The following is a 144,179-nucleotide window of genomic DNA, read 5'->3' on the forward strand; positions in this document are numbered from 1 at the left end:
CACAGTATGCTTAATGTGCCTCACTGGGTCAGGACACTATGCAGGCTGGGGCTATAAACTGGAAATTTGAAAGGAAAAAGCTGGTAAAGGTACATGGACACGAAATACTACAGAACAATATGGATTTTTTTTGAGATTATTTGCATATATTTCTTCATTGTTCACTCTTACCATTGCGAGAAGGATATGATAGCTATAAGGATGTTGCTTTTCAGCTTTTTAATAAGAAGAGGAATTTTTATGGGTAGTTTTTCGATTATTATTGCTGTACACAAATGATGATGCTTTTTTTTCTGTGGACAGTAGGAGTCCTGTTACGAAAAATATAGCTAGGAGGACTTTCTACCATTCGTAGGAGTGCTTGAGGAGCACTGCTTTGCTGATTGGTGAGTAGAACACTGAAAGTTAACTCAGTTGCAGAGATGTGGTGGGATATTAGGAGGCAGAAAATGGTAGCTGAAATAATAGATTCATACAGTTCAATGCTGCTATAAGAGAATTTATTCTGAACCTCTGCATGTCATAAATAATTTGTTTTCATCAATTTACCCTTCAGTAGCTCAGTTACTGGTATTTGATGCAGAATTGGTTGCCTTTGACTGAACCATAGTTTCTGATATACACTGAGTTTTGAATTGGAGAATGAGAAATGAGACTATGATGTTCCTTGATTTTTTTTTCCCCTCTGCTTTTCCCATTGATGCAGTTCTTCTAGCTGTTAAAAATGGGTTTTCCCCTTTTAATTTTGTCTGGCTCCACTTTCTAGACGTTGTTTCTATTCTTCTCTCCCCTAGATTAAAGAACCTTCTCCTGATGAGAAAATGGCTAGAAAGAACAACCTAGCTCAGCTAGACACTAAAAAGCACTTTCTCTACTATATTCATAGCGCAGAAAGAACACATTTTGGAGAGGTGATCGTGTGAGCTGGCACAGGCAGGATGCATGAACAATCACAAAACCATGAATGAAATGCAAACAGTAAATTTATTTTCATTAGCTCACCAACCAGGGGATCCCCAAAACAGCACCTGGGCAGAGACACATGAGCAGGGACGTAGGCACCGCGGTGCCCTGTTCACACTAGAAGATCACCAAACTGGCTGGTTTTGCCTGTATGTCAGGGGGGATTGGTGCAGACACAGTTACCATGGTGCTTTGACCTTTCTCACAGCAGGGCAGGAATCTCAAACATGTTCAACAGGGCACCTTTAAGTCTATCACAGGCCTATGTTATCTAAACACAGATGCTTTACTTGTCCAACACACAAGGCTAAACAACAGTTAGTATGATATATGTGTTTTTCTACAACCCAGCTGCAAGTCACTTCAGCATGTTTACAATCCTCCTCGCCAATCTTCCATTATTTTCCCACACTGATAAATTTTTTCACATCAACTGGGCAATTCCTTGGTGGAGACACTGCTTACAGACAACACCTTTTATAGTATTTGCCTTTGTCTTCACCTTGGTACTTAACAACTGTAATCAAGTGACAAAGGGCTTTAAGTATCTGACAGAAGTATTCTCCAATTCTTAATAAATTCCATAATCTCACTGTTGTTTTTACTTCGCCATTAAAAACTCTGGACCTCCACATTTTATAAAATAATTTACTAATAACTTCACAATGGCTCATACTGAATGAAATAACCTTGTACTCCCACCTCCATTTTTATATAATAATTTATATCTTCCATTTCTCCAGTATAACATTCAGGGTTAATGCTTTTATTTTACCTGTTATTAAGCTCTTCTTCTTTTCAGAGACATTGATACTGAGACAAACTCCCAGTTTCTTAAGGTGTGGACTGAACATCTTATTTCTGGGTACATATATTTAATTGAAACTGTAGCAAGAATTCTAATGTTTGAAAAGACCTAGACTAGCAAGTGATCAGGAGGACTATATGACCCATCCTCACCGTTCATTTGCCACTGTAATAATCTGTGTCATTTTGAACATTAGTTCTGGTTTCATATTTCTTCTAGACCATTGATGAAAATACTGAGTGACATCAGACCTGACACGACATATAGTGTATACAGAAACCAAACAGCTCCATTGCATGATAATGCTGTGTTAGCTTTTGTAGTTTAGCAACCTACTCTGGTTAAATTAACTCCTAGGTAATACTCCGTGTGGTTCTGAATGATAGTGCTAATTTCACACACCTAATGTTGTGTAGAACTTTGTCAGGTAATTAACAAATAATGTCTACAAATTACATGTACATAGGTTGGGGGTTTTTGCCCCCAAATGATAATTGACATGAGGCTTGTCATGACAAAAACTCCCTGTTGATTCATTTTTAATTTGGCACCCATTGCCTATCCAGGTCCTTTGCACAAAACATGCTTTTCAGTTGGTTCCCAGGCAGCACTGGTGAATGGCAATGTTCCTCTCACTTCACACTTCTCCTTGCTGAATTTCATGACATTTCACTTGGCCCAATCTTCTCCCTGGATGAATTCTCTACCAATTAGCATGCCAAGTGCTCCCCCTAAGCTAGTCTAAATCTGTCAGAGTCCAACTCCTCCTCTGCAGCTGAAATTATTTACTAGTCTTTTATCTTTTTAAAATTTACAATAAATGCATTGTCAGAAAAACAAGGTTTGGAAATTATTTTTGATTATCCTATTTACTAAGCTTAAGTGGAATCCTAAGATGAAACCTTAAAGAAGAACAAGAAACTCTAGGATGACCACACAGAGCCTTTGAAAGGAGAGAAAAAAGAAAAAAAAAAAAAGCATTTAAAAAGTAACTATTTAGGTAACCATGCTTGAATAAAGTTCTATAACTTATTATCGGAGGATCCATTGTCATTGACGTTTTCTTGTAAGCATATTTTTCTACACAACTGAAAGAGTAAACAGGGTGTGTTACGGAAACATATGTGAAAATGAGTAACTCAGGTATTTAACTTTTCCAATCAAAACAGGATTTAAATGTCTTTGTTTCGTACTATCTTGAAGAAAGCTGTAATCTCCATTTACTGCTGAAGATACAAGTGAATTTCCTGATTAATGTTTTCTATGTTATTTTTCAGACTTTGCTGTCTATTCAAAAGAAAATCATCTTCAAAATCATACTGTTTTGAAATTGTTTTTTTCTAATCTTTCAGCTATACTGACTGTGGTTTACTGCATCCTCCAGAACTCACCACAGCAATGGAATTTCCTTCCTTTAAATGTTTATGGACTTGAAAAAGTCAATATATGAGAGCAATCCTACTGAACTCAGTCTGAACTAACCTCATCCCATTCTAACAGCCATTAGCATATCTGCAGGAATAAGCACTGGTACAATGAAGAAAAATAGCTTTAATCCCTTTCCATTTTCAAAGTTCCCACCCAGCGAAATGTACCAGTATGCATTGAACATTAAGCCCGTTTCAATCCCTTCACAGTTACATGAGCATTTAAGAATGTGCTTTGCTGAAGTGTTGCTTAAATCATACTGACAGCAATTTGACTTAAGCATACGCTTAACTGCTTTGCTGGATTAGAATGGGATGGGATAACTGATGTGTTTAAGACTGGAAATGGGCTGCATATGGAGTGAAGGCAACATGGTACTATCACAGAGAGTTTTGGATCTGCTCAGACTCCATCATGTTCTTCCATTTGTTCACTGCCATTGTCAGGAAGGTTCCAGTTCACCACAGCATCTAGGTAAATGTCTTGCCATAAAGCAGAACACATGGGAGAGGCACAGGCTACCTCCTCTTCTGCATTACTTCAGAAGAGTAATGGTGAACCCAGGTCTTAACTGGGTACCAAAATCTGGGTCCTGAAAGAAAGACTGCATAGAGATGTATTCTTTGGTAAAGTATAGAAAACAGCTCCCTTGTACAACTGGTCAAAACTTCGCGTGGTCATCCCATACAGACTTCTTTTTTGGCTTTTAAATCTAACTTTTTGGTCCAAATGAGGACTCCTGCAGAAATATAACTAAGAATCTTAATTATTATTTTGAAGAATTAGGACTTCTTTTATTTTTAATGATAATTAATTGGCTAGCCCTTCTTTTGAAGATCTAAAAGCCTTTCATGGCAAAGCAGAGGGTTGAAGAGGGCTTTTAGGACTTCGAAATTCTATGCCATGTAAATAGAAAATGGCTTCAAGAACAGCTCTTCCCGTGTTTTCTTAGATCAACAGAGAACCCAGAAGTGCTGGAATTCCCAGTTGCAGCAATTTGCTAATGGGGTCCCTCTGAAACAAAGAGCTCACAAGCACGTACAATGCCTGATGCAGGCATCGTGTACATAATATGAGAGGTACCCAGAGAACCACATCATCAATGCTTTTGTGATCCGGCAGCTTGGCAGACTCAGTTGGTAGGTTTCATTAGATCCCTTCTCATGCTTTGGAGGAAACTCACAGGTACAAAAAAAGAACATTTCTACAGAACATGTTGCTTTCTGACAAACCAACATATTTCATAGAAAAAGAATTAGTTGTAAGGCTTCCAGCAAGCTCTAATCCTCAGGAGAAAACCTTTGCTACTCAGCTTAACAGTGGCAGGCGTCCAAGAGAAGAATAAGATATACATGTTTGCAATGGGTTGAGATACTGTCACTTAAGTATAGCAGTAATTCAGGGAGTGAAACACTGACAATAGGCAGCTCTAAATTACACCATCTTTAACCTACAACAAAAGTGATTGCAGTGAGTAAAGGAGAAACTGATGCTACTCTTCATTCCTGCATAAAAAGTTACCATGGCCCTATCTGTCACCCCAAACACTTGAACTCCTTTGCCTTCTCTGGAGAGAATTACGGCACAGCCCAGCTGCCTGTACCAGCACTGTAAATTCTGACAAGGTCATGCACATCAGTAAATACCAATTCTCACATGGCAGGTGGACAGAGAGTACCCCTACTAACTTACTCCAAAAGGCACTCTGCACAATAAAAAAATTAAGACAAAGAACTCCCATGAAATACAACTAAGTAGTAGAAACTTCTCTAACAAGATAATTGTAATGGTAATGTGCATTTGATAATTTAATTTTAGCCTCCTGATTTTTGCTACCCTGTACAGAAGGTATTCTGATGTGTACATCCCACCATATGCTCAGCAGCATCAGCACTACTTCTGACTATGAAATATACTTTGAATGATATTGTTGTTTTAAATCTAACCTTCAATGTGTCTCCTGCAGGGATTAATATGAAAATACAACAGAAAGGCCATCAACAGCCTTTGCTCTCATGCTGGAAGCAGACACCTATATCAACTGCTGTTAACAGGTGGACAAATACATTGCAAGGTCTACATGGTTTCAGGGTTGATAAAAGTTTATAGAGCCAGAGGTTGCTAGCAAGTGTTTTACTACCATTGGATGGTAGTGAATCAGATGGAAACATTTGCTTTTTGTTACTCCTGTAAAACTAGCCAAGAGTCTCAACTACAGTGATAGCAAAGCCATCTCCTGCTCCTACTCTGGATACTCCATTGTCCCTTTCAGCAATGAATCGAGACAGGTACCTGCCCACCACTGAGGTGGCCCTGCCAGAGGACACAGCCACAGCTGGGCCGCGAGGTTGGAGAGCCGGCAGTGTGCCATAGTCACTGCAGAAGTGCACACGTGAAGGCTGACACACGGAGATCAGCCAGCTGTGCAGGCAGGGCAGTGTAGCACAGGGCTCTGATGGGGGGGGGGGGGGGGGGGGGGGGGGGGAGACCAACAGCACATTCAGCCAACTGAACAGGGTGAAATAAACCCCCCTGAGGCCAGTGTGGTTCCAAAGCCTGAGTCTCATTTGTAATCAATGACCTAATTTCAAATCAAGTCAGGTAGAATCCATCTTTGTGTCACTGTTGCAGCTGTCTCTGCCTTCCCTGTGCTGCCAGCTGCCCCCCCGCCCCCAGCCCCTGGCAGGTACGCAGCTGCCTGGTGCCGAACAACGCATCTCCTGCTTTGGGGTCCTCAGCGGTGCCGCCACCAGTCACAGGGAGCAGCACTTCAAAACGGCTGCACTCTTCAGCAGCTCACGGTTTAATATCACTCCAAGTGGAGTGCCTTTTTCCTCTGCTTACCATCCATTACTCAGGACTGAAAAGTGCACACAGTTCCCTATTCAGCTTACAAATGGTGCATCACCTTTCAACAATTTTTCTGTTGATTGCGACTGACAGCAGTGTGAAGATTAGCCTTTTAATCTTTTACTAGCCATGATTATCATCAGTAGAGTAAAAGAGCAATTGCCTGGCAGAGAAAGTGGCAGACCAATAACAGGTTCTCAGAGTAGAAAGCAGTCACACACCAAGTTAAGCTTCCAGCCTATTCAAGTCCATGATGCCTCCCTTTGAAAACTGCATAACTTAATTATAGCTTTCTGGAAGATTTTTCATGAGCCTTTATGACAAAGACCCATATTTCTCCATATTTCTCATTAATAACATTCCTCTAAAAAAAAAAGAAAAAAAGAAAAAGAAAGAGAGAAAAATTCAGCTATTTCCTTTTAAATTACAAAGCTGAACATAATTCTTTTTACCTAAACCATTTTAATATCTTTTATTATCTGGAAGACGTTAATTTGTATTTAAACAGATTATGAGACAATCTGAATGAAGAACAAATAATTTCCAGAAAACTGGAACATCTCACTAGTATTCAGCCGCTACCTGAAACACTTTAAGCATTACGAATGACAGTATATGAACAGAGATTATTTTGATTTAAGAATAAAAAAAGAAATCATTTCCCCGTTACATAGGCATGGGGAATACTAATAGCACTGATGTTACAGCTCTGTTCAGACTGAAATTAGGCACATAATTTCAGGTCATGGAATTTTGGTTAGTACCAACCCCTAGACCAGGTGCAATGACACAGATTTCTGTGTAGTTAAGGTCCTTGCAAGTGTACCCCACAGCTCTGTATGGTCTTCATCACAAAAGTATTTGTCACCTGTGTCTTCAGTGCTCTTGATATGTCCTGCTACTAAACTAAAACATTTTGAGGGTGTTTTTAAATGTTCATTCCAACCTCTCTCACACAGCATGAACATCACTGAAGGCTGAAGAGGAAGAGTATTTTGAACAGATTTGTATAGATACCAAAATCTGATTTACAAAGCTAACCTAACCTGTTAGCAAAAGGTAACTACCGAGTAGTAGTGACATAGACAAAGAATATTGATTAAAGTAGGTGAAGTATAGATTAAAGTTTCAGAGATCTCATTGACATGCTTTGAGTCACCCACATCTTTCTCAGCCTATGGGAGATCTTGTGTCAGTTAAACTCAGAATGCCTGTTGAAGCGAACAGAGCTGATGTGAAGTGGCCTTGCAGCTTCTTTTTTTACATATTGATTTTGTTTAAGTATTCATTAGAAGCACCTCACCCATTTAGATGGGCATTTGTCATACTATAAATCTAAGCGAACACAACAAAGCTGGTTTTCAAAAATCTCTAGTATAAAAAAAAAAAATGGAGCTAGTAATCTCAAAAGTGAATGTGACTGACAATAGTATTTTCACTCTAGCAGTCAAGAAACATGGGTAGTAAAGAATAAATATTTGAGGCATAGACATTATCAGAGGTGAATGTACAAGCTGACCTTATATGTGGAAGTGTCACAGATCATAGTAGTTAGAAAAGTCTTACAATTAAATGTACTTATACATTCTCTCCTATTAAATCTGAATGATTGAATGATTCTTGTCCACACAGATTTAAGTGGGAAGATCATCACATCATGCCACTGGTGACTTTATTTCTGTGGTATCTGAGATCTGAAATAAAGGAACCTGAAAGGAAAAAGAAAATATAAAAATAGCTAAATCATAGACAATATAATTTATGGGCTCTACAGTGGCTCTCATCTGCTTTTTCAGACATTGCTGACAAATTATACCATTCTCATCAAATAAAAGCACAATAAGAAGTGGAAGATATTTGTTTCTTCTTGAAATCTGGTCTTGAAATTGAATTGTTTAACCTCATGCCTTTCTAAAGTTGTCCAAAGAGTCTAAGAGACATAAATGCATAAGCAAATGAACAGTGCACTTTTCAGCATGCAGATATTACAAACTGATTTGATACTTCTTCCAGCTCCTACAAACAGCTACATAGCTGAACCATCACTAACAGTGACAGTCTTCTCATCTTTCGCAACTAAAAGGAAAAAACCTCTTGTGCTGTTCCTGAATAAGTGAGCACCAGCTTCTTTCTTTTCCACCTATGAATTACTTTTGAAGAGCATCTGACAGTGTTCCTCAGAGAATAAGATTAGTTAACTTTTTTTTTTACACTGAGCACATCTGGATAAACTCAGTGATTAGTGTATTTGAAAACTATAACTTCATTTGCATAATATAAGCTCCATGCACCATACAAATAGAACTTGCGGTACTTTGCAAATTCTCCAGTGTTTTGAATGATTTAGCATAGTGACATTGTGACAGCACACCCTCTGTAAAACCACCAGGCTGATTTTCTTCTGCACAGGGATAAAGGACAACAGCAATGACATCTGTTAAAGAAGCATTAACTAAAAAAAAAAATAATAATATATCTTTGACTTTTAGGATGTATAATAATGTCTATACACACCCAAAAGCAGTGTAACCATATACAAGCACTCTTGGTATGTTGAAAATACATGGACATACTGTCATATGATCTCAGCACCTTGGAGCTGGGAAAAGCACAGAATTTTTTCTGTAGCCAGTGTTTTGTTCTTCTGTGATACTTCCCATCTCCAAAATTTTGATAATATTGCACATTCATGAGGGATATCCATGCCATCTTATGGCATTGTCAGTCAAACTGGATGAATTAGGCAACTGAGGACAAAATGCCAAATGCCATCCCAGCTAATTTTACAGTCCAACAGGCAAGTTAAATCTGAAGAGTTTTCCCACAGTGTGACTTTCAGTGTATCCCTCTTGCTTCTAATTTCCATCTGCTCAGATCAGCTGCTACTATAAACACAGGTACACAGAGGAAGTATCATAAAAACTCTATCTATCTGACAAATCCTGAACCGTGAATATCACAGTCAAAAGAAAGGAAAAATTCATCCAATTAAAAAAAAAAAAATCAAAAGGTAACAAAAAAATTATTACCAAACTCATAGTATGTTCTGTTTTATTAATTTCTATTTTTTATGACATGCCTAGCATGAAACTCACTTAGCAGGGCCACGATGTCTATTTTTAGAGGGTGAACCTTTACAGATCTAGACTTCCAGTTTAGACAAATACTTAAAAAACTGAGATAAAACTTCTTCTCTCTCCAGCAATGGTGGTATGAGAAAGCAGTCTGTCGATAAGCTCAAGCTGAAATGATGGTGAATTGACCAACAACGAAACAACATTGCAAGTAACCTTTTCCCTATGTCCAGTTATCAGTGTAGAACATATTGTACCAAAATTACAGAATCATAGAATGGTTTGGGTTGGAAGGAACCTTAAAGATCATCTAGGTCCAACCTCCCTGCCATGGGCAGCAACACCATCCATTAAACCAGGTTGCTCAAAGCCCCATCCAACCTGGCCTGGAACACTTCCAGGGATGGGGCATCCACAGCTTCTCTGGACAACCTGTGCCAGTGTCTCACCACCCTCACAGGAAGTAAGTTTTTCCTTATATCTAACTTAAACTTGCCTCCTTTCAGCTTAAAGCCATTCCCCCTTGTCCTATCACTGCATGCCTTTTTACAAAGTCCCTCTCCAGCTTTCTTATAGGCCCCCTTCAGGTACTGGCAGGTTGCTATAAGGTCTTCCCAGAGCCTTCTCTTCTCCAGGTTGAATAATCCCAACTCTGTCAGCCTGTCTTCACAGGTGAGATTCTCCAGGCCTTTGATCGTCTTTGTGGTCCTCCTCTGGACTCTATCCACCAGGTCCATGTCCTTCTTCTGTTAGGCGTGCCAGAGTTGGATGCAGTATTGTAGGTGAGGTTGCATGACAGTGGAGCAGAGGGGAGAATCAGGCCCCTCAACCTGCTGGTCATCATTTTTTTGATGCAACCTAGGATACAGTTGGCTTTCTGGGTGCAAGTGTACATCGCTGGGCCATGATGAGCTTCTCACCTACCAACACCCCCAAGTCTTTCTCCTCAGGGCTGCTCTCAATCCATTCTCTGCCCAGCCTGTGCTTCTGCTTAGGTTTGCTCTGACCCATGTGCAGTTCCTGGCACTTGGCCTTGTTGAACTCCGTGAGGCTTGCATGGGCCCACCTCTCAAGCCTGTCAAGGTCCCTCTGGAAGGCTTCCCTTCCCTCCAGTGTGTCGACTGCACTACACAGCTTGGTGTCATCAGCAACGTTGCTGAGAGTGAGCTCAATCACAGTGTCTGTGATGCTGACAAAGGTGTTAAAGAGCACCTGTCCTGATACCAGAGAAGACTGAGGCTAAATAGTTGTTGAGTACTTCAGTCTTCTCCATGTCTCAGGTACATTTCCTTCCAGAGACAGCCCACATTTTCCTTAGTCTTCCTTTTATCACTGATGTACCTACAGAAGCTTTTCTTGTTGCCTTTGATGTCCCTGTGTAGATTCAATTCTATCAGAGCTTTAGCTTCCTGAAACTGATCCCTGGCTGCTTGGGCAATTTCTCTGTATTCCTTCCATGCTACCTGTCCTTGCTTCCACCCTCTGAAGGCTTCCTTTCTGTGTTTGAGTTTGCCTCCTGGAATTTTTACCTGACTTCCTTTTGTTGGGACGCACTACTCCTGAGATTGGAAAAGGTGATCCTTGAATATTAACCAACTTTCTTGGGCCCCTCTTCCATCCAGGGCTTTGTCCCATGGTACTCTACCAAGCAGATCCCCGAAGAGGTCAAAGTCTGCTCTCCTGAAGTTCAGGGACTTCAATGATGCCAATAAGATCATAGCCCTGCAGTTGTGGATGTCTCTAACTCCTCTTGTTCATTCCTCATGCTATGTGCATTTGCATAGAGTCATTTAAGTTGGGCCCCCGGTGAAGCTGATGTACTGGCTGGAGTGTGTGGAATTCCTTTTTGCTGCTCTTTAGGTGCTCCCCTGCTGATCTGTGATCTTTCTGCAGGCTCTGAGCATCTGTTGCTGGCACTGGCAACAAACTGGTAGGAGTGGAATTGATTCAGGTTCCCCTTCACCGGCAATTTTAGTTTAAAGCCCTCTTCTAATTTCCGGGAAGTCTAACTAGAGGCAAATATTTATACTATACATCTGAATATTTTTCCTATACCACTAAATTATTGGTGCAGACATATATTAACATAAACATGAGGTACTGCAAATGTGAAACAAAATCTGCAAAACATAGCACTGAACAAGCATTTGCAACCAGGAAATGAGAGGCAAGACCACTAAAACCAGCAACAAGACATTCTGGAGATTTCCCTAAAACTCATATTCAGGTCAAACACTTTCAATCATGTGCTCATTTGTGTATCCAGATTGCTGGACTTTCAGCATTCAAATCAAGCTGACTGCACAGGCTTTGTAGACACTGAACAACTGTAGGTAAAACAACAAAGGCATATCCTTGGGACCTCTGGACAATAGTCATAAAAGCTCCTTTGCCCAGGAATTTTATTCACGCTTATCCAGAGGCTGCCAACCTGATCCCTAGCTGAAAGGGTGAATTCAATGTAGTTCGCTATCAAACCGTTATCTGAAGGCTCTGTGGATTTGCTGGTATGGGTGGGTATTTCAGGAAAAGTACTGAGTGTGTTCTGCCTCTGATGGCAGTGTGTATATATTTAATTCTGTTTTCCAGCACTTGCTGGCAGATACACCAGTTATAGAGTGGCCCTACACTTCTCAGTAAGGCTGCTCTCCCAGGACTACTACATGCAATGAATATAAAAATGAAGGCAAAGTAATTTTAATGAAAGCCTCTGTACTTATTACGTAGAAAAATTACTCCAGGAATACTTGAATTCCACTGATCTCTATGTTGCTCTTCTTGCCAACAGACATATTGCACATTGCAAGCAACATGTACATTTAGTAGCGAGTTTAATTAATGACAGGTGCAGATTCCCTTTGAGAGTAGTGTCTTCCCTTTCTCTGGAAGTCCTGAAAATAAAAGAAAATTTGTAGCATGAACAGTAGTTAATGGGATCCATGCAAGAATCCCTCTGTGAAATCTGTGGCCCGTGTTACAGAGGATGTAAAACTGGCTCCTTCTGGCCTGAAAATGTACAAGCCTCCAGGAAGTCACACTGGAGATTCTCCTTACAGGCACTGATTTTTAACCTAGGTGGTAGTTCTCCAGGAAACAAGTTTCGTGACTTTATGTTGAAAAGCTCTTCTTTGGTATAAGACTGACATTTAAATGTTCCCCAAAGGAAAAGAGCAAGACCTTTATTTTCTGACTGACAGTGTCAGTTGTGAGGGCAGATTTTCTAGTATGCTTGCACTGCAAAGGAAAGATAAGTTCAGAAGAAGCTTTTCCTGTAGCGAGACCATAGTCCATGTACTTTATATTTCTATTTGGTGCAAGTAGATTAGCAGTTTATTTTGAACCAGAAGTGTGCTTTTGAAATGACGCTCCCAGCCACCCCCACTTTGCACGCTGGCTCACATCACGGAGCAGTCTTGGACTGCATGAACTAGAAAACCTTTGGACAAAATCAAACTGAAATATGTGTTTCAGGAGTGCACATGCTAAATAAGGACCAGACTAGAGTTAATATAAAACCTGATGAAATATCGGGCACAGTGGATGTTTATTGGTTTCCACAGATCTACCCCTGATGAACTGGACTTTTTATTGCACAGAGTAATTTGTGGTAACAAATCAGTGACAGCCAGTCTGTAGGGGAGTAAAGCATTCATCTAACTCTTAGGAAGGCTGCCTCTTGGATGCAAGATGCAACCCCTTCTCCCTTGAAGAACTCCATTGCTGCTGATATATAGGACCAAATTTCTAGGACCTATCCTATGCACCACTTGCTAGACTGCATTAGGAGTTCTTGAACGAAATATGCTCCTGCTTATCATCTCCATTTACTTTCAAAGCTCAGATCATGGCCTACTCTGGTGTCTCTTAAGCAGACTGTGTAGATAGTATGTGTAGCTGATTTAGAGCATACTGCACAGTGCTACTTCAACAACTTTTGCTACAACCCTCAGAGCATACAGGAAATGACAGCTTTCTAGAGTCTGATCATCTTTTTGGTTATACTCCTGTCAAAAAAGAGTAACCTCACAAAGTTTAATAACTCTGTTACAAATGGAAAGGTAACTCATTCTTCATACATTAAATGGGAAAGTTAGAGATTACTGCAGGCACCAAGAGCAAATTTCCTGTTAAGAAGGTTGTACCTTCAAAAGTTTAGGAGTAATAGAGAAGAAGCAGATGTGCACACTATTCAGCCAGTAAACAGCAAAGCAAAGACTGGCTGAGGTGGACTGTGATTTTTTTTTTTTTTTTTTTAAAGGGGTGGGTTTTTTCCAACTGCAATTAAGCATTTATTGTAAGTTTACTTATTTATCTGGGCTGGACTCACACATATTTTGATATCCCTAAAGTGGACAGTAGCAGCCAGGCAGTATCATTCAGAACTTTAGTTCTGTAATAGCAGGACTTCTTGCAAGTTCACTTGTAATTATACAGTGATATTGTAAAACCTTACAAATTTTTAGGCTAGTACAGTACAGAAGAGAAGCAAACATTTTTTTTTCTTTTCTTTTTGTCCTTCATAGTAGGGCAGAGATAAACATAAGTCTTATAATATATTAAACACATGTATGCCCTTACTCCATGTGCTTGGTCATGTGAAATAGCTACTGGTCTTCTAACTCTAATCACTTCCTAAGATATTTAATCACAAAACTACACATCCCTTCCAGTACCTCTCTGGAAGATGAAGCTGTTCTTTGCTTCACACATGATTGCACCTCCTTTTATACATACAGTTCAGCCATCAGAAAATATCAATTTTCTTCATGAATGTCTGAAAGTGCACCCAGCTTATCAGATAAATAACTCCTTTTCCTTTTTACCATTAACCTTCCAAACTACTGTCCATATGTACATCTCCACAATTACAGAGTGTACATCTTAACATCACAGAACTATTAAAAGTATGTCTGCAATGTTCAAAGTACTATGATTCTTCTCTAAAGATAAGAAACTGAGGCCAGCTCCCAAGGTTTTCTGCAACTGCTTCACCTTTGTTGTAAACAGTTTCAAGCCAGAGATAATCTACTAATTTGCCCTCCTGCACTGACTAGGAAATGGTAAGCCTGGATCTACCAATACTTCATAGTGAGAGGAAGTAGGATAGGAGAATGAACCTAACAGAAAATACTGTGGTCTGATGAAAGTCTGAGGTCTTCTAATTCTCAACACAGAAACTCCAGTCCCAGGGCTCCAAAGGTAATGCATTTTTTGTAGCTTTAGTTAGCTGTTATTTTGCATATGACCTGCTGATCTCCTTTTTCCCTGGTGACACCAGACAAACATTTCAAGTCCTACTCTGTAATCAGTTTGCCAGTAGCAAGTTGACCTACTGGCTCTGACCTTCCCCCTTCCCTCTCTTCCCAGACACACATTTTCAAACATCTTCTCTACCACTGAGGTATTTTTAATTTTATTTTTTAATATTTTCATTTGTTTGTTTTTTATCAAGACAAATTTTTGTGGAAGGTCATTCCTTCCCTTACAAGCAAACATCTTCTTAGATGTGTCTTTATACCCTTCAAAGGGACACAACATTTTTTTTTTTAATTTTCACATTAGTTTTCTGTAGAGAAGTCTCTGCACTTGTCCTTCTTTGAAAATAAAATAGGTGAAAAATGTCCCTAGGTCTCTGAAGGTGGGGTGAAAAAATTAATTCCTGCTCAGTCTCACTAACTTGTTTTGCAAAGCAGTTTTAGCAGTTATCCCCTCTGGAAAAATTTCTTAATTGCTTCCTGAAGGCAGAATGCCCATGATTAGTTCTTGACATTATCAGGGAAATATTTTACTGTGATTTTTGGTGTTGTGCACATACTGTATTACTTAGAGAGAAACAAATCTCAATGGTCTTATTCGTAATTTCCTGAAGTTTAATAATTAAGACAGAAAGAAGCAGCCAACTGTCAATATTAGCTGCATTTCTATCAGGTTCTAAGTAATAAAAGCTTTCATTCTGGCACGTGTCAAAAAATCCCCCTACTGTGCAGGCCTTTTATCCCCAGAAGATGGGAGATGTTATACTCCAGCAAATTCAGTTTTCATACAAGCATGAGATATACATGTATGTGTAAATATAAACACATATTTTCATGTATCTTTATATATATATATATATATATATATATATGTAAAGGAGGTGGTTGGAAGACAATTTAAAAACTCCTAGGTGGAAGATATAAAAATATTACCCAGAATGTCACATACTGTGTAATGCATACTTAGGAAAAAAAAGCCCGACCAACTGATAGCAACTGTATACTGTCAAGAGATTTCTAAGTACAGACAACAAAGAGGAAAACATCAATAAGCTTTGTCTTTTGTAAGCCTCTACCACCTGGCCCACTTACAGTTCCTAACAAATGGCAAAGTCAACTCAAGAAAACAGAATTATCAGGTTACTGTGACCTACTGAGCATATTACTTCTGCGGGTAGGAGCTAAATGGAAAAACTCCACACATCACTGATCAGCTTTGTAAGTAAGAATGAACTTCACTGGACTTTGCTGTAATTTTTTTTCTCTTCTGCTTTAGAAACAATTTATACATTTTTTCCATCCATACCAATAAAATAATAATAAAAAAAATAAAGAAAAGGGAAAAGAGAAAGAAAGTCCTACGAAAGAATGTAAAGTGCAACAAAAAAAAGATTTTGGAACTTTTAATGTCAGCAGCAGCTCCAGTTACGAAACATTATCTTTTTAGACTGTGTCTAGATAGAAAGACATGCTATGGTCTAGTGGTTCATTAAACCGTGATGAACCAAATCCACTGGGTATAACCACTGGGATGTAGTCTGCATGTATGTGTCATGTGCAGTAAAAGAATGCACTAATGATGTATTACCTTGTATTGCACCTATATGGTTTAAAACAAGCATTTAAAGCAAAGAAAATAAGTATTCTGCCCTGTCACACTCATAATGACAGACTACCTATGCAAATTACAAGATGCTGTCACACTTAAGGAAGAAACACAGATCGGCATCTTTGGAGGTACATCATTCCAAGTGGTCTAAAGAGGTAACTGGAATGTTAGGGGAAGATGGCTCATAATTTATGATTTGTCAAAATAGACAGCATACATGTACTCACTACCCCTCTTCTGCTCTGGTCCTTTCCACTTGATAAAACATTTTTATGTTCACCTTGACTACTTTCATGTTTTGCCTTCTGATGTCAGATGAAAATCACAGAAGACAAGAAGTGGATGGACTGTGTTAGACACAAGGCAGAAAGAGTCACCAAAGAGGAAAAATCATGTCTTTATGAGAACTGGTGATAATGACAAAGATAGATTGGGCAGAAAGCTGATTCAGTTGAGCTGAAGTGCCTTGTTCACTGAAAGAAGAGGCTTTCAGCTCCCAGGATTTAGATTTCTGCAGAACTTTTGTAGAATGATCTTACAGAAAGGTTGTATTTTTGGTTGGTCAGCTACACTGTACCCAGCAGCTTCATAGTCACATATGCTGACCTCCAGCCAAGGTATAGCGTAAGCATCCCACCCTTGCGCTATTTCAGCCTGTTAGTGGCTGGGCAGAAAGAGCCAGTTATAAAGCAGTTGAATGCTGGATTATATCCCAGAGTGGTTCTCCTTAAAAAAAAATAAAAATAAAAAACCAATTGAAAAAAAAGCTGGATAATCCATGTTGCAGAAAGTTGCTAGCAATTTAACGTTTTCTATTGGGTATATGTATCAACGTGTTGTCGGGGGGGGCGGGCCCTGCAGGAGTGGTCTCTGTGAGAAGACATCAGGAGCTGCCCCCACTATGGACAGAACCAGTTCCAGCCACCTCCAAAAAGGAACCACTACTGGCCAAAGATGAGCCCATTAGGGATGTTGGTGGCACCTCTGTAATAACATATTTAAGAAAGGGTAAAAACCCACTGCACAACAGCTGAGAGAAAGGAGTGAGAATACATGAGAGCAAAAATTCTGCAGACACCAAGCTCAGTGAAAAACAAGGGGGAGAAGGTGCTCCAGGTGCCAGAGTAGAGATGCCCCTACAGCCCTTGGAGAAGACCATGATGATGTGGGTTGTCCCTCCACAGCCCGTGAAGAACAATGCCAGAGCAGATATCCGCCTGCAGCCTGTCAAGGACCACAGGCAGGAGCAGGTGGAAGTGCCCTGAAAGAAGCTGCAGCCCACGGAGAGCCCACACAGGACAGGAGCCTATGCAAGAGCAGGTGTTCTGGCAGGACCTGTGGCCCTTGGGGCACTCACGCTACACCAGTTAATTCCTGAAGGTTTCTAACCCATGGAAAGGACCCACACTGGGGCAGTGTATGAAGCACTGTACCCCGTGGCAGGGTGTTGTGGTTTAACCCCGGCTGGCAACTAAGCCCCACACAGACAGTTGCTCACTCCCTCCCAGTGGGATGGGGAAGAGGATCAGAAGAGTAAAAGTGAGAAAAATTGTGGTTTGAGATAGACAGTTTAACAGGTAAAGCAAAAGCCACGCACACAAGCAAAGCAAAACAAGGAATTCATTCACCACTTCCCATGGGCAGGCAGGTGTTCAGCCATCTCCAGGAAGGCAGAGCTCCACCATGCGTAACAGTTACTTGGGAAAACAAAAGCCATCACTTGAATGTCCCCCCCTCCCTTCTTCCCCCAGCTTTATATGCTGAGCACAATGTCATACAGTATGGAATATCCCTTTGGCAGTTGGGATCAGCTGTCCCACTTGTGTCTCCTCACAACCTCTTGTGCACCCCCAGCCTCCTCACTGGTGGGGTGGGGTGAGGATCACGAAAGGCCTTGGCTCAGTGCAAGCACCGCTCAGCAATAGCTAAAACATCCCTGTGTTACCAGCACTGTTTCTAGCACTAATCCAAAACACAGCCCCATATCAGCTACTGTGAAGAAAATTAACTTTATCCCAGCCAAAACCAACACAGAGGAACCTCTGTACCCTGGAGTAGCAGAATAGTGTGATAAGGAGCAGCAGCAAAGTGTTATGGACTGACCACATCCCTCACTCCCCATCCACCTGTGCTGCTTGGGTGGGAGGAGGAAGACTCAGGGATGAAGTTGAACTTGGGAAGAAGTGGTGACAGAGAGAAAGTGCTTTTAGTTTTGTTTTTGTTTCTTACTATACTACCCTATTTTTAATTAGCAAGAAATTAAACTAGTCTTCCTGAAGTCAAGTCTCTTTTGCTTGTGATAGTAATTGGTGAGTAATCTCACTCTTTTTGTTTCTACCCATGACATTTTCATCTTGTTTTCTACTGCTTTCCTGCTGGGGAGGGGGAGAGGAGAGTGGCTGGGTGGGCATCTGGCAGCCAGCCAAGGTTAAAGCACCACATATTGTTCTGTGGCTTCTGAGGAACCACAGCTGCAACATCCATACTGAGAGTGGCTGCACTGTGTTATGTATGTTGCAGATAGAGCTCCATCCAATAATAATCCTTCTTGCATTAGCCAAGCTAATATGACTAATGGACCATAACTGCCAAGTAGCAATTGTGTATGTATTTTTTTTCCAGGGGGCAAATTAAGAGAGATCTCTTTTCAACCATATTTCTAATAAATAAAACAGGGAGGTGGTATCAATTACCACAGATCAAGGATACTTAATATTCTTAGTTCTGTAAATTAACACTCATCAGTGTTCTCTCCCCTTCCTTTTAATTTTATTCCGGAAAGGTTTCCGTAGCAACTAAGTCACATATCCCGTTTAATCTTCAAATCTGTAACATTACAGTGGATTCTTGTTGAAAGTGAAACAATCAAAAAAGGGTACTTTTTACTTGTAGTCTTTCAGATACAATGATAATGGGGCTCTATGAAAAGGGGCTCTGGCAGCAAGACATGTGAAAGTTCATCATTGTTCTCAGATGGTGAACAACTGGATATGAACACCAACATGAAAGCCTGGAAGCAACTCTTTTCTAGAATTTGTCCTACATAAAAAGCAGGACCATCGCAGGCACCAGCAACATTTCTGGAGGTGAGCAAGTGACCCGCCACTAGTCTTCCATAATCCCTTTCAGCTGGGCAGTGCAACCTTGCCACTGCTGCTTGTTCTTTTGAAAACTTGGCTGATATGGTTGGAGATAGAACCTCAACAACTTGAGCAAAGCAAGTATTATTAGTATTTCAGCAGTGTGTTCCCGTCCAAAACATTTACAGATGTAGAGGATAAACAAGGTAAAGGAGCCAAGCATTTTTCACTTTTAAGTGCAAGTTTAGACTACAAGAGACAGCTGGTTTTATGGGATTTCTGGTCATAAAAATTAACATCTGAATACAAAACAAATAGTTTTATGTGACAATGGAAACAATGAGTGACTTGGTTCAAATGAGCATACTCCCTCCTATGTTATCCCTGTGCAAAGTAATATTAACCTGCCAAAATTCAGAAAATTGCCATCTTATTCTCTTAAGCAGTTGAGCCTACACCATATGAGTGCCCTGACATCCCAGAGCACTGTGTTCCAGCACTAGCTAGGCAAGAAACAAGGCAAGGACTCTGTTTTTGTGCAGAATTCCCTATCATATTCCTCATCCTATGAAGAACCCCATGTTCCAATTGCCTGCTTTTCCACCAGTTACCACCCACCAAATAACAATATTTTATATTCTTTAGGTAAAGAATGTAAAAATCTTAACAATAGGGAGCAGATCTTCAGCTTGATTCCAAGGAATGGGTGTCATGGAAATAACAAAACAGCCCAAAATATTCAGAGGTAAATGCATGATTGGACTGGATGGAGTTTTTGACAAGTTTTACAGAGAACTTCTGTGCTTCCTGGTGGGACAGAGTGCAGTAACCAAAGCCCCTGATTAAATCTCCCATTTCCAAAAATATTGAAATCAAATATGAGTTCTTGTACCAGGACTGCCACAAAAAAATATGCGGGACTAAATGCATTATAGAATATTAGTAACAGTTTAAAACACTGTGTGTGCAATCATGACTCTGTGGGAGGCTGAACTAATTAAACATGACATCATTCCGGTGCCTAATTAAAGTGAAATATTAAACTCATCTTTCATGTAAGAGAATGAGAAAGTGAATTTGTTTAATGAAGAGGAAAAATTCTAAGAAATTAAAACATCTACAGAATTGGTATATCCTTTGTTAAGAACATTTAGTGAAACAGCCTACTTCTAGTACATGGTCTCATTTTAATGTTTGTTACCTCATAATACACTGCTGGCCTTTGGGAAATCCAGGTTTCAATTTTCAGTACATCAATTTCAGCATCACATAGGAAAATCTTACAAAAGCAAAAAATATTATTTAACCCCATAAACACTAACCATGAGTCCTACATAATATCTTTTAGCCATCCAAATCAAACTGTGGCCCAGATCATGGGCTTCATTGGTTTTAAGAAATACATTTTATCCATTCAGTTTGAAATTAATTCCTACATGACTGGAAAACTAAATGCCAGCTTTGAGATGCTTCTCAAGATTTCCTTACCTTTTCACTATTATCACAGGATTTCACTGTCTTTTTAATGAAGGGTAACAAAAAACCTAACAAAACTAAAACACCTATATAAACTCACTCCACTCCTTTCTTCTTTCCTTTGCCTTCCTTCTCCCTCCTTTTTGTTCCTTACCCTTTGCCACCCATGTAGACCTGAACATCTCTTGTCTTTCAGCTCTTCTCACCTGGTTGTATTTTGCCTTCATATTGTACCACTCTCACCCCTTTTCTTTTCCATTTCCCCTTACCCTGTCTTTTACAGCATAGACATAAGCATACTTCATCCATCAATAAAAAATTGATTCCTGGTAGTACTTACTAGATTCAGTTGCCATTGTGATGAACGTGCCACCATCAGTTGGCATCTTAAGTTCCTCCACACTGTTTCACTCCCACATCAAAATTAATCTGAATGTGCACTGGCTAATTGGAGGATAAATATGAGGATAAATACCAGTAAAACTATAAGACACTTTTGATAAGATAATATTTTTCACAGAACAGATTTTCTGTTTTCTGAAAACTCTAGTAGTTTCTAGTGTGAAATTTACCTGAGAACTCATGACTTTGGATGAAATACCATGCTCTCAAGAGATAGGCTATGTAGTGTCTGAGAAATACTATTTTGATGTATCACATTATGGCAAGGTTCCAGTGTGATCCTTGATAGGATTTGGATTTTTTTTGCTTTTGCTTTTTTTTGCCTTCTTGCTTCCACCCCCCCCACCCCCCCCCCCCCCACCCCCTTTTGCAAGGCTTCTTGACTTGCAATTTCACAGTCAGGCAATCATTTCAGCAGAAGAAACCACGAGGTACAAGACCATTCTAAAAATCATCTCTAGGGCTAGATGCAAAGTCCTCTGAAGTAAATGGAAAGATTCACATTAACTTCAGCATGCTTTAGTTACAAAATGCAAAGGTCATTTTAATACATATTTTCTGCCTATAATTAGATGGTTTTGATGGAAATTTTAGAGAGAAAAAGCAGGGAGGGATAAAGATAGTATTTAGGTAGCTGTAATGTAGGCATCCTAATAATCTAACTGTGCAGCAAGTTACTGAGCCAGATACACCAGTCAGTGCTAGTCCAACAGATTACCCAGTTTCTGGGTAAAATTCATTAACCTTTAAGTACCACTTAACTAAATCCTTCTTTACAAGTGTCTGCTTCACTATGACAGCTTTAAGCTGTTTACAGTCCTAAGAGGGGGAGAGAGAGAGCTGAAAGCCCAGTATGCCTCTCTCCACTGATAAAATGTATGCTGTATATTTATTGACTTGAAAATTTTGAAAAAAAAAAACAAAACCAAAAAAAACACCCCAAACAAACAACAAAAAAACCAACCATGGAAGTGGAGGTCATTACAAAGTTTTGTACTTTTTGTTACAATGTACTACTCTGCTACAGTGTCTTTGCAAAGAAAACACTGGTTGCCATAGCTATCAATTAATATTCCTCTGTTTTACAGAAAAAATGCTCTTTTAATTTATCACAGTTGATTTTTTTATAAGAATATGGCTAATCCAAGAAACCTAGTTTGGAAAAATTATATCTGAGAATTCTGAAAATCCTTCTTAGATAGAAAAGTTTATGATTCCAATTTCAAAGAGGAGAACCTGGCTTAAAGCAAATGCTCCTTTGACTCTGATTGGAAGAAATAATGAAGATGCAGAAAGAAAAGTGGCTGAGGCCGAGAAGCTGAAGACAAAAGAAGCCCGGTCAAAACCTGCAAAACAGAGCAGACATTCAGGTTAAGCCAATGTCCACCATATCACTAAGATCTCATACTGGAGAGGACTGTAGTAGTCCCAGCCTAGAATGCCAAAATATACTGAAGAATTGGAGTCCTAAACAATGTCCAGATTTCTCAGGAAACAAGACATTTTTCCTTGTTCCTGAAAGTCATGTTTTTCTATATTTTGATAAAGAATGGCTACAGTATTGGAATATTGCACTAAAAGGACACTTCTGTGTCATTGAGACAAGCTGAGAAAACTATGGTACTATTTTAGGAAGGAGATACAAGCAACATGCAAACTGTTTGTAGGAGATTACCAGTACCTTTGTAATTTGCCAAGTAATTCTCAAATAGATTAAAATAAACAAGGATTTTATTAAAAAGATGATCAAATACACAAATTAGTATAAGACAAGCTGTTACCTAAGTTCTGGAAGATAATTAAAGAAAGGATTTTTTTTTTTTTTTTCATAGCAGAAAGCAAGGCCATAAGTAGAGACAAGATGAGTATGTTCAAATCATCAAAGCACTGGACAGTCAAAGCAAGTGATCAAACTAATCAAACTGAACTATGGAAGAGAAAATTACTTTTTCAACTTAAATAATGAAAACTTACAGGGGAGTCAGATTCTTCCTGTTTGAGATATTTAGCTAATTTTTTAAAAAATATAGGGTTTTTTCTTTCTACTGAATGTAGGACAGGAGTGTCTGTGGAGCAGAATCTACTTTGATTTGAGATTCTTGCAAGAATAACCTGTCCAAATATAGTCATTGTGTCTTGGCTTTCCTTCAGAAAGTGTAGTAATACTTACAAGAAATATATGATGCTCTCCTCCAGTTTCTTATTACTGCAATTTATATTTTTTAATCCCTTCTGATAATAATAGCACATGATCTTTCAAAAGATTTTGTGCAAAGGTGGGACAAATAAAACTTACAGTACCGCAGCTTCTGAACAACTCATTTTTTAACTCCAAAGAATCTAAAGAGGGTAAGTGGGATTTACTTCCCAGAAACTAATAAATTACCAGTTCCACACTGACAGCCACAGCTTATGCACATAAGCAAAATCAGAATTGAAGGAATCCTTCATTAAAACAAATATTGCTTCACCTTTGTGGGAAAGGCTGACAGTTCAGACATTTTTAGAACAAGTAGTGTGGAAAAAACATCATCTATCAAAGAACTTCCTGGTCTGGGGTAAGACCAAATTCTTGATTATTTGTTGCATATCTTTGGCAACTGACATAGTAAACCCAAAACATTTTATATGGCTACTTGTTTTCCAGGCCATTACTGACTCCTCCAGGGTAAACACACTGCAGGTGGAAAACATGACAGAAGAACTTGGTAACATAGCGATAGAGAAAATAAGGGGGGTGGGAATCATGTGTGAGTTCCACAGTTTGTGCTGATCTCCTCCATGTACTATGACAATTTGAAGAACAGCAGTAAACAGACCTGTCTCAGAGATTTTCCTAATAGCTATGAGGAATTGGTCTTGTCTCACAGGGATACAAGGCTGTTTGGGAACAGCAGACCGACTGAGCAAATGTCTTTATGCTTTACCATTGGGAGAAGGAACAGTATGCAACAGTCATGTCAGGGAAGCAGAATTAACTGTTTATCCAGTTCTTGGACATTGCTCCTCATTCTGGTAGGAAAATTTTTCAAAGGCCATTCGTTAATGGCACAGTTTTTTGTGTGGATCACGGACTTGAACACTTGAAGGATTTTTACACGTTATTTTAAATAGATTATACCTTGGATGTTGTGGGCAACTTCCATCTGATTTGCCATGCTGGTTATTAAACTGTATTTTGGCAGGATGTTGCAAGACAAAATCTCTGACAATTTAATGAGATGGCTTTTGGCTTCTGCACAAAGGCAGAAAAGAAGCTAAAGGCACACCTGTTCCAAGTTGTGAGCTCTTGTCTAAGCTAGTGTCTCAAGGATATTAAGTATACAAAGTAGGCCTATGGTATCAGGGTGTCCAATTATGAAGAAACCCTTCCTCACAAAATGAGACTTCCAGCCCCTATCTGTGTCCTCCATCCCACTGTCATTGGGCATCCAAGAAAACCCGCAAGGCTGTATAACACGGGGTTCCCAGCTTTGTGGGAAAGACACAGCCTTGCATTGGAGACCACTTACTGGCATCTATCTGCCTAGATTTTCCACAGACCCTAAACGCCCTGCGATTTCAGAAACATATCAGCTCTTCAACAAACTACCTTGCATACACAATTTGCTATGGTTCGCTCATGCACATGCAGAGCACACATCTACCCTATGTCCCTCTCCAGGGGTAAATCTCCCATGCACAAATGCCCCCTGAGCTGCATCACAGCAAGTGTGCCAGATTGCCTCAGGTCATCACTAGCAGCAGTTCTGCTCAGAAAAGGAGAAAAATTAACAAATATTTGGGGACATTTCCCTGTGCAAGCAGCTCCTGAAGGCAGGTGGGACAAAACCCAAGTTTGGCGTTAAAAGGAAGAAAGGAATAAAAAAGGAGTAAGTTAGCCTAATTACAGAAACTCTGTGATGACCTTATCTATAGAGGAGGTGGAAATCAACTGGTAAAGCTGGAAAGAAAAGATGCTAGGAAAACACTGTCAGAGAGGGTAAAATCATCCACAAAGTAGATTTCTCATTATAGCTCAGCAGTAGAGTGCAAAATGTTGACAGTTAGTTTGCAGATAGGTGTGCTTGACCCACGAAAAAAAACCAATTTTTTTTTTTTTTTTTAAAAAGAGTGGGTTTTCATGAAACCACTTTACAGTACAAAGGTGCTGTAGATGTAGGTCTGAGTCCTGATTTTCAGTGACCAGGGAAAGCATGTCACCTAGGACCATGATCCACAGCAGGAAGTACACTGTAAAGTAGTACTCCCTTTTCGTATGAGTCAGAATTTGCTTTACCTGAATTACCATGGCTCTTAGGGAGTCAAAGCTCAACCAGGTGAAAGGTAGTGGTAGATGCATGTGCTTTATCTAAATGACCATAGCTCTTAGCAAGCAAAGACCCTGCCAGGTGAAAGGAACAGACAGAGTCAATACCAATAAAACTTTCCTAAAAGTCTTTTATTTTTACTCTATAAAATAACTTTTCTAAAATGTGAAAGATAAAGAAGAATCCTGGGTTGTTTGCTGTAGTAGATGGATTTATTTTATATGTTTAGGACAAGCAGAATAATTCATTCATGGCTTTGCTTTTTGTGAATCAGCCAGCTGTTCTGTACTTGAGCCAATAAAACCATTGCTCCCATGTCCAAGTAAAACAGCAACTGCAATATGAAGAACCATGCAAAAGAAATACTGACTAAAAATAGGTTGCTTAGTCTCTTGGAAATTGAATTAAACAGTGATTTGAGTGTCAAGTTAATAAAGATGTACACATTCATATATGCTTTTTAACTGACAACCTCATCACTTTTCCACATTTAAACCACAATGCATTATGTTTGTGCTTGTACTTTTTCTAGTAGATGTAGACGTAGCCATGAAGAAAATTTCTGGGACAGAGATTACAGAAAAGCCCTTACTGACTAGTTTATGAATGAAATACACATATTTCACATTTTATAATCTCTAAGTCTACCACAGCATTTAGAAATCATCTGTCAACATAAAACTTAATGACAAAATAAATTGAACTCCTTTCACTGTTAATTTTTCTTCCAGCTGCACTGACTCCAAACAGCCATCAAGCAAACATCCCCTTTAGCTGCTAAGTCAATGTGGCTTTAGAAAACAATTCTGTAAACCTTCTGTTGCTTTCCAGACACCTCATTTTACAACAGCTTGGTGAAAGATGTATTAAACTAGCTCATCACTGGTCCTGGTTCCAACTCTTACAGTTACAGAATTAGCACCTTGAAAAGCCTCTAGAGGGGAGTTCAGCACCCTGAAAAGACATAGAACAATTACCTGTTAAAGGAACAGGCACATTAAGGGTACATTCAAGATTTCCCCTCATTTTTACCAACATTAACAGCAATCTAGGTTTTCCAGCAGACACCTCCAATTGTTACTTTCAGGTATTGCACATAACTGCTTCAGCTACCATGCTGAAGGCCACCTCTATCCCCTCTGCCACATGTTTACTTTGTACATGGCTATCTGCATTTCTAGTCTTAGGGGACCTCAGTGATCTCCTTAAATGTCCTGTCTGTATATTTTTTGTTGCTTTTTTATCCCCTTACTCTCCTTCATCAAAGACAATTATGGATAGTAAAATGCCAGACTGCTGGGACCCAACCTTGGATATTGCTTCTTCTTATAGGATCTCTCACTGAAAAGCATCTTCTCTCTCTTTCCTTCACATGTACACCATTAACTGTGTGGGCATGCATCACTTCTTACAGTCCCTTCAGAGGTTCACCTACATCTCCAAGTCCCCTCTGCAATTCGCCAGACCATGAGACATGTAGTTGCTACCTCCATTTCTTACAGCGATAGGGACTGGACTAATTTCAGAATTAACCTGGAGATTTTCATGGGTAGAAATCATGAGCTATGCACCTCTACAAAATATTAATGAACAAATCCACTCTCAAATGAACAGTTTAACACTTGTACATTGTATCAGTGGAGTGAAATGTATCAGCAACCCCAAAGATGATCCAAAGTATACCCCAAAGCAGTTAGAAACAGATACAATTAGATCCAAATATCAAAAAATTCCACTTGGGATCTTCAAAAACCCCTTAAAATATGAAATACCCTTTCATCCTCTTTTAAAATGCTATATTTTTGCAACTAATGTTTTCAGGAATTTTGAAATATGGCTTCAGCTGTTGGGTAGAGCATCATCTTACTCCCTGTTTCTTGGATTGAAATATCTGAAATATATGAACAGTGTTACAGGAACACTGAGCATCTTAGCTCTCTGCTGTGAGAAACTGCACTCTTCTGCTGAGTAAGCATGCACGTAAGATTATATGTCTACTGTACAACTGTTTGAAAAATTGGGCTTTTCTCTTGTGGATTTGAAATGTGTTTTGGTCCATCAGAATGGAGAGTCAAGTTATTTCCTTCTGTTTTCAAAATCTAATATAATATAACAAATCTGAAATGAAATATTTCAATGGGATAAAAATAAAATGTCTCAGTGATAACTTGTAGAAAATGTTGACAAAATTGGCATTTTCCTGAGAAATGGTTTTATGTTATCACATCAGTATTTTGAATGGAAAAACTGTTCATTTGGCCCATGACAGTCTGTTTATCAAAATTATTTTGATAGCTATTTTAGTTTATCAAAACATCCCATTAAAAATGTCTGTGCTACAGAGTGTATTATATTATGGTTCAGTGCACCTGATTTTATCTCCTGTCAGCAGAGTAGGTCACTGAAGTTTCTACATGGGTGTGCACTTTATCTGCCCATCTTTCATCTCTTCCTTTGTATCTGTAAGTACAAAATGAGTAAAGAGATACTATGAATATTGTCCTACTTGTAATCATCCACATCTAATTAGTGAAAAGCCTTTCCAGAAAAACAACATGGATAAAATTTTCATGGTTATGAATCCTACAAGAAAATGTAGTTTTCTGTCACGTCTATATTATGCTTATCCTGAATTTTCAGAGTGAACTCCCCCTGTTTGAAGTAGTTACAAGGAGTAAAGGAATTTGTTGTGCTTTTTACTGGCTCTTTACTAGCTGTAACTTCACATCAGGGTAACTCAGTGTTACTTAGAGTAACTTAGAGTTACCCCTAACACACACGACTGCAAGCAAGAAAAAAAAAAAATAAAGTTGGGTGTGGAATGACTGCACCAGTGGACAAGGGAAGAGCTACAGATGTTATCTACCTGGACTTTTGGTAAGGCCTTTGACACAGTCCCCCACTGCATTCTTAACACCAAATTGGAGAGATATGTATTTGTCAGATAGACAGTAGATAGATAAAGAATGAGATGGATAACCACATCTAAAGGGTCATAGTTAATGGTTCAATGTCCAAGTGAAAACCAGTAATGAATGGTGTCCCTCAAGGGTCCCTTCTGGGACCAGTACTACTTAATATCTTCATTAATTACATAGACAGTAGGATTGAGTGCACCCTCAGCAAGTTTGCAGACAATACCAACCTGACTGATGTAATCGATTTGTTTGAGAGAAGGGATGCATGCCATCCTGAGGGACCTTAACAGGCTTGAGAGTGGGCCCATGTGAACCTCATAAAGTCCAACAAATCCAAGTATATTTATATAAAATAAAAATAATTATATGCAAAAGTCTAAATAAAGACCGTAATAAAGAGTGGTAGAGGTGAAAATCTGGGTGTAGTTGGAAGTACTTATCCCAAACTAACAAAATTTTAATGCAGCTAGGTGTACATGGCACGAAAGAGAAAGATATTAAGGGTCACAAGTATATATGCTTTGGTAGCACCGTGAAAAAAGGGTTGTTTATACTGTTTACAATAAACATGGGTATAGCATACAGATGCTTTAACCACAGATAGAGAAGACCTGAAAAGAAGTAATTCATCTGAAGTAAAAGAAGCAATAAATACAAATGGATGTTATAGATACAAAGATCCTTCAATACCTTTAGCAAAAATCCCCAATTTTAGTGACTTTCCTTGACCATTCTTGTAATTGTTTCATTTATGCTTACACAAGAACACAACATATAGCTCATATTCAGTTTTGGCTAACCAGACTACTTCTGAAAGTCACTGGACTCTTCTAAGATATTTCAACGGTGTTAATTTTCCCCACTCTTTATTTCCATTTCTAACTCTAATTTTTGTATTTTATTTCAGTCTGCTGGAAAAAAAAAAAAAAAAAGATGCAATGCTGACTTGGCTTCTGAAAAAGAAGATCCCATACATTTTGTGTCTAAATGACTCTTACAGGAGAATATCAGGCAAAAAAGCTATTGAAGAAAATGAAATAGTGGCTACTGATTATGACATTCATGCAAAATGTTGATATATCATATGCAAAAGAGGAGTATAAATTAACATTTGCCTGTCAAAAGAATGACAGATATCTGTTATAAAATACCTGCATGGTCTTTTCTTTCTGGCTCAGCAACCTGCTCAAATGTCATTCAATTAAGAAGAAAAAAAAGTTAACAGATAAATGACAGGCTTTGTCATATATCCAATCATATGCTATAAAATTTGTCAGCAAGGAGCATTCAACCACAAAGACAAGGGGGAACAGATGATTAAAGAAGTCATTTGGCTTGCTTGCTTGAAGTTTTACACTACGTACCAGATTTGGGGTCAGGAAGAGATTTTCTCCCAAAGACTGGTGGAGACAGTGAAAGTCTTTGCTTTCCTATGGAGATAAGAATTGAGCATGGCCAATCTGAAGACCTCAGCCCAGCCTCAACACCATGGACTTCCAGGAGGCAGAATGACCATGGGTGGTGGATACTGTGACAACTGTTGGCTAAGTGCTATTGCTGTGACTGTTTACTAAGTCATGACCACTAAGCTATGTATAATTCCTCAATTTAGGTAAAGTAGGTACACACAAAGAAAAGCAGAGGGGCATAAGAGAGGGGCATTTGGTCAAACTTAGGAAAAACAAATCAGCTCTTTCTGCTGTTCCTAAGGAAGGGAGGTAGAAAAAGTATCATTAATCCCATTTCCTAGCAGTGCCTGATGGAACAAGCTCATCTCCGTTCCAGCTCTCAACCATTAGACAAATGTAATGGTGCAGGCTGTGGAGAAGCCAACAGGGTCTTCAAATTGCATCTCCAGCAATCACAGTGAACAGAAAGGCCCATAGAACACTTCCATCTCACAGTCCAAGTTCACTGAGGGCCACAAATGCTTACCACCAGCACAGGAGAAATTCACAAGCAGAATCCTCAGTTCTAATGTGCAGCAAGAGGTGAGCAGCAGATATTAAGACCAGTGCCACTGGGTGCCAGCAGTAGGGATTTGCTGAGCGAAACTTCCAGACAGTTGTAGGAAGAGGTTCACACCCTGTGTGCCAGACAAAAGCACCCCCAATGCTTTTGAGTTAAAATTGAGGGCTTAATAACATTCTTGCTGTTTCTTGATGGAAGTATACTCACAGGTTCCTAAATTAGGAACACGTGGATTATTTTCTTTAATGAATATTGCATAGATAATACCTAGCATAGTTTTCCTTTTTAATTCTTGTCAGATGTCTAAAGAAATGCTCAGATTCCCAGGCTGCATGGGCTCATGAGAATCCACTAAAAGCTAGATTCAGTACTTTGAGCACCTCTAGGCTTCATTCTCTGACACTGCTATTCACAAAGTTCCCTCTAGAACGCATCTAAGGAAAAGAAAACCTGTACAAAGCTCACACTTACAGACACAGAGGGGCTAGTTGGTGTTTCTGGATATATGCTTGATTATTGCTTTGTCCATTAAACTTACAAACCTCAATTACCACTCAAGAAGGATGTCTCTTCTAATAACATCATCTTATAAACAACCTGGGCCCTCTTCAGTCACACCCGCTTTTTTTTTCTTTTGAAGGATGACTAAGCTGTCCTTCCAAGTTTTCCAGCTTACCGTTAAATTGAAAACAAATACTTACACTACACAAGCAGATCTAGCCAAAATAAAGCTTTCAAACTTCAAAAAGTCCTAAAATATATTCTCAGAGTTAGTCAGAATACAGATGCTAAACAAGAAGGATTTGGGGACAACTTTGAATTCTGAATGAATCACTCTGTTTAAACGCTCACTTACTGGAAAAAAAAAAAAAGAAAAAAAAAAGAGCATGAGAGTGCCCACTTTAGGGCTTTTCTTGAAAAAGCTTCTCCATTTATATAGACAACATCCTTTAGGCTGCAAGTAAGTGTATAAAGATACCTCAAGAAGCTTACTTTCCATCTCAAAAACCTTTACTTCTTTTAAAACAAAATAGTTTGTTAAATTAGATGGACACCATGGCCACAAAATATTTTAACCAGTTTTCTTTGTAGAAAAGGACCTTAGGGAGCTTTATTAGGACACTGCAGAGTGGGATGCATGCATAGAATATGAAACTATATTTGAGTTAGTCACCCTGGACTTCCTTTGAGAAAAATAGGTACTTCGGGGCTCTAATTCATCTGTCACTGAAGTTGGTGGCTAAAACAGACTTCATGAATGATGCCCTAAAAGTGCCTATAGGTCTTCACTGACTCTAAAAGGGAGCCTGAGGTGGTTAACTCAGAGGTAGATTTCTACACTGTAGATAACAAGTCAGATGGGCTGGAGTGCAGCCGACATGCAGAAGGGAATTTCAACTGAAAACTAAATATTCGGTTCCTTTCTTTTCAAAGCCAACCTCTGCTGCCAGACATATTTTTTGCAATTAAATAAAGATTAAATAAAGATGTCATAGCTGTGTTGTTTTGACCACGTGCCATGCCTCCTGTTGCTCCATCCAGCTGCTGTGGCACTCATGGCTCAGGTGCCCAGGTACCAGCCAGCACAGCCGTGCCCCTGTGCTGTGCACATCTCGCCCATGGGTGCTCTCCTGCTCTGTTGGTACTGGTTGCAAATTATGTTTGTCCACTTGGGACACTATTGCCCTTTTTTTTTGAGCACAGTATCTGGCATCAGATGTTTAGGATCAAATGTTTGCTAAGAATCTCTGGGCGTTTTTCATCTAAGGCTGGTAATTTCAGCAGGCTGCAAAAAGGTTTGAAGTTTAACCCTCACTTACTGTCATGCTTGTAAAGGAAAGATGTGCACATAGCCTGGTTTCCTTTCAAAATCTGACTCAGCAGAAGAATGAAGAAAGGTAGACAGTGTATAGTAAGAATCATGAAATTATTAAGGTTCCCTGTACATTTGCTTTTCTTTCCCTTTAATTAACACTCCCTTGCAGAGGAAACGAAGGGATTAAAATACTACTTAAAAAACATATTTACAGATCTAATACGTCCTGTTAGTTTTTTATTCTAAAGCAATTAGTAAGAGGAAGTAGTAGTTTTCAGTACTGGTCTTAAAAAGTCTTTCTTTCAAATATTATTACACTCGGTGTGATGTTTTTCTGCTGTTGACTCAACAGTTTAATTTCGAAGTTTAGCGAGATGTCATGAAACACCTTGACTACATTTTAAATAAGACCTTCAGTATAAAATATGGCAACAATAATTAAAGCTGATGCATAACAACATAGTAGGCTACTATTTTCATCATACTCAAGAAAATCTCTCCAGCTTTATATGGGAAGGAGATTTTCTTTGAAGCAGCTGAAGTGTTCCAAAGGTATTTCTGATTACATTTTTCATATATTTCAAAGCAGAGGAGACATTCCATCCTTTAAACTACCCTGTTTACAAATAGGCTGATTTTGCTTTCTGCTAAAGCCATGTTACATTTGTAGGATCCTCTTTTCAGGCCCATTTACACTATGAGGAAAGTAAGTCCCTAGAGTAAACAATTAGGGACAGCTTTTATGAACATGTTGATCCACAGATTTTTTGAATATCAATGCTCTATAGTTTGTCAGCAAATTCTTTTGTCAGCAATTGATACATATTTGCAGTTCCATGTCGTGTTAGTGAAATGCAGCTGTTCACCAGCTTTGTGTCTCCCTCCTGTTAAACACAAAGATGTGAGGAAAAGGGTAGGAGGAAGCATTTGAACTTTGAGCTTCTGGGGTTAAGGTAAAGGAGTAAAAATATATCATATAAGAAAATGACAGTTTTTTCCTCATCTGAACTCTGTAGAGTAAACTTGCTTTAGTTATTTATTAAAATGTCTTGACTTGGTGTGGTACCTAAATTTGGTTTTCTCTTGTCTTGGGTAGATTGTATACATACTGTAATACCCCCTTCTAAGGAACACAGGCAGTTATATTGGGCTTTCTGTTTGAATATGTTCAGAACTGCAAGGAGCATTAACTTCCAATGGTGTGATTTATTCCCACTCATTGAAAGTGCAGACTGGACAAAGCAATCTTCCTTCATTCATATGAAGGTTCCTTCTAACCTCAATTATTCTGTGACTGAATCGGAATTACACAAATGTTCTAAAATAAATAAACAAAAGGGAAAGCCAAATCAATTTCTTTGTTTGTTTTCTTTAAAGTAAATATTTCTAGTATTTGGTTTTGAATGTGGCATGTGTCTAGTTTGAAAGTTTAACAAAAAAAATAATAAAAGAACAGCTGAACTCAAAAATAGGGCTAAATCAATGATTGTGTCCAGCAGGAAAACCAAAACTGGCTGTTGTGAGAGCACACGTAGCTCACCAGCCACATAAACCTTTTTCCACTGCCACTTCCAACATTAAGAATAAATTCATCAGTTTGGCTGACAGGAACAAATAAACACTGTGGTGCCTAGGAAAACCCCAGCACCAGCCAGTAGTATAGTACCTTCCTGGAGTTTTAAGGAACCTGAGCTGAAGCCATGGAAGAAGAGGGCAGCATGGCCAGCAGGGAGGGAATGGGGGGATCAGCCAATTGCCCTCTCCTTGCTGTGTGTGTCCCCTCTGCAGGAGCTGGGGGGCCATGAGGCTGAGCTCACACCAGTTTCAGAGTTGGTGCCAGCACAGAAAAATGTAATGGGGGGGAATCTATCATCTACCACTTACTCCTGTTATCAGTAAATTTAGCAATTCTTTTAAAAAGTCCTTGCTTCCTTATAATGTTTTCCCAGGCCACTCCATAACGACTGCATAACACAATTACAAGACCACTGAAGTGTCCTGCCACTTGTATAAAGTCCTTCTCCAACTCTCTTGTGGGCCCCCTTTAGGTGCTGGGAGGCTGCTATAAGGCCTCCATGTAGCCTTCTCTTCTTCAGGCTGACAACCCCCACTCTCTCAGCCTGTCTACATAGTAGAGGTGCTCCAGCTTCCTTCTACACCTAAAGACTTTGGCTTGATTTCACACTGTCCCCTATCATTGTGGTTTGTGCGTCTGAGTTTCTGGAAAAGAAAAAAAACCCTAAAACAGACAAGAAAAACAACAACAGCAAAATGCAACCAACAAAACCCCAACAACAATAAAAAGAAACAAAACAATAAAAAGATGCTCTTAAAATGAAAAGTGGGATTATATATAGCCGATATTTCTCTTTCTAAAGGGAGAACTTCAGCACACTCACAAATGGTGAAGCCACACAAACTGGCTTATTAGAGGTAAAACAAGCTGACCAAAATGTGCAGAGAAAAGGGCAGTTGCATAGAAAATTTACATTAGACATTCAAGAACCATTTATGGCCAGAAGAACTGTTCAGGCAAAACTGTGTACGCTCCTGATAAGACCCAAGTCCTCGGGTTTCAGGACAGAACTTTGCTGGATGCCCAAGGCTGTGCCATTAGACACATACCATTTGTTAAACAGCACCAGTTTCCTTCCCACTGATATCCAGAATGAAGAGAACAGCATCACAATTTATCTAGTAGCACACTTGCTCCTTATATGTACTCAGAAAAATCCTATTTTTTTAAAAAGAAATAATTTGAAAAGAATGGGTTTGAAAGAATGGTGGCATTCTGCCTGCTTTTGAGTATCAACTCACTGTTTACAAACCCAGTTTCTGACCAGCCCTCAGTTACCTCTTATAAGTTAAAAACTTAATAAAAGGCAAGTAAGCTCTACAAACATGTGGAGTCTGGGACGTTCAGTGAGCTAGAAAAGATATGGATATAATTCAAGGGGGTAAAGCAGACACTTACTGAGAAGGCAGATTTCAGAGGATCTCATGGTATTAAGCAACACTGATGAAATTCCATTCAGATCAGTATAGATAAATTACATTCACTGTTGATAAGCGCTAACAAATCCAAATGAGGAATAAACAGACCTAACTATCTGAATACAATGGGAGGCTTGATATTACCTGTTATTACTAAAGAAGAGATTTTGGAGCCACTGAAGACAGTTCTCTGAAAATACTATTTTCATATCCGTGGTGTCAAAGAATAAATGGAACTATAGAAATTACTAGGACAGAAAGAGAGTACAAAGAAAATATTAAATGCCACTGTATATATTCATGACATATCTGTGTCTTGATTCCTATACGGAGTCTCCTCTTTCCCAAGGAATGTGATACAATTATGAATGGTACAGAAAAAAGTTAAAAAGGTATGGTGTGATTTTTGCATGATAAGAAATTAACTATAATTGTTAAGGTGATAAAAGAAAGGGCCATGGGGTGGGAATATTGTAGAGATATATAAAATAATGATTGGATGAAGAAATATTTTTCAGATCATCATAATGTCGGAACAAAGGGGCATGAAATTAAATTATCAAACAGCAGGTGTAAAGCCGAGTGTATTTAAACTACAGAACCATCTGCTGCAGGAGGCTGTGGAGGCCAAAAGTCTAAATGGGATCTAAATGTAATTAAATCTAGGGAAGAAAAGTTAAGGGTTATTAGATGAAAAATACAACCCTCAGTTTGGGAAGTCCCTACACCAGGAGCTGCAGCATGCAAGCGGGCAGAATCAGGGAACCCTTTCTCTGTGCCTGCCAGTCTGGCCTCTGCACCTGCTGCTATTCATGCTTACAAACCCCCCTGAAGCTAGGTGAGTCCACTGCAGCTGGTTTGCAATCAAGATTAGCTGTGGAGACTTTCTCCTCATAGATTTTCCATGGAAAGCCTAGAAAACCCAGTTTTCTACTGTTTCCGTGAGTCCATTAAATCCTGGGTTATGAGGAAAAATCTAAGGGCAGGTAGTTAACTCACGTGTTCTTCCAATTTTTTAAGGCTACATAGGAGGCAAAAGTTGCAGACACACTCCTCCCTTTAGCATTTCAGTGCAGGTGTGACTGCCCTCAGCATGTCCTTGTGATGCCTCATGTTGGTGGTTTTTTTTCTTCCTGTAATAGTGTAGTGCCATCTTTTTGTTCCTAGGTCAACCTCATGATGAGTTCTGCCCCCAGAACAGGCACCTACTTTTTAGCACTGCTGGACCTTACAACACCCAGAAGTGCTTGGCAAAGCTGGAACAGAACTTCTGCGTTGTGACTCCAAACATTCAATTTCACTGGGCTATGAACAGCAGGCAGGGTGAGAGGACCTGTGGCAAGGCAGAGGGCACAGGATGAAACACCAGGCTGAGAAGCACCTCCTTTTCCAGTAAGTGTTCCATGATCCACCTGAACAGCTTTGGTGAGTTGATCCTGGCTGGGTGGCAGGTGCCCACCAAAGCTACTCTATCACTTCTATCCTCATCTGGACAAGAGAGAGGAAATATTACAAAAGGCTTGTGGGTCAAGATAAGGACAGGGAGAGATGACTCAGCAATTACCATCAAGGGTAAAACAAACTCAACTTGGGGAAATTAGTTTAATTTATTACCAAACAAATCAGAGTCAGGTAATGAGAAAATAAAACCTAATCTTAAAACACCTTTCCCCCAACCCTCGCTTCTTCTTCCTGGGTTTAACTTCAATCCCAACTTCTCTACCTTCTCCCCACCAGCAGCACAGCAGGATGGGCAGTGGAGGCTGCAGTCAGTTCATCAAACCTTGTCTCTGCTGCTCCTTCCGCCTCAGGGGAGGGCTCCTCACACTCTTCCTTTGCTCCAGTGTGGGGTCCCTCCCACGGGAGACAGTTCTCCATGAACTTCTCCAACATTAGTCCTTACCACGGGCTACAGTTCTTAATACACTGCTCCAGTGTGGGTCCCTTCCATGGGGCACAGTCCTTCAGGCACAGGCTGCTCCAGTGTGGGTCCCCTCTGGGGTCACAAGTCCTGCCAGCAAACCTGCTCCAGCCTGGGCTCCTCTCTCCAGGGGGCCACAGGTCCTGCCAGGAGCCTGCTCCAGTGTGGGCTTCCCACGGGGTCACAGCCTCCTTGGGGCATCCACCTGCTCTGGCGTGGGGTCCCCAGGGGCTGCAGGTGGGTACCTGCTCCAGCGTTACCCCCCGTGGGCTGAGGGGCACAGCCTGCCTCACCATGGGCTTCACCAGGGGCTGCAGGGGCATCTCTGCTCCAGCGCCTGGGGCACCTCCTGCCTCCTTCTGCACTGACCTGGGTGTCTGCAGAGTGGTTGCTCTCACATATTCTTACTCCTCTCTCCAGCTGCAGTTGTCATTGTACAGTTTTTACCCCCTCTTCTAAAATACACTATCCCAGAGGTGCTGCCACCATCACTGATGGGCTCAGCCTTCACCAGCGGTGGGTCTGTCTTGGAGCCAGCTGGCATTGGCTCCATCAGACATAAGGGAAGCTTCTAGCAGCTTCTCACAGAAGCCACCCATATACAATACCAACCCGATACGCAGCCCAATACAGCAGGTCTGATTCTATCTTGTCAAAACATCTGGGACTAGGAAGGGGGAAAAAAAGATCTCCTGAGAGCAAAACAGTGGAAGCAGGATGGCACAAAAGAGTCTGAAGAAACATGAAAACAAGTGCAGCCATCAGTGAACAAAAAAAGAAGGCCTCTGATTTCAGTGCAGGTTTGCTGTGAAAGGAGGCCTGAAATAGGATGTATTTAGATAAACAAGAACTGGATTAAGATGTCTGTTCCAAGTCTGAAAGTTCACCTGCTGTGAGTAGGAGCTGGCTGTCTCTGCCGCTTCTGCAAGTGCTTGAAAAAGGGAAGACCGTAGAAAAAGAAGTCAAAAGCTGGGGCCAACGGTGGTGCCTGCTGCTTCTGCTGTTTTTGCCTAATTCAAAGCATGTACCTGAGTACATGAATGCTCTTGCAAAAGCTGAAAAAGCTGAGCTGTGTGGAAGTTCATGGGTCAGAATATTATCAAGAGCATGTTACAGGGCGATAAATGCAGAGAAACAAATCCTGCATGTGGCTGCACTGAGAAACAGTTACCTTATTACCTCTGCAGAGCAGAAATAGCAATTATCCCACATCCTTTCCTGTTTCAGACTCCTGGAGTCCAGAAGTCTGGCTTTTCTAAACTGGTGCGCTCTCTAGGTGCCTGTGTGACCTGAACACCCAATGCCAACATTCAGGGAATGATTAAGCAGATGGAGAGGGCTGCCAAAGTAAGCACTGGGACACATATTCACCACTTGGCATATTAATACCTTTATAAAATAATACTGTCCTTATACAACCTTGGGGACAGGAACAAAGCAAGGATATTTGGAAACAAGACAAAATTATATCAGTTCATTCCTCACTCCCCTTGCACTGTGCTCTTAGCAGTAGCAATGGAAGCAGACAGTCCTAACCCTCTGTTTCACAGCCATTGGTAACATTAGAGGAAATGTTAGTCAGATCGCCTTTCCAGGAGCCCCAGAGCAACCACCTTATCTGTATGCTCAGTATATTAACCCCAATTTTTGTGAATCCTGCCCATGTACTAGGAAATATTACTGGTTTGTTGTTACGAGCACAGTTCTGGACCTCTCAAACTGATGCTTGCTAACAGAAAAGGAAGAGGAGAATGGAAACTCTGCTTGGATTTGTAAGAAGGATGTCAGTGCAATAAACTTGGCTGAAAGAAATCAGCGAGTGCCAGAGCTGTATGCAAACTTTTGCTGCTTCAGATCACTCAGTTTCTAATTGTGCTACTCAAAAGGCAGAGCTACATGTTTGCCTGCAGAGAAGGGCACAGAGGCTGTGCTGGGAGAGCATGACTATGGGCAGCAATGCAGGTAGCATACATGCAGGTAGCGTACATGAAGTAAAAAGGCAGTGGTGTAGGTATAAGTCACCTGGTCTGGGAGCCAGACTCCACCAAGTGTCACTGGCCTGAAACAGGACCCACACAGCCAGAAAACAGCACTGCTGAAGGAGTTTTAGCCAACTGATGGATGTCTCAGGCTTGTGTGGGAAGAGAGGCAAGAGAAAAAGAAAGAATGAAAAAGAAAACAACCACCAAACACAAACCAGACTGGTACAGAAACAAAGCAGAAGACTTTGGCCTCAGCTGGGCTGCATTGTTGGATCCAGCTTGTATGTTCCCTCTAGCCAGGAAGCAGAGGAAAGATGGAGAGATAACTGCCAGTTCCCTCCAAATTTAAGTCCAAAACAAAAACATACAGCACTAAAGGCACCTAGGAAAAGGAAATAGAAGGAAACCTTAGTTTTAGTCCCCCTTCAACAGGTCTGTCTAGCAAACAGTTACATAGCATGATTTTAAAAAAGAGATGTCAAAATAGCCCTGATGTCTTCATGTGAAAAGTATAGAAAATTCAAAAACCACATAATAAAACTCTTGGCGATAAGAGTTGAGCTCAAGCTTTGCTCCCTCACAATCAAAAGCAAAGGCTTAAGCCTTGCTTCCCCACAGCCCAGGTGGATCCTGTCTTTGGGGCCATTCTCTAAACTACATGCAGAAAAGACACCACCCTTCTGGCTGTGGATGCCTTTATACAACCATTCCCACTTACACAAGCCATTCTGTTCATGATGGGTAGGCACACAGTGGTACACCAGGCATATAGGACATTTGATCCTGTTGCCAAGAAAGTCAGTCCTACAGAATGGTTTGATTTTCCTGACTGGAGTATGCAAATCTCTTGTACACATGGTAAATGCCACCTTGTTAAAAAGGAGAGCTAATAGTGTTTTTCAAAAGCATGCACGCACCTGCCTTGCAAAAGTGGCCTCTAATTTTCTGTATAGTTGAGGAGGTTTCATTTGCTGAAATGCTGAAAACAGGCACCTCTTGCTGTAAACACACCATTAGTATAGCAATTATTAAAAACTTTTATAATCATACTCTGGATTTCTAGTTGTGTATCCACACAGAGATTAGGCTAAGTCAAAAGAAACAAAGAAGAATTAAAGTTGCCCAGGCATCAAACAGAACCTGAAACAGACACAACAGAAAGTTAAACAATATACATACATGTTACTCAACCAACAGAAAACAATTCCAGCTAGAGTAAACATAACCTCTTTGTTTCCTTTTGTAAATTATTTCACCTGGAGTATCTCAGCTGAGGGAAATGGTAGCTGAAGCACGTATGACAAAGCAAAATCTACTACACTAGCAGTAGAAGCAATATTAATGAAAGAAAAAAAAATTCTCTGGCATTCACTATGGGTCTTGCTGAAGCATTGCTCAGCTCATGTAAAGGCTTTGCTGAAGTGCTGAGCAATGTGGGCCTGAAAGAAGCTGTTTACCATGTAAAATCCATCCACTTCAATGAGTTTAAACTTAAAAGGAGAAAACTAAAACATGTAGAACCCAGTCCAAGAGCGAGTAAAGGAGATAAGGCTATGAAAAAGGGGATGGTCAGATGCTGTATGGATACAACCTGAACATACAAACAGGATGGATCCTGATTACAACTATCAGTGTGAGGGTAGAAGGCATTATCTAATCTATTTTGATCTTTGTAGCTCATTTGGATCAATGTAGGGAACAGAAGTTAGAAACTTCACAGCTGTTTACTGAATCATGGGGTGTAGCTTGATGTTTAATACCTAGTCACGGCAATGTTAGCTAATGCCTTGTCAAAGTAAGCTCCTTGCTGACAATAAACATATCTCAGTCTTTACTTCCTAACTGATCTTGTGGGTTTTATCTGTTGAGCTAAGTCCACCCTGGAGTCTCAACAGAGCTGACTTATCTGCTCAAGGAGCACTGAGACCACAGGAATGCTTGTGACATTTTTCGTCACTGAATATTTGAAATGTTGCTGTGCTTCCCACCACACTGTGCACTCCTGCAGTTGCCCCGTATTTCAGCAGTCACCCCTATGCCTTCCTTCAGGAGGAAAGAGATGGAAAGGCGGCCTTTGGCGATTGCCTTTCCCAAGGTCAAAGGGTTGTGTCCTAACTCTGAAGAGGGCACAGCGTCTGTAGTGAACAGAAAGGCAGGAAGGGGAGCAATGAAAAGGTTTTTTTCAGCTTCATTTCCGATCTCCCCAGTTGTTAACCCAAATCTGTGTTCTTCACCCAGAGTGCAAAAGCCGATCCACGCACAGAGTCCAGAGTCAAGATATTTGTTTATTGCACGTCTGAGCAGAGATGGGTGCTAGGTGGTAATCCACAATGCTAGCCCATCTTAACATATAGCAAAATTATTTATACACTTTGAACAATTGTTTACAATTGCAATTAGTCACACTTCATTCTCATGGGTTCTTACAAGTCTCATCTCGATTTAAAGGTAGAGTGCTGGGTTTTTTTCACCTCCATTGTTCTATGGAGAGGGGGCTTTGTTATTAGCGGCCTTCCTTTGCATGAGGGTGGATGATTTAGTACAATAATTAGGGTAGTTCACCCATAGTTCCAGTAATTTTCTGTTTAGCCTCATTAACGATTTTGTTCTCTTTGAGCTTATCTTCTTGTGTCCCTGATTGACATATTTATGGTGTCTGTTCCTTTTCCAAAGGCCATATTTTGTTAACATGGAGAATTTAACTAACATCCTCTGTTTTTCACTATATTTAATTTTTCCCCCCTCTTTTTCTTTTTTTAAAGTAAATAATTCTCATATCATGGTGAGCTACGGGAGGACAGAATTTACTCATAAACCATGCCTTCAAGCAGATGACTTACCTGGAAAACAGGAGTCTGCATCTTATTCACAAGATATGAATGAACAGATCCTGTCACCACTAGACCTACCAACTTGTCTTGGTCTAACCTCGCATGAACATTGGTGGTCACTACTACCATGATACTGTTGCTGTCTTGCAGGATGAAGAGCTGTAGGTCCACTGAGGCTGGAAGGTGAAAGAAGAGACAAAGCACTGTGGGAAGAGGGGATGCTGGAGAAGTGACTCTTGAATACTAGTACCTCTCAGCACAGATTTGCCCATCAGCTATGCAAAGAAGCACAGTATGGCAAGTATTGTTAACTTGAAAGCTGAATGGCATTTAGGGAGAAAGTTATCTCCTCATGTTAGGAGAGTCTGAGCTGCTGGAGGAACAGCAAAATTAACATGCAATAGCACGCAGTGTGGTGAAACACACATTAAGAAAGGATATTGTACAAGGCAGGCCTAGAATGCTATGTTCCTCCACAGGTGCACAAATGTGCATGCAACATCCTGGACACCAACTCTTCTACCTGAGGATGTAGTTCCTACCTTAAGGAACTTGACTTCCTTAAAAACTCACATCAAGCTGCATTGGCCAGCACAACAACTTGGACAGTAGAGATGTCAGATGAACCAATACACTCCAGCAGCACTGAGGACTAAAGGAACATATGGTTCATGTCTCCTTTATTCTGAATTTGCTTACCCGACTTCTTCCTTTATCCTTGGTTGTCTTTGCCGTTTGCAGTTCTGTGACTATCCCAAGAGTTTCCTTTGTTCTGCTGTAGATTGCTTCCAAACCTAAGTAAATTTTTTTACAGTCCTTGATCTATTGTTCCAAAGTATCTTTTCACTGTATTGTGACATCTTTTGGATCCATTAAGAATTTGATAAAATGTCTTTTTTATTTGCATATCATTTTAGTGCTTCTGAACACTAGTAGAATATTAAAGAAGAAAATACATAACTTTTGATGCCAAGAAAGAGGTTTGGAAGTGGAATTTGTGTGTACCAGCTGCTGCAGGTACTAGTGAAGAGTTTCTTGAGCAAAGACTGTTTTACAGTTCTAGGCACAGAATATTCCGTATGTCTATGTTAAAACAAGTGTTGCAATTAAGAACGAGTACTTGCTTTAGCATCACACTAACATTTTAAGTAATGTACTTTTAACAGAAAGGAGGCAATCACCACTACCAAAAAAGGAGAGTCATTAAATGATTAAAATTCATGCCCTAATCCCCGTTAGCTTCAGAGATCCTTTCAACACTATGCATAAATTCATTTCCCATTCATTGTAAACACGGCTGTGGATTACATGAAATACTTTTATTCCATACAGGGAAAGGAGCGTTTGTGATTTAATGTATTTGCTTTTTACATGAACCATTCTACAGCTCTGGCAGCACTGACAGATGCCCTAAGCGAAGGTATGGAACACCTTGACATCCATTTTATGCTTCTAGATTATTAGGAGCCAGAACACTGCCATTTCTACATATACATGTACGCCTCAGCTTGGTGAAAGAAAATAATTTACAGGCTCTTGAATGTTGTATTAGCCACAGTCATTACAAAAGGCTTTTCTTTGTAATAGCAAGTAAAATGCATACGATATGGGTTGGTTAGTTTCTCTTAAAAATTACTTCTGTAATGGTTATTTACAATTTACTTGCTGCGTGAAGATAAGCATGGTAGAAACACACACGATGTGGTATCAGGTACCAGGTTGAGGGTATTCTATTTGCTTTCTCATTTCTGTAAGTGTCTCCATTATGTGAATCTCAGTTCAGTTACAGAGCTTCAAATGGGGAAAAATGTGATGTATTACTGAGCCAGGGCAGTTTTCTTACCTTTAGTAACTGAAACAAGCAATCCTGAACTTGAATTGTCCTGGTTTCAGTACCCATCACTGGTCTGAGAATGTGACACAATGAACAACACAGAAAAGCTCTTTGAATTATCACTTTAACCTTGTTCATATCTGTACAACTGCAGAGTTAAAAACATTTAACTAAACCAGGTTTTGTCCCATTTCCCTCACTCCCTTATCACAACTAAAGGTACTGTTCCTCCTCACTAACTGAGTGACTTGCAAGCTGCCTCATTAGGCAATGTTCATTAACAGCAGTTTAAAATCCACCAAAGTCTCTGTATCTAACATTTCCAACTAGCTAGCTCTATATGGTTTTCTGCTATAAGCAACAACTTACCCCGGGTGTCTAAGTCACAGTTTGGAGGCTGTCAGATGCTCCTAGCACTCTTCCTTAGCTAGGAAAGCAGAAAGGAGGATTTTCTGCTTTTCCAGCCTTGCTTCTTACAACTTGTCTCTGTAGTAGATTTCCCTGAGCTGCAGGTCCTCTGTTGAGCCATCAGTTGCACACAGCCCCAGCCAGCCTCAGGGACTTAGCACCACCAGCCCAGGTGCAGCCTTTCCAGAGGGTGAGTATAAGATTTTCTTGATTTGTCTTAAACATAACACATATTTTTCATTTAGAATTTAAATTTAGAAAGTGCTAAATTTCTTAGATTAACAAATCACAGTGCCTGCGTCCATGCATAGAGGCCAGACTGCACTAACTTTCAGCCAGCGAGGATCATTGCCAGCAGGCACTATATACCAAGTATCTCTACGTTCAGAATAATAAAGTTTAATCTGATGCATTTTTCATTGGGCAGAATTCCCACCCTTGCCTGATTTCTGCACCTTTCCTTTGGTGACAACTTTTCTGACATTCTTACAAAAATATGGCACAAATTAATCTCCCTTTCATTAACACAGGATTGCAACAGAAAATCTTAAGTGAACTGAAGCTGAATTACAGCTTCCCAGTCACTGGCTCGTACACAAGAGGTATATATCAAAATCCATCATCCTGTTAAACAGTGATACTGTAATTACAAAAATAGGCAGAGTGGCCTCACTACAGTATGCTCTTGAACACCACGCTGTCAACAGCATTCTGTTGCTGAAACCGCTCTCAAGCAAGAATTGAGCTGCAACACATAAATCCCTGGTTAAGCAGGTTTTTGTTTTATTCCTCAGCTGCATGAATAATTGCACCTGTCAATTTCATCATTGCCTCCACCTGGATCTAAACATACCCTCTATTATACTCTGAACTAGCCTTTCTGTAACACACAAACCAGCTTTTTAAGCTGAGATGTCTGAAGTTTGTCCCAGATCTTTATTTAGGGTCTCATAAAGCTCCTACTAGCTTCAGATGAAATAGGTTCACTCCCAAACAACAAACTTACTGAGGTCACCTTTGAGTTCCTATTTTGTTCTTGAATCAAACATGTGAAACCTGTCTTCATTGAACCTACCAAAGCTAACTCACAGTAAAAGTAAAAAGGTAATTTACAGTGCTTGATTTAATCTCCCTCCTGATTCAGCTGGCTTGGTCCGCACGCTGTGAGCCTTGGACCCTAGCTACTTGCTCCTTGCTTACCTGTATTTGTTACTACAGCTGCAGTCCCTTTCACAGCATAGGCAAGCAGTGCAAGAGTGCCTTACTCTGCTACAGATCTTCACTAAATCCTGTGAAGAACTTCTTACAAATTGCTTCTTAAGAGCATTTTGTAACAAAGCCCTCACAGGATGTAGCGTTTGCTGCAGCTCAGAAATTGAAAATCATACAGAATAGTATGCCTGCTTTTTAAATGTCAGCATATTGAAAGGAATTTGTCATCTCTAACAGTACTCTCTGACTTTATGCATAGTTTCAATGCTAAAAGTAGTTTTCTTAGAAAAGACTCTACCATTATGTATTTAGTCAAGCTTGCATCAAACCATACTCCCTATACATGAACAAAACTTTGAAGACAACCAAGTAACCTCAAATATTTGCCAAGAGCAGTCAAATCTCTGATAATTCAGTAAGGCATGGTAGAAAAAAAAATAATCCTATCTTTCTGGGGGAAAGTACTGTGGCTACCTAAGCCACCATTTTTTTATTCTTTGGCTTAAAGGTCTTGGTACTTTTCCCTTTTAAAAAACCCAAAGAGTTTAGTTCAGAGGAAGAACATACCAGGGACTACCCCCAAAAAGATTGTCTTCCACTCTGCACAAAAATGTTCTCTCCCCAGCAGAGATAGGCCAATTTTTCCACTCACAAAAATGTCATCTACTTGTTATTTCTCCCTAAAATTATTTTTCAACTTCAGCTCCAAAATAAAAGGATTTGCAACTACCATTTATAAGTCAAAACCAATGAAGCATCAAATCATATCAGACTCATAAAAGTAGAAGACACTTGTAAGATCAAAAGCTATGCAAATGCTGCTTTGCAGCTCAGGTATATCACATCAGGAGGACCACAAGAGTACAGTCTTCAAATTATAATAAAAAAAGGTTAAGTGTATGTACCATTTTCTGTTCTTTTTCCAATCATGCATATTCACTAAAAGATTCTTCTTTTTTTCAGCTGTCTACAGCAGCAGTACAGGAAATCAGAACTATTTTGCGTAACAACATTTGTTAAGGATAGTTATGAAGACGCTGGACTGATTTAACCTTTTCAATATCCTATAATTTTGACTAGCTGGCATCCTGCCTCTACCTTCCATCCCAGAAGCTGAAGCCACAACTGTTAAGAAATCAATTGAGCTGTGGAAGAGCTTTGAAAAGGTCACCGCATTCAGCTCCTGCCTTTCACAGCTTGCATGGGGGCTTGAAACCACCTTTCTGTGCCAAAGACAGCAAGTGCAAATCCAGAAGAATGGGTATGCCTGCACTGTGGTTTGGAGGCAGGCAAAAACTTACTCTGCCCACACTCCAAGGTGGTTGTATAGGAGCCAGCTACGATCTGGAAGTTGTATAGATATATTTGCATAGTGGTATGGTTCTATGTTTGAACTAACATGTTCCTCTGAGGCACATATGCAACACACAGAAGGGAAAGGTTTCACTGCATTCTCCATCTAGCTGAAATGTAAGTCTAAGGCAGTGCAACCTTAGGAAATTTCATCTCCACAAAACGCCTGGAGAAAGAGAGTGGATGTATAATCAGAGTCTTTTCTGTCACCCTCCTTTCCTTCACAGAAAAGTTTCCAGATACTTCATTAATAATATAGACTCTTCAGCAAGGCACCAGATAACCTTAGTCACCACTGGACCAGTTCATAGAATATAAAAACTTTTCTTCTGTTTGATTTTTCATCTTTGCACAGGAGAGTATTTCAAAGCAGGGAATACACATTTGAACTCTGACTTCACGTAATAGGCAACCACGGGGAACAGAGAGAAAAAGAGTCTGGGAGGACAAGCTTTGCAACATTTCCAGAAAAAGACCATTCCAGTCAGGATATTTGCAAAGATAATGTTGCCATTTTCCAAACGTTAATATCAGAAAGGACATTCAAGTGCTCTCTGTTTACAGTATTCCAGATTTCAGTGCTTTTTCACAAGTTTAATCAAAGTAAAGAATGTTCTCTTACTTCCAAGCTTTATATTTACATCAGAGCAGAGATGAACTCTCTAGTCTTGTACACAGGCTGGTTAGAAGACAGGACACATGGGACAGAGAATCACAAACCTATAGATGGAATTTTAAACAGAAGATTGCATCTTATTATCTTTTAACTTTAATATCAGGCCTTCTCCATCTCAAAGAATTTGGCATTCCTTGAGCCACCTGCAGCATGAAAGAAACCTCACACCAAGCAGCAACTTTTGAGATTGGCCTTTTCATCCTCTTCTGTCAGATTCTGTTTGCCTGACTTTTCTCATCTTCTTCCTGCAGGGAGGAATGCAGGGCACATGAAGGCAGCTGGAGCACAACTGTAAGATCTCTTCTCTACCCAAGCTAACAGAATCAGCAGTTATTTCAAAGGTTTAATTTTCACCTGTGGGAGCTGTTTCCTTTGAACTTCTCACTTGCTCTGGACAAATTTTAACAGAAAAGCAAACCCCACTTCAAGTGTGAAGTTTTTAGATTTTTATTTTGTTTTTTATTAACTAACATTGACATTCAGGCAGAGCAAGTAGAACAAGCCACTAAATATTTATCCTGAAATAAAAGAAGAAATTCTCTGAATTCTAAATTCTAGTGGTAACATGATTGGATAGTGTCATCAGAAATTCTTGGAAATGCAGTTCAAACAGTTTGGCGGCAAGAATTGTAAAATGCATGCGGAGAATGTTTCTTACTGCACAGACTGATTCTGTTCACATATAATCAATTCTCCCTCTTTCCTGCCTTATACCTCAGCCAAAGGCAGTGGTCAGAGTCGGTGAAATCTTTTTTTATCACCATCACCAGAAGCAGGATCAATACTGGTTGTTATCAGATACTCTGAGTAATCAGGGAAAGGAGGAAATATCCCAGACAGCACAGCCTGCTTCTTCACTTAGGATCCTGTGGATCCACCGACTTCAAATAATCTCAGTAAATTTACCCCATTTATTGAGACAATGGCTACATTTTCCTGCAGTTCGTACGGCGGTGATAGCTTGTGGAGGCAAAAGAGTGCTAGCAAATCCCAAACAAGTGCATTTGGCAGCGTTACAAAATCCTGACTAAACCCCTCCAATTTGCAATGAATTACAAAGCTTCCTAAAAACTTAGGAGAGGAATTATATTGTATGGCACATCACTCTGGTGATGTTGATCAACTGAAATCAGTTCTGTAACACATTTAAGCCAAATTAATGAAGAGACAGAAGTGGACTGGACTCAGATACACTACTATCCTCAGGTCTAAGACACAGCTAGGTTTTCATATTCCATTGACCAAACCATGAGTGTAGAAGAAGACATACTTTTAACTCTTTGGCAAAGATAGCAATATAACATAATAGAAAAAAAATGAAACAAGACAGGCAGGAAACTTCTGCTAAGTCAATATGATTTCTGGTTTGAAATCTGGGGTAAGTTCATGCCTGGTACCCCTGACTAAAACTTTCTCTAATGCTGATAGTGGTCTAGGGTATCTTGACATAAACTCAATACTGGTTTGCCTTATAGCAAAAATTTAAATAACATTATAAAGCAAACAGGTGTGGACTACTGGTGTACTCACCACAAGACCAGAGGTAAGTTGTTGATTTATTTTCTATTTTTAAGTTGCTCGAGTACATCATTAAATTTACTGCAAAGATCCTGTTTGCCCTATTTGCTTTTCTGTTTCTGGAGCCCTCCTTCTTAATGGCAAGAGGTACTTTGACCTTCCAGATTCTGTGCACCCTAAGATATAAGTTAATGGCAAAGTACCAGGCATCTCTTTTACTGCTCTGCCATTTTCTTTGCTTTTCATCCTCTGTAGTTTCCAACAATGTGACGCTACTTAAGGTACTGAAGAATGCAGTGCTCCCTATGGCATAAGAAATTTTGCAAAATATGAGTATGACATGGAACTTCTCCCAGGTGCTGTACTGCACATTAGCTGCTCACTTGAGCAAGGAAGTCCATCAAGATGCTTATTAGGATAGGAAAAGTTCTGTATTAAAAAAGACCCCTTTCATTTCCATCCTGCTCTCTTCTTTCACTATTTAACTTCATGTAACTTATCTAATCGTTACTACTTGGAATGTGAAACGAAACAACCTCTTTTTATATAGGGGATAGGTATTTTTTTTCCTTTTCATAAGACTTTCCACTGGGCCAAGAACTCTGAGCATTCATAATTAAACTTTATTTTACTTTTAAATCAGATATTAATGATATGTATGATTCATGCTCTGAACATTGCATATTCCAGGGGGAGGAACTTCTGTTAAAAGGCACAATAAAGTGAATATCTGGATAGAAGAAGATCTGTCTAATAGATGGAACAAGAAACAGATAGACAGCCTGAGGAGCTTTTCAGATAGAGATAAAAGTCACAAGTGTGTGTGTGAATTAAAGAGAACGGATCCATTTATCTCTGTCTCTTTACACCTGTGTTGAATGCTAAGAACCATCTGTCAAAACTGCATGTGAGGCCATAAAGAGTGTTTTGTTTATCTGTGAATAAATTAGGAGCCTCAGACAGGATTTCAGCAGAAGCACGGTAAGTTAAGTTGATTCTCTCACAATCTGCTCTGGCAGCTGTCCTTCCTGATGAACCCCAAGAGGGCTTTTGATGGATTTGCTCAGAGGTGGATAGGGAAAATGTCCAAGAGATTTCACAATCAGCTTTTCCCTTTCAGTGTTGCCTTTCTGATTGTCACTGTTCTTCCAGAGCAGACATATGTTATGCTTCTTAAGTGAGAACAGGCTAACTGGAGCTACTAGAAACTTCTCAGGACTATCCCACTAAGAGGTGAGTGATTCTGCAAAGCAAAGAAGCTGCCATGTTTGAAGCATCTGAATGTTACAGTAGCCATCATCACTGATGCAAAGTGTTTCTATATATAAAACCAAGGGATCAATTAATGGAAAGATCCAAACACGCTCACATGTGTGGGAACCCTTCAGCAGACCAGTCAGGCCTCCAGAAAGGATAAATTAAATACCATTACTGATGGTTAGAAACACAGGAACTGTAAATTAGTTGTTACCTGTGCTGTAAATGATGTATGAATTTGGGCAAGTTATTTAACTTCTATGCTGCTGAAGCAAGTAGGAAAAATACTTTCTGTATTGTCTAGAATGTATTCTACTAGTCCACTATATTTATCTGATCTATTCCCTAGTCTACGTGCTAGGGATTTCTTCAACTAGAGTGACCAGAATAACAATGAAATTTAAAATAGTCCTGAAATCTATCAATAAGCAATTCCTGCGTATCAAAATAAAAGTTTCCAAACCTGCAGAATGTACCCAGGATCAATAAAAGACCAATAAACTTTGTAATAAGAGAGACTTGGGCGGAAGAGAGGGGGAAATTGCCCAGAGACAGAACTGGAGAGGAAGAAATGCCTAATAAAATGTTTGGTGTTCACCCCTATGGAAGCATGACCTTATAATTACAGCACTAAGAATGTCTCAGATGAGCCAAGTTCAGTTCCCACATCTTCCACAGACTTCTGGCACAGTCTTGGCTAATTAACCAAATCCCTTTGTACCACAGAATAGGCAGCTATAATAGCAGCCCTCCCCACTGCCTCTCATGTCTAGTTAGACTGTTAAAACAAATTGTTTCTTACAAGGTACGAGTTGTTCCCTTTAACGCTTTTGTGCAGGGCACTTAGCACAGTTGGAGTAAAAGCTTTAAGTTCTACAAGTGAAAAATAAGGTAGAGAAGGAATTTATTTCTTCTTGTTGTTATTCAAGTCTTTTGCTGGAATGAGTGTAGGAGCTATTCTTCTAAGGGCAGATTTTGCAGAATGACACCAAATTCTCAGAGCAACCAGCCTTGCCATCTCAGCAATGCAAATGAAAAGTAAACAATTTGCACATGAAGTGGTAGGAGCAGCATCCTGCTGGACCCTCCATGGAAAGAGTGGCAAGGACTGGGAGTATCCTGGCACCCTAGACCTTGTTATCTGCTGTGTGGGTTTGAGTATTTTTAGCAATCCCCTTGTGGGGAGGCAGAGAATAAACTGTTATCAGGCAGGTTATGTTGAAGTTTTCAGTATACAACGTTAACACAAACTAAGCAGCATGGATATTGAGCACACAGAGAGAGAGAGTATAAGGTTCCCTGCCTCATAATGCTCAGTGGTGAAATTTCCTCAGTGTGAACTGTAAGTAGAATAAACCCAGCCCTGCTAACATCTTAAATGTTTTTTCAGACTGACTTAATTAGGCTGACCCTGCCTGGGGTCCTCACACTAGTAGCCTCTGTTTGTGTGACCCCCACACAAGTCTAGTAGGGTAATTTGAGCTGTCATTCTGCTTTTGTTGTTTGCAAAATATACGCCTTTTGTAGCCCCTGGGTACACATAATAGCTTCGCCTCTGTTCTCTACTCAGCAGAAGAAAATAAAATGAGCATAGATCTGTGTGTATATACCTATTTATGTGTCTTGACAGTACTAATCCATGCCATGTGCAAGAACTCCCTGTACTAGAGGAAGTACATGGTGGTGCTCTGTTGCCTATGGTCCATCAATGATATTGGTAGTCTACAACAGACACGTTTTTTCTTTTGTCCTGCATGTGTTGTAACTACAGATAAACAGCCAATTTGTTGTTTATTGCTTTACTGATCATGCCATTTGCCTTCTTAACACAAGATTCAACTTCATGGAATTCACTTTAATATTCCAGGTCTGAGCAACTTCACCTGAGGAACCTTTAAAAGACCTGCAAAAGAAAAAGTTTCAATTTCTGAATTTGAAATGCAAATTTAACCCTATTGATTCCCCTCTGCACTGAGTGCTTGCCATGGACTACATGGGATTATGTCAGCCTGGGGACTGGGAGGGAGAAATTGTGTTCTGGAGTAGGCACCAATAGTCTTGCCACATAGCATGTTTCAAAATCCAGTGCTGTCTCCATCTCTCGGGGTAGATGGCCAGTTTGCAAAGCGAGCACAGGAGACTCCACACTCCTACCTCTGGATTGAGTGCTGGGACTGAAAGTGATTATACACAAAAAGAAAGTGTGTTGTACTTTCCAAAGAAGGTTGTTTTTTTGTTTGTTTGTTTTTTTTTCTATTTACTGCATTTCTACTAATGCATCTCTTTCACATGGCTTCATGGCTGGGGTAAGACTCGTGGTCAGATGACATCATATAGAATTAGGAAGGGGTGTTAAAGTAGCTGTAGGTCACCTTCACCTGGATGACTTTTCAGCCGTGGCCTCACCTAGGAGATAAAACACCCATGGTAATGTTTAGAAAAACCCATATAAACTGCAACAGCCAGCCTCTGTCTTTAGAGTTATGAAGTACCTTCACAATAGTATGTACCTTGTCACAGCTCCTAATATATTCTAGCTTCTTTGCCAATGAAAGCCTTAGCTGCAGTGTTCAAGATTTGTTCAGCTTTTAGGTGTCATTCTGGCCACAGTGGTTGTCACAAGGAGGCTGAAGCAGGGCGTTTGTATGTGTGCAAGGTGTCACCAAGCTTTCACCAGAGTTAAGTCATTACATACCCAATAGAGGTAAGTAAGTGCCTTGCTGCAAAGGGATTTTGAAGCAATCACATCGTTTAAAAGGAGATCCTGGTCCGTCATAGAAAAGATTAAGCAGGTGATGGATTGTAGAAGAGAGAATAAATTGTCCAAGCTGTATCTTTTTAAACTTTCCAAGAGTTTCTAAAGTAGCTTTTTCAACATGGGGCAAATACATGAGCAGTATATATGGCAGAGTAATTGTATAGCACTCTCTTTTCTTTGATGTGGCCTCATTCACGGCTGTTCCAACTGCAAGCAGTGTGCTGACAAAATATGCACAGCAGATTGTGGTCTCTTCCCTGTTCTACATGTATTCACACCTGCCTGGGTAAAGAACAGCACTGATAATCATAAGCATCCCAAGCCTTACTTGTCTGAGGAAAATCTCCCCAGGGATCAGATACCATAGGATATTAAATATTCACACAGACATCAGTAGCCCAGAGGGAATATGGACAAAAGAAAAATCACTCTGAATTTTAGAAGAAACATATTTTCAAGGAGATACATCCAAGATTAAATTTGTTTAATCTGAAGTTATTTTAGAATTTGGTTGTAGAGCTCGGTAAGGAAAAACACTAGAACAGGATCATTCTGACACAGATCTGGTAGTCCAAACTTCCATTCTATTCCTAAATTGTCCATCAAACTGTTCATTTAAAAGTATCAGATTCCATCTAACCCAATCTTTTTAGGCAATAAAGCACTACTTTTGAATTGTTTCAAGTAATTAAAATTAACAAAAAGGTTTTCATTGAGTGGCATTGCAGGCTTAGTCTGTTGGTGGGTTTGCAACATAGCTAATGGAGGCAACTAAACCTTGAATCAGCTTTGCCTTCCTCCCTTTACTGTACCCATTATAGTGTCTCAATTCAGCTGCCTTTTGGCTCTTCTCCTTTATTTGAGGATGTTGTGGACTTAGACACCTGACATATTCTTGTATAATTTTTTTCAAAAAGGTTATAGGAAGGCTTTTTATTTTTGAGAAATGGTTTATTTTCTTGGTTTCCTTAGACCCCCATTGGTTCAATCTCAGTTATGCTCTACAAGGCTTAGTCATAAACATGCTCTTGTCAGAATGCTCCCTCATTTACCCCCTTGAGTCAGGCTGGTGCAGATTCCATTTCAACTGATAGATGTATAGAAGGCAAATAATTAGGACGACAATAAGAGACTATGGAGCTTAAATCTGGATTTCAAAAGCCAACAGTTTCTCTAAGCAGTTTTGTTGGTTCTTCACTCCAAGAAATTTTAAACATAAAAAAGGAAGAAATAAATTTGCATGTAGAGAAGCTAATAAGATGCTTATTTGGGGACATTAAAAATTAGGTTAAAAACTCTTCAGATACTATTTTCTACTTGTTTTTTAGTGCAGCAGAAAATGTGTGAGGGGGTGTTGTTATCTGAGATGGACACATGCCATTGTCATCTACTGCTCCAAGAGAGATTGTATAAGACAGTAATGAATGCATATTTCATTTCATATTTTGCTGTTGTTTAAGCAGGACAAGATATTGTTCACACCATTGAAGCTTCAACATGCACTGAATGAACACAACTGTTAGAGCTAACAGGCATCTTCCTATGTCAGCCTTCTTCCCACACTCAGCTCTCTATCCCTGCTCGCACAGCTGTTTAATTCTGTGCAAAAGAAAACACCTAGGTCAAAAAACATCTGTGGGTTTCCAAAAGCTGCTAAAAGTAACAAAGTTTCTAATAACTCTAACATATAGCTGGAGCAGTGTAAGGCTGAATAAGGAGGTTAAGCTGGTTCATTTGATAAGCTTGATAGAAAGGCTTGCAAGACAAGCTTAATGCAATTCAACAAGTTACCTTATACTAAAGGAGGAATGTAAACAGGAGACATACTTCAAACCTATAATCCATCCAGCCATAGATATTCCAAAAAGATAAAGATGTTCTTGCAAAACATCCAAGAAGATGTTTTTGCAAACATCTATTTGAATATCAGTCACAAAAAGCTGTGTGGTCCAGCAATTTTTATTTTTATTTTATTATTATTAATGGGATTTTGTTTCTGTTATTATTCATCCAGTACCTTTTCATATGCAGAAAGAAGTATATTTGCATATGCAGCAGAGGATTCAGCATGTACTTCCCCCCCCCCCGTTACTGATAAACCACAGGTTTTAAAAGATACTTCCATGCAGGAACGAAAAAGAAGTACTACCAGCAAGGTGACCAGGCACATAGAGAATTCATACAAACAATTTGTAAATAATCCATAACATAAAATGGGTTTGCTGTTTGGCAAATGCTTGCAAGTAATGATCATTTCCATAAAATTCTGGATCAGTTTATGAACACACAAAAAAAGGCTACATTCATTCAGATAATTCACAATAGTACTTTGACAGAGATAATAGAAAGTGTCATTACCCTTGAAAGAAACTACAATAGATCTGGTACTTCCTTGATAATATAAACTGTTATTGCATTGTTCACAAACTCCAGGAGCATTACAATTTTAACAGATAAAAAAGTTAAACAAATCTGTCATAAATTTCTGTGCCTAGAGGTAGGTCAGAAGTACATAGAAAAGCAAAGCAAACCAATTCAGTTTTGCAAGATTAACAAATCTATTGACAGAAAATGTACTTAGATAGATTGCAAGAATGCACCAAATCTTAATTAGTAAAACCTTAACACCCCTCTTTTCTGCAGGTTAAAAAAAAAAAAAAAAAAAAAAGAAAAAGAAAATTGTTGTTGTTTGCTTGTTTTGCTTTGTTTGGTTGGTTGGTTTGTTTTCTTTTTGTTTTGGTTTAAAGCAGACAGCTTAGGCAATGCATCTAAAAAAAGCTCTTGATTCTTCTGTATTTATTTAAATGAATTAAAATTGCCTAGTCAATTGGTGTTGTAGCTAATCTCTTGTTATTAATACCTTACTCTGTTCACACACTCTTTTTCAAACGTATATGTGCGAATAGAAATGTGCTGTGAACACAAAGAACTGACACTTTCTGGGTTAAGTGTTGCCTCCACAAACAGCAAAAAAAAAATGAAATCTAGGACCTTCTCTATCCAGCAGAATAAACAAACTCAGGCATCAAACTCTGAGTAAAGTGTAAAAGAGAAAGTAATTTTGCCCCCATAACAGCATATATTAAAGTCTGTTGATTTAAAATGTTGAGTTCTCCCACTGTTCTGAATAAGATATTCTATCCCTTATGCACAGTAGTGTCAATTCATAGAGTCATAGAATGGTTTGTGTTGGAAGAGACATCAAAGATCATCTAGTTCCAAGCCCCCTGCCATGGGCAGGGACACCTTCCACCAGACCAGGTTGCTCACAGCCCCATCCAGCCTGGCCTGGAACACTTCCAGGGATGGGGCATCCACAGATGCTCTGGGTAGCCTGTGCCAGCGTCTCACCACCCTCACAGGAAATAAGTTCTTCCTCATATATGCTCTAAATCTACCCTCTTTCAGCTTAAAGCCATTCCCCCTTGACCTACCACTGCATGCCTTTTTACAAAGTCCCTCTCCAGATTTCTTGTAGGCCCCCTTTAGGTACTGGAAGGCTGCTATAAGGTCTCCCCAGAGCTTTTTCTTCTCCAGGATGAACAACCCCAACTCTGTCAGCCTGTCTTCATAGGAGAGGTGCTCCAGCCTTCTGATCATCTCCATGGTCCTCCTCTGGACTTATTCCAACAGGCCCATGTCCTTCTTATGCTGGGTGCTCCAGAGCTTAAAGCAGGTGGGGTGTCACAAGAGCAGGGTAGAGGGGGACAATCACCTCCCTCGACCTGCTGGTCAAGAGTTCTCATACATTCATGACATAAAGAGCAAACCAACATTTACATATATAAGCTTCTTAAAAGAAGACTCAAAATGAAGCAGTGAATGAAACCCATCTAATTATTGATCTCACCTGCAGCAGATTTTCATTCATGAGCAATGTGCATAGTTCAGATGGACCATTTCCCCTGTCTTAGAAAAATGTCGCTTTTGAAATTCACTTTCCAGTGAAATGGAGCTAACATTCAACAGGTTTAAAAATAGAGCTAAATCTATGCGTTTATCAATACCTTAATTTTTAACACAATTTTATTTTTTTAGTTTCATGTCTTCCTCCTTATTTTTCATATGTTCTCAGAGCATGTTCTTCTGAGAAGCATAAAGTCATTATTGCAAACCTCAGTACAGTGGAGGCATTCCTTATTGAGCCCCAAAGACTAATAACTTATTTTTCATATACTCTTTGATCATAGCAACAGAAGAAAAGGTGAAACTCCTACTTATCAATGAGCTGAACACAGATAGTGACTTCCTGCTACGGAGAGATAGTTCAAATCCTTAATTGACCTGAAACTCCAGATATTGTGTCAGAGAACTTCAATGACCTAACTTCTCAACTTTGCACACTCTCTGAATTAAAAAAAAAGAAAAAAAAAAAAAGAAAAAAGAAGTTTGAGTGATAAGAACAACCCTAATCCAAAAGCAAAATTAAATTTGGTATTCAAGTGTCAAATAGAACCACTTTAATTTATTGAATGCTTGTTGAAAAAATCTAGCTTACCAAGATATTCATTAATATCATGGACTTTTCTTTCACCTTGCTGATGAGTGGCTCAGTATATGTAAATTGCTTCATTATATTCTATTGCTTTACAAAAATTTCAGGAAATAACATTTTTGTAAGCACCCCTACATGCAAATTATTTCTTACAAGAGGATGAAAGCTCAAATAAAATGAAGTGGTTCATCTTCCCTTATTCTCACAAATCCTAAACCTCATCTCTGTAGAGTATGAGCTGAAAAAACCCCACCTCTTGCCCTCAACCACTCTGACTGTGACTGTCTTGGTACTCCAGCTCCAAAGAATGAAGAGTACTAAGAAAATAAACACCCTGCAGAAACAGCAAGGAAAAGTGGGACCTTAATGTAATTCTGGTTTTGTTTATTTCAGAGTTTATTGTCAGCATGAAGTGGAACCAGGAGATTGTTTGAAGAGATCTGCCTGTTGTGACTGTCTCAGAAACAGTAGCTTTATAACACAGATAAAAATGTTTTTTAAAGGTATTTTTCAAGTGATTGAAATGCAGGTTGTTGTTATGGGAGGATATCTGCAAAGAGATCGGGTTTGTATTGTACTCACCATTGGTAAAAGTGGAATCATGATGATACATGCCAAACAGTTGTTCATTTCCCCTTGGATCCAGTCCCCCAGGTGAGCATCACTGATGATGCTCTGTGGCTTAAGAGAGGTCTTGTCCTTCTATTCCTGGGGTTCAACATCACAATCAGGGAACTTAATTTAATCTGAAAGTAGAGAAAACAAAGTATGCTGAAACCAGGAGTAAGGGACACTTGTTACCTTGCCATACTTCTAAGAACCACACTGCACACTGCAGAGCACAGAGTTCCATGCAGTCCTCCATTTCAATGGTCCCTCTGGCTGCCCTTGACTGCCTAACTGACATCTGTCACAAAAGCAGCAAATCCCCTGACACTACATGAAGAGAGAAGTTTAGTCCTGGTAGCAAGGAGTGTCACATCAGGAAGCCCAGCAGTTTCCAGGTACACACGCAATTCCTGTGGTGGTCCTCAGTCCAGACCTGGCCCAGCGTGACTGCAAGACAAGTAGATGGCTGCAACCAGCTGCTCTCCCAAGGTCAGTGAGTGCCACCCACGTGTGGAGGCAGAGGCAAGGAGTGAGAGGCAGAGATGCAGGCAGGCCAGGGCAATGCAGGGATGCAGTATGGAATGGGAATTTCAGGCCCATGACTATATGGACGAAGGAAGGAAGCAAGCAAGCTCTATGCTAAGTCAAGCACAGGAGGTACACAGTTCCTGGAAGAAGGGAGTAGAGCCACTTGTACTACAATGGATAGACTAGCTTCTAGCACATCTGTAGTTTGCCCACAGGGTCTCACCACCTTCTTCTAAATGCTTACTCCATGTCCATGTCCATGTACACAGTAGTGTCCTGATGTAAGTCACCTTACATTCCAGAAGAGAAGGTCATTACTGCATTCTTAAATATTTCAGCAGTAAACACAATACTTCAGTATTAACTATCCATTTGACTTTGTACAGGAACATCAGAAAGCTCTGAGACTTCTGAGGAAGGGTTAGAAATTCAAATTTAGAAACCAGTAAAACATCCCTATACACAGAATATGGAAAAAGTATGTTAAAGGGGCCCCCATTATCTTCACGCATCTTTGCATTCAACTAATTTCCTTGTGTCCTTTGAAAAGCCAGTCATCTGTTTCCCAAATTTATCGGCCTATCTTTGGAGATAGGTATTGCGAGAAAATGGGAGAACATCATTCTAGTGCACAGCACCTTGGCTGCTCTGCTCTGCAGATTAAGAGCTCCAGATAAGTCCTTATCTGCTTTCTAGAAGCAGTTAGAAAGCTGCTTTTCTTTAAGAATATAGAAAAATAAGTAGCTGAGAAAACAGACATATTTGCAATTTGTTTCCTAAAAGGCAACTGTCAACCACTAGTAAAAATAAAGGCTTTTTTTTAAGTATCAGGTATCATCCACAATCACTTGTAGGTATTTTGAATTATTCTGTTGTTTTCCTGTAGATGCACCTCTTCTTGAAATATTACACACAGGGTCAGTTTTTCCTTGTCTTTGGACTTCATTGCTGCCTGTTGCTGCCCCATTGCTGCAGATTTCATGGTAAAACTTACTTCCCAGGATCCCTGAACATTGTTCTTTCTTCTTTCTAATCTTACCCTTCACAAGTTCATTGGCAAGGGGCTTCAGTGGATGCTTTTCATTTCCTATATCTTTTTGGGTATTTTTTGGACTCCTTGGAGTCAGCCAGCCTCACTGTATCAGGTCTCATGAGGCAATTCATTGTCATCCCTTCAAAGTCTCCACAAATTAAACAGAGTTTTTCTGTAAACTAACACTTCTGGATTACTTCTATTGACACTTTCCAGCATTTTCTGCTCTCCTAAAGCAGATTTCAGGACAGATGTCAATGGTTTGCCTGCCTCAACAGGTTATCTGTTTTTTTTTTTTTTTTTTTTTCCTACAACTCCCCTCACAGCAAGATACCACCAGTAAAAGACACCACCTCACAGGAAATTTCTCTCAAAAACAAGTCAGTCCACTTTTGTGGGTTTACTACAAAACAGATCCTGAGGAAGAAACTACAAAAGTTGTTTTATGAGAGATAATTAAAATGAGAGGTTTGGGTAGCTATTCATATGCATCATTAATGTGCATATGCAATGCCTCAAAACTATCTGCAGTAGTCCTTGATTTTGATGCAATCAGAACATGCTGAAAATAGGTTATTTTGTTTTGTTTTCAGAACAGACCAAAGACAAGCAGAAAAAAACTGTTCACAGTAGTCAAATAAACAAATATGTATTAGTGGATTTCATACGGACAAACAGAAAAAGATAGAAAAGCAAGAACCTGGGCAAAAAAATAAACATAATTGTATTTCCCCCTTAGGCGTATTAACCATATCTGCAAACAGAACTCTTGATTTCTTCATTTTCCATTGACAGATGCTTCAGGTGAAATCCATTTAATGACTGGTCCTCCTAAGGCTGAACTAAAAATAAAAGGTAACAACGAAAATATTATTTTTAATGACTGAACATGGAAAAAATGCATCATATATAATAGAAATGCACCACACACTGCACATACAGTGTGAGGGTACTAGACCACAAACAGACTGCATTTACACTGTATGGAGAGCACAAAGCAACTATGAAAGGATTGAGCATGCATCTTTGAGAACAGTATTGCAACAGTATTTCCTTTCAAGTCCCTACACCCTTGGTCTGGACAGGCCTCTTTTCTACTAAGGAGACAATGTTGGATAAGCCTTAAAGGGTTTTGAAAGAGGGGCGTGTCAAGGCTAGGCTGCTAGTGACACTGTTTCAGAAATTGCAGCTGTTCTTGTAGCCGCTGTAATTAAATGTTTCCAACAGAGACAGGGCAGCCACCAACACAGCACCACTGGAAGGGCACAACAGTTCAGCATCACTTTATGCTACTGTGTCTTGAGCTGCAGGCTCTGGGATGCACAGCACAGACCACCAGCTCCTCTTTCAACAAGGTTCATCGTTACCTCCTGGAGCAGTTTGTAGCCTTATATGAAACAAGTATGTTATGATGTGCATGGACATAGAAATCAACATGAAAAAGGTTAAATTAATTTGGAGTTTTGTCCAGAAACCCTGAGTGACTTTTAGTTTAATTGGGATAACTTTATTGGTCTCTACCTTTGGTCGCTGATGGCAGCCGAGTTGTTCATAGAATATAATTTAGATACAGTGAGAGATGTTTCAAAGGATCCAAAACATTTCATTCTTGAATTCTCCCAAATAATGACTAGGCAAATATAGTATCTGAATTTCCTATCGGTCACCCTAAACCAAATCTTGAGCCACAGTCAAAGTCAGAGAACAAGAATGAACATTGGCACTTTTGGCTTTCTGAGCCCATGCCATGTCAGTGAACACACTTGATCAGAATTCAAACTTGAGGCCAGAACTAGAGTAAACAATATACGATACCCCACAAGAATTTAATGAAATAATACAAAAGAAACCAGCAGCCATGTTTTAGTAAGCGGTGCTTGGCTCTCCAGTGAAATAAAAGTTATTTGAGAGGACTGGAAGATCCTATCTAGGTGATGGCTGTCCCCAGTCCTGGGCGACTATAGAAGGTTAATACTTCAGGAAAGATAATCAGTGTGACAGACCTTGCACTGAATACATCACCAGTTTTAAAAAATGCTCTCAGTGATTATTGGACATTTAAGCTCATGTTCACTGAGCAATAAGTAAACAGAGAACAGGCCTGACCTGAGACCTGTGAAACCACCTGTATTGATGGTGAACAGCAAATGTGACTGAGCATCAAAGACATGCTGCCAACTGATCCAGTGCTAGTGTGAGTACTGGCACTAATCCAGAAGGGATTGACCTAAATCTTAAAAAAATCCCAAAACAACAAACCTCTATCAAATATTGACAAATTAGAAAATTGTTCATTTATAGGTCTTGGAACAAAATAATAGCTGGTGATTAATGGAAGCTGTCTTTGGAGTTGCAGTTAATAATTACTGTTCTCAGGACTGCAAAGTTCCTTGGTTTTAGTAGAAATGAATATTCACACACTGTCAACCCATCTAATAAAAATATGGAAGAAAAGCAGGTATACTGCTAAGCAATTTTATGTGGGGTAGTTAAAAAGAACGGTACAAAATGTCACCACTGGTAGCACCAGCAGATGCCAGGATTTATCTTTCATTAGCTCAACATGTCAGAAATTAGGTCTCTGAATCTAAACTAATCACCTTTAGCTCCTGTTATAATCAATGAGGGAAAATACAAGCATTGCCCAGGCATAATTCATCTGAACTGTCTTAGATATCTGTCTCAGGCATTTACATCCTGCAGCTACATGAAATAAAATGTTGGACTGTCTCTATAATTAATGTGTCAGTGCCTAAGTAATAATCTGCATTTTCATCATAATCTGTTGTAATTTCATTTTCTGTTACATAAATGTTTACTTGACATTTATGGATTTAAGAGCTTATGATAAGGGAAGAATCAGGGAAAGCTTTTCTCCAAGATCTGTCAGAGAGCCTCCCCCTCTATTACAATATTTTTTGTGAAATTAACACAATAACAGTAACAATAATTCTAAAAAATTAAAATCATACCACAGTGGGTGCTAGGCAACTCATAAAGATCATAAGAGCGTGTGAGGAGAGAGAAGTTGGAAATATGCTTGACAAAGCTGTACAATAATTCTTATTATTAAGTTAAGCTGACAGTTAAGTTAAACTGAGAGAAGTGATAAAATATGTTTCCTCAAAATAAGCTAGTTAACCTTCCTACCTCAGTTTCCCTAGTCATACACTGTTTTTTATTAAATATTGGTAAGATTAAAACTGTACCTTATATGATCCATACAAAAAATATTATAAATTCTATAGCAGAATGTTGTCCTACCAAGAGTGAAAAAAAAATACATTTCTGCTGGAGAGTTATGAATAGTTAAGAACTTGTGTTAGGCAAGAATATATCATAAACTCCCACCTTCTTATATTCCAGTAGTCACAAATACTATTCATTTTCCGTGTTATTTTAAACATTACTAAAATATTTGAAAGGTCCTACTGCTTTTTCAGTCAATAAACTGTATACTATAATCAGCATATCATTTCAATAATACCTAAATATAAATCTACTTATATGCAGCATTTGACTTCTATGCTTAAGAAAGCTGGAAGCTAAAAAGTTGACTGGAATCTTCTACACTGATGTGCATTAAAGATGAAATTCTAATTATTAAATCTTTTCTATTATGGACTGGTTTTCAGATATTCAAAAGATATTTAATCCCTTTGGTATTTGCCTTATTACTGCCTCCAGCTGTATATTATGCACTGCAAAATTAAAACACTTCATTCCACTCCTATGTAATTTTTTTTTCATTTCTGTTACTACCTGAGGCAGAAAAAGCATACATGTGAAAGACTACCTTGGTCTTGTCACCAGCAGTTGTCACACTTCATTCCTCTACCATACAAATATATACACACACATACCCTTGCACGCTTAATCCCTGATATCTAATGCATGAGCATGTATCAACACATCTTCTGAAAAATCAGCTTTGCTGAAGTCCATTTGCACAGAGGACAGGACTTGAGGCAATCCACAGATTGACTGCATTTCTTCTACAGAAAAGAAATATTTGCATATTTGGGAGCTGAGCTTACTCAACGTGGTTGAATAACTTTCAGTCCTTCACAGTTTCCCTTGTTGGTCAAAATCAGGAGCCAATGCCATGAAGACCAATGTGGTAGATTGAAAATGATCTTTTTTTAAATGATGCCTCTGCTAATTTTGATCACTCCAAAATGTAAACTAAGTTTTTTCAAAACATTCTTCCATAGCAAGTCACTCATATGATTTAGGCACATATAAAATTAGTGGTCATAGTCTACAATTATGGAACTTAATTTATGCTCCAAAGCCATCTTTTTGAAAAGTAGATATTAATGAGCGGATCAGAGAGAAATAAATGTTGAAGGTCATGAGGTGGTAAAGCAAAAACTGAGTACACTGAACTTTGTAAAAATTATACACTATTCTGTTCACACATAACATAAATTTACATTTAAGTCTATTTAATGCTGTCTTATGATTAATACTTTGCCTTTATAAAACCTCAGCCTGCTGGATAAGTTTCGCACCTCCCTGCATTCTTTGGTTATGTTCACAACCCAAAACCTGATTGTTGTGTTTTCAGCTCAGTACATTTTTTTCTTAGCTAAGCAACAAAAGGTGTTTCCCATGTTAATGGTATGCTCAGAGCTCTGTCTCCTTGTTTGTAGAGCTTCCCATTGAAACTCTTGGATCTGTGTGGAAAGTAGTTTTTATTGCTTCATATTGCAATAAACCCTTTTGTATTTGTGGATGAAGACATACCAGAGCACAGGAAACCACCTCCATTTCTGTTTCCCTGTATACTGCACCTGAGAGAGATGGAACAATAATTCACAACCTGCAGGCTTCTGCAAAGCCTTCTGCCTCGCCTCTAGCTTCTTTCAGCTAGGAGTGCAGTCGTGAGGGGCTGGTCCCAAACCAGCCATTTCCCCCTTTCATCTTCTGCTGCGTGTATGTGCCAGCTCACACATCTGTTTTGTATTCCACATCCAGGCCACACACACACATACAGCCACTTCTGGAGTTTACCAACTCACACACACACACACATGGGCAGCATGCAAGGAAGAATGTGAAATTATCAGATCTTAATCATGTCTGGTTTATACATTTTTCTTACTGCAAAACCATCCAGGGATTTACAAAAACCTCAGGGCACTTCTAGAAATCAGGCAAGAATTTCTGGGTTTTCCTCACTTCTCTGTGGGTCAACACATGTAGAGAATCATCATCCCTATATTAAAAAGGACTTTTTGCACTCTTTCTTCCTAAAACATATCTTTTCCAGGGACTGTGGGAACAGCAGGCAGGTCTTTACCTTGCACTGGCTTCTGATGCAGGGATGGACTGCTAGAGTTCCTCACTGGAAATCAAATGATATTGAGTTGTGTTTCAGGGTTATTTGAAAGTTGAATACTTTCCTGAGGAATTGTTTCTGCAGTGATTGCCAATTTTCTGCTTGAGAGGTTTATGATCAAATAGTTTCTGGCAGGAGCCTTTCGTTGGGTTCTTTCAACTGCTGGTTTTACGAGGACATTCGCTAGTGAATGTTCAAATTTCTTCTGCCGTTTCTGTTAACATTTACAGAACAAATTTCAGCACCTGCTAGAAGATGTGAGGCACTGATAGCACATAGATGGAGAGGATATGGGATCAGCTGTGGCAGGAAATAATAAATAGAGTACTTTGACTACACAGCAGAAGATGAAGGTACAAATCCAGTGACAGATGCTAAATGATTTAACATTAAAAAGAAAAGGCTTGATACTTATTTTAAGCTAACTTACAAAGGGACCTGACTGGCTAGTAGGACACATACGTCCCAAATATCTTCCCAGGGTGAGTTAATTTCCAATACAATTTTCAAGAAGTACACGCTGAGGTCACTTTTAGACACCTGAGCATAGCTATTATAAAAACAATTTTAATTATAATATTTATGCTGAGATGCACTTGTGAAATCAGGAGCAACTAAAAATCCACAATAACTCAGCACACAGCCAGCATAAAAAAACCTTGCATATGCTGGAGGAGTCAACACAAAGTGAGACACGCTGAATAACCTGGCACTTGCATGGGGCAATATTATAATAATAATAACTATTTGATTCCTTTGCTGTATGCAGCAGAAGGCTGGGTAAATGAGTCACACTTAAGTTAATACTGGACATAAAAATAAGCCATTAAGAGGCCATTCCTATACCATTTGCATTTACAAGGAAAGCTGTTTTATAACACACATACTTAGAAAATTGAGACATCGTGGAGACTTGAGATAAGCTGAAAAAAACAGTAGCTGCCATTACTCTCTTGAGATAATCCCAGCAGCTGAGGAAGTGGGATGGCCATTACAGCGGTGAGCAAGCAACTTTATTCATTGTGGATTCTTCCTTTTGTAATTTGTTTTAAATTGGTTTTGGTTTTCTTCCTAATTGAATGTAATGCTTGTGAGAGTTGGACTGACAAGGTTGGAAAATTCAGTCCAATATGCTCATTTCTAAAATCAGCAGAGCAAAGGCAGAAACTGTGCAGCCTTGCCCAGCTAAATATGCCCTGTGTGTTGTCAGCTGGGGAAGAAACCACTAGTGTAACTCCTAAAATGCTTGTATTTTCTTTGGTGCAAATATCTTGTTCCAGTAATTGCATTAAAACCATGTATTTACTGGGTAAATATAGCTCTCATTCACTTTCAGAGTCAATTATATCTAACCTAGAGATCTATCTGTAAAACATTGACTATTCTTATAATTTTCAGCCTTATCTCTATTATTATTATTATTATTATTATTATTATTATTATTATTATTATTTATTATTATTATTACCACTCCCTTCAGAGCCAACAGACTACTTTGTGATAGACTACATATTGTGTGTATATATTTAGAGAAAGAGCATATGAGCTATAGTAAAAGACAGGCCCCTCTCTGGGGTGGACTAAGGCCACAGCTCAGGAATCCTCTATGGAAAAAAACCCATTATGCACTGATAAAAGTCCTTTCTCAAACCAATATGATTTCCATTCATGAACAAAATAGGTGACAGATGAAGCAGGACCATTTTACTGAGGATGCAAAGCACAGGCAAATGAGTTGACTTGCCAGCAAGCTAGGAACTAAGTGTAGCCTTTTTGGAGCATCTGAAACATACCTTTGTTAAATTTATTTTGTGGGGGTCTTTCTCTCTTTCTCTTTTCCTTTCTGTCCATGTACAACTCTACTTTATATTGTGTACTTTGCTCCTTCTAACATGGCAACACCTGGCTCATGGGGACCACTGGGCAGACTCAAATGGCACAGCCTACCTCCTTCTGGTCTCTTCCACCCAGGTGAGTATGTGCCTGCTGGCAAGGTTTCCTCAGGCTCTGTGGGCAGTCCCTTTGGACAGAAAAAACCTTCAGTATCTGAATTGTTTTCCTACTTTTCTCCTACTTATTCTCTTTCTTTATTCCTTTTTCAGTGCATGCTTTCATCCTTCCCATGGCAATATTGCCATAGGGGCAGAAAAAATTTTCTCTGTTCACTGCCATTTAATGCTTCTTGTTCCTACTCTGTGGTTCTTTAAACAGTTTCTCTGCCCACGCTACTGCGATATCTGTTTTAATTTTCTTGTAGCCATCACTTACTCAAAGTATTTAGTTTCTGCTTTGTGGCTTCTTACATGAATCTGTAGCTAGTGTTTGTAATACAGTTTCCACATCTTTGGGCAACTTCCTCTTGATCTGCTCAGAAATAATATTGGTAATTACTATGCCAATCCTGAAGTGAGAGGTCATCTACCCTACTGCACCTTACCTCTTTCCAGTATTTGGAATGCACCATTTCCAGCTCTCCATTCCCAAATCTTTTCTTAGCCAAACCAAAGACAAAGACAGTCAATTAATTGACATAATACAACACTAGCATTGTATCTTTTCCAAGCAAAATTCTTTTCAGATCTAAACCAGAGGAGGGACAACTTATAAATGTTAAGAGATAATCAGTGACAGAGCAAAGATGACAGGAGGACACTGAGCTTTTCCAGCAATGTAGCAAACATTGCCTTCCAAGTAAAAGCTGAGGCAGTATTTCAGTTAATTCTTCACAACAGTGAAAGATCTGTTCAAAATAAGCCAAACAAGAAAGCACAAGGTCCCAGATGAATACACTTATTTCTTTCTGTAACCTTCTCAACAAAGCTATCAAGGCTAATGGTAGCATTAATAGGAGAATGCAAATCAAAAGCAATCCCTGGAGCAATTTATATCCAGTCAGCAAGGGGGAATTCAAGCTGGTGTCTGAAAATTAACACCTTGTCAGACGGGAATAATGATGAGAAAAATTTGGGATTACAGTTTGGTAGTTGAAAACAGATATACTAAGACACCCTACATTTTCTTCACTAGTTTCCTGCTACAGTCCTACGGCTTTAATAAATGAACAAGTCAAAGATCAGCCCCTGCTAATTGGGATGTAGACACTTGCATGTCTGCTTGCTGCAGAGAGTCACTAATTCTAAATTACTGCTTTAGACTTGACGTTGGGAGTCATAGTTACAACACCATGTATGAATCAAAGCTTCAGAGGAGAGCACCTACAAAGTCTGCTGTAATTCACATACCAGGAGGGGGAAAAGAGGATACACTATACTTCATATTTTCTCATAATTAAATGTTTTACTCATATTGAATCTCCTTTAGTGATGAGACAAGCTAGATGGAAGCAATTTCAAAGAGCACAGCATGTAGAAGGGCAAGGGAAGGTCTGGCTGATTGTGGACGTGATGAAGCTTCGCCCTGGACAGAGAAAGTTAATTCTGGGAAGCACCTATGTGCTTATAAACATGGCTGCTGGGACAGGAGAGTCAAAAGAGGAAAACAACAGGAAAGAAGGCCCTCTTCTATGGAAGAACAAGCACCAGGATACAAGAAATAACACCAGAACCCAGACTGGACACAGACCTGGAGGGGCCCAGGTCCAAGTGTTACACTTAGATACATGGTAACTCTGCTCTGGGAGCAGTTATCCGTGATTGGTATGGAGATATGCCACTTAACCTCATGGCCAGAGATCATTCATTCTCTGGCACAGTAGCCTTAGCGGGACAGAGAGATGAAGTAGAAACATGGATGAAGAGAAAAGAAATTAGAAAAAAATACCTAATAAAGCAACCTAGGATATTTTTGCACAGATGCAAAGTACATAGCAAGTCCTCATCTTCCTAGTGATTCTGATGACTGGCTCAAATGTTCACAAAGGTGCTAAGTGTTTGCACACTTCGTTTCCAGAGGAGCAGGGATAGTAGACTGATTCTCTGTCCTTTACATGTCTGTTAAAACCAGTTTTCTCCAACCTCTGAAACCCTAATCATGTTCAATCAAACTGAAAGTTACTTGGTCTTTTTGGGATGGGATCCCCTCTACATCAGCCTCACTAACGTTTCAGTTCAGTATAGACCAGTTTCTAAAGACTCCAAAATGTAAGCAAAGACAGTGGAAAGAAAATGCAAAAATAGCTAATTCAACAGTGTCATGTTGAAACATGAACATAGATGTGCAAGCTGCATCACTGCAATACTAGCATCCATAGAACAGCCCCATCTTACAACACTGCCTGGCTGACAGACCTACTCACCAGAGCGTGCTGTAAAAAATTGTATAAATCCTTTCTGTGACTGTGTATGAACACTATTCAGTGAATGAATTAATTTTTTAAGACTCTCCTGTCAGGCAGAGGAAACACTAGAAAGCAAGTACAAGTTTAGCAAGGAAATATCTAAAGGAAAACCATACAGTGCTGTCAAATAGGAGCACTGAATGCTTAAAGGTTAATTTTGTATGTAGCTTAATTTTTCATTAATAATTTGATGCACTAGAAAGTCTGGTGTTTGCATTTAATTTTCTTTTTTTATGTTTTTACTTTGTTGCACTTAAATCCATTCTAATTTGTGTAAACACTTATTTAATACCTGATGTAAATTGTGAAACAAAGAGTGCTTGCAAGGCAGCAGTTAAAACAGACCTCCTTTTCCCTTGGGATGCCATTACTTCTGAAAACATGGATTCAGCCTCTCACAGTATATGGAAAATATGCCAAAGAAATATAGTTAAATGTTAGATTTACCCTCTGGTGACTTTCTCCTGCAAGTAGTGACCATCAAGGAAAACAGAAGAGGTGCAAAAATATTTAGTTGCTTACAGAGCTGGGATGAAACCTGGCAGCAGTATTGTTGCATTATTCTTTGAAACAAGGGACAACTAGAAGTGTTCCAGTTTTTTTTCACTGCTCATGCTGTATTAGACAATTGGTGGGTAGCAGCTGTGCAATACCATTGTAGTCTCACATTTGTCTGCATTCCAGCACTGCCTTTATCTCCTCATACCATAACTTCCTTAAACTTTTCAGCATTTGATGTAAATTTTCCAGGCTTCTCTTTCTCTACATTTAAGAATAAGCAAAGGCAAATCAGTCATTTGGAAAGGAGAAGAGAATGACATGCAGCAAATATTGTGAAAACCTATGTGAAAAAACACCAGAGTTACAAAAAAAATTTCTCTGATTCTAAAACAACATGAAAAACTAAAAGTTAGAGCTGCCAGCACACTTGCGATGTTTCAGACACTTCATTCATTTGTACATTGCATACCTCCTCACCCCTTTTGTCTAATTGTAGGACTGAGACTCTCTGTTCTGTATATGCATGTTTTCTGTGGTGTTTAACTATTGCATAAGGAGATTGAAATTTTTTGTGGCCCTCTAGAATTGAAATAAACAAATAAACAAACAAATAAATAATTAAAGCATATTCAAGCTGGGAAATATCAACAGCTAGAATAGAACAAATGACTTTAGTTATGAACATTCAGTGTCTAATTACAGTATAGCTTATTATATCTTTAGTACAGTGCTTCTGCCAGCCCCCACTAAAGCAGCTAAGTGGGTTCAGATGGCTGCAAAAAGCTTTGCTGAAATCACTAGGGGAAGGCTAATAAAAGAAAAATCTCACATCTTTGTAATTGAGGATGCGGTTTGCCATCACAATCAGTAGTTATACAGTGCCAAAGTCATCTTTGTGACTCAGGCTCAGTGTCACAAATAAAATGTTTGGAGGTTGGATGTTATTGTGGAGAATACTGAAAAGTGGCTGTTGGTCTGTTGTGGTTTTATTCATTAAAGTTTCACTGCAAAGCTATTTGGGTTTGGAAGATATTGATACCTGAAAAAACTTTAATTTGTCTGTAAAAGTTGTAAAGATGAAAAAAACAGCAACATTCTGTAACTTTATATATATATATATATGGATTTTTATCTGTAATCAATGAATGTGGAGAGATTTTTCTTGTGGAAAACTTGAAATGAAATGTCTCTGTGAAAAGTTACATTTAATAAAAAGGAAATATTTTGTCAGGTTTGTTCTTACCAATTCTACCAAACACCTGTTTTAGACACAAGATGAAATTTGTGCTAGTGCAGAGATTCCTAGATAATACTCCTTGGTCTGCGCTCTGTTTTGTGTAAGCCAGATATATATAGAAGTTGTTAAACATGGAAACTATACAGCTGGCTGCCCTATGCTGTGCCAAGCTATGGGGGCTATCTCTATCAATTGTGCAAAAGCATTGGTGTTAAGTTAGCCAGCCATGGCATGCATCAACCAGTTACATTAGTCCTCAAATGAAATTTATGTCCCTGTGTTATACTTGAGAAAGTTGCTACCAGGAGTTGGAAATGGAAAAGTAAAGTAGTAATAAACACTATAAAATAATTTTACACAGATGACACTTAAATAAACATAAATAAAAAATTAATTGGTTCATTTGAAATTAGTAAATAAACTAGCTTCCATAATGGAAACAGGTTAATTACCTACTATAATTCAATAATCATGAGGTCTATTAAAAAAATAAATAGAGATTAAGAGTCCTGCAAGAAGAAAAGGGAAAAATGAAATCAGAATATCCAAATAGGACAAGAAGCTAAAGGCTCTTAAGGAGGGGAAGAAATTACTTTACTTTAGTACTACATCAATTCAGGCTACACTGGAAAAAAAAAAAAAAAAAAAAAAACAACAACAACAAAAAAAAAAACACCCAAAAAAAGAAGCAACTAAAATTATAACAAAAAAAACCCCAAACCCTTAGATTTAATGTATTTTTTTATAAATAGAAAAATTATAGATCTGTAGTTTTTATTAGGGAATACAACTTCCGTTTATAATCTGTGTAGGTGAACTGACATCTTTACATTGTATGCTTGTGTTATAAATCTTTATTTAATAAGAAATAGTTAGATGATAAAAATAACCCTATTATTTTTGCATACAAATGAAGCTTTAGAGAGAAAAGAGATTGATCAAGTTGCTGTTATTATGAAACAGATTTTTAGCCTCAGTTTAACAACTTTTCTATTAGCATTCCTCTCACTAGCAAATATATATTCAAGAGAGCAAATCTTCAGCTAGTACAAACTGGGATTCCTGCATAGTCTTCAGTACATTCACACTGATTTACACCATCTTAGCATCTGGCTTATTGTTTCTATTACCATTTTTCTATTACTTGATGCTGCTTCAATTTTCTCCAAAGCCAGAGAGATCTGAGTTATAATAGGCAGTTACTTATACTATTGGTAGATAATAAAATAAAAAGAAATGGTTCTAATGGCTTCCTTGGCACTTTATGGGTATGCAGCAAAACAAAGAGTGTTACTCTAATGAGATTGCAATCTGTGTTGTACATAGGCTAATGCCACCTCCACTTCAAATTCACCAGTGCTTCATATTTTTAGGTCCTTTGCAGGTTCTGCAAACTGTTTTGGCTAAAATGTTAGGAGGCAATGGTGACCCAGAGCTGAGACAGGTCAAGGGCAAACAGGACTTTGCTGAATAAGCAAAAGAGTTGAAGGAGACTGGAACTAGGAGCTAGTAAAAGACACAGAGAGTTATTCGGCTAACTTGGGCAAATGGTTGAAAAACATGAAGAAGCTTGTTGCTAGAGCTAGTGCAATCTGGAAGAGATGAATAGGAAATGGAAAAATAACAGGGAAAAGAATTGTGTGATACATGCTGGGATGCAAAAAGATGGGAAATGGCCAGAGAGGAAGCAAGACTGCTGAAAGAGCTAAGGAGGGAGCAGGGAGGTGATCTGTGACTGATGAAAAGCTCAGTGAGACTAGGAGAGGGATGCAAGGGGAAGGAAGGTGGGTGCTGGAAGAATTGGCATTGGATGTGGATGTGCCAGTGGGACTGGTATGACGTATCTGATGGATGCAGGTTGAGACAGTGCAGGCAAAAAAAAATGAGAATAGGAAGAAGAACTCGGAAAGTGATTTAGTGGGGCCAGATGACAGAGATTTAAGCTTGAGGAAATAGGCAGAGGGCTGGAAAAACCCCTGCAGAAGCCCATAGGGAAGCCACGGCTCTCAGCTCCGTGTCTGCTGGCCTTTATGAGCCCACTCTGTCACTGGCCAAGGAGCCATCGATTAAAAAACTTCCCCAAATTCCACCCCCACCCCCAAATAATCAGTGTCTATACCTCAAACATCCAGAAACTTAAGCTCTGTGAAAACAATGGTGAAGTATATAATTTGTTCACTTCTGAATATGGTTCTGGGGAGGGTAAAGTTCCAGAACTTCTTTCCTTCTGTCTGCCTTCTCTGAGGCTGATTATTGTGTCATTATGGTTCACATGAAATTTGACACAGCCTAAACCCATATGCTACATAACAAAACAGTAGGCAAGATAAGAAAGAGAATCCTGTTTTAGTAAAGAAACTGTGTTAACACAGCTGGGCAAACTCTGCTAATGCTGTTTTGAAAAGATGCCACTGGGAAAGGCAAAAGCAAGACATTAATTATTTGAAGATGATATTCTTCCTGCTCAGCTTCTTGTTTTTGGCTCAGTCCTTCCTTCATCCAAAACTCCTGCTCCAGCCACCACATCCAGTCCCTGTCACACCCCACACTAAATCACAGCACCGAGGGAGTTTTCAGGTTACTCGGAGATTTACAACTTGCCCCCACAGTACACTGTCTCTTCAGAAGCCAAGCACATAGATGATGGATTGGAGTTTTCCCCCATGGCTTGGCTAGCACAGCCACTGTCTTTCATCAGGCCTTCACACCTGCAGGAAGAGCTGGGCTGGGACAAGGAGGAGCCCTGCACACAGCTTGATGCTCAAGGGACCAGGAGCCAGGACACACTGCAGGGATGCACAGGATCAGTCCAGATGCAGACTGTGGGAAACTCTTTCACCAGCTTCACATCTGTAAAGAGTCAACATAGTAGCCAGCAGTGTAAATTATTTCACCCTCTCCCTTCTTGATGTTGGTACTTTTGTTACTGCCTAACGCAACACTATTTCTATCTCTTGGTGAACTAGAAATTCTTTTTTATAGGTTTGCTCCATTTTAAACCCAGGAACATTTTCAGTTGTGGTCAAAATACCACATGCAAAAAAAAAAAAGCCTAGAAAACCCACACTGTTTTGTTGAAAATGGATCTTGCTTATTACAGCCTTGTAGCTATCAGTATTTGGTGAGCAGTTTGGGAATTACTGATCTAGATGAAACAGGAACAATTTTTAGTAACCATCAAAATGGAATAAACAGCAAGCGAGAAAAAGACTCTGTGAAATGATTGAAAATTCATGGGGGAAAAGCATCTTGACAGCTTACCAGAAAAGTCCATTAAAAACCAGAGTCCTTCAGATCAGCTACTTCCACATCCCAGAGTTCTTCAGCCCATACAGTTATTTCTTTAATTGTCTTAAACTTTCCAGCCATCAGTTGGAACTGATGCTTTTGTCTTGTTATTATGATTTCTGAAATTCTTAGAAAATATTACTTTTTAAAGAAGTCTTTTCTTCTTGGCAGGGTTTTTGGTGTGTTTGTTGGATGATAAAAGAAGTGAAACTGGAGAAGTCTTTTTTGTGTTTTGGATACAATACCTCTGAACTTTTCTCCCCGCCCCCCCCCCCCCCCCCCCCCCCCCGCCCCTGCCCCGAAGTTTGATATGATTGAAATGTTGAAGATTGCTGTTTGTACTGAAGGAGAAATGGAGGCTGGTTTGCTATAGCAGCACTCCGACAGACTCACTTGAAATAGAAATGCCATGCTGCTTTTGCAGCACCACTGCTTGAGTGAGTGACAAACCTGTCACAGCATTTCCACAAACAGCAGAGAAAGGTACGCATTTCCACGTGGATAGTTTTCGCAGAAATCTTACACTGGAGCCCAATTATTGCCTTTCTTAAAGAATAAACCTTGTTCTCCAGGTATGACTAATACCTCTCTCAATATATTTCTGAATCTAAAGTTTAATGACCTCCTTCTTTATATTTGCAAAATTCCATCACATTAATAAAAAAATCACATATCTTTGAGATACTTGACATTAGTTTGTTATATCTGTTTTTATCTTTTTTACTTTGGAGTGGTTAATTCTTTGGCACAATGTGTTTCTCCTAAATCCCTATGTATTTTTTTCATGAATTATATATAATATATAGATGGATTTGCGGTTGGTTTGTTGTTGTTGTTGTTGTTTTTTTTTTTTTTTTTTTAAAGGAGTTTGCATAAAAAGCTTTTAATTGTGAAAGGACTGACTGAAAAGGAGCAGAAGATTAGGAAAAGCTGCCAACCCCTTCAAGTGAAGTTTTGGATTTTAGGGTGGCAGAAGAGACAAAACAGACAAAAACTTATTTCATGCTGCATTTAGGCTTGTTCCCTTTTCTCCTCTCTTTCAACCAACTGCCACAGCCTTCAAGCGCCCCCCCCCCCTCCTTTTCTGACAACTTACCAATGGCTTGCCAAGAAACTAAGGTGGTTTTAAGCTGCTGTACTTTGGAAGCCTGTTGAATCTATTTGGTCTTTTGACTGTTGTGATGCAGAAAGGAAACTGCACTTTTAAGCAGCTTTTGTTTCCTAATTCAAAGGTGGTGGAAACTGAAACAAGAAATTAAAAAGGTCTGAAACAAACAACAGATCAGAGAGATTACCCATACTGTAAAGAGTAAAAGAAAATGTACTAAAATACCTTGAATGAAAAGATGGGGCTGCTAAAAGCTCTATCAGAGCAGCTGAATCTCTTTAAAAATGTCAAGAAAACTGGAAGAAAACCCAAATGAATTCCTCTGCATGTAATGAGGAGCAGTTAATGGAAGACATCAGGTATTTCTCATGGTTGGCTGGTTCCACAGCATCTGATTTGCCTAATAGCTTGTACAGAAACTTAGGTAGTACTGCTCCCCAGTCTATAAATATATTTCACATGCATCTGATTTTTATCAGAGGAGACTAAGGGAAGGCGAAAAACCAGGGGACTTAAAGATTGATCTGAGGCTGAAAAGTCCACCTTACAACTTCTAAAAACCCGGTTTCCAATTGGTTTTAGAGTAGAATAACTCAGAATAAGACTATGTAGAGATCAAGCTTTCATCCTCTGCCATTTGGTGTACAATGCGAGTTACACATTTCTGGGCAGAGTCTGACCTTCCAACCGTAAGTAAATCCCTAAAAGTACATTAAAAAAGCCCAAGAACTTGTGGAAGAATGGCCACAAACCTCAGTGTCTAATATGAACAAAACGATATGCAGTGTGGTACTTTCTCTGACAGAGCAATTGCTTAGGCAATGCCTAGAAAATAGGAAATAGGCAATGGAATAAAAGGAGCCACATTATTTCTCACAGGTTTTGAGTGCTGCTAGTACACAGACAAGGAGAATTATGACACATAAAAGCTCCTCACAGAGCTGTAGACAGTGCTCCTACAAAAGTTGAGTTGACAGCCCACATGAAAGCAAGTGAAACAGCACTTCTCCCAAGCTGGGTGTTGGCATATAAATTACTGTGTTGCTATAGGACTTTCAGTAATTCTGAAATTATGCTCTGGACAGTACAGGATAATATCTAATTATTTTATATTTGATAACAATTATAACTTTATTATTATAAAAGCTGGTTGTGTTTTTTTTAAAATTATGCCAGTGTCTTGAAAAATTCCTGTAGTACAAACAGGGATTTAAGGTAGCTATGGAGAAGGCAAGAGTTTGGGAAACCAAATAAGGTGACTTTAAAGAGGTCCCAGTCCTAAGGAACTGGGACAGCAAAGTGAAAATCCTATCGACAACAGATGTTCTCTAGCAGAGCACTGAAATATCCGCTTTCAGCATTAAGATTAAAAAAAAAAAAAAAAGACCACTGGCTTGCAACAGAATGAACCAGATCAACCTAATAGTGGCTTGATATAAAAACTGCCATGTCCATTCCTTTGAGTGAATGTTGCTGTGTGAAACACAAGGAAAATGGCTTGCCAACACTGGCAATGGAAGCTGGCAAACTGTCCTAAGAGAACAATCTTATGTTTCCAGTTTAAAATACATGGTTTACAAGTTGAAAACAAGTTTAGAGGAACGTTAATAGCTGCAAGCACATTCTCTAATGCATATGATAAAACCACAATTAAGTCTGATTAAAAAAGAAATCGTTTGATAAACTGCAGGTGGAGCAGCACTTTAGGACAGAGGAAACAATTAGTTTGTTAGCACAGGGTGGTTGGAAGCTCATTCTCATAGCCACTACTATCAAGCCAAGCGGAATCTCACAAATCCAAAAGGAATTCTGTATAAAGACAGGAGAGAACACTATTTTTAACAGATTGTATAAAAGTTGTTTAAGAATGTAAAAACAAAATCCCAAGAACAAAACCCAAAACCATAGAATTATATTTTACTATGGCCTCTACTGGATAACAGTACTGGGAAGCTATCAAGACATGTTATATATCCTAAAACAGAGACCAGGACAAGCAGGAAAGTGTATGCTGGTGGTGCAGGAAAAGCCAACCAAAAGTAAGTATACACACACACATATAGGATATGTGGAAAACTGTTTTCTTGCATGACTATTTTTCAGTTTTCTGTGAAATAGTTTCTTCTGAAAGACAGAGTGACTGCATGTCAAAGATGGTTTACTGTTCGGTGCAATATACACTACGTAACAGTAACAATCTACAAATTTAGTGCACATTAATTTAAGCAGTTTTCAGTAGCATTTATTTAGTTATTTCATGGAGAGTAAACTTCCTAATTTTCATTAGTCTCAGAAAACCCTGATCTGATGGACTGCTAAATTAAGAAGTAAAAAAAGTTAGAGGGGAAGATCCCAATTACACGTATCATTTTTCAGGGATAAAGTGCATGGCAGATAGAGTGAAATACCAGTTGTCACCTTGTGACACTCATCTAACACAACACAGGGAACAGGAAGGTTTTTGACATCAGGAATTCAGGAAAGTAGAATTCAGTTTATGCAGAAATGTAAGAAGTCAAACATAGCAACAAGATTTAGCATAACATGGGGTCCTGGAAGCAGTGATGGCTTTGGGTATGTGAAGAAATATGAATTTATATTAAGCATTGTGGCTGCAGGCAGTAACAGCTGCCCAACGGCTTGCTCGCAGCCTCCTAAGGTTGTTATCCCCCCTAGACACATCCTGAGGAGGAACAGACAAGTGTACTTCCACCAGCAAGCAGAATATAAAAGCAAAGTGTGCTCAAATTTGTCTACTAAGGTTGCACACAGATAAAAGCCACAGATAGACAGGTAGGTCTCAAGACATTATAGTGTCAGAGCAAATGAACTGAGTGCCAGAGTCTCGAAAGTTAATTACTGCAGTTCCAAGCATCGCAATACCTAGGATCTACTTTTGTAACAGGACCTGTATTTTCAGGTAGAAAAAAGAATAGCAAGAATAGCAGAAAGACAGGTATCACAGGAAAGCTAGTGACGGGAGAGGAGGAATTCAATCATACAAGTTGGAGCTAAAAGACCCTGTCCAAAACAAAATTAATCATATTACCTTCATATGCTAACTTTTACCTCAGGGATGAGTGAGGCATAAAACCCTGAAATGGAGTCAGAGAGCGATTCAAGTTGCAGAAGGGAAAGATATACTTAATTCTTAGCCTGTTTAAAGAAAAAAAAAAAAAAAAAAAAAGCCCCAGGTAAATACTGATAAATATTATTGCTTTGTGGTCTGCCCTTAAAGGAAACACTGTTGTTCAGACATATGTAACACAAATGTTAATACATATAAATGAGCAAAGGTCTCCTTTTAAAGTCTTTTCTGATATTTTCCCTATAGCGCTAGCAGAGAGTGTATGGAAATATTGCTCTCTCACCTAATTCATGGGGCGTTTGGAGGATTAATTAGTTAATGTTTATACAGTGCTTTGAAGATCACAAGCACAGTATAAGCATCAAGTACTATTGTAAGAGGCCATAAGAAGCAGGAAAATGATAAACCTTCATCTCATAAAAGGAAAGAGTTTGGTTCTTGTTAGTTATCAAGTCTTCCCTTCATTTGTTAGGTCTTTCCCTCAGGGAGACCATCCTTATGTTCTTCTTTATGTTGCTAAGGGTTAAATTTCAATGGCTGTGAACTAGAACTAGTAACAATAGCTCTTCAGACTATTACAGCTGGGAAGACTATCATAATATTACTGCTACTAGGCTGCACCATTTACTTCTTTGCAATGGAAAAAAAAGTATGGGAGAAGATTCAGTAACAACATGTTTTGGGTGTTATAATCCCACCATTGATGTAACCACCCAAAAGTCTAAAATAGTGGTGAAGAGTGAATACCACAGACCAGAAGATGTTTTGGCACATTCACCCATCAGAGAGAGTCTTTAAGTCACAGCTGCCTAACTTCTGAAACACTAAGCACAATCTATTAGCTTCTGAACAAACACGAGCTTCATGACCCTTATGGGCACGCTAGCGTCAAACCTTACAATGAAGGTTTCTGATCTGTTAGGAAAACCAGATTGTCAGGAAGCCCATTCAAAACCAGATAGCATTTCCAGGTGGAAAAGGAAAGCTTGTCCAAGAAATCTCAGAAATGGAAGTTCATTCCAACTTGTTCTATGCAAAAGGTAATATTAGATAAGTCCTGTGGTCCAAGCTGTCCAGAGCTAAGGTCCGTTCCAGCCCTCATGGTGCTACAAGAGCAGGACCTCCTTCCCTGGAAATCTCCTCTCCTAACAGAAACTGAGGTAAAGGATGCAAAGTTCTTTTCAGCTTCCTGGGCTTTTAAAATAAAATATTTCAAGAGATGCCCCTGCTTTCTAATCTGCTTCAGTAAGGCTTCGCTTTTCATTTTGAGTGTTTCACTCTTCTGACTCAACTAAATGTATTATTTTAATCTTATATGGTAGGGGAAAAAATTATTAACAGCCACTAGTATTTTAGTATTCTGCCTCACACTACACACACTCCCAGTTGCATTTACTGCTAGCGAAACTGCAGTCTGGAGTTCTTACATCTTTTATGCTCAACCATGCAGCACGTATACCCTAAAGAGAAACAAAGCAGGAGAGTTTTAAATGCCTTCAGGGCAGTGTTCAGTACCTCTGTTGAGATATCTCATTGCTCAGCTTGCCCCATCAGTGTGCCTCAAGTTGAAATTCTCCATCTGTAAGGAACATAAAAATAATCAGCTTTATCTGAAAGTGAAGATCATTGGGAAAGGAAGAGGAGCACATGGATTTGAGTGGTATTCCCAGGCTTCTGGGCTGGTCTGATTTTTGGCCTGCACTGGACATCCTGTATATTTGTTTTAATGCATAAAGTGTGGAGCCTCAATCTCCACCCTGCACCCCCCCACAAAAAAAAAAATAATCCTGAGAAGAGAGATTTCTATCCAGCAACAGAAAAGAATTCTGTCAGAAACTTGTTATCCTGAAGTTTAATCATAAATTCTTCTTTCACTCTACTTCTTCTTGAACTGGATCAGTTCAAAAAAAAGACAGAGTTCAGCAGCAGTTCTTTTGGTGTTAAATGAACTGACCTTAAAGGAATCTTTTGGGTTACAGAAAACCCTAAACTAACCTGACTGCCAGATGCATCATAACTGAGTTAATTAACACAAGGGCATGGCAGCAAAATAGTTGAAGTGTTTTGCTTCAGGTCCTGCTGCTTGAGTTCAAGACTCATTAGGGACTGTCAGAAAGACCCAGTCCCTTTTAAGCTGGCCCCAAAGAGGTATCATCAGGCAGGAGACTTAAATGCTGGCCTGCTTACTCCTTTGAGCATAACTGGCACAACTCTACTTAACCCAAATTAATCTGTTAGGATGGCTTGGCTTCAAGCAGCCTGCAGGTAGCAGTCAGCCTGGGAACAGTAAACAGATTTTTTTTAAAAGTCTCTTTAACCGTACACTACTCAGTAACTACTGGTCTTATGGCAACTGTAAGTTACTAGAACATTTGAAGTGCTTCTTAAACTAAGTTTATATAGGTTCAAAATCTTGTTCAGGGCAGAGACACACTCTGGAAGTAATGAACCTTTTCTAGTGCTAGAGGTAACAGACTTAAGGTCCTCTTCTTTTCCTTTCAATAAAACTGGGGCAGATCCACCAGTTTCTAAAGGCTAAAGGTTTGCACAGACAAAAAACCATGTTGAAAGGCAACCCTGTCCCATCTCCCTCCACCTTGGGAAGAGAAAGTTCCTATTAATGGTTCCGAATGGCTGTGGGGAAAGCTGGAATCTGCATTTAAATAGAAAGATTCCCAAGTGCCCAGGTATTAATTTTTCTTCTTAAAGCAGGAGACAGAGCATTATTTATGTGGACATTTTAATGTTAAAAGGACACTGTGGTGCAGGTTTGTGGTTCATCTCACTAGTGCACAGCCAGCTGGGTATAACTTTGCCTGCCAGAGTAATGCTGAACATTTGTCCTGAGCAACATCCTAAGAAACAGATACAGCTAGAAGGCAGAATTGTGTGAGTCTATTACTGTGCAGCTAATGTAGAACACACACACAATGCAGCTAAATGACCAGGTTCACAGGCACTCACATGCAGGGGCAGCACCAAGCAAAATATGAATTGGAAATGAAGACCTGGGCAGAGCCATCTGACTTGTCAAATCCTGCCCCTTGCTGTTGTGGATGATTCATGGCTTCCTCACATATGAAATGGCAACCAAACCAAACGAAACCAAAACCCCAAAAGCAAACCACCCATAAAAAAAGAAAATACACTGAGATCTTATACTAATGTATACCTGAAAAATAAAGCAGAACAAAGTCTATGCAATCCCCAGTCAAAAGCCTGGGGAGACCACATAAAACTGATAGGCACAACACTCAAGGGATTCGAAGGAAACTGAGCAGATTTCCCTGAGCATGTAAAATCCCTCACTGCACTACTGATGAGTTAATATTCAGATAATTATGTCAGGTGAAATTGCTTAATTAGACCCCTAATTAGTTTCCAACCATTCAGAAAAAAAAAACATTAAGAAGAATTTCATATTTTAATTAAGAATTCATTTTTGATAAGCAGATGATTCTATCAGTCACTGACAGCTACATAGAGGATGGCATATTTATGTGTTTATATTTTTGCATGGCTGTATACTCACACCCACAATCAGGCTGGATGCGTGACATATTTAAGGTTCAGTTCTGACAGATGCTTAATAGCGAGAGTAATCCCATGGGTTTACATGGGTAAATGTTTGTGATGTAGAGCCCCACTTAGACTTCATTGCTGTTATGCAAATTTCCACTGTGACTACGACCCCTTCAAAATGGCTCAGGCCCCACGTGTTAAACGTTTCATATTTGGGTGAGTCATCAGGGTCTAGTATAGATTAAGACATCACGGTCCCTTTCTCTGATGCAATGAATCTCAGACAGCTTATTGAAAGTGAAACAGCTTTTCCAGGTACTCTGTGTGTACAGAGAATCTGTAGCCCCATTACTTACTGCTTTCTTCTGAAAGGTGAGGGATGTGGAGAGAAGCAGTATGTATCCAGACCTGGCTACCTCCCTTCTCACCCAGCCGTTATGAAAATAATGGACACTGTTGCATTTGGCGTGGATCCCGCTGTTGCACTTGCTCTCAGTGCTTACCTTTCAGTTTGGGTCACTTTGGAGGGAAAGGCAGAAGAATTCTCTGCTGTGTGTCTTAAAGGTGAGCTAGAGGCACAACTGTGAAGGATTAAAAAAGTTGAAATTTTTCTTTTATGCATAGTGGTAATATCTCATTAAAACAAACAAACAAAAAAAATCAAACAAGCAAATAAACCAGAGACATCTTTAGTATTTAAATATCTATGGGGCATGCAAGGAGTTTCTGGCTCACAGGTATTTAAATGGTCCTTCAGGCAACTGCATAGCTTTTGGATCCAGCCTTGTTCCTCTGTTTCTGCTGGGCAGTGCTCAGAAGGCTTTCAGAGAATTCACTGCAGCAATGCTGCAAATTTCTGACTCTCCCCTAGAGCAGGGGTCCTCAAGCTTTTTAACCAGGGGGCCGGCGCGGATGCAGTGGCAGGCAGTCATCTGCGGCTGCTTGGTTTCCCCCCAACCCCCGGCGGGGGGGTCTGTAAATACCGGACGCCGGATTGAGGACCCTGGGGGCCGTATCCAGCCCGCGGGCTGTAGTGTGAGGACCCCTGCTAGGGCTTCCCTCTTGTGAAAAGTCAGCTAGTTTCACTTGTTGCAAAAGTGTAAACAAGAAGTTTGGCTAAAACAGCTTTGTAGGAATTAGCCAAAGTTACTATATTGTGAAACATTACCCACTTTTGTGTCTTAATTCATAGGAAAGTCTAGGTCTGTATTAGTTAAGTTTTCACTTTTGTTCTTTTAAAGTACATAATTAATGAAATGATAATTTTAAAGACTTATTCCAGTCTTTCCTCTTCCTCATTGCTGCATTGAATCTGCTTTTGTTGAGTGATGAAATATTTAAAAATCATTAAAATAGTTAGCTTCTTATTAACAAACACCTGCTATTTCTGAATTTCTAAGTGTCTGAAAAAATGGTATGTAGTGAGGTGACTTTTAGGTACATATTCATCCCAAACGTAAGTTTAGTACATTCAATTTCCTAAAAACAAACAAAAAAATTGCCCCAGTCCCCACCCCCGCCCCCAAATACACTGTTTGAAAATTAGCAATGATTGAAATCCCTCAGCTACTGTACAGCCAGGGACAGAGCATCCAGACTTTTATTACAATTCATCCCTTGCCTGACGCAAGACAAAACTATGCACCGTACAGCCCCATGTGTGTGCCATCTTCCTAAAACATTGCAGACTTCTCCCTTGTAAAGGTGCATTTCTTTCATCTGGGCAGAACAGCTGCATCCATGCTGCTGAAGTGTCACCTAATCTCTGGCAAGGCAGCATTGAGCACAACTGGATCAGGATCCCTCTGTAACTGAGCTTTGTGCTTGTAAGTGGGATGAGGCAATGGCAGAGATCAGACCCAAGTATTTTTGTGGACCCACATAGACTTCAGTGCTGGCTGCATATATGTCATGGTCAGAACTAAACCTTCTAGACACACTCTCAGGCCTAAATGGAGTTTGCGCTCCAAATACATGATAGCTGTTAATAAATAAGTTTTAAAATATTAAAAATTCTAAAAAATCTGATATTAATAACCATAATAATGAAGGATGTTGTTTTTCATACAGAGTAATGCAGTAAATCTGCAATTTGAATGGCAATTAGCTGAGATATGAAATTAAAATCAGTCTGAAGTACTAAACTAATGTTCCCTTCCTGGCCCACTTCCAGGCTTTAAAGACAGAGGGTCCCTCTGGGCATTCAAGATACACTAAGCCCAAATTTAGAACATGGTACTACTGAAAGCCCATAGCTTATTGCTGAACCACAGGAGGGTGAGCATTCTTCCCTTCATTCCTCTGCTGCTTACAAATCTCTCCTTGTTTTCTTTCCATAAAGAAAAAGTGCTTAAAAGGGAAACAATGGCACAAAAGCAGAAAAACAGTAGCTGGGTATTGTAAGGATGACATCAGTACAAGGTCTGAGACAGGCTTTATTTTGCTGTAGGCGAATAGCCAACAGTATTTACTTTAAAATCAGTTTGCCTTCAGACCACTCCACTTGTATATGATCACATATAAAATTCCAATACAGACACGTCTGCCTTGGGTGAGCTGATCAGTAATATTTATTTAGCTGTCTCACTGTCTCACTATCCTTGCTGGAACTTCCTCATGATTACCATAATATAATTCCATTTGGTTGTCAGATGACTGGTTTTAACTTATCATGATCAGATTACACTTGGAAAGTTTCCAATTCCTTCTTATTTCCTATAACTTTAAAAAATACTCTAAGCAAAATTTATTTAAGAACTGACTCAATTCAGAGCCTATCAAGGCAATATAGCACTGATGAGGATGCCAGCTTCGAGTCATGCTGTCTATTGGATGACCTCTGAGACTTGCAGCCACTAATCCTGTGAACTTTAAAGCAAGGCAAATGAAGAATGACTTTTCAGCTTCTTCATATACAGCGTGTTGCCTGTATGTAGGTTGGTTGTGAGAAAGCTGGCATCCTGCATTGCTCCTGAATGCAACTTGCCAGTTTTCAAATAAAAGCCCAAAGAAAGAAATTATTTAGAAACAACTGCTTATTCTAGTTCTACATAGGTCTTCTAAATCCATTACTCCTTTAAAATGGAATTGAGCATCTCAATTTCACCACCTTTCCTAAGGACAAAACATGATAATGTCTGAAAATGTGAATCTGGCTCTGAATTCTCAGTTTCAGGTTAGATTTCTCTCTTCTTAAACCCCAAATACTGAATATACAGCAACATTGTTCAAGTTTGGGGGTTCCTGGTAATAGGGCTCATGCTACAGTGGTTTTTAGACCAAGATTAAAGGTCACTTGGCAACAGAGTTCTAGTGCTGCAGAACTTCTTTCCTTCTACTAAATGTAAAGTGTATCGATAGGTTTTGTTATTTGTAAGATTAACCAGAGCAGAATAAGCATGCTATTTCTTATCTTTCAGTATTTCATAAAGTATTCTGATCACTGTTCTATATATATTAATAGTTGTGCTAGATGTCATTATCTTTCTTATGGCAATGTTAGCAAAGACATATAGATTCAGTTCACTCTGCAAAGAAAAATACACTCAGTATATTTTTTCAAATACATCACGAGCATGCTACATATATAAAATCATATCTTGGTGTTGAGTGTAATATATGAAACAGGTTGATTTCCATCTCTTTCACATAGTCCATTTATTATCTATAAATGTAAAATGTTCCAATTCCATAATGGATTTCTTTGCGTTTATAAAAAAGGTATCATACCTATCGTACAGACAGTAGTGAGAAACTTACGTATTTCCTGACTCACTCACTCAGTCCCTCGGTCCCTTTTTTTTTTTTTTTTTATTATTGAGGACAGTCCTCTGTGCCTCAAAGACCTGGGACAAGCCTGCTTCGTGTCAGCGTGCCCTGGGGGCCCTCTCGCCTACCTGGGGAAGTGAGCTACAAGAATCAACAAAGAACCCAGCCAGTTTAGGCAGGGCCATCTGACACTGAATAAGCCTAATGTCATTGCTGCAGAGGAGCATCCACAGTTGTAAACTCTTCAGATGCAGCACCCAGAACGTGAAAAGTTTTATAAATGACATCCAGAACCTTAGCAAATTAAATATGTTTTTCATCTGTGAAGAGGCATTTTGATATTCCACCATGACATACTAGTAGATGAATTCTTCTCCAAATGTGGATGACAGCCTGTTCCTTGAGCACTAGGAATATTATGTGCTGAATTGCCTGTGTTGCACACTCCAGAGTTTAGTAAACCCCAATTAAGACCAGCAGTCTGCTAGAAGCCCTTTTTACCACAGCTTGTGTTATGGTTTCTTTAAAACATTTGATTGTTTGGGAGCAGACTGCTAGTCTCCAAGTGGATATAAAGCATTGTAACTTTGGTATCTGCGTCCATGACTCAGTATGATCTTTTGGAAAAGGAAGTTTTATGTAAGTTAAAAACATATGCATGTTTTATAGCAGTGATAACTCCTTATGAAAAAGTGATATATTTTTATTATATAAGGGACACTGCTAGTTCATAAAGGACTCACAATGCTCAGTGATTCAATGCCTGCTATGTACTTAAAATGTTTTGTAGGCTACTTCAGTATGTTTGCCTAAGAAGTAAAAATTGCTGTAAAAATGTAAGTTGCGGTAATGGTGTTATTGTAAGACATTTTTGCCAGCCACAGTGAATGATTTCTAAATGCCACAGTGTGAATAAGTTGTAAGGCACAACAGGTTATATTACAGTGTGAAGCCTTAGGTGTGCTGAAATTACCTTTCAACAGCTCACCCGGGAGTATCTCTGGGAGATTATAACATGACAACTTTACTGTTTTTTAAAAATGAATAAATGAAGTCATTAAAAAGCATTTTTTTCCCAGATAAGTGAAGTACCTTCCATCACCCAGTGTGCAGTCATTAGGTCTAATGTGCTTCTCTGCAGAAATATATCAAAATGATCCAGGGTTCCCTTCCTTGCTATTGTGGCAAAAAGAAGATTTTTTACAGGAATCTTGGCACTCTCTGAATGAAGGATGTATGCACAATTACCCAGCATACTCAATTTCCAGATTCTACAAAGCTGCACTACTAACAGACCCCACTATGTTTTCTAAAACATGTTTTTCTCTAAATCTCCTGCTATTTCAGTCCATATTTTTTCCCCCACATTTCCATCCTCCAAGACCAATAATACTAGAGACGTCCCTAACTGACTGCCCTATAGCATGTCTGATTCTTCAGGACGTTGTTTGAAAACCTACACCTTAAGGCCCACTAAGTGTTGATCATCACTATTTTTTATTTAACTGAACAGCGTGACATGCCAGTCTTCCCCATATTCTGGTGAATATGCACTCTAGGAAAATAAGCAAAAGACATAAACTACATCTCTATGCACTTCTGTCTTGGTTGCACACAAAGACACCATGCTGCAATGATTCCAGCCCAGCAAACTGCAAGAGATTTGCAGAACATGGGTAAAGAGCTCAAGGGTACAGCTAGAAAATGTGACTAAAAACAGGTAGTCTGTTCATGTAGCCCAGCTGCTGCAGCTCTTTGCTGATCAAGACAAAGTGCTATAATATGTACCAGCTCTCTAAAATAGCACAATGTCAACATTTGGTTCAGATCTTACCAATGAACCTCAGGGACAACAAAGCTTTTCCCTTCTTCCCTGTGCTTTGGCACCAGCACACTGCTGGCTCTGAGATGCACTGAGACCTGAGCTCTCGGGGACTAGCGAGCAGCCCAGGCAGAGGTCAAGCCTCTGGCATCGCTTCTGAAACCTCCATGTGGGAAGACTTGACCCTCAGCAGCCCTGTAAAAAACCAACCGTCCTCTCTGCAGCTCTGCTGTGAAACATCTGCTTTCTCTGCTGCAACCTATGCTCTGGAGAGCTGCCAGGAGATTTGTTTCATGGGAAAACTGTAAAAATAAGCTATTTAAGGCAAAGGGAATGATGCCGAAGGTAAAGGCAAGGTTATGGGCAGCATGTAAGGATGTGAAGAGCTAAAGCACAGAGGCAGCAAGTTTGGAGCCTTTCATAAAACCTACTTAACAAACTAAAGTACCTGAGACATACCCAGTTCTGCACATGTGAGATAAGCCACAGTGCTGTTGTAGTTTCCCAGTCACTTCTTTTTGATCACGTCCCACTTTTCACTATACCTTTACATCAACCTTTAAGTAGGCTGCAAGCTCTTAAACAACAGATTAGAGCAATGTGTGTGTCTGTAGTTTGTCTAACACCAAGGAGATCTTCAGGGGCTGCTATCCCATAAAACAAATATTCATTGCAGAGGCAGGAGTGCAGCACCCTCTGTGGGCTCTTGGGAAAAAGTCCCGGCTGGATTCAATGAACAGGGATTTCTTCAACTTGTGTGCACGGCTGGGAAAACTTGGGGTTAGTCCTCTGTAGTAGTTACACCTTCTAAACTCAGTCATGTACAACTAAAGTAGGAAAAATGAAAGAAAGCAAAATCATTGCTTGCAATGGTTCTGTCTTTAAACAAAGCTGAAGAGCACTGTTATTTACCTTTCACAGTTTGTGCTACAGGTAAACCCATAGTGCTGAAAACTTGCCACCATCTTTTCACAGTACAGATGGTAGGAGGTTACCCTTACCTTGGTGTTAGAAGGGATCATACTTGTGGTGGAGAGTTTTGGTAATGCCTCGTTGGTGACAACACAAACACAATAACCATACAACTTCTGTATCTACTCACCTAGGAGGGCAGTTGCTGAAAGCATTTGAGATTTTTCATTCTACAATAATTAAGGGTGTTTAGCTATTTGCAAAATCCTAAACAATCTCCTATAATGTTTTCCATTTTATTTAGAAAAAAATCCAGTTTAAATAAAATGAAAATACTGCTCTAATATAAAAGAACAGCATAGTCCAGAAGTTTACACAGTGTGTGAAAATTAATTTGAGAGGGTTTTTGTTTTGGTTTGGTTTGGGTTTTTTTGTCTCATGGTGGCTTGCATGCAGTTGCTAGAAAATAAAGTTTAATTTCCACTATATAGTGTATTCCAAATCTGATTTTGGAAAAATACAGTTCACAGACATTTAAGTATATCACCTTGTACAGTTGGCTTTGAACATTTTGAAGAACAGTACCTTTTTACATTTTATTTTGGCACCTGGGTCTGATTACATTAGTTGTTTTGATAGAAAATACTTCAAGAAGAAATTCCTCCAGTGGGAACAAAAGAACTGCCATAAATTTCATGGCATATATGCAGCTCATAAGTGGAAGTATTTAATACAATATATTTATCCTTTTCCCAAGTGTTACAAAATTAGGCAGTTTGGTTAGATGTACCAGAGAAGTGAAAGACAAGTGTGTTTTAGCTGTCCCAGATTCACAGAACTGAGAGCTGGAAATAACATGTCCCTTTTTCTCTGCTGTCCGCTGCCAACACAGACCTCTTCGTTTTACTACATTCTCAAGTGTTTTAACTGACTAATTTTTAAATGATTCACTGCTGGAGTTTCCACTGCTTCCCTCTGGAGACTGTATCACTCTGATAGATGTCACCATTGGAAATTGCATCAGCAGTCAGGCTCAAATAGCTTTTGTCCAGTTTTATCTTGATATTACTTCATGGGTTACATTGCAGAAGTCCTGCCCCTCTTTCGCTTCCACATTGCTCTTACTTGTGTTATTATAGTCTCTTGAAACCCACACCACGACTGAGGTCTCCTTGAACCATATTTTTAGTATAAATGTTTTATAAATGATTGTTTCTACCTTGCCTATTTGTATTCTCTTCAGACAAGTGACTTAGCAAATATGAAGTGCTAAGGAGACAGACATAATACAAAAACAAGCTTATGTAAATGTTTTGGTACCTATAAGCAGACAAGTGCACTGATATTTAACTTACCTTTCCCTCCTTTTTTGTGTTATTTTCTCATCAGCCATCGCAGGTTCATTAGTTGCAAGTCAGTCAAAAAAAGTTTTCAACTACGATTAGGGGCTTACACAACGTCCTTTCTACACCCTCAGCTCCTGTTTTTTGTAAAGATTTTTTCTTGCACAGAACTACGCAAGCATATTCATGGTATAGCACACAACATCATTTGGAAACAATAGAAGTACCTAAATTACCTGCTTGAATCCAACAAAGAAGCATCCTTACAGGCTTCTCAGTAAAAATCTTGGTTCAATATGTGTGATTGTCACAAAAGCCAGGGTGGTAGGATGTACACAGAAATGGCTAAAACACAAAATGAAAATTATAGGATGCTGTTCAAAACCCACAGTGCCTCCTCACTCAGAATCCAGCACCCAGGTCACAGGATCTTGCTGAAGGAAGCTGAAGAATTAAGGAGAGAGGAGAAATTATATGCTCAAGACAGTAAAAGACTGGAAAAAGACAAATAAGAATAGGATAGTTAATCTTGCAAGAAGGTGGATAAAACAAGACACACGAAAGGAATGAAAAATGGTACATGGCATAATAGTTTTCAGCCAGAGGATACCAAGGACAAAGGGTCATAAAAGGTAATCAAATGGTCCTACAGCACTCAAAAATACATTACAATTTAAAATTAATACTCTTTTTCACCTTTAGCCACACTTCCGTGCCCTTCAAGATCAAATATTTTCTGTCAAGATCTCAAAAGGAGCCCCAAAATATAAGACATATAGCTTTGTCAGCGTTATCGTAGATGCATGTTTTATTATTTCGGTAAAAAATAATGGATCAAGTTAAAAATATTCTGAATACAGATTTATCAGCCCACAAGGGTGGCTTAGGCACACCTGTCCATCTCTCTTCAGTCTTCACTATTTTTTTTTTTATGAAAGAGTTTAATAAATACTAGAAAAGCCAGTTGAAAGGGTTGATTCTAATTCAACACATGTACAGTGCTTTCAGATTCTCCCAGGATAACAAGAGAAAAAATTTGTCAGCCTGTTTTACCTAATTAACCAGCAGATCATGCACAGCAGCCAGGACAAGGGTCAGTATAATTGCCACCTGCCTGGGAAAAGTTGCCCCAGCAACCTGACTGCTAACACTCTAGGGCAGAGCAATGATGGCTTCTCAGACTCTCTTACCATGGCTCTTCAACCTCACATAAAATTATTAAAGATTCATTGCACACAGATATTCCACCTTCCAGCAAGTACTCTAGCTGCCAGGATGAAGCACCATTCCCAGGGACTCTTTGACCTGATTAATATTTAAAATATTTTATTCAAAATCAAATAGCTCCAATAAGCGAAATCAAGGAAGCCCTGCCCATGTGATCCTAGGAATACATAACTGTAGACCTCTCCCAGAGGCTTGGGATCTTTCTATACTCCCTGCTCACAATCACCTATGAGTAAATCTGAGTTGGTGTCTCTTTCACAGATGCTCTATCTACCAGTTTTATGGAGCCATTGATATTAATTTCAGCCAGTTTTGCATGAGAGTGTCAGTGCACTTTATACGCAGTGGAATACGATCAAGGGGAGACTGGGGGCACTTCAGTCAGACCATCCCTTCCAGGAGGCACGGAGAGCAAATTAGAGGGTATATAAAAGAGTCTGGGCTGATACAACCAGCAGTGAGTTTGCTCTCAAGAAAACGCCAAACAGATACTTTCCAAAACTTCCCGATAATTTCTGATTTAGCTTTCACCTGCACACCCATTTCTAGGCATGAGTTCAGGCTTCAGTGCCAGTTCTTGGCAACACCACGGTTCCCCAAGTGCTGCACTCTATCACCTGCATCAGCTCCTGCGTCTGTGTCCTTGTCTGAGCGCAAAGACCCAAGCAACATTTAGTACAAGCCCCAAACCAGCCCCAGCCAGCTGCTATCACCCTAGAGAACACAACACTTGATCCAACAACTATTGAATTCCATGCAAAGACAGCTGTCATTTGGATCCAAATAAAAAAAAAAATGCTTAGGGGGAAAAATGTTTTATTTTGAGGTTTCCTTTTCCAAAGCTAAACAACTAAAATGCAAATCTTAAAAACTTCAGAGTGAAAAATATTGGTTTTGACACATACTGAACCAATTCAAGCAGAAACCATTTCCAGCTGACAAGTTTCCAACTCCTGTGCTCATACTTCTTTGCATGTTAAAGTTGCAGGAACAATTCAGTCACCATTATCCTTACACCAAACCATATATGTGAACTCATAGATACTTCTCTAAAATGCACTAATTTTAATGATGTTTGCATTACAGCTGTTTTAATCCCAAGTTTTGACATGAAAAATACCAAAACATGTTTAAAAATTAAGTCCTTCTGAAAACAGCAAACTTAGAGCTACTTGGTGCTATGCTCCACTGAAGCATTTTTATACAAGCATATCAGGGTTTATAGGAAAGAGTATGCCTATTTTTTAACACACTTTGACCCTGAAAGATGAAACTGACTTTCATTTGAATCTTGCATGAGGAAGCCACAGAAAAGTAAAAATAAAAACATCCTTATTCCAGATTCCTGCAGTTTTATATCCAGACCAGAACCATGGATATTTTTGTTCTTATGTGCCTAAAGGTCTAGAGGTGTTGTCAGTGCCCAAATATTTTGTTTTGTCATGATGGATAAAATCCTGCAGTAATTACCCTGACAGCTTCCATATAGGAGAATATTCTCTTCTCAAACCCTTGCTTATTGACACACAACATTATCCTTAAGTTACATTCTCCTCTTTATCTCAAAAGCCTAGGAGCATAACACTGTGCTGCAACTCAATGGTTAGTTTATTACCCTATTTTAATTGTCATTATTTTCTGAATTTATTTCCAACTTAACAATTTCATTTAACATATTATAGCATGACTGATATACAGCAGATTTAATCTATGGTATATAGAAGATATACAGTTGAGATATATTGTCAGCGGCTACTGTTTAGGTTGTGCCTTGGCAGAAATTACTGTTCCTATCCACTTTAGACTGTCTAAGACTCTAAGCAATAGCTGGTGACTTTGATTGAGCCCCAGCCGGGGCTGTGAGGTTGAAAGGATTTGATGCATCCCATTACTCCTCATTGTTTTCTGAGCATCATCTGTATAAATATTTTCTGTTTGATTGGTATAATATTTTGGAGATGTAGAGCAAAACCATGTAGCCTGAGATTGCTGAATTCATTTCATAGCACAAAGATGAGCAATGTACTTACACAGACTGAAATACAATGCATTGTAATAACAAAAGTGTAGCCAGGATAATATTAAAATAAACTTATCTCCTATCACAGATTCAGGCAAAGTAAGTTTCAACAAAGACAACTAATTAAAATGTGCATCTCTGTGTTATTTAAACTTTAGTGATCCTGTCATATGTGTCACTCCGACATTAAAATTACTTGCTAATGTCAGTCATAAACAGTGATGTCATATTCAAAACTGTTCTAAGTGAAAAATTTTTATTTTTAGATTGCTAGATAAACTTTTTGCAAGTATGTCTCCCAGCAAAATAATGAGCTGGATTTCACTGCCAGAGCTTTTGCTCCCAAACTCGTATTTATTAGCCCACATATAAAAGCATGCATGAAAAGGAGCTGACGGAGCACAGTGAGGCATGAATTTCAAGTATATTCCAGCACCAAAGGTCAGAAGCAGATTTCCTATTTGAGTAGCAATTATAAATAGCCATCAGAGGTGAAATAGGATTGAAATACTGGGTTATGTTGTGTTTCCTGTTGATTTTGAAAGGTTAACATTCTGAAGGAAAGAAGAAAAACCACAATTCCATCTCTTAAAAAAAATAAATGTTTTCCAAAAAGGGTAGAAATGGGGTACCAGAGCACTTTTTTTTCCCCAAGAGAGGTATTCAGAGACCCAGAAATTTTAAGGCCAGAAGCACAGTCCAAGGATACCTTCTGTTTTCTTCTTCCACGTCAGATCCCTGAACACATGCTTCACACCCCAGACTAATCTACTGTCTAGACTGAGCAGCAGATGGTTGCTAATGTGCGCCCTGTGGCCCTTTTCTCATCATCTACAGCATGGAGAGGCTGTGCAAAACTTCTTTGTCCTGAAACCTCCTCTGAAAGTAACCAGATCCAAGGGATCTGGAGGAAGGACCTCCAGGACCATAGATTTCCAACAATATGTATTGGTCTTTCAGGACATGACTTTATATAATTCCCAAAAAACAATTGTTTATTCTTTTTTTTTCCCTCCATCTATAGGTCCCAGTTGGTTTGCTGACTCTCATGACTACCTTTCCTTGGACATCACTCTTCTCTTTCTGTTCTTCTATTTCAATACATCATCCATGATTTCCTTGTTGTCACCTCTGTCCTTCTTTCCCATGTTCCTTCCCTCACCCAAAATACATCCAATTCCACCACTGTAATATCTGTACACAATAATTATTGATGGAGGGAAGATAATGATAAAAATTACTTTCCAACTCCCCCTGCGTTTTTAGTAGCATTTTACCACTTTTCAGCAAGAATGTTTAGGAAGGGGCACTGCACTGAAGGGATAAAAAGAGTCAGCACAGCGACTCCTATCTAGTGTGATAATCCTTGTGATTGTCAACCTTTTCATTAAACAGCTGCTGTAACTATTACATACTTCAACATTTAGGGGAAATAACACGAATAGAAGCCTTTTGCTTAAGCTGATTTTGCACAGACCAGCTATGAAACACGTCATTATAAATTAAATGATTTTGACAAGTAACAGCCCTCACAGCTACTTTGGCCTAACACTCTCAGTGAGAGTCTCTGGATATGTGGTTTATCTATGTGACATCATCGAGAAGCCAAAGAAGGAAATTAAACATATCCTAGGTGATTTCCCCTGAACAGGCTTTATGTGAAAGATGATAAATAGAGCTCTGTATTTTGAACAGGAGGTTGCAGCAGGGACAGTGCTGACAGGCGCTAGGCTTTGTGCCAAGGTATTTATTTACTTGTTGTGTCATGACAAATATTAAGCCACAATCTGAAGTCTCACAGAACAGCAAAGCCTCAGAGGGCCTGGCATAGAGCATTCTGCTGTGTCTCTGTGTCTCCTCTCCATGGGGAATGAGGAGTCCATGTGTTTCATCAGTGTCCTGCCTGCCGGAGTCTGTATTTCACCAGGAAGATGAGAACTATTGCATTTTTTGCCAGTGAATAACCCGAGTGGTTTTCTTGGGTCTGTCAGACTTGCACAGTAGTTCACATTTCTGAACAAGTCCAAAACCAATCAGTTTTGATTTAACAACAGGAAAACATGTTTTAAATATTGAATGGCTCTACCTAGGAAAAGTACTGGCTTAGATCTCTATCTACCAGGAAATAGCTTCTATCAGACACTTGCTAAATAGCAAACAAACAAAAAAAATTCACAGACTATTGGTAAAACTACATTAATTATCACTTAATTAATTGATTACAGACTGGTGACTGCAGACATGTTACCTTTTACTGAGAAGGGTTTTCTAGGTTACAAGAGCAATAGTAAAGAATGAGAACTATGAAATAGATAGTGAAAAATGGTTATATCCATTTAGAATAATTTACCACTTTGGTTTCTATAGTCAGTCAAAATGGTTTCACTTGGATGATATAACAGCATATTTTGGTGTGTAAGTTATCAGCCAGTAAAAATAATGCATTGTTCCCATTGCATTCAGGATCTGAACAGTACTTACAGCAATATTAGGAAGACACCAGCATGAGGCAGGTGAACGTCTGTACAAATCGCTGCAGATATGTGCACTGAATGAGGCTGTGAGATGAGGACACATACTTAAACCACCACTGAAGGAATACAAAAGCAGTTAGATTCAAATCATTTGTGTACGTTTTATGTACTCAGGCACTGGCTTGTGAGGCAATAATTGAAAAATAATATGTGGCTTTTTTGGCCACATTTTATTAAATTGCCTCTCTTAGTCACTTCAGTAACAGCTTGGTGATACACTGTGCTGCCCTATTTACAAAAGAGCCAGGTCACTCTTTTCTTTCCCTGGTCCTTTGCTTCTCAAGTTTGAGAGAACAAAAAGCACCATGAGATGACATTTCCTGAATCTGATGCTCCATTGCTTCCCCAGTGCTGTCACAGTAATATCCTGTGTTGATTTTGCTAAGCAGGAGGAAGAAAGGATCAGACGTATTGTCTTCAAAGAAAAAAAATTATTGCCAGTTCCTGCTAGTAAAAACCATTTAACAGCTTTTGAAGGAATTGCCTCTGTGTCGTGACATATAAACTAATGCTTGAAAAAAAAGTGAGATTTGGACAATTAACTGTGTTTTGCAGTCAGAGACTGAAAAGGGCTTGGGACAAAAAATCAAAAAGCAGCATTATTAGGTCTACGGAAGCTGTGATGCAATTTTGCCAGTCTAAAAATAGAGGCTTTGCACCATGCAATACAATATGAAAAGGCATCCACTTGCATCCATAAATCTACCTGAAGAACAATATTCAGTCTTCGAGCTAGCCTGGATATTAATCTGCAAGCACCATGAACTCACTTTTGGAGTGAGTACAGAAAAGCATGAGAGTGAAGGGGGCTGGCATTTTCACCAAGGGGCTGTGGGACAGCTGTGCTGCCTCTGCCTGGTAATGCTGGAAGGGAAATGAAGGCTATGGAAGAGCAGGGAACTGGGAAAAGCAACACCAGCTACAAAGCCTTTGTTACCAAATGTCTCTGACATTGTTTTTATATGCAGAGGAAAGCTGAGGACAGAAGAAAATTTTAACTTTTCACTAGCAGCAAAACATCATTCAAGGTTTTTTTTGTTCCAGGTTCCAAGTACCCCAGCCACCTTTGCAGTGTGTACCGCTGTTTTGCTGCCTGAATTTCAGTACGCACTTGGTCTTATCGTCCTCAGCAATTTTGATACCAGAAACACTTGTTCAGTTAGCAACCTTCAGTTATCTGTGATAAAAATGTAACTTGTGTTATTGATAGTCTTTTGCTTGTCAAATTAACACTAACTGTGTTGTCATCTCTTCATCTAAGAGTTTCTTCCCACTTTACACACTAAACATAGAAGAAATGTTTAAAAATAAGCAATCATAAAAACATGCTGCTAGAGATAGGCTACTTCTGAAGTACTGAGGCTAGAAAGATATGTCTGTTAACGGCTACCAGGAATCAGATATTCTTTCAAGATTTGTGATTACATGCTTCATAGTGACTTCACTATTGAAAACAACTTGTGAGGATTTAAGAGGAAGATTCTCCCAGCTGTATGTAGTGGAAATGTAGAAGTATAGAAATAAAAAAAATGTAATTCAGAGGAGATAAGGGATGAGTGAAGACTGATGAGTGAAATTAGACAGCATTACTGGACAACAGAGGAGCTGAACACACAGTGCAAAGCTCTCTGGCACCTATTTTTTGTGTGTGACTTTGTCTTTACACTGTAAAATCCAGTTCTTAACGCTTTTCCTCTTTTACCACTTCATTGTAACAAGCAAAGTTCAGTGGGATTTACAGGTGACACGTGACAAGCCAGTGCCATTGCAGAGCTATTCATATGCCTCTGTCCTTCCAAACTGTGGGCTGCGGTTTCCATCTCATGCCTCTCCATGTAAAGAGAATAACATGTGCCAGTCACCACAGATCAGTCAACAGCTGGCACATGTGAGTTTTGTGTATCACTGAGTATTTCCCAGCCAACCAGATGGTTTTGGAAAATGTTCAGGGAAGATGTTAGAAAGCTGTCCAGTGCCATTGATAACAAGAAGAAGAATGCTCCATGGAAGACTTGCTGCCAGAGCAAAATGTTGGCATGTGATAAATAACACAGAACTTGCGACTTTTTCAGAGCTAGCTTGCCAGCCAAATGTCACCCACTTCCAAGGAGGCTTTCACAGCTGTTTTACAAAAATAGGAACAGATATTCACTAACACAAATAAACTCCCTCTACAATAGGTTCAGTACTTGAACCAAAGCTAATGCTAATATTCACTCAGCACCCAAACCTGACAACATATTTTAGGTCACTATCAGGTTTGGTAACATTGTCCAGTTAAGAGTAGGAGGACATTTCTGTAAAAATTAAACAGACACCAGTAATAATGTTTTCCATAGGTTTACTATTTCTTTTGAAACCATAATAATTCTTGACATTTTCTGTCACCAACTCAGTAAGTAAACAGAGGCAGAGGAAGGGGGCAGTGCAGTTCTAGAACTATTCAACACTATCAATAGTTTTTTCTTCTGACATGTTAGGTAACATTCAAAAGGAAAATCTGAAAACCCAATGTCCTCAAGGCTCCAGGACATATGTAAATCTCATGTTGACTGATTCTATGATGGACTACCATCTTCACGCAAATTATTTCCTTGTAATCTATTAGTCACTGCTGAACACATAATGACAACCCCACCAAAATACCTGGAAGTGAAGCTAATGAGGGATGCTAACCCCAACACAGCATATGCTCAGAGCAGTTCCTCACAGGGTCAGTCAATAGTTCAATGGCTTCTTCCAAATCAATCCTGGGAAGTCTTCTCTGAAACAGTGCTTTACAAAACCCAACTGCAGTTCAACAGGTGAGTCACTGCAGTCCCTAATTTTCATATTGACAACCAACAACTTGCTTGTCCTGGTAATGCGCTTTGCTGCATTACACATTTGCTGCTTACATCTTGCATTTTCAAAGTATTTCTCAAAGTGAAAGCCAGCCCCTTGTGTATATTTGTACAGTGCCTTGCACAGTAGAGCTCTGGCCTCTAGGTGTTACCATAATATAAAGAATAAACAAAATCACTATTTTGGGATATCCAGACATTTTCCAAGCACACAGTAAGGGTCTGTATTGATGTTTAATTAAGAAGGATCATTTTTCATAACAACCAATAGCAGGGTGCTAAACCTATATTAACTATAGGAAAACACGTATTTTGCTTGTACCCAAAAGGACTAATCCAGGCTTCCTGGAAGTCTCCCTTTATGAGAGATGTTTCTTTTTTTTTTTTTTTTTTTTTTTTCTCTTTCAGGTGAATAGCATGACAGTGGAGATTGCCTGAGGTATTAACACAGCCCTGATATAATTGAGAGGGGCTGAGACAGAGTGTTCTGCCAGAAGGTCCTGAACTCCAGAACTTGCTTTTCCCATCCTTCCACAAAGCTTGAATTAGTTGACCTCTAGGTCGTGCTACAAAGGATATCTTTTCTACAAGGCTTTTTTCTGGGAAACCAGGATGAATGGGTTCTGTTGGATGGTGGGCAAGACCTTATTTTCAGTGCTTTTGGAAGGCTTTTATATTATGGTGCTGGTTTTGACTTGTGTTTTATTTTACATGCTTTCTTGGACTTTTGGATAAGCTTGTTTTTCACTAAAACAAAACAATAAATAATGATGTTGTAGATTGTTGTTAAAACTTCAGTGCTTACTTTTGCAACAGTTCTAGTAATTTCTGAACAGTTTCTTCCCAACAGAAGTAGCTGGGAGGAGGAGGAGGAAGCGATGGTCTGTTACTGACTGCTGTTGTGGAATACAATTTCCCTTCGATACCCTGCCTGAGTTGACACTGCAGCTGCCTCATGTTGTAGTGGACATTACCCAGTAATGCTCTCCAGAGCAGCAGCAGAAGTGGCATCGCTTCTTTTAACTCAAGCTTACTTTACACACTAAGAAAATGTAGGGTAGAAATCCACAGGAGAACAGTTCCAGAAATAGCTCTAAATTGTGCCTTTTGTTATGGTTCAATATAGAAAGAGGTCTGATTCCAGGAAAGCTTTGGCTTATCCTTAGCTCCCAGTAGTATGAGCAGGGACTGTTCAAGTTTCATCTGGATCCTGAGGCTGGTTCTAGTTTGTCTAAGCTGGCTGGAAAAACTGTGATGGTACCAGGTATGCTGGATAAAGACAAAAACTTCAGGTGCAATAGATATCCTGCCAAAGTTGGTTTGCAAACAGAGTTGAGCTTAGAAAAGATTATTGACACACAATCAATGTGTTTAAACATTGCAGATCCTGGTGTGTGTTCTGATGTATAGGTGTCCACCTTGCAAACAGCTGATCAGAGAGGGAGCCAGCAAGAAGAGTCCAAAATCTTTATTGTGTATGATCTAACCCCCAAACAGCACCAATACAAATTTTTTTGGTTTTGTATTTTTTTTTTGAGCTTGTCAGGATGAGTGTCTAGTGCAGTCCTTTCAAAAGACAGAAAAGATTTTGCTTTGTGAATAAATTAAACACTATCTAAACTGGTTTGCAATTCCTTTACGTGAAACCCTCTGAAGTCACTCTTTGTCAAGGCTTTTCTCTGGTCTAGGACAAAGCTGCCTTTTGCTTTGTAAGTGTATTACTTCATCATGGCTGACACTCACCTTAGTGGGAATGACATAATTCAAAAACACAGTGTGTCCCTCAGTGTCCCCCCGCTTTTATTCATTTTTCAGGAAAACAGAGTTACAGTGCTTGGTGTGAGCTGGGAATTGTATGCACAGTGGAAAACTTCTGTCCCTGACCTTAAGAGAAAGAAACTGCTTTGCAAGTAGTTCCTCTGACATAGATTTTACAGCACCCAGATATAGCTAGGGAAGGTTTCTAAGTTTTTATTTGACTTTCTTTAGTTATTTCTTTAGTTATTTCAGAAGGTGCATTTTCTTCACCCAGTGTTTGGGAAGAACAGCCAAAGATCACCCACACCACTGCTTCTCTATTTATCATGTGTGGGCCCCCTGCTTTTATAAGAAAGCCATACAGAACTCTCCAAACCCCCCAAAACCAGATTTTGAAGTAGAGCTGTTAAAATAAAAATACATATATAGCATCATGCCAGCAGAATCATTAAGCAGAAGATATGAATTTTTAATCTGAGTAACTGAACTTAGAGATTTTCATGGTGTTCAAGACACTGAATGTATTAGGACTGAGGAAGGTCTTTCTGCAGAAGCAGGGTGCTGCTGGTAAAAGCCTGGTCCAGTTATGTTGATGCTAGTCTTGAAATCATAACCAGTTCTTTCTACCTCACGGTACCTGCCTCCATGGTGTGCCCCGGCTTCAACATGACAGGACACTGGCAAATGCACTGCTCCAGGGGTTCTCCTACTCCTGTTGATGAAGCATGATCTTGTCTCTCACCTCTGAGCCGACCAGTAATTGAAACTTCAGTGCCCTGCTGACTTGTTCTGTTCGTGCAGTGTTCAACAACAATTCGTCAACTTCTTCTGAATAAGAAAATACTGGATGAAGGATGATATTTATTAGACTTCTAAGAGGAGACCAGTAGCATTTTCTCCACTGACATTTTATACAAACAAAATATATTTATACTTGGTGGAAGATTTAAAGATTCAAGGTGATTTTTCTGAGTACAGTTACAGTTGGCTCCTATCTGAATAAATAGCAGAAACGCAGGGTCCTTCATGCCATATATCCACCTCCTTGGGAAACTGAACTCTAGCTGTCTAAGGCCATGACATGATATAAAAAGTGTGCTTTTAAATCAAATTGTCTTCAAGTAAACCAAAAACCTCCCATCACACTGAAATAAAAACACATCCCAGCAGATCTCATTGACTCACATTTTGTCATTTGAGGAAACTCTGAAATGGCACAATTTCCGTATAGAACAAGGTATTTCTTATGGCAAATACCATACCATCAAGTTATAAGAGGATCATGACTTTTCCCATCCCATTTTCTCAGTGTCACTAAAGGGTCAAGCAGCTCTGGGGAAGTAAGAGTGGAGAAACTCCATCCAGACTTCTAAATGGCCAGCCAGACGCTACCTTCCTCTGCTAAGTGGAGCTGCTTTTGTATCACTTCACAGCAAAGCTGAACATTTTCTGAGACTTGTAAGAGCAAAAAACAACCCTCCTCCAGGACATTTTCTTAGACACAGATTTCAGCATAAGTCAAACCTCAGGGCATGGTTTGAACTGGTTTCTCAAGAAGACAGGAGTCATGAAAAGAGGAAACAACAGAGAGAAAAATAAGAGCATAGCACTCCTCCCACATCATCAAGCACCAGACTTTGCTTCAAACAGGGATCAACATATCACTGTGTGAGAAGTGAGAAATATGATAAATTTACCAGAGTGCAATAAAATTTATTGTAATGATAATTACTCCTACTGCTCAGAAAATGTCAGGCTGGATTTCTTTGGCTATGGATCCAACCAAGACATTAATTTCAGTTATATATATAGCTATAGAAGGCTAGCAAGACATTATGAATTGATCTGAAATAAAAACAAAAATGAAATCCTTTCTTCGACTCATTGAACTGTGGCAGTGGAGCACAACCGACTTCCATTTTTCTTGTGCAATGCCACCTTGTGTCCATTTCACCTGCACAGTACAGAGTGTTTTGGGGATTTGAAAATCTAGTGAGTCCTATTTTCTTATGTATGAAAACGTAATCCCTGGGATTTAAAAATGTTACCTTTGGGACTTGTCAATTTTAAATGCACCCAGGAGTAGAAGTAAATTTTTAGATAACTGCAACTTTGCAGAATAAAACTCCAAACACTTAAATGGGAACAATACTGCTTCCAAAAATAAGAAATTCAACACTTTGGGTTGCCTGAAGAAAAATAGATTTTTTTAAATTATGATTTCATTATTTCAAAATTTAACAAACAGATCTTTCAATCCAAGCCCTTTCATTCCAGATTTTTTTCTAAGAAAATAAAACAATTCTTTGTTACATTTCCTTTTAAACATAGTAGTTTCATCTCAAAACTAGTCTTTAAGAAAAAAGCAATTAAATAACCTATGATATACACACCTTCACTGCTGCAGGTGCATTGGCCTCTCTGACTCACGGTCCTCTCTCCAGTGCCTGCACTCAGACCCCCATACACATGCACTCAGATAGAGAGACCCTTACCCAGGAAAAAGAGTTAGGAAAACTATTGAATAAGAACCCAAGACAGACAGCTGATCAGCTACCTGTTTATACAACTGGTTCCTTTTATCCCCTTTATCCCTTTGTTTTCCTATGTTTGTTCCTGCCCAAATAACCCTGACCCTTCCTATTCCCAACCTTTAGTTCTTCCCATAAACATCTTATAATAAGTCTTGTGCCAATGCTCTTCCCTGGTACCCCATAATACTCCTTGGCAGCGACCCCTCAGTCTGTAGGTGATCTCAGGACAGCCTTTCCCAGGCCCCTATAGTGGTAGGTGTCACTGCCAGCCTATGGGCCTGACACCCTCCTGGGATGCACTGGGGAGCCAGGTCAGGGGCTCCTGTCTCTGACTGGGTAACTGGGATTCCCCTACTTGCCACTGTTCCTCTGTGCCCCTCTGTGTGTGCGGAGACCGGCTTCTCACCATGCCTCTTAAAACTACTTGGCATACAAGGCTGATTGGGTGGGGTAAGAGCCCAAGAACTCCTACTCTGAGTGGACCTCCTCTTCATCCAAGTTCATATACCCTTCTGGTTGCATTCTTTAGGCATTTGAGCAGTTGCTTTCCTTTGTAGGGTTGCTTGGAGGATGACTGTTACTAACACTGTCTTACGATTATGAACAAACAAACAAAGAGAAAATTTAAAAAGGGTATTTTCTGGGTTTTTTTCCTCCTAACAGAAAATGTTCATCAATCAGTTCAGGAAAGAGGGAGAGGGTGAAAAAGTCATGCTTATCTTCAAAGATTTTGTCAATGGCTGAAGTATCAGAAACAAATGGCATCTGACATGACAAAATTATAAACATCCTTGGCTGTTGTGCTATGGGCATACAATAAGGAGTTCCATCACAGAAAACACACTATACCATACCAGCCTGGACTACATCAGTGTTGAACAGCTGATTCTTTGTGAAATGCCTCTACAGTACATTGTGGGGTGACAACTGTCAGTCAAGTCTTCACATTTCAAGCAGAATCTTCTGTTCCTGCAAATTTCTTTTTTGCAGCTTTTAATAATTTCTGCTAGTCCCTCTTCTAACATCCATGCTCTGACCCTCCATGTTTATCAGTCTCTCTGCTGGAAACAGCTACATGCACAGATGCTTAAAATTTGATGTAATTCTTCTATCAGTTCTAAAAAGAGACCAAAGACTTGCTGCTTCTGCTTTGGCAGAACTTCAGCAATTATTGCAATGGCTAGCCATGGAGCCAGGGACATGAGACAACTGGGGGAAGTGGATTGCTACAATACAAAATGAGAATTGCCAGGCACTCATTGGCCAGCTACAGAAAGTGAAGTTGTGCCCTTGGGCCTCTGAAACAGGGGATAGTTCATAGTAATTCAAACCAAGTAACCAGCAAAACCACCAGAAACTTCCGCTATACAAGATAAATCCTCTGGTGGTCCTACATGGTATGACATCCAGTTCTGCTCGGGAACAGCAGTACCAGAAGACAACCCCAACTTTTTCACCAGCCGTTTGCATTGTGCTTTGATTACAACGATTTTTCTCTGAAAGTCTTGCTTATTAATCTTTTTCTGGGCTTGTTCAACATTTGAATAAGGATCATTAATTCCTGTATTTATTAGGTAGCTATGGTTGCACCGTGGACTGAAGACCAGTACAGAGTCTGAGATTTTATTTCTTTTTAAAAAGGCACCGTGGACTGAAGAAGGATAAGACATTTTTAGACCAGTACAGATTCTGAGATTTTATTTCTTTTTAAAAAGGTATTTTAAAAATAGCAGTGGATTTTCTGTAATTCATTGCTCACTTCTGAACCTTGATTGGCAACTGATAAGCTAAGAAATCAAATCAATTAATCATAGAATCCAAGAATCATTCAGGTTGGAAAAGACCTTTAAGAGTGTCAGGTCCAACCAGTAACCCAGGACTGCCACTTCCACCACTAAACCATGTCCCTAAGCACCACATCTACAGCTCTTCTAAATACCTGCAGGGATGGTGACTCCACCACTTCCCTAGGAAGCCTGTTCCAATACTTCACAACCATTTCAGTGAATAAATTTTTCCTAATATCCAGCCTAACCCCCCTCTGTTGCAACCTGAGGCCATTTCCTCCTGTCCTATCACTTGTTACTTGGGAGAAGAGACCGACACCCACCTTGCTACAACCTCCTTTCAGGTAGTTGTAGAGCACAACAAGGTTTCTCCTGAGCCTCCTCTTCTCCAGGCTAAACAACCCCAGTTCACTCAGCCACTCCTCAGAAGACTTGCTCTCTAGACCCTTCACCAGCTTTGTTGCCCGTCTCTGGACATGCTCCAGCACCTCAATGTCGTTTTTGTGGTGAGGGGCCCAAAACCGAACACAGTATTTGAAGTGTGGTCTCACCAGTGCCAAGTACAGGGGGACAATCACTTCCCTAGTCCTGCTGGCCATGCTGTTTCAGATACAAGCCACGATGCTGTTGTCCTTCATGGCCATCTGGCTCATATTCAGCCAGCCATGAACCAGCAGCCCCAAGTCCTTTTCCCCCAGGCAGCTTTCCAGCCACTGTGCCCCAAGCCTGTAGTGTTCCATGGGGTTGTTGTGACCCAAGTGCAGGACCTGGCACTTCTTGTTGAACCTCATACAACTAGCCTCGGTCCATCAGTCCAGCCTGTCCAGATCCCTCTGCAGAGCCTTCCTGCCCTCAGGCAGATCTATACTCCCCCCGAGCTTGGTGTCATCTGCACTAGTGAAAAAAAACATTAGCGCAAAAATCTCTAATACTTGCTTATGTCTTGAGTCCTTCAGCTACTTCAATGACTGTGTCTTCCTTTGGAAGGAAATGGTCATCTTACACAAATAGGCATATTTTGGTATTTCTACTGCATAACTCTTGGTATCAACAATGCTGCTCCCACACAAGACATTGTGCTGTGCCATAAAGAACTTATGCCATTAGAGGAAGCCATCTATATTTGAACAGCACGTGTTAGAAGTTACTGAACTCAAAATTGAGAACTAATGCACACAGGGTGACACTGCCATAAGGTAAGGTTTATCATTCCAATATACTTCACAGCACAGCCAAGCTCTGCACGAATGAGCACAAAATATAAATGCCATGTTTAACTGTTTGTCAGCACTCTACTTACTACTGCCTCAAAAAAATGTTGAAAAGGCTGAATGTTAAAACACATAAACAGAGTAAAACAGGCCAAATGCACATGATTCTTTACTTTGCACTGAACAAATATCAGTGACCTAACATTTTCACACACTTTCCCTTGACATCTTCAAGTGTCAGGCAATGACAGGAACAATTTTTCTGATCAAGTATGACAATATTGACATTTATAAATTCAAGTACATACGATTTAGTATCTCTTTTCTGATCTGGAAGTAGAATCTGCTTTACCCTCCATTAATTGTTATCCAGGTTTTTTTTCTGGTTATTTTTTTCATATTTTTAATTTTTTTTATTATTATTATTAAGTGTTATTTTGTTTTTGTTCACTTATAGTCTGGGTTTCTTTCCACCAAGGCACTTCTTATTTTAGCTCTTTGCTTTATTTTAATCACAGAAATACAAACTTTACCACCATATTTAAGCACTGAATTTGTATTGAAAAATCTCATTTGCTACTTTTTCCAACACCCATTTGGTCTTGGGTTGCAATACTTCTGTATGAACTTCAAACAAAAGGATTTGCTCACCAGTGAAGGCCAAGGGATCTGCTTGTTCAGACACAACCAGCAGAGATTTCAGAGATTCTCATGGGAAAACACAAATTAAATTACCCCACAGGACCACTGCGTTCAGTGCTCTGCCTCACAACCTTTGTGAAAGATGATGTTCAGACTGTTTTTAACATGCAAAGAAGTGTCATCTCTTTCATCTTTTATCCAATTCTTAGCTCTGTTTGTTACACTGAGTATTCACATTACAAGGCTTGAGACATGAACAGAGCTACTTCCATTCATACGAATTAATATCTACCACTGTTTATTGATGGGATAGGTACTATTTTATTTTATGGGAGCTATACTTTAATCTATCTAGCATATCACATTCTACTAGATGTTGTTATACACAACTATGAAGGATCATTTAAAATAATTTTCTGATACTGCTTGGGAAATTACTGACTCTTAGTTCATGCAATCTTCTCTCACATTTTTTTTAATAACAGATTTTGTACCTTTTCCATAATGCAGGAAAGTAGCTGATTATAATGAGGTTGCAAAGTCTAGTTACAACCCATTACAGAGAAGAGCTGATGGATGTTGTAAGGCACCAACTCCAGCAGGAGCTCCTCAGTGATCAGGAGGTGGGGATAGGGCAGGGAAGTTGTACAATGGAAACAAAGACTTATTGCTAAAAAACAGCTTAGAAGAATAGCACATGGTGAACAGATAAACACAGAAGTCTATGGCACAAAATTATATGCACCTGGAAGAAAATATAAAAGGCAATCAGGAAATGCTCTGAAACATGTTAGATGTAATAATGCGATGGGGGAAAGAAGGGCTTGTTATTTAAAGGGGGAAGGTGAGCTATTGCAGGTGACGCAGAAGGCTGAAGTGTTCTTGCTTCAGTTTGGTTGCTTTATTCTATATAAAGAGGTTAGCTGAGATCAGACACTTAACATGATTAATATTAATTACCAGGAATGAAGAAAACAGGCCATATTAGGGAAAAAAGCAGGCTAATGATGTTAAGATCTTTAAGTTATCGTTCCCTGATGAGAATCACTTAAGGCAACTAGCTTAGCCAGTTTTCTTGGATGACTCCTGAGGGCTCAGTGGACTGAAAAAAGGAAAACAACTCCCATTAGAGCGGAAGGACAGGGGTAAGGAGAAAAAATATTAAAAGGCATGTAGACCCAACAGAACATGTAACATTGATGCCTGGAAAATATTAGGTGCTACATAATTAATTAAATAGTAAAAAGCTTAAGAATACAAGAGCAATCAAGTGATAATGAACAGGCAACATTTGTTAGTCAAAACCAGGTTTTAAACAAAGCAATCTTGTTTCCTCTTAATAGGACAAATTTCCTAGAAGACACATGGAAAAAGAAGATGTTAACTATTTTAGCAATATTTTTATCTAGTTTGATGTAGCAATCTTATAAGCACACTGGAAAATGACAGAAAACACACAATTAGACAAAAAACCACCTTGAAGAACAGTTACTGCGTTTAGATTCAAAGTAGAGAGAGCTTGTCAGCTAACAGAGTGATCTCACCCATCCTGTGTTTATTACCCAATTATTATTTATAACAGCAATATAGATAACCAAACAGAAAATCACATGTCTAAAATTGGGCATGCCACCAAACTAGAAAGCAAAGATTTTGGAAGCAAGATAAGAATTCAAATTATTCTCATAAACTGAAGAATTTATTTAAAATGCAATAAAATTCTAAAATTGCAAGAGCAAAGAACTACATTTAAGAAGAAAAACAATTGTATTTAAAAAATTAAGTTAGGCAATAACTGTCTTGAAAGCTACATGGCAGAAAAAGTTCTAACACTTGCAGTGAAATTTACACATCACAAAAATCTATGTTGTTGAAAATAAAGCAAATGTCTTTTTAAGAAGCATTACTTAGAGATTTGTGTACACAACAAAAGGAAAGTAAGCACACCTATTCATTCAACAGTGCTAAAGCTTCTAATGAAAGACCATATCCAGGAAAGTTGGAGGGAAAAGTAAATTGTAGAGTAAGGATCTTAGAAAATGTGATTTATGTGGAAAAGTTAAAAACAACAACAACAACAACAACAACAAAACTCTAAAAAAAAAAAAAAAAAAAAAAAGAGAAAACTGGGAAAAAGATAATGTGCAAAAGATTTTTCTAATTCAGACAGAAAGATACCATTGTCTACGTCCATGAGGTTAGGAAAAAAATTGAAAGTCTAATCTAAAACTAAGGAAAGACATAAGGAGAAACTGTCCAAGTATAAAAATGTTTAAATATCAGAATAGGTTTTTCAGAAAAGCTTCTCACCAAGATTTACAATTTGGTCAACGTCTGCCAAGAGCCATGTAAGTGTGTGCGATTCTACCTCAAAGTATGCACGCGGACTAAATAATCCCTTCAAAGTCTGTTACTTCTTTGCGTTTCTTTGATACCAAAATCAAACATTTCTCCAATCCATTCAAAAATATATAGTGGTTGACCTCTGGTCCTAAAATGGTTCTGACGGTAGTGGGAACAAGGCTGAGACCACAGTATAATCCAGTATATCCTATTTGAAATTTATTTTAATATACTGCTTCAATCTTACTGTATAATGCATATCAGCAATTTTACTAGAAAAGTGGACAAGAGTTGCCCTTCCAGTTGAGTGACACTTGATCTCAAATTAAAATTGTTATTTCAATATCCTAACATCTTTTTCCCTCCTAGGAAGCTTGCATGAGAGCAAATTCTACGCTTACCTTCAGTTTGTGCTTTAACTGTTTCTAAAAAGAAAACAAAAAAGCAAAACAAAGAACCATCACCAAACCCCCACATGCACTGCACACAAAATAAAGTGAAGTGCTAGTTCTGGGCAGAGGAAACAGGGCTTTAGCTGACTGTGTCCTTCTGCATCCTGTGTCCTAAAATGTTAAGGTAATTTATTAAAATATGTGCACTTCACCATAAAATTACTGCTGTCAAAAGCTGTGTTACCCAGTAATAAGCATCAGCTGGGATCCTCAAACTCAGTAGCATGAGTTGTTCTATTATGGCCTCTGAAAATACCATCCTTGCCCATCTCCAGCTCAGCAAAACAGGTTTTAAGAACCTAGATTCTGGTCACTGAGTGATTCCTTTGCTCTCTGATGGTCTTTGAAGTAAGAATAGCTTCTCAGAGAGGCTACGCAAAATAAACCATATTAAGTCATCAGAGATATTTGTTTAAATGCCTCGTTTTTAAAAAAGAAAACAGGAAAGGCTATAATCCCTCTCTTCTCTGTCAACAACATAGAAAAGGCGCATTCAGAGGAAAAATATTATGAACGTTTCTACACTGATTCATCAAAACACGTTTCCCTTGTCCCATTCCTTAGCAATACAAAAGGCAGTAATTCTCTGTACCATGGGGTCTCCATTTTCTAGGGGAAAGAAAGAAATGGTGATGCTAGTCTGAAAGAATGTATTGGGAAGGCAGATAAGATCATTCTATTAATTCATCCACATACTTCACACAGACACTTTAGAAAAGTCCCTTGTCAACAGTCAAAACTGTGGGGTATTTTTTTTTATCTATAATTAATCTCAAATAAGCCACTGTTTCAGAGAAAGAGGACCCAAAGTGCCGATCAGACAATTATTTTGTTCATATTTGAGTAGCTGGGCAAAAAATAACATTTTTGCAAAGCAGAATGCCCATTTTTATGGTGTCATTGAACATCATCAATGAATATTTATCTTTAAAACCAATGAATATTTATCTTTAAAAAAATAATTGGGCAGAGAATAGGACTAAAGTGTCAAAAATAACATGGGGAAAAATCTTGCTTAATAAATCTGTATGCACAACTAATTTACAGCTCTAAAGAAAATTAAACTACTTCTATTTTCCTAACCTCCCACTCTCCAAGGAATGTCTTGATGTTCCAGTTTTATGGATGATTTGTTTATTCATAATTTTCCTTATTTTATTTTTTTAAACTGTTTTATAATCCCTCCCTTTGTGCTTTGACAAACAGCTATCAGCATAATAGTGTTTGGAACTGAGCAAATGCCGGGGAGCAGATGTTTGAAATGAAGTTTGGGCAACTAGAAATAAGAACGGTATGCTGGCCACAGTATTAGCCATTTAACTCTTTCCTGCCATCAGAGCCATGATTTCATTTTCTTTTTCATGGAAAAGTATTAGCTATAGAGACTGGTGCCATGAGTTGAAATGCTGTGACCCTAATCCTGGGAGATGAGGATACAACTCAAGGTGTAAGGTAATGGACTGAGTCATATCAATCTGTGGTAAGTGGTGCAAGAGATTTTTGTTATTTGCTTTAGTTGATTTTGATTCCTGTGCTGAATGCCTATGCCACAGTGATACTGGATCAAAGTGTTTCACTGGACACTCCACAAGAATGAATGCAAACCCATTATATTTTACTTCAGTCTGCTATTATCCCTCATTTATTTTCATGCCCCAGAATCCACCACACTTTTCGTTGTCTTCCCTCCCTTTTCACTTCTTAAAAAACAGACAATTAATAAGTGTCTGATTACTGTAAATTACACCTGCAACTGAAAACATTTCTTTAATCTGTCAGCTGCTTTTAGGCAGTAAAGAGAGATTTTGCAACATGTCTTGAACAACTTTTGTTCACTCAGATACTATGAAGGCAACTCATCCCACTAGGGATCTTGTTATATAGTTCCTCTTTCCTGTGAGTTTTTATGGAAAGGGCAAAGAAGGAAAAAAATGGTTTGGCACTGTCATGGTCCATTAAGGACAGATCAGCAATGAAAACAAGCTATTATTTACAAATGTCCAGGAAAGCATAAAAAAAATCAGCTATTTCATCATTTGTGCTCTATCTTGATGCTGCAAAGAGCTGATACCATTATTTCTAGTCTGGGGGTAGGCTTGTGTCACTGCTTTCTTCCATCTCACATTGATGCAGCTCAATAGAAGCCCAGTCAAGTCTTTTCTGCATCACTGGTTTTGCAGTCTTAGGGAGATAAAACAGTTGCAAAGCAAGCAGATGAATTGATAGAAGGCATCTTTAGAGGCATTCCGTCCATTTACTGACATTCTTTTAAGATATTAACTAGGCAACTTTAAAAACTGAAGACTGCTTCACTTTTATCTTTCTGAGGGATTTGAAAAGAGCAGTAGAGTTACATGACTATCATGTGGGAAAAGGTAGACAGGCCATCTCCAAAAGATGATTGGTGGTTTGTTGATTTTTTTTCCCCACAAGACCAAAAGGCTGTACCTTTCTGCTATTATGCTAAATGGATCCACTGGTTCACCTGCAGGACTCTCCCATCTCCTAATTGCCCTTATTAGTGAAAGATGTGCTCATTAGCTTGTAATTATTTTTTCACATATCTCAATGTATCACCACTAGCTATTCTTAGATTCCCACCCCAACAGGGCTAGGCACATGACAGCCTACTGCTTGTCTTGCCCAGGACAGAAGCAAGTCTAGGCTGAGTATCCACAGAATTAGACACCAGTATTATACATGCTATGCATCATAACTTTCTAATGCTCTTTAACCATCCATTTAGCTCTATAAGACACCTGTTTATAAAGGGTTTGCCGCCTTCGCTTCTTTTCAGGCTTCTTTTCCCTTCACCTTTCCTAGAAGTCAGCAGTTCATGATAGCCATCATCTGGAGGGAGCAGGGGAGGCAAAATCCTGAGCTGAAGAGAAGTTGATACTGATGAATACAGAATATGCATTATAAAACATAAGGCATCTTATGACAATTTTCCAGTTAAAAGACAGGTGCAAATGTTGCACTTATTTGCAGACTTCAGAAAAAATGTTGCCTTGCAAAATATGTCTCCCAAAGACATTGTTTTGCCCAGCTGCTAGAAAAGGTCTACAAAAGTCCTAAGATTGTAAGGAGGATCACCCTGTAAGAAAGGCCTCCAAAAGAAAAACAAATAAATAAATAAACCAATTAAGTAATTTTTTAATATGTGATTAAGGGAACACAAAGAGATTGTGATTCTTCAAATTCACTGATACCTGATTCCCAGAAACAGCACTCAACTTCTGAGTGCCATCACTGTGCCTGCAAAAGTAGGGTGACATGCAATGGCTCCTCCTGATTTGGGGGGGCAGTGGGACCAAAGAGGATGAACACCTGTGCAGAGGAGAGGATCCTCCTAGCATAAGCTGGTCCACCAGTTAAATGAAAGTATTGACATATTGCAATATTTGAAAGGTTTTTGCTTATTCTTCATCTCATAGGAGATGTCAGAAACTAAACAGTGACACAGACTGTGTGAAGCTAGTAGATACTTTAAAAGTGAGACTATCCCAAACACTAGTTTGAGAATTAAAAGTATAGTAATTCCTTACTAGCCATGCACAAATAATTCCAGAAAAAAAATTGTGAGTTTAGCTGCCAGGAGAAATACATTCCAGAGTATAGGGGTAGTTAAATCTTCCAGTATGTTTATCACGAGTTTTACATAGATCAGTTTATCTCTTCAGACATTTTGATGGATGAAGGAAGGAATCCTTCAAAATTAAGGCTTAAATTTCTTAGATGTGTCTACATTAAGATGATTGTTGATACTGGTCACTGGGAATTTATATTTTAATAAAAAAACTAATACAGCTGATAACCAGCCACACTGGCAAGTTTGGATACTGCTGGCAAGAACCCATTAATTTAGCATATTTTATTACGGATATGTTGATTGGTGGGACTATTTAGCTCTTAGATCAATGACAAAGTGAGCAAGTATTTTAGGAAGGAGGTAAGCACATGTAGCAGCTGTTTGTAGGTGGTGTTTCTGGTTTTGCGATTTGCAGTAAGTTGTAGTTTCAAGAAGCAGCTCTAGCAACAATAGCAGCAGTAATGAGATGCTGCTAAATTGGCTAAAATTTGTACAAAATGTCCAAGTGAAACTATGGTTTTCCTTGAATTTTATTGAAACCATTTAACACAAATGACCTAAATCAGCCTAATTCAGTTTATATCCATCCATTTTGCAGTTAATGAATGCATTCATTTCCATAGACAAAAACCCCGCAATAAATCAATTTAAAAGAAAGAAGTAAATAAAACCAGCAGATGAATGAAAATACTATTTGCATGAACCATAATTCTAGTAAATTATGTAAACAAAAGGAAAAGTTTTCCGGACTTCTACATATGATCAACACCTAAGAATCTAGATGGACTTCTAGCAACTGCATGACACAGAAGGGAAATGAAATTGGGTGTGGCAGAAACTGAAGTAAGAGGACATCTCACGACCAGTCTTAATTTAAAGCATGCTGAAAGCAGTCTGCTGTAAATGAATCATCAGCCAGTTCCCAAACCTGGGAACATCCAGGCCTGACTGTCCCTGCCTGGACCCCTTGTGCTTCCCTTACCCTTACCCTGCCTGTGGGCCAGGACTCCACCTCAGCCCCCTGGGGCCATCAGTCCCTGTCCCAGTGATGCCACAACAGTGCCAGCCTCCAGCACACATGGACCTCTACTGTGTGCAGCCTGTCTTCTGGATGGGCACCTCAATCATACATTGCAGCCTTGTCTCTGATCTCTTTGGCCCACCTGCATTAGCTCCTATCCAGGAGCCCCTGGACAGTCCCTGGCCCTGGTTCATCACTTCCCATGTCAGGAGCTGTTGATGGGTGCTGTTAGAGTCCCCATCTGTGCCCACCATGGTCAGACCATGTGGGATGGCACCCATTAGTGAGGGTCCACCTGAGATCCTGGGCTGCCTACCTGCAGAAGCACTCGGTGCTCAGTGTGTCCTGACAGTTAGTCTGGAGGGTGGGAAGAGGGAGAGGAGAAAGCAGCCAGAGCCCTACAATGAAGTTGGTGCTCCAGAGTGTAAAGGGAGGCCCTGTTGTCCCCTCACCCTGAGCTGCCCAGAGTGTAGGATCTACCCCGGCTTCCTGACTACCCTGACTTCTACCTCTACCTGTTCCCGCAGGAGTTTAGCATGGTCCTCGTAAGGGCTGATCCAAACGCAAAACTAAACGGAGATGTCTCTGGTGTTCCAGTCACTCACAGTTTTGTGGGAAAATTACTTTGTGGGGAGAGGTGAATTAGAGCAAACTGGGACCTAATAGAAGCATAGCATTATAGAAAGCTTTTTAGGGGAAATACAGCTATCACTTTCAAGGCAGTTGGAACGCATGGAATCTACTTTACCACAGCTCCTTAAGCAACGCACCCTGCCATGTCAGCACCTGGTGATGGGAGTAATGGAGGGTGGATTGGAGTGAAGACCTCACAGCCAGGCTCTTTTTTACTCCCTGTGGGAATGGGAACTTGATGTACCACTCAGCTGACAAGCTGTATAGCAGTTGTCACATGAAGAATATATGAGATGTCCACTGCTGAGCTAACCACTGTGGCAAAATTACTTTTCTTAGATGAAATAATCTCATTGTAATACTAACACATACCTCTATCTCAAAGTTACCCACCTTCAAGGTACTACTACACCATGCTGGGCATGTGATACCAATAAATAACGGAAATACGTATGACTAGAGTCACTCAAGCTCCACCTATATGTAAAGAAAATGGACTGCTCCTGGGCTGAAATAAGTTCAAAGAGGGGTGGTATTGTTGTGTAAACTTCCAAATTGGCAAACTCTGATTTAGTGCTTAACTACATGTTAAACACTTTTGTGCATGAAGTTAGGTCAAGCTGACCCACTCTCTACAAATGAAGGCACTTCTAATTAATGGAGTCAGTCTTGGGAAGGGTGACTGACAAAGAACAGATGGTGAAAAGAACACCATTATTTAAGAAAGGAACATTCAAGTGAGGAAGTTCTGCTTGCAAGAGAAAGCAAGCTGATAAGGTGTTGCAACCCCCATACATCAACAGAAAATTAGTCAAAAGCAGAACAAAGGTCATTGTGGTAGTGGGAGATAGCAACCTTTGAGTCAAATACCCCCCGAAAAGGGGGCAAAACCCTGTTGGAGACCATGTGTAGTTAGTGAAAAAACTTCAGTAGTGCTATCTGAGGATGTATACTAATTTACATTAGAAGCAAGAAACTTGTAACCTATCCTGTGTATAATAATGAATATGCAATGCACTATGAAGTATATAAAGTGGATAAATGAGGGGAGAAGTTAGGGAAGACTCCATCGTAACTTCTGGGATCAGTCAACAGGCTGAACCTGTCTTCTCCCCCGTAGGGACACCTATTGGTAAGAACTTTGTTCTATGACTAATTCATGCTGTTAAGTGTAGTGTTTTAAGCTTGTTTTGCCATCAGTGTATTACCACCAGCAATCTTTGAACCTTATTTTGTCACAAACTTGTATTTTGTACAATAAAAATCTTCAGCTGAAGTTCATTTTGTATAAGTCTCCAGAGTTTTGAGTAGTTATAAGGGATTTGACTCAGTGATGCTGTCAGTGGGGGTCCCTAAACAGGTTAGTTGAACCACCCTTTGATGGTGGTCGGACAGGCTGGTCGGACACAAGGGTCTCGTCTTTCTTGGGAAATTGACAGGCTGATCAAATACAAAGAGTCTGAGGAACTCCCCTTTCTTCACATGACAGGTTTGCAAAATGGACCAAGTACTTCTCCGTAAGCAGAATACGGAAAGAAGCCTTACTCAACAGGTATTTATTAATAGCTCAATTTCATACACTATAAGAAGTTACATGTAAAATAAAGTGGAAACAGGGGTGGCGAAAAAAGAATATTTTGATGCTGCTACAGCTTTTGCTAATGGAATACTCATTAAAACTCCAGGAGAGACACTAAATGAGGAAATAAATACAAACTACAGTCTACTTCCTACTCTCCTAAAGGGAGTTTTCCCATGTCAAGGTTGAGCCAACTGAGCCAGGAGACTTTTTGAATAAGTTGTTCTTATCATTACTACAAATTAAAGAAAAAAGGAAAGAAGGAAAAAAAAATTAGGAGTGCTAATAACTGTATTTTTTGTTTGTTTGTTTTACCACTAAATTCACACCAAGAAGATTACTAGTTTTTTTACTTTGGAATGTTTTTGAATTTAAAAGAAAAAGTATCATATCTTTAAAAGAAAAATGAAGTGCTTTTTAATGTATGACTAAAGGTACTGAAAGATATAATTATGTGCCTCCCCTGGTAATTTTGTTCTACAAAAGGAACAGTTTCACAGTTTCTACTTAAACTTTCCCTTCTTTTATCATGTTCTTCTGTTAACGTTTCATCTCTCCTGCATATTGCTCCACAGTATTATTTGTCCCTCCCCCTGGTCTTGGTAAGTGATAAATTTTGATACAATGATTCTTTTCCTTTCCTCATTGTACTTTTTCCCCCTTTTGCTATCTTATTTTTCCCTTTATTTCCTTAAATCCCTCCCTCTAGGCTTGTGCATAATTTCCAGATCCATTCCTTGATTCTGTTTCTCCCTTCTCTCTCCATTGTTCCTTTTTGTCTTCCTAGAATCCAGCTTCCAATCACTTTTCTGCACATTTTGTCACTTTGGTCTTCACTTCTTATTTTTCTCCTTATGCTCTTCATCTTCCCCATCTGTACAATCACTAGATAAGATGAAGAAAGGGTAGGATAAAGAAAAGGAGAGAAAAGTCTTACCCTGTATGAGACCTGGATGTCCCTTCCTTTGGCACCAGATAGCAGTAGTAATCAAGGGTTTGTTTTTTCCAAAGGGTAGGAGCCTTCATCATCCATCTCCTATCCATGAGGAAAAGAGAAAAAAGCCACTGAAATCACCTCTTCCTTTTACTAGAGAGATAGATCCGCTTCAGTTGCCCCAAGAAGCAAAAGAAAAAAAGAATTATTGCTTGGAAATCAGTGTTCACCATATCAAATGTTGTTGATATTCCTTCTGCTTGCAATAATATCAGGAGTCCCAGAAATTCCTTCAGCAATAGGGATGACAGCTTCAAACTGTCCTACTTCTGAATCCTTGCTTCTACTTCTTCTGTGAAAGATGAGTTACCTTACATATAAGCAAGATTTTTTTTTTAGCAGAGTGAAACTAACTCCTTCAGGGGAGAAAAAAAGAAAAAGAGGGGGTCAAACCCTCACACCTTTCTGAAACACTGTAGTTTTGGGCACAACTACAAAATTAAAGATGGAGGTTTCCTGGTGGAGCAATTCTACTACTTAATATCAGCCATCAGCCACTCGCAAGATCATGGTGTGAACACTCTAGCTCCAACCTCTAGCTAAGGGCATCTGAATCCATCTCCCCAGGGAGTGCCTACTCCCAGCACAGGAGGTTTTTCCAAACTGCACAGCACAGATCAGCTTCATTTTTATGGACTTTCTAAATGTCCATTCAGTCAGAGAGACCCCCTCCTTCAGAGCATGGGAGGGGAAACGTGTTTTAATTGCTGGTCTGACCTGGCAGGTTAATTGAAACCATCCTCCCTCCTGAGAGCACCACACCATGAGAATACAGAAATATTCTCATTTACTTCCCATTTCATCACTGAAATCAATGCCAGACTTTCCACTGACTTGAGGCTTGAATAAACTGCTATGTAATTACATTACTGTACTTTATACTGTTATACTTCTATATTCTATACTGTAATTATACAGCATGGAATTAATTGCATGCAAATGTGTTAGCACACCATTAATAAGATTTATCAAGCATTCTTCCAAGTAAATTACAAGAAATTATTGTAACATGGTAAGGACACAGCATGACATAGTTTTTTGGAAAGCCTAAATGGGAGTGTTAGGGCTTTTGGTTTGGTAGAATCATTATTATGTTACCTAAAGCCATACCCCAAGCATCTATTCAGGAGAGCACATACACAACTATAATTTCTTAGCCAAGACCAGGAGACATTGCCGAAACAATTGTGTTCAAGTGCTGCCTTAAAGCACAATTTTCTCTACACCAGACCTTAAGCTCTCCATGTCTGTACATATCTGTCTATAAGCCAGTATTCTATATACTGTACGCCCTAGGCTTAAACTTAAACAGTCTACAGTGCTAGAAATACCTGAAAAAAATCACACTGGTCTCTAATATTAAGAAATTAAATTTAAAATATTCCATCTCCCTTCAGTGCTTTCACTTGTACCTCAGTCTTTCTACTGTGTGACACTGGTTTTCCTCTAATTGCTGTTATCAGACACCAAGTTTTTCAAGGTAGAGACAGATTTTCCATGTGCATTCTGTAAACCCTCAGGCAAGATTCTGGTGCTTAATATAGACTGACAAGAAAAAAAAAGTACCGTGAACAAAATGAGGAACATGCCAGAATGGGATGCCTGACACATTGTTGTATGGGGGTCTTCTGCACACTCTAGCGAATACATTTTCGCCCCTTGCAAGTCCAGTGATACATCCATACTGTACAGGGGCAATAATGTTTTGGTCTGGTAATTTAATGTATCAAACCACAACATAAAGAATTTTTTTTTTTAAGTTAAGGCTAGCAAAGTTCCTAATAAAATCCTTAATTTTCTAGTCATTGAAATTGAATAGTCAGTTCAGAGGAGCTTAACACTTGTGACAACTCATTAGAAATATTAGTATAAAATCTATGACAGCAAAACCTAATAATATGTGAATTAAGGTAAGGACAGGTTTAATCCTGCAGATTTATGTCTTTAAATAGGTTCCACTTATAATTAAATTTCACGCTGCTTCTGACAGGAAGGGAAAAAAATAGCCTTTATTGCTGTTAATATATTTGCCACACATTTTTGACAGCTTTGATCAGTTTTGTCATTTCAAGCATCCGGTAGTTTTCATATTGATTCAGGCATTAATCATTTTTTATTTCAGAATTAGCATACCAAAACTGTTTTGTGAGTTATCATGCTAATATGTTCTATCAAAGACTAAATTAACATTTTACCACTGTTAACCAGAGGCAATGCTTCATATACAATTCAGATGATTTTGCCAAACTTTTCACATTACCAGCTGCTCAAATTTGAGGGTACTTATTATCTGTGGACCTACAGAAATTTCTTTCTAAAATACCCTAACAACAAAGCCCCCTACAGTCCAGTCCCCATATTCCCAGAGCTAACGAAGTCCGATACTGCTCCTGAGCTCTATTGTATTTCCAGTAATGAGGTAAAGCACAATGTTCCAAACACCACTATGCAACATCCTTTTCCGTCTTTACCTTCCTTAAATTGTTTCAAACTTTTTTTAGTCTCAAAGGTATTATGAAAAAGGATAGGAGAGTAGAAGGGAGGAGGGAACTGGTAACCTGCATATCTGAACTGCTTTCCTTTCCTGGAAGCAAAAGAGAACAACAAAGTAGTCAGACTATTTTGTTTTTTTCCTCTGTCTTCACATGAAAACTGTTCCCCTTCTTCTAAATCAACCATTTAATGCCAACAGTTATCACTATGCATTGGTAATTTGCTGGCACAATTCCTGGCTCTCAACCCAGAGGTTTCATAGGAATATGGCAAGTGCCCCAGTTTCATCCTACCTATAAATGCACAGATCATACATGCAGCTTCTGTCTGCCAGAGGGCACTCACCAGTCACCATCTGGGCAAACTCTCTTGACTTCTGTGAGATCTGCATAACAGCATTCAGCAGGGTATCTGATAAATTGTGCCAGCAAAAGTTTATGTCTTCTACATACATGAAGAATCTTTTGCCAGGAGTCTGATAGCAACAGTTGAGGGTAGATGGAAGTTTTCACTTTTCATCTGAGAATGACTTCTGTCCACAATGGGAGTCACAGCTGCAGTACTTCATTTAGGCTTAGAATAACCATTATCCAGGTTAAAATTCAGATTTAAAGTGTCATTTGACATAAAATTTACGTGTATTTAGAACAACAGATACAGTCTTTTGTTTTAGTATATTTAGATCAACTGATACACGCTAACATAACTAATTATGAATTAAAAATAATTAAATCTAGATAGTAGTGCCAAAGTCAATTACCCAGGAAGTTGACTTGCTCCCAAAATTCTCTGTCTCCTTTGTCACCTTTTGTAACTCAATAATATCAAAAATATTTTTTTTCCAAGGTAAGGACAGCACCAAAATCTGCCAGTGTCAGACCAGAGGCACCAAATTCCTGAACCTGGCACCGTCTCAATCAATGGTGCAAAGAAATACCAACTGCAGCAGTAATGGCAAATAACAAGAGCTGAGCTGTTCCTCAACTATTATTTGCATTCACTCTGAAATCTGCAGGAAGCCTGTACAGACCTGAGAGGAACCATGTTCCCATCAAGTTGCTCTCTCCATGAGCAAACTGCCAGAATCCCTGTTGGTCTCCCTCTATAGGTGCCAAGCGTTTAGCAATAATTTAAGATTTAAGGCAACAGGACTTGCATGCCACTACCAATGTCTGTACCCGGAAAGGTCACAGCTCCTTAGCCAAACACCAGTAATTCAAGGCTATCTGGGTTTCTGCTGTGACATAATTGTCAAATAGCAGCTGGGAGTTTATAATCACATCTTAGCTGTGGGTACTGTTAACTAGTGGTAGATGTATTTCTTCCTACAGAGGAGCTAAGATTACTTCCTCTGTCTCCCCTGGCTACTTTCCCAACCTGTCATCACAGTCTCAGTTAATCTGAGTTGGGCCTGAGCCAACCAATGCATACCTCTGCTGTGCTCTTCCTTACAAACTGAGGTGTTGTGTCGTCCATCTTGGGTGGAAGATAAAGATTTATACATCAATAGGCTAAAAATAACTAGATTCCATCCTTCCTAAGGGTGGGATTAATTCATTTTAACTTTCAGCCACCTGAAATCCAATCTGGTCTCCCATACCTCCACAAAAATTAAAAAAAAAAAAAAAAAAGTAATAAGCAGATCCAGAAGGCAAATTATTTGACCTAGTTTAAACCTTTTCTGCTTTCAATGCCTGCTTCTCTCTCCTGATTGTGAGGTGAGGCAAAGTGTCCAGGTCAGACTTGCCCAAGCTTTTTTGACCTCAGAGTTAGATCCCACAATAACTCCCAAATAACCACATTTCTGCTTGAACAGAAGTGAAAACCAATCCAGTGTCCAGCAGTACCCACACTAAAAAGAAGTTTTGGGGGAAAAAAATTACCCACACTCATCTGCTATAATCTGTCTAAGAGGAATAAATAAAGCACTGGAAAAAGTTTCATCTTACCATGATCAGAGATACCACCAAGTCAAATTCAGTCCTTCACAAGCAACAGCACTGAAAGCAGCTGTAAGGTTTAAAGCAACTGAAAAAACATTGACACCAAGTCATTAACTGCACCTTACACAAAAGCTGTCAACCACCTCAACCTCTCTGGCAGAACCATCTTCATTTCTTACATGCCAGCACTCCAAGACCTCGGTTTCAGAAGCTACATAACCATTCTTGTCATATTGAGACAGGCTGCAATCACTTCTTCACCAGCTTCAGGTTAGATTTTTTCCAAAGACTTTCTTAGATCATGGCTTTACAGAAAAAATCCCCCAAACACTTGCTTAATTCTTCAAAGACTTATAAAGGCAAGGATACTTTTCTTCCAATTAGTAAATGATTTATTTGAAAAATATGTTTTCTACTTACAAATATTTGATAATCAGAGTTTGCTACTATTAGTAAGCAATCTCTTTTGGAACACAGGTAGCATTTAAAACTCAATAAAAGGTGATTTTCTCACCTGTGTTGGTTTAGCAGTTCAAGAAGAGACCTTGCTATTTAAACAATATACTTAGCTTTTTTTAGAATCAGAGTTCTGCAATGAAGAATTTGCAGATTTAGGCACTATTTGATCATGTAGAAAAGATCTTCCCTTTCTAACTTTCAGATGCCCTAGCTAAATAAATGTCTTTTCCTCCTCTGCCAAAATTCCCCCAACAGCAAGCAAAAAAGAACTAAAAAAACTTTATTCTTAACATTTTGACTATGACACTACTTCTGAACTTTACAGTGAAATTTCCTGAAGTTGGTGCCTAGAAATGCAAAGAAGAGAAATAAATTCTAATTCCTAACATACCTAGCTGTTTCTCTTGTACTTTTAAGGGTTGCACCTAACCTGCAGAGAGAATTTTGAAGATCTTACTGCCCACTCAGCGCACCTTTGGGAGCACAACTACCATTGAATCTCTGGGTTTACAAGTTTTCCAACACAGATATCAGTATCGTTATTGATATAGCACACTGTAATTGCTACTAATTTATGAAGCAAACACACAGTACTACTACATGTAAGGTGCAACACAACACACAGGGGATCAGTAACAGAGCATGGAGTATTTGACTAACGAGCCACCAGCCAAGGCTGCTTACTCCATAATTAGTGTGAAAGAAACCCTTGCAGTAGTTCAATAATCTCTGCATCAGCTCATCACCCACAGTGCGAGGCAGCTTGCTGAAGAATTGGAGCCCAGAGACCTGGGATTTTTTCAGCCTACTGAGGCATTTGTATCTGTGTTGTGCTTTCAAAGCTGCTTCTGCCTGGAAAAGAATCAAACTCCTGTTTTCAGAAGGAATCTGTTCTTTCATCAAGACACTTTAAAAAAAAAAACAACAAAACATTAATGAGGGTGTCACAATAGTTAACCCATTGGTAGCATTAGGAGGGGACATTTAAAAAAGCTTTCTTCAACCCAGGAAAATACATCTCCCAGGTCCTGTAGAAGGAAAACATGCTCTCTGAATGGTGATCGAAAGCAGACTCTGAAACACAGGTGACCTGACTTGCCTGCTAAAGGAGCCTGTTGATTGTAAGTCAGCTTTTCTCAAGTTCCCTGCAAGCCTGACCTTTTCTGGGCTTCATTGCCTTTGTACTACTCCTGTCCCCAAAGAGGGAAAAAGCTACCACCTGTGATTGATGGCAGCGCCTCTTCTCCTAGGAAGTAAGGAAGAGAGAAGCAGATGCAATTACTGGGAACAACTTAGTTCATTTTTTGCCTGTCACATGGGAGCTAAGCCAATGCCTGCAATTAGACACTGTTAATAACAGCCTGTTAGCTGTTTCCTGGCTAGTATAAACAGTAGTAACCAGCAGTTGCAGCTGCTTCCTACTCTGTTACACAGAAGAAACTAAGCTAGTAATAAATTAGCAGAATTTAGTTTTGATTTAACATTTGTCCTTTCTTCTTTAGTAGCTCATAGTATTTTGATCTCTTTCAAACATTCCTATCCCTTTTTTGCCACAATACTCACTTTGATAAACTGCTGCAGGCATACTAAAATTTACTTTTGAAAAATACCCTTTTTTCCACAAGTCTTCCATCTGTATACCTTCACTGTATCTTGTCTAAGCAGCTAATATTTAGGTGATAATCCTATTCAATCATCAACATGTTGCTTGAAATTTTTGTTTTGCTTGTCTTTCTGTGGCAGCTCAGCTTGGGGTGGGTGGGGTGTGTCTGCAGTAAGAACAAGCTGTAATTACTAGTTGCAGATATAAATATGTATGTCCAAACCCTGGAAAAAAGTGAGATGCTTCAGCTATTAAAGTTACCTAGCAGCGTAAACATTTGAAGACTATAATAACTTATTCTCATTTTCCTGCTTGAAGAAATTGGACTGCTTCTGACTGCTGTTAATCATCATGTCCCAACACTTTGTAGGAATGTGGCTTGCAGTGACCCCATGTTCATGTGTCAAGATAGAAGCTGTGTGCATCTGAGTATCAGTCCTCGGCTCTCATAAGAATGATAACATCTTGGGTTGCTAAAACTCTCAGTCTGGCACTTTACAGAGCAATAGCTTATAATAATAACAACAACAATAATAATAGTAATAACCATTTATGATAATATGCTTAAAATAAATGAAATCTGTTTCTAGCTGGAGAATATAGGGCTACACTGGAACAAGCTGGCTTACAGCTTGATCTCTTTATCTGGTATCCAACACCTAAACTAAAGAGCCAAAAGTAAGTCAAAATCTCATATTTCATTTATAAAAAGCACAACTTTTAAAAATAATCTTTTGAAATGGAAGAAGAGATATATCAATGAACTATTTAAGAGTCTAAATAACTAAAGGATAAGTGATGAAATGTGGGACTAGGTGGTTTTTGCTTCTTCTTTAAGCAACTGCTAAGGTGCCTGAGAACTTAGAAATGAACAATCAGACTACATCTTTCACACATTTTCTCTTTTTTGTCTTTACTCTGAACATTTTCAGCAGCTAAGCTTATACTTCCTGTCTTACTGATTTCTTCAGAAATTCAGCTGAGGTGTTTTAATAAAGGTAGGCTGCCTCCTCCAAACATTTCTGTCATCCTCCATATTTTGGATGAGATAGTCAGATCTAAAAAAGTTATAGGTAGCCTAAGCAACTGCCACTACAGATGGCCTTTCTCAGTAGCTCAGATAATCTAGTGCATTGCTGTGTTATGAGATGCGACATTGCACTAAATGCTGAAAATGTATAAAGAACTACCAGCAAATATATAACTGAATTTTCCCTTTTTAGGGGTTATCCTTGGCTGCTTTAACTCATCCCCATTTAAACTCACACTTGAATTTAGCCACAAAACAGACATGAGAAGTAGGAAAATCACTTCCACGGTAGTTAACTCCCACAATCAGGATCTTGGTATTGTATTCTCAGAGCCTCCAGTCAAACACAAAGCAGCATTATCTTGCATAAAGGCATTTGAGAAGTTTTGAGCTATTTAAATCCAGAAAAATCAGCTGCATTTAAATGAGATGTTCATTAATTGCAATCATTGGATTTATTCTTTCCCATCTGTTTTAGAGAAGTGTTTGATTTCTGAATTAGGTGAAAATAACAACCTATTTACGACCAGCTTAGTCCTACCTCCTGCTTCCTTGTGCCAAAGAAGCAAGAATAAGTTTTCTTTCTTTTCTGCTGTTATGCATTCAATGTAAATTCAATGTATTGTTATACATTCAGTTCTTTGAAACAAACGGGATTCTTTGAGCATCCAAAGCATTTCAGTCAGTTGACATCCCTGCAACAGTTTGGACTGGATTTCAGATTATCTGTCAGACTTAACACTCAAAACGCCACATCTTATAAAACAGTTTTAGAAAACAAGTGGCTTAACATTTGTCCCTTTTATACTTAACAACTACCATTGCATAGTAAAGTTTATTTCAGTTTGGTTTTATTAATTCTTGTCAATAAATGTTGAACTCATTGAGACAAAAATTTTAGTTATTTTGAAATTATTTGAAAATTCACATCACAGCAAAAATTTTGGAGAAAGGAACAGGCTCACAGAACCGGTGAAGTGTTGGCGCTAACATGCTATGTCTAGAAATCTAGGTTCATTTCTTTTCAGAGATTTGAGTCCAGATCTTATAATCAAGTATTTTGGGTAGAGAATTTTATTTAAGCCCACAGCATAAACTAGGCAAAGAGCAGGTCAAAGCATCTACCTTTTAATTGGCTCTATTAGTACACAGGGTAACTTGGAGGACATGATTCTTATTCCTCCTTTTTGGCAATATGGGTCACTAGCCCAAAAGAGGATGTTCCTGAATAGTAGGAAGGACACTTAAAATCTACCACCCATAAAGTCTATTTGCTGGCCCTGTAGATATTGGTATTGCTCAGTTTTCTCTAGGTAATGACTTGGGAACAATCATGACCCTATCTGTCCCTCAGGGTCTTTGGAAAAAGTATACACAGTAATAAAATTCTATCAAACATACAAGGAGACTAAACCTCCATATTCCACATTCTAGTTCCCAATAACTTCACATTTTTTGTAAAAATAAAGGTGAACTTATATCACAGACAGACTTAAAAAATTTATATCAACGAATCAAGAAGTTGACAGAGAACACTTGCCTGTGAAAGCTAACAGTGTGCAGACGAAAAGAGAATGAAATATTCTTTGCTTTAGACTTGTAATAAAACTTTCAGTGCTTCACAGTGCCTCTGGTAGCTCTTCATATCCTCTCTAAGGAGCTGTGACTCATCAGCTGAAGAATACTAGTCTGGATTAATGGCATTCACCCAGAGCTAACTTTTTAACTTTTTTTTTTTTTTTTTTTTTTTTTTAATAAGCATGTCTGAAGCCATGCTACCTTTTCCTTAGTGTTTATGTCCATAACAGAATTTGAAAATGTTATGATTCTGCATTCCTTAGCATTATTCCACACTCCTAGGAGTAAAATGACTTTGCTAGAAAGCAGGGCAGATGTGATTATGAAACACATTCTTACATTTGCAGCTAGCTATGGCTCTGTTCTACACGAATTACTCATGGTTAAAGTTTCATGTTAATGGCACAGGGGAGTAGAAGGGGACAAAGCCAATGAAATGAAAGAAGCTAATAAAGCAAGGCATCTCTGGGCTTTCTGGCTCCCTGTGTTATCAGTACCATACTTTAGTCAGCTGCACATCCTAAATTTTATAATAATGTAAACATAAAACTTCTGATTAAGAACACTCTGGCTAACATATAGATGAAGAAGGCTTGTGATAAAATTGAAGAAGTAAGGGAAAGCCCCACTGCACATGAGCTCTTCAGAACATTTATATGTGGATTTCTGGGTTGTGTGTATTTTTGTCAGATCTTCATGTGCCAAAACCGGTAGTGTGGAACACATTGGGAAGGGAAATCTTGTCAGAAACAGTCCTAAGAGTTTTAATTTGCTTTGAAGAAAAATCATGTCTTCAAAAGATCTAGAAACTCTAAAAGATGATATTGAGATGTCAGAATGATGACAACCTTTGTGGCACTGTTGGTACTAATAAATACCAGAGTGACACAACGTCAGTACAAGTTATCCTACTATGAAAATAAACACATCCAGAGATTTAAGACCTAATCGTATTGTGTGCAGAAAGGGAAGCTTGAAGCAAGAGATACAAAGGAAAGCTGAGTTGGTGCTGTACCAGTACATCTAAGGCCTAAATCAAGTGGGCAAAGAAACATAAACACTGTAAAAGATACAGTACTTAGGACCCCTTCCTCCTTTGAATACCTTCCATAGCAATCACTAGCACTGATTCAGACAGAACTCACTGTTCAGACAGAACAGTGCTCACCACAGGAAGGGAGCAGGTAAAAAGAGGGTGGCTCTCTATCTCCTCTCTGTCAGGCTTCTGAGACTTCCAGAATCTCTCTGACCCAGACCTAGATCAGAGCCTCATGACATATTTCCAACTGGGCAGATCTGCTGACTTAACAGTACATTTATATGGCCAAAAAGGCTACAGAAAAATAAAGAATAAGGTTTGTTAGTGTGCAAATAATGTAGGCTGAGGTGAGTTAAGATCCCCACAAGTAATAAGAAATGCCTTTGTACAATAGGTAGCTGATTCTGCTGAAGAGAGGAGTTTCAGCCAGAAAGAGCCAATGATACCTTTCCTCATTAAAGCCAATAATCTGGTTGTTCAGGGCTCAGAGCTGTGTCTGTGTGGCTCACACCCAAACCCAGCTCACATGCTCTGATTTATCCATGCGCTGGCACAAGAGCTTTGCTCAGAGCCAGGTGTACAGCATGACTGAAAACAACAGAGGCCACAGATGGACTTGGATGGGAATGCCAGTTCCACCTGAACTGTTACCAAGAATAGTGGGAACATGACCCAGAAGATCAGAAACCAGCTTTAAGTTTAAATGTTAACATTGTGAGAATTCAAAAGTTCATTATGAAAATGTGTGAACTGCATCATTGTTAGTGGATCAGGATCAATTTTATTTTAAGAAAAGGCAGGAAGCCTACCAGAGTAAAAATCTAAGACACAGTCTAAACGTTACATACCAGAGAATCATTAAAGTAAGTTAGGAAACTGATGGAAGGAAGAGCTAAAGGGAAGACTACAAAGTCTACATTTTACCTGTTTTAGTAATTCATAGAAGCTTAATTGTGGAGTTTTCTAACTCAATAACTGAAAAAAAAAATTATAAAAGATCAGGTAATGGTTGCAGGAATATTATGAAGCTGAATAACCAAGCTATCAGAAAGTACTTTGAGATGTTCTGCAAAGCACTGCAGAAGTAAAAAAAAAAATATATCTATACAATTTTTTTCTACCTGTGCAAACTTAATTAAGCTGAATTCAAGAATTTGTGCTAAACAGTTCAGGCCTTGGGCTCAAAATGTACAGCCAAGTTTTTACTATACGTATGTCTCTGCAGTGCTCTTTTTACTTTCCCTTCCCTTCTGCCTCCCACTATGCATCCTCAACAACTTTTAGCCTGGGTTTTTTCACATCAAAAACTAAATATACATTTCAACAAGAATATCCCTTGGTGCAAGCCCCTACCCCACCCCCACACCCCACCCCAGTTTTCTCTTATTGCCCTCCTGGGCTTCTGTGTAGTAAAATTTCCTGTTCAGGTAGACATTTTCAGAGGGGATTTATAAAAAAAAAAAAAGGTAAAAAATAGAGAGAGATCCATTAGGGAGCTGTAGGGCAGCTTCACCATATGGTGTGCCCAAAGGAGACACTAGCAACACAATAAACTGCAACTCATAGTGTCATACTGCTGTATTATGCATACCTCATCGCCTCCACTTGTAGCAGAAGTCTGAATCAGAAGACATGAGATAATACCTATATGACAGTACTCGTTCTTCAGGTAGTCCATCACAGAATTTATTTCCAAGGTGTAAAATGAGGATATACAAAGTGAATAAAAACTTTCTCAAGCAGACCTAATATTGACCTTCTTGGTTTCTGAATTTTTTCCAGGTTCAGGAACACACAGGTCACTCAGTGCAGAAAGGTAAGGGTACTTCCCCAGTCCCTAATTTTCTGACTGAAGCCTCAGCTCTCTGATTCAACAGACGATCAACTGCAATGTAGCGATGCCCTGCAATGCAAGCAAGGTACAGTCCAAGTGCTAGTAAGCCCTTTGCACTGTGGTACATGCACTCAGATGGTACAAGGTACCTGATAGTCTGACCTAGAAACCATCTATTCTGAGGCCCCTTTAAATGCTTTTCTCACCCTCTTTGGAGCCCTGAATGAAAATAAAAGCTCTTAGCTTTGTGGGGTTTTTTTTTGGGGGGGTTGGGCTTTTTTTGGATTTTTTTTGGTTTTTTTTTAAGCCTCCACTAACGACCACTGTTACAGTTTCACACAGTGAAGTACCTGAAAAACCTCTGCTGAAACTTTGTGATTTAGGAAAGGGGAAAAAGGAAAGAAGGAAGAAGAAAGGGAAAGACTGCTCACTTCCACTGCCTTTGAAAAAGAGGAGCAAGGTGGGATTAAAGCATCAATGACGCAGTTCAAATACAAAGCATATGTGACAGAACAGGTTCATCATGTGTTACAGCGTCGGTGTCTGCTGGCTGATTTTTGGCAGCTGATTCTGCAAGAGCAACCACTCACCACTGCCTTACCAGCCAATGGCTGAGAGCAAAACACAGCATCCGTCACTCACACAAAAAGCACTCTATCATCCATCAGCAGGTTTTCTTGTGCTACAGCTCTGCAGGGTGGAGGGTGAGTCCTCTAGCCTGTTTGTTCTTAGCTAAATTACACTATTCTCAGGTATCATTCACAAGAGAGCTGACAGAGAAAAAACACAAAGGTTTTGGTTCAGCAGTAATGAGGCCTGCAGGTAAGCATTTACCATAAAAATATGTCTGTTGTTTTGTTTGTGATTTTGTTTTATTTTTTTTTCTTGACTTTTAAATACCTGAGTATCACTCAATTTTCAAACTTTCAAATTACCATTGTAACTCAAAGGTTACACCACAAGTCAAAATGGGATACAATTATAAATCCTTAGTATCATTAAAAAATTAATTTATAATATCTTATACAACTCCCACTAAACATACTAAATAACACTTTACTACTACGTAATAAAATTATACTTTACTACTGCTAAATGGAACTGGAAACAGGACTGGGTGTTGATAAGAATCAGTTACAAGTGTAAAATTGATCACTATGTGGCCAAAACTTCACAGATAATCAACCCAATAACAGTTAATCAAACAAGAGTTACAAGTTAAACAAATAAATCCTTCTCTCCTAGTCCTTCCTTCTGAGACCCTGCTAGCTCTGAAGTGTGAATCCATTTACTGGTCATTTAACAAACCAGCCATTTTTAGAGTCCATCCTTGCTAAAATTATAGATAGACTTGAGACTGATTTGGTAAACTAAAGCCTTCGGCACCAGCGACTCCTGTCACAGCACATTACCTCCTCAGTTGTACTGGCACAGCTGTCTGAGAGGCTTTGCTGTGAACCAGACCAAGGAACTGATCCAGCTGGAAGCAATCTCTAGGGTTTTTTTTAATATTTTTTCATCTCTTCAGGCCAGATCACTTCCCCTGTCTAGCTCGCAGCAGGAGTGGGAATGCACAGGGAGGTGGAAGATATCCCTGACCAGTCTCACTGCTGGGTACTTCAAAAATACTAGGCTATAGCCTAGGAACTTTTTTTTTTTTTTTTGAGGCTTGCTGCTTTTAAACAGTTGCAGATTATACATGCTAAGCAGTCATATATTCTCAACACGTCCCAGAACCTCTAAAGTGAGGTGCGTAGTGTAGTTTCAAAGCTGTGCATGACTGCACCTCCTCCTAAGACTGAATTATATGACATCGATACTGTTGTGATTTCTTTTTTTCCCCAGTTACATATTTCATCTTCCATTTTCCTCTCTATAGCACCAAGTTCAGGGCATCTGGGCTTTGGCTCCACTTCATGGAGAAGAACATGGGTATGTTCAGTCTGCTCTGCCAGCTGGAGCCTTGAACCAAAGCGCCTATCCTTGACTTGGAAAATCTGAGCTGTAACAGATTGTCCCACCACACCTCAGTCTACCCAGGATACTTGAGCGAAAGTTTACACCTATAGTTAGGGGCCAATCTCGCCTGGATTCCCGGTATGCAGTGAACTCCAGGCTTGGGTTTGGATAAGCAATAAGTGGAAGTTGGAGGATTTATAATCTGTGGTTGTGAGGAAATCTGTCTTGAGAACATGTACTTAACTGGTGGTTATAGACATGCTGAGTGTTATTCTGCTGAGAGCAGTTTGTTCCTGCAACATTCAGTTATTGCTTCAGGGGACTTTAAATATCATTACTTGTGGCCCAGATGATTGCAGGTATTCAGGCTCATAAAGAAATGGAAGATTTCTGCAGTGCTATTTCACTGAGACACAGATGGAGCTATATGATTTATCTGAAGTTACCCAGGGATACAACAGCAATCAACCTCACCAGGCCTACTCCCAAAAGTACAGCCAGCCTTTGTAATAGATACTGACTAAGTACACAGTTGGCACAAGGAGTAGAAACAGATCCCTCCACTGAATTCTGTTTATTGCTATAAACAATTTACATGGGTAGCAGCTTGCTGTGGGGTTGATGATTCATTGAGATGTCTTACTAGATCATGCTTGCAGTGAAAGAAGGAAGCCAAGAGTGTAACTTGGAATGCGGTGTGACTAGTCCCTGTGAGGCTGGTGAGGTGGCTGTATTTTGGCTAATTTGTCAGCAACTCAAACCTGGGATTTCTAAACCATAGCATCAAGCTCAATGGCAGGTGGCAGAAAGCCCCGCATAGAGAGGTGGGAGTTGTGAAAAAAGGCATAAAATTGTCAACTGTGGGTTACGCTCACAGTCTAAAGATGATGCCACCTCACTGAAGCCACATGTGCAGTGCTCATAGCATCTCCACTGTCTGGCATTAGCTGCACTTGGTCTTTTATGCTCACTGATGATGGCCTCAGCCCGAGTTCTCATTTACGCAAAGATCTGTTACACAACTTGACCATTACAAAGGTCTCGTACCTTTCATTGGCACCTGATGTAAGTTTGTTTTTCATTAACAGCACAGTCTAGAAAGACCTCGAGATAAATGGGATTCAGGTCCCCACTCTGCCCTGCGTACTGCAGTCTGGAACATATGTTGTGGAGTCTATAATGGCTTGCTGTAACAAGCAATTCACTGTGTAATGGGTGATGAACAAGTTATATTTTACTGCTCTTGGCTAAGTAGATGAAGTGGCATGTGCAATGAGTATATTTCAGGATTTATTCAAATATGAACATGGAAACACTCGTGTTCTTTGCAGGAGGCAAGAGGAAATAAAGACTGATGGTTTTTAATAAAATTGGGGCATTTTTTGAAATTATTTTCTCTGGTTTTGCCATTTTTGAGCATTAACTACAAAGTAGTTTGGCAGCGTTATGCTTAAACCATGTTCTAACATTTGCTACTATGTATAACTTGAGGGGAAGAGCTTGTTTGTGAGATTCTCCTTACAGGTAACAGCTGTGTTGGGTGCTACATGGGCCGGTGTCAGGGAAGCAAGATGAGACAGTTACCAGTGACAGGATCTGTACCAAGTGCCAAGAACTGGATAACCCTTCTGTAGGGTTTCTCCATACACATCTGACTTAGATCTGTGGCGTATCAGTGAGGTATCATTGCTGACACTAACGTCTATTTACATTGTCTTCCCTGTTCACTCTCTGCCATTTAGTTTTCTTTCTGTTACAGAGTGAGTTTCTCTAAAGGAACTGCACTGTACCTGCCCTACACTAATAAAGTTAGGGGACTATTGTTGCAATATTATGGCATTGATAACTGCAAAAATAAGCTGTGGGCTGATGCAGTGGCCACAATTTGTCCTCACATCTATTTTAAGCCAGAGTTTTTTCCTAAATCTGAATGTCTTCACTCCCAAGACTCAACTGCATTAAGAATGAAGCACTCATCTCACCTCTCTTTTAGGTTAACATCACTAGATTTCCATCAAAAGCTGCAATTTGGCTGGTTCATACCCACAGTAGAAAGCTGTCATCAGGCTTTATCACTCCTTCCTTCCTTCCAGTCCTAATGTTCACCTTCCCCTGTTTGAGTCAACTTCAGGATGTTGACACTGATTGTCTTGTGTTTGAATTTCTCACCAGGCTGCTGCCTGCTGGTTATCTGATTGGTACCTGACAACAGCAAAACTCAACCTGTGTGAAAGTCAAGCAACTGAGAAACTCAGCAGTTGGGGGATGGGGGAAACAAAACAAAACAAAAAATCCAGCCTTTGTGTGTTGTATAATAGCACAACTAGTCACTTGGAGGGTATATACTTGCCCTGACATCAGTACATGAACTTTTATTGTTTTAATGAGAAAGAATACTCATCCTCATCTAACTTAATGTGCTGACTTAGCTTTACAGGAGCTAGATGGTCATCTTCTCCTCCCACAGTCAGAGTGCTGGGAATGAGGTTTTATGCTCGAGAAGTCAGAACTTGCCATCAACAAAAGACTAAAGAGCAAAAGTGATTGAAACAAAGCTGCACTGTCAGCAATGTTTGTTTCTTGATTCTAAATCTGCACATGGTCACATAACTTTACATAATTCACACATTTTCATGGAAGAAGATTATATGCATTGCCTTGCATGGTAAATTATAGAACACTGGCCAGTATATTCCTTTTCTGGCAACTTACCACACCGATATAATTTAATGATGGTTTCTCCAATTTGTTTTTTCTCCATCAACAAGAAGATGAAAGCCTGAAAAAGACACCTGGCTGAGTGCTTTCCTATTAATTTATTTTGTCTTATTAAAACCTTTTTCCTAAATACAAAGTAGGAAAACACTTAAAGTCTAGATGACAAAAGTCTGGAGTTGTAATAATTTTTTTCTGAAAATGATAACTCCACAGTTACTCCACACTGACTTTAACTCTATGAAAACAAGCTCATTTTGTATAGATATTAAATAACATTAAACCACTGGCCCACAGTTATGACTGTTCATAAAATACCACAGGTAACAATATGCTTTTCTCCTGTTAACCTTGTCCATGACAGCATGAATTTCCTGTGCCTACAAGCAATGTTGGAGGATCTCCTGGACAAAGTGTTGCCTATAAGCATTGTGTTAAAACCCATAGAATTAGACATTCAATTTCAGCTATTCAAGTTTTAAAAATGCAGGAGTATGCTGCAGGCCTGATGTTCCCCAAATCAGTGAACCATGACAAGAAACTAGAGAATACTTCTGAGCAAGAGATTTCATAGAGATTGCCTGACTCTGCCCAAGCTCAGCATACACTGACCAGCTCTGCAGCTTCTTTCCTCTGCCTCCCCCAGGGCCTTGGCTGCCTGCTTCCAAGGTCAGCTGTGATGTGGAACAGCTGTGTAACCTCAGATCAGACTGCTTTTGTTTAAACACCTAAGCTAGTAGAAAAAGCCGTGAGAAGCCTTGTCTGCAGCCTCTGAACCTTGTCTCAGAAGCTGCCTTTGTCTCAGGCCATTGCTGCAGTTGTGTTGTAGCTATGGTGGTGTCTAGCCCTGTTTCCTCATGATCCTGACCTTGTATTGGTGACTTTGACTTCCTGGCTGGAACTCGGACCTGCCTTGTCACCACAGACTTGTGTGTCAGGACATGGCATCAGTAGGAGTAGCTGCCTCTGTTCTCTCTGAGACCTTGGCCCAGATGGAGCTCCTGAGGGAGGACCCATCTGCCCAAGGGAATAATAGACCTTGAATTCATAGGAACACATTCAGTTTGTTCAGGGACCTGATCAGCAGGATCCCACAGGAAATTCTCCCAAAGAGGAAAGATGCCCAGGAGACCTGTGAGGTCTTCAGATGCAAGAACAGTCCATCCCAGCATGTGGAACAGCAAGCAGTGTGTGGCAGCAGACTGGGGCGGCTGAATGGGAGCACCTGGCTGAGCCCATGCCACCAAAGGAGACACACAGAGGGGGAGCAGGAGGCACTGCCCTGCAGCAGTGCAGAAACACTGCCCAGGTGCACGGGGATGGAATCAGCAAGGACAAATACTGGCTGAAAGGTAACAGTGGTGTGGGATGTGTGGGATGGTGAGGGCTTTGACAGCTGCATGGGCAGCAAAAAGATCAGGGAAAATGTTGGCCCACTGATAATTGGAGAGAGCTATCTAGTGATGAAGGACATAGTAAAGACTCAAAACATTCCTTGCCTTAGCCTTTATTGGCAAGCTCTGCTCTCAGGCCTCTCACGTCTTTGTGCATAGTCGCAGAGCTTGGGAGTGAAAGAAGCTTATGGTAGATGAAGACAAAGTTAGGGACCACTGAAGTAAACTGGACATACACAGGTGTATGGTAATGAATGGGATACCTTGGAGGGTGCTGGGCCTGCTTTCTGTACTATGTCTCTTTAAGATCCAAATGTGCCAAAATTAAAACATGTAAAATATTCACAAGCACCCACAAATCCATGAGAGAAAGCAGAAGTCAAGAAAGCCTGATAATTCAAGTATCAGTCACGAACTCTTCTTACCAATGCCTTCTGCAGAGCTCCCTCTTCCCTTTCAGAGACACTTGAGGCTATTTGACCCTGCTTACTCGACCTCATCTTGCCCCTTGGGAACACTAATTACAAGTCAAACATCCATGACTGTCCCAGCTTCCTAGAGGCCCTTCAGACAGGCTTACTAAACCGCATCTGGACTGGGTCCAGCTTGCTTTAATGGAGCTTGAGAGTGCACACATTCAAACAACAGCAATGGGTTAGGGCCAGGCACCCTACTGTGTTGTTAGGGCTGCAGCAACTGACTGTAAAATAACGATCACTATGAGATAAAGATTACTACTTCCAACACAGATGAGTGGTTTGGGCTTGGGACATACCTTAATGTAATATTATGAATATGGGACATTGGTTTTAGATATGAAAAGTGATGCTGTGATGTAGACATTATAACATCAAAGTATTAATGCCATGGAAGTTCTAGTTTCACAGTATTTGTACTGTTCATAATGTCAAGTACCAGGAATACCAAAACCCACAGGACAACGTTTCTAATTTGGGTCAACTAATTCTTATCACATAGCAGACATATGGAAAATATTCCGCAGCAAGGTGCCACTGCACAATTTTACATCCTGAAGAGTTGTACTCAGTTCTACAGGATCCATATATGGGTAATTAATGAATCTTCTCTAACTAGCTAACCACATGTCCATTACTGAGCTTGTGAGTCAATACTACTAATTCACAATGACATCAGCTGGTGGCTGGGGATTGTCCCTCACAGTGTCCCACTGTTTAAATCATGTTTATGACACTAATTACACTGGCACATGATAAATAATTCAAGCTTGCTTGGTCTCACACACAGACATCATTAAGGTTTACTCATGGCCATTAAGCACTGACCTACACTGAAAACTGGAGAGTGTATGCTGTCCCAGTTTTCCACATAGAAAATGGCAAGTCCTGATGTAGCTAAGACTGCCAGACATGTTGGTTTTTCTAGATATGTATTTTTTTCCTGATAAGAAATCTTTTCAGGGTGGCATCTGAAAATTCTGCAGTCTAAATAGTGGTGCTCAAGCATGATCATGGATGAAGCACCCAATACGCTATATGCATGACATATCTACTCATCACCATGCTGGTGGTCTGGATGCAACAGACTTAAGGCAGATGTAAAGAGAGCAAAAGAGATTTGCCATTTCCTGGATCCGTTGGACATCCCAACAGGTGCTGAACAAATGTCCTGTACATTTACAGTAAATCTGATGTACGTAAGAGCTACAAACTCATGTGCGTTTGTGAGTTACCTGGAGAGTAAGTAGACACAGGCTAGGAACTGTGTTTACCTCTGTTAGGGTGACATACAAGACAGTCTAACACCCATTTGAAAAAAATGCAGTTGTGTTTGCTGTTCTGAAAACGGCTTTGGCAGAGCCAAATCACTTTCACAAGTCTTTTCAGCTACTTACTGTCTACAGAGACAAAAGAAGAGGAAACTGTGACTTCAGGAGACTGCATGAGATTAAATTCATGGCTGGTATCTGAACAAAAGTACTGTTGATATGGTGAGAGACAGGGACCTTTTTCAGAGGTTGGTTTCCACTGTGGCTCACAAGCAGTGGAGAAGCAAGTATTGTTAATGAGGAAACGACCTATTTTCATTCACCCCTGTAGCTCAGGAATGCAACAGACTAGTAATGCTCCTAATTACCAACCTCTGTACATTTCAACAATATGGATAAAACATAGGTCCTTCAGAAAATGACTGAGAGACCAAAGGCCATTTCATTTTGTACATTTAAAGTACTTGGTGCAGTAAGAACTTGCCACAACTTTGTTAAAAAAATTAAATAAATAAATCTGGCAGTCTGCAAGACTTGAGATGGTGATCTGGAAATTACACTAAGAAAATACTATATTAGTGAAGAACCAAATTATTTGTTGAAGTTTTTCTCTCAGCTATACTAATTGGTGTCATCTGCATGTTCAGAATAAAGCAGAGATCCTTAACTCTGTGAAAATTTTAGGTAAATTCCAAGACCATGAAGACAGCAGAGAGGAAATAACTCAAAACATATTAAATTTGCCTGAGCCTTAAAACATGCAATAATTTGATTAAGAATAGGAAAGCTAAATTTCATCCACCAGTCCACACATTCAAAATATATTACAGCAAGAACTCAGGCTCTCTTAATTTTTTGTCATAATAAAGTATTTGGTACATGTCTCCTCCACCTGTTCCACATCTTTAGTGAGAAATTCAATCTTTGCTGAAATCAAATCCCTTCTGAAATAAAATGAAATTCTATTCACATATTCAGAACAACTAATCTTACACAAGCCCAAAAGCAGTGTTTTTATTCAGGAAGGAGACAACAAAATAGCAGAATAAAACTGCTGAAAGAGGTTTCACGCAGCCTGTAGGACTTTGCATCTGAATCTCAAAATGGCAGTCATCACATTGTTTTCCCTGAAGCGGGGAGGAAAACAGTGCCTTTTCCATGACAGAACTGTGCAAACATACAATAAATGTCATTCCCAGTCAAGCATTTATATTCTCTTTCCCTTGCCTAATTTATGATTTTTTTTTTCTTTAATTTCATGATGAATGATTTTAGACTTTAGGAGAGTTTATACTACAATGTTGTAGCCAGATGTGTGTATCAAAAGAGGCTATTGGCATGTGCTCTTTCTCATTTACACCTCTAGATTTACCATCTGCCACACGACACTGGAAGAGTCACTGAAATATTTATGTTCTTCAAATATTGAAGAAGGAACTTGATTAGTAAAAGGAACATTGTGTTAACCCCAAAGCTACTGTTCCCCTTTTTCCATTCACTGCAGAGTTTTTGCATAAAATCCCTATGTGCCTGACTTTTCACTCCAAGCCAAGATAAACAGTATACAACATCATCGCAGCACAAAGTGCACCATTTCATTTACATTGCCTTTAGGCTGATAAGAAGCCTGATCATTTTCTTCTTTTTATTAATCACATTACCTTCATTTGGCATGTGAAAGTTGTTTCTTCTGAGTAATAGTTAATCAGTCAAAAGGTCCTTTCATTAATCCACTTAATATTTCCTCCCAGCATATTCTTAATACTTTTCTCTTTCAAATATTGCTTCATTTGTAATTTTATATCCAAGCCCTCTGTTCTATACATAAAGCCCTAGGAGGCTTTATTATTATTATTGCTGTTATTCTTTTCCCCGTGTTTTTCCCTATCCAGTGCTTTTCCTGAATCTAGTAATTTGATCTAGCAAATCAAATCTAGATTGTAACAAACATCTTAGAAAGCAGGCTACTGGAGCTTTTAGCACAACATGGAATTTGCAGTACAGAGTTTAAGAACACCGCTATTGTGGTTTTTTTGTTGCCCTTTTAAGTATCTTTGAAGTATTTTTTGTACATTCGGGCAACCTATTAAGACCTACTAAGAAAGGGGTTTATTTCCAGCTATGTTGTTCTTTCAGCTTTGACTTCAACTGGAGTGGGATTAAGTCTTTAAATATGATTTTATTCTGAGAAATTAAAGATCAGAAATGAAGGGTTGTTATCTAAGACAACAATCTCAGATAACTTCATGGAGTAAACAACAAACAGTGCTCCTATACTTGCATTACTAGTGTTTGTCATGTGTGTTGTTTCTGGCCACTGGAAATAGTCTATTTTACGTGTTTAATTATTTCTTTAGAATCATTACATAGTCTTTGCAAGGATTTACCAATCGAGTTTTAAATAAAGTTCCAAAATCTACAGTTGTATTTTTTATTATGACACATAATTACAAACATAGTTTAGGAAAAAACAGACATTGCCTTTCAGAACAAGCCAGGCTGATGAAATATCTTCCTTTACTTGGGACATTTCCACACAGAAAATAGGTAACATATTGGAATCACCATTATCTCCAACATGCAGAAGATCCTAATTAGCCTGGAAAATGAGCGGCCCACAAGTTTTACTGTGAAGAGTTCAGTAAGCGCTACTATTCTGTTCAGAATAAGCATGGAGAAATAGGCAGAAGCCCAATATCACATACAGTACAAAACAGAGCGAGGCAATGACTGCAGCTCTCCCTGATCCTAAATGAGCAACTCAATCAGGTGACTGTCCTCTCATACTACAGATTCAAAATGCAATTCTTGTTTCCAGTAATATTCAAATAATTAAGATACCTTTCCTCCTCTCAGTTCACCTTGAATATGCTTTGCAGTTTAATTCCTTCTCTTCCTCCTCCTCTAAACTAAAAAATATTTTATCTCTTTTACTGGTATTCTATTTCCTTCTTCAGATAGAAAACATTGTCATTAAAAACTCTAAATTTCTGAAAAACACATTACTATGAATTACACAGTACAGACAAAGGGGTGAAATAACACTTTTCAGCTGTCTGCATGTACTCATCAGTGACTACCCAGCTCAGCATTCCAAAAATTAACAGTTATATGGAATATCACAACAGCTAAATTAGCTGTGTGGAAAAAATAAACTAAAATTAAGCTACCTGTGAGGAAAAAAAACCACCACAACAGAAAATAGAAAATTTAATTTATGAGTCAGAAAAATATGAATAAATAGATGTAGTACTCAAAAGTTACAGAAAAATAATGTCTCACCAGAAAAATTGCAATAGATCAGTATTTTAAATTATTATATGGTGACATGAACTATATATTTATCAAATACAGTCTATCCATTCTTTAAGTATCCTCTGAAGATTATCCAAAACTTGGATTTGTGCACCCAAAGCTCACATACTCTCACCTCAGAACAGGCAAGTGATGAATATACAAGCTTTGATAGAATTTCTCTTTAATACTGTTTAAAACAGGGAAAGCTGTACTATACAAGTTCAAAGAAGTGGGAAATTACTGGCATTCAGAACAAGAGAAACCACAGAGCTGCACCCCAAAATGCTGGCAGTCATGGTCTTTCTTACACAGTCCTGTGCTAATCCTTAAGGTAATTTTCACTTTCAGAACTTTATACCTCCTTGGCTAAATACAACATATTTCCCTTTTGTGACCAGAGAACCTAAGGTCTTACAGAGTGTGTATCTATGTGGCATGTAAAGTAGGTTTTATTATTCCTGGAGAAAAGTAGATTTTGAGTTGCAATAATTAAAATCAAGTGAAATATAGGAAGTGAAAATTTAACTAGCAATCTGAGAGAAGCGGAAAAATCTAACATTAGGATTTAAAAAAATAATTTTCAAACCTGTTATATGGCTTAAGGTTAGCCAATAATGCATAAGTGGTGAATGTAATTTATGTGACAAGAGATGATGTTATATGGAAATATAAGATATACATAAGGAGCATTTATATATTCATTATTGAACATACATAAATTTAATGTGTAATTAATAGTTAGCAATTGTTATTTTAATGTGTAAAATTCAAGCAACAGGGACCAAAATACCAAGAAACAGCTGCTTTTCAGGCTCCTATACATTAAATGAAAAAAAAAAAAAAACAACGGATTTTTCAGCCTAAGCTTAAAAACCTCTTATTTGCTATTCTGTAGTTTAAATCAGCAGATTTCAATTCTAAGAACCATCCATTCTCAGATGACTTTTCACTAGACAGTAAAATATCTTCAGAGATTTCATCTGATTGACAATTTAGTTATGGTTCACCTTTTCCTTGTTTAATTCCATGATCATACAAGGGAAGATTAAATTAACACCTTTCCTCCTCTGAAGAATGATTCACTCCGGATTCCCTACATCATTTTTCACTAGATAATCAGGTATTTGCAAAAGCTGGAGAGTAAATAATTAATCAGTCATTGAGTTGAAAACATGAAAAACTAATGAGTCAGGGTTTATGTGAGAATCACAGCTCCTGTATGATGGAATACATGTGGCACCAATTTATATGTTTATTTAGACTTCACCTTTACGAGTACTCAAAATGAATGTCTATAGCCATTTTAAAGGTCAACAGGATTGAGTATACTGATGTTTTTATATACCAACCTGAATTATTTTTAAGGCTGCACCTGGTGTGAATGACTTTTGAATCATTCCTTGATCTTTACTGAGATAAATCTGTTAGCAAAAGAAATTGCATTTCTCAGAAAGTCACTTGTAATGTATGGAGATTTCCATCTCTCTTAGAAAGGTTACAAGACACCTGATCATGTTAATCCTTCTGTCAAAAAAAATTCTTTTTTTTTTTTAAATCAGAGCAAAACAGGCAATATTTTCCTACTAACTCTAAGTCATTGGGGATTGCTGGTACTTTGTGTCTTTGGGGATTTAACCAACTTCTATTGCAAAACCAGATGTAACACATGTATTTTATCCAAAAGTACTCCAAGGAAATGGAGATTAAAAGGACCATACACCTAGCAGAAAAAGAGTAGAAGGAAAACATGACATTGGAAGCTGAAAATGACAGTGAGGTCAGGCCAACTGTCTTGCACATGCCAACATATAAACGAATGTGCAAGAGGGTACTGTAATGCATGATATGATGTGGAGAGATTGACTATCCCACTTTACTCTGTGATGTGTTTCTGTCTATTCTGACAGCCCAAAACAGAATTGTTCTTGGTAAAGACAGTCCACTCCTGCACTAAATGTCCTAGATTGACTTGCAAAGGCTGAAGTCTCTTGGGGTATCTCCCCTCTAACACTCTGGTAAAGATTATTTTGGGGTATTTCTAAGGGTTGTCCATGGCCAAAAAAATGTGGACAACCGGAGAATTGATAAACAGAGATACTGTGAAGAGCAGCTCTCTCTGAGGTGTGGTGGAGGGTTTTTTTCTGCAAGAACCATGAGAAATTCTCTCACTGCTCTTTCCATGGTGCTGAACAGCTTAGTCCACACAAACAGAACTGTACAATGAAAAAAAAGCCAAAAGAGAAGGAGCTTTTTTGGTTTGGGTTTTTTTTTTCTTTCTTTTCTTTTCTTTTTTTTTTTTTTTGTTGTTTTTTTTTTGTTTGTTTGTTTGTTTATTTTGTTTGGTTTTGTTTTTTGTTTGGTTGTGGTGTTTTGTTTTTTTTTTTTAATGTGTTTATAGTGGCACATTGGCTACATCTACAGCAGCACAATAAGCATGTGGGCTCCTTCCTAAGGATTGTCATGCTAGCAATTAAAACTGTTAGCAAGATCCCTGTGTCAACTACAAACCTCTTAAGCAAATCCTGGGCATGCACCAGGGTTCTGTATGGGCCAGGAATCATTTCCAACAGCCTGTTTAAATAAGACCATCCCCTTTAGGTGGGTAAGAGAATTAGTAGTATGGACATATGTCATATCATACCAGCTGGCTGCAAAAAACTGTCCTGGCCTGGTTTTTTGTTGTTTTTAAACATGATAAATGTAGCCATTGGATTCAGCCAGCCCAATAGCTTGTCCATGGCAATGACAAACAGAAAATATTTAAGGAAAGCATTTAAAAAGCAGGAAAGGCATAGAGTAATATTTCCTGTGGTGTATCCTGCTGGCTTCCTACAATCAAGAACGTAGGGATCTCATGAGTCCCGGACTACATCCAGATATATCAATTTTAATAGCTTTTTCTTGTTACTTCCAGCTTTTTTCAACTTTGAATTTTCTATTTTCTTTAGGCTTATTTTTAGAGTAAGCTCTTGGGCCAAGAAAGGAATGTAACCTGACTCTCTTTCAGGTTCTGAGACCAGCTATGCACAAGCTGCATCAGGTCACAACAGCTCCAAGAGTTGCAATGGGCTGGATCCAGAAAGTTAAGAATTCGGTTCTGGAAAGATCCAAGTACCTACCTGATTTGTCAGATTTATTGTAGAGGAATTTTTAAAAGACCGAGGACGTATGTTACCATTGTCCGGGTTGGACAACCCAGGCCTGTTAGTTGAAACTGCAGAGCAACTTTAAATTGTCCTTGAAACAAGCAGTGTGAGAAAGAAAACAAGCTATGCACAAACAAGAAGCCAGGTGCAGAGCAAGTCCTGGGAACCGCAAAATCAACACGCTCTGATCAGCGCACTCTGATCAGGTGCCTGCAGCATGCTCACCAGTCAGTGACATGGGTGCCCGTGTGACCAGAAAGTTTTATCCAATTACCTGTGTGTAGAGCCGTGTGAGCGGTTGGTTTAAGTTATAAATATGACCTGTTTGTTTAATAAAGTGAGCTCGGCATGTAACCATCTTGGTGGGATTGTTGTGACTTGGCTGATTCTCCATGGGGGACCCTCTTCAGTTTATCTTTTAGGGAGTCAGTAGCCTGCTTCATGCTTCCATGCTGAAGAGAAACATTCTCTCTCTATGACAAGGTGACAGAAGTTCTATCACACAGTGGGATATTTTGGATACTTGAAGTTCAGGTGAGCAGTGTTTGATTTTATTTCAAAATGTGATATTTTATTTCAAAATTTAATCAGCACTGTTACTTTATATGTTTTCTGGTTTTGGTGGGTTTTTCTTGAGCTCTTCCAAAGCTTCATCTGTTGATGAACTTGTATGGATAATTAAAGGCTTTCATATGAATAGTTTATTTCAAAGTGTAATTAACATCTTGGTATGGAGTTGAAAGTGTGACATCTGCCTTAAGAGAAAGGTCTTTTTCCAAGTTCAGGAGCTGATGCCATTGCACATAGAGAGGGCAGTGACATTTTCAAATGCACAGAGGTTAGCAGAGAAAAGCAGAAAAAGGACCTTTTGAAATTCCAAGGGGAGAAAGGAGTTTAGGAGAAAAGCAGAGGCTGATGGTCTGAAAGGAGAAGTAAGGTCACACTCTCATCAATTACTCCTTGGAGAAGATAAACATGATAAGAAAAATACATTTGACTATAGTTCAACTACACTTTACATTAAGACAGTTTCTAATACCCTTTAAAACCAAGATCTGACACAGGAATCCATGACAAAAAAGGGATCTAGGACAGATAAAGCCCTGCAGGCCCTTGAACAAGAGCAGTGACAGCAGCAGGTAACACTGCTGGTGGAGGCAGCTCCCATCTGTG

General features: G+C 39.2%; 1 long non-coding RNA gene across 1 annotated transcript; it reads right to left on the reverse strand.

Annotated features, from left to right (window-relative positions):
- Positions 1-53,904: 53,904 nt before the first annotated feature.
- LOC308064511 lies at positions 53,905-102,566 on the reverse strand. Its single transcript, XR_013928417.1, has 2 exons — positions 75,133-102,566; positions 53,905-73,598 (listed from the first exon to the last, which is right to left on the reverse strand). It is a non-coding gene; the product is annotated as an uncharacterized lncRNA (long non-coding RNA).
- Positions 102,567-144,179: the final 41,613 nt, after the last annotated feature.

The sequence above is a fragment of the Falco punctatus genome (genome assembly GCF_963210335.1).
Source record: "Falco punctatus genome assembly, chromosome: 5".
Lineage (NCBI taxonomy): Eukaryota > Metazoa > Chordata > Aves > Falconiformes > Falconidae > Falco > Falco punctatus.